The sequence below is a fragment of the Notechis scutatus genome, chromosome Z (assembly GCF_049901735.1).
Source record: "Notechis scutatus isolate UNSWTSFEM ecotype Mainland chromosome Z, rNotScu1.2, whole genome shotgun sequence".
NCBI lineage: Eukaryota > Metazoa > Chordata > Lepidosauria > Squamata > Elapidae > Notechis > Notechis scutatus.
In genome coordinates this window covers 137,453,203-137,578,181 of record NC_142025.1, presented here as the reverse complement: position 1 = coordinate 137,578,181, position 124,979 = coordinate 137,453,203, and the positions used below count along the sequence as shown (strand labels likewise).

Here is a 124,979-nt window from a genome sequence, read left to right as displayed (position 1 = left end):
CCTGGTCCTCTTTCTTATTCTAAACTGAAACTTTCTCCATTTAAAGTAGTGTTTCTCAACTTTAGCAACTTGAAAATGTGTGGACTTCAACTCCCAGAATTCCCAACCAGCATGAGTCATGAAATCAGAAATCAGCATGGTTGGCTAGGGAATTTTGGGAGTTGAAGTCCACATATCTTAAAGTTGCTGAGGTTGGGAAAAACTGATCTCATTTATAATTGAGGATTTAATTGTGACAAAGATACCAACTTCATTCTCCTGTAACACTTCCTTCTTTAGCTGCCGCTGTCCCTTGTCCTTGCAAGAATGAAGGTGTACGTTTTCTCCTCCACCCCCATGTGAACATCTTCGCAGATGTGATATTTTCAGAATTGACTTTATATGTTGCTGCCAAAATACTTTGCCGCACCTCACAGGTGCAATAATTTCTGAACTAATTGTGAAATGTGCATGATTGAAGCCTTTTTGCAAGGTAGCACTTTTCTGACACATTGACCAAAAGAAGGAAAAAGATTATAGTCCTGGTTTTCAACAAAATCTGAAAGTTGATAGAGCTGTAGTGTGTTAAACTATTGTTAAACTTATTTAACAATAAGAAATTTTTAAACCGTTTCTTTTGAATGTGTGATAATCATGAACTACCGTGTTTCTCATATAATAAGGCCAGGTCTTATTTTTTTTTGAGCCCCGAAAAAATGGCTAGACCGTCTTTTCGGGGGTGACTTAATTTCCCCCCCCCTTGCATCTTAGGGCGGGCGGAGACGGCTTGGATGTTGACTTCGGCGTTGGTGGGGCACTTTGTATCTGGGTCAACGCAGGCAGCACCATATCCGGGTGTGCAACAAAAGTACTTCCTAACAGCAAGCCCCCCTGCCATTTCCCCCCCATTTCGCATGTTTTAATATAGGCCTTAATTTGGGGGGAGGGGCTTAATTTCATTTCATGCCTATAAAACATGCTGGGACTTCCTATTGGGGGAGGGCGTATTGTTGGAGAAACAGGGTATATATAGGCCTTCATCTAGTAATTGCAATCTTGTCTTCAAAATTCCTCCCCTAATTAAAGGCGGAATAAAAATAAATAAATTGCAGATCTCTATGCAATTGAAATATTTGAAGCAATGCATAGAGATATCTGTGGGCTAGCCCAAAAAAGTAAAGAAGATATTCTTTTATCATAGGTGCCATCTTGATTTTAATGACTCCTCCCACTGATGTTTCATGCAGATTTCTGTGACTGATTTCTGCATTGCACTCTTCTGGCTTTGGGGGAAGAAGAAGGAAGAAAAACATAGATTTCCCATCTTGCTACGAAGGATAGCATCTTTGTTACCTGTTTTTAAAAAATTGGAGGTTTTGAAAGCTAGGTTATGAAAGCTTGTCTTAAAAAATAAACTGATATTTCCAGAGGGCTGAGCTACATTAGAATCCATATGCTACTAAAACTCATCCTGAGCTTTAACTGTGTGAAATAGTGCATCGTAGGGCAATAGATTTTGAATCAAGTTTCCTCGTATGGGCTAACTTAAAGTATACATCCAAAATATGGGACCCATGACTTTCAAGAGAATAAAATGTTGGGAAGTGTTACTGCTTCAGTACTACTGGCTGATGCTGCACTGTTTCTGCTGCAGTCATATGATCTTCATTTTCAATTGTTACAGTTTCCCAGCCAGTCTTGCAATCCCTTGCTCCTTCCCTCATCCAGCAGCAGCTACTTGCCAGGTGGGAGGGAGGGAGAAAGGAAGGATGATTTTCAATGTCTAAATCAAATTCCCACAAGAAAACTCAATGGAGAAGCTGGCAGGAAGTCATAAGTCACACCTGCTTCAACTGCTTTTTTATCCACCCTTGGTCCTTCTAGTTCTCTGTTTAGGTGAGGAAATACCTCTGAAATGACCCAATGGGGCATGAGTTGACTAATATTTTTCCAAATCATAAAACAAAATTAAAGTTCTCAGATGGCCCTAATTCTTTAGATTTCTTTTCAAACAATGGCAAAACCACCAAATCTTCGCTTGGGATTAGGTTTCAACCATACAATGAAGATTTAAATTCTTTTCTCTGACCATACATCTGGATATGTTTATTCTAGCATTTTGCCCAAACAGCATTCCATGATGGCCAGTCCTAATTTATAGGAACGGAGAAGGAATTTTGTTTGTGTATTAATGTGAACTAGCATCATTTGGCATTTCTGTACCAATACATACACTAAAATGCTATTAGTTTTTGGATATTTTATTCCAAATGTTGCAGCTTCTTCTGCATGCAGGATATTAGGAGAAATGCATACAAAACTGCACATATTTTATAATTATAATCACAGTCAATCCCACCCCTGAAAGGACCTAATGGTAAAGCCTGCAACGACAACACTATTAAAGCCAACCTCTTTAACACATTATTGGGCTCAGTATTTGTAAACAGCAATGGATCATGCCCAGTATTTCCTAGTCAAACCACAGACAGCTACAATGATCTAATACATATCAATTTTACAGAAGACAATGTTGAAAAAGCACTATGCAATCTAAAACCATCTCTATCTATTGGACCGGACGGAATGTGTGCCTACTTCTTAAAAAAGCTACCCACTGCGATAGCCGAACCTCTAAGCATAATCTTTGAAAAATCTTTCAGGACCAGCTCCTTGCCAAAACTATGGTCACAAGCCACGGTCATCCCCATCTTCAAAAAGGGAGACACCAGCCTAGTTGAAAATTACAGACCAATCTGTTTATGCTGCGTCACCTGTAAAGTCATGGAATCAATTATTAACCAATCCATCATCCTCCACTTAGAAACAAACAACCTACTCTCTAATAAACAATTTGGTTTTAGGAAAAAACTATCATGTAATCTGCAACTCTTACACTGCAAAAACATGGACTATACAACTCGATCAGGGCAAAGCAATAGATGCAATCTGCATAGACTTCTGTAAAGCCTTTGATTCAGTGGTACACAACAAACTACTCCTAAAACAAAAATCTTACAGTATCTCTGGACACTTGCATAACTGGATAGAAGCATTCCTTTCAAACAGACAACAAATGGTCAAAATTGGGAGCATCCTATCAAATTCTGTACCTGTCAACAGTGGTGTCCCCCAAGGCAGTGTTCATACTCTACATAAATGACCTCTGAGATCATATCAAGAGCAACTGCATTCTCTTCGCTGATGATGTAAAGCTATTCAACACCACAGACAATACTACTGCCCTTCAAAAAGACCTTGACTATGTATCAGAATGGTCAAACAAATGGCAACTTCAAATCTCAACAAATAAATGCTCTGTCTTACATATTGGCAAAAAAAAATCAGAAAATAAAATACAGGCTGAATAGTCAAGACCTGCCAAGGATCTTGGAGTACTCATCTCAAATGACCTAAGTGCTAGAGCCCACTGTAACTACATAGTGAAAAAGGCGTTAAGATTTGTTAACCTAATCTTACGTAGCTTCTTCTCTGGTAATATTACACTAATAACTAGAGCATACAAAACATTTGCTAGACCAATACTCGAATACAACTCATCAGTCTGGAACCCACATTACGTATCTGATATTAGCACAGTTGAGAAAGTCCAGAAATATTTCACAAGAAGAGTTCTCCACTCCTCTACTTGTTGTAGAATACCTTATGCCACCAGACTTGAAAATCTAGACCTAGAAAACCTAGAACTACGCCGCCTTCGGTCCGAACTAAGTATAGTATATAAAATCATACATTGCAATGTCCTACCTGTCAATGAATACTTCAGCTTCAACCATAAACAACACAAGAGCAAACAATAGATACAAACTCAAGGTTAATCGCACCAAACCTGATTGCAGGAAATACGATTTCAGCAACAGAGTGGTCAATGTCTGGAATACTCTACCTGACTCTGTAGATTTTTTCCCCAAGCCCCAAAAACTTTAACCTTAGACTGTCTACTTTTGACCTCACCCCTTTCCTAAGAGGTCTGTAAGGGGGCGTGCATAAGCACACCAACGTGCCTACTGTCCCTGTGCTATTGTTTCTTTTATATATATTTTTATTTTTCTTATATGTATCCATGTATTCATAACTATGTTTTTACTTATACCTATTATCTTGTAAGCAATTGACAAATAAAAATAAAATAAATATATAAAAAATAAAAAATACATGAGTGCATGATATTAGGGAGCTTTTTAGTAAATATGTTATTAGGCAAAATGATCTACAGGAATAAAAACAAGCATACATTGCACATATATATGGAGAAGAACATGAAAATTATAGTGATGTTTGTGCCAGTTTTCTTTAACCTTCCCTCAACAAGTAGGAAATCAATTTTGAGCTGAAACAAGATGGGCCATTTCATTCATCTTTGCTCTTGTTGCTTGCATCTTTTTAACTGGATGTGCTGGGAATTGAATCCTTGGCCTCTGATATGCAATTTTTGCGTATTAGTAGAGGACATTGGGAGTTTCCATCTCACTTTCTCTTCATTTACAGCTACTATCTCTTCTTTCCAACTTAGAGGCATACAAATACAAATCTCCTCCTGTTCCCTTCTTTATCCATGCTCTTCCCCACTTTTCGTACAGCTTGTTCCATCAGCACATGTCCATCACCACCACCCCCGCCTGCTCCCCTTCACACCGTCTGTCTCTCATTTTCCTTAAAACAGCCTGTTTTCTCTTCCATCCCCTGTTGCTAATGGGAGCTGGAGAGAGATGGGACAGATTTAAATTTTACTACAGATTGCTTTTCCTCTCAATGATTTAGGATGGGAGTCAGATGGGGACCTTAGCCACTTTTTATACTAGCAAGAAGTACAAGCCCAGCTGATTTTAAACTCTGTAAAGGAGTTTTTTTTTAAAATTGTAATGGCTCTCTATTTTATTAACTGGATTTAGAGAGTACCCATTTGGTGGTGCAGTGGTTAGAATGCAATTTTGCAGGTTAACTCTGCCCGCAGCCTGGAGTTCAATCCTGACGGGGCTTGAGGTTGACTCAGCTTTTCATCCTTCCAAGGTCAATAAAATGAGGACCCAGATTGTTGGGGACAATATGCTGTCATTTTTAAACTGTTCAAAAAGTGCGATAAAGAACTATGAGGCGGTATACAAGTTTAATTGCTATTGCTATCTCAGTGACTGGGCAGTGTACAGTTAAAAATATAAAGCCATATAAAGTATATATTTCAGCAAAAGGTGGTAGTTAAAACAAGGATAGAATAATTAAAATTAAAATGGCAAGGAGACAGTCTCCAAGGCACTAACAATCCCTGGGTGCTCCTCTGAATGCCCCATATGAGTTGGCAGAGTCAAGTCTTCAAACTCTTCTGAAAAGCCAGAAGACTGGGGGCCTGCCCCACCTGTGGCAGGGATATTATATTTAAGTGTAAATGTTTCAATGTGGAATCCCTGCATAGCAACATCTATGTGGAAAGTTTAGATTAGGGTTTTCAAAACACTAATATGGTTCAGGAGCATTTCAAGCAGACTTGGCTCCAGTTGAATGGAGATAAAAGAGGTATTAGGAATGCAGAAGACTGGAGAATTAAGGCTAATCCTAATTCTTATTTACAGAATGGGATAGATATCAACCTAGCATTACCTAGGTTGTTTTGGACAATATCTCCTTTAAGCTATTATTGTTAGAGCTGATGGAAGCTGAAATCTAAAATATTCAGAAATCTTCCAATAGCCTGCCCTGGGGTAGGATCATAGGTACCCCTTTCCTCTGGCCTTCATAAAGAATTCCAAGTTATAAATGCTCTGCATTTCGGCAGGGGATAATTCTTCCCTGGATGATAATTTGTCATTTGATGATTGAGACACAAATGTGACTTGCGTCCCTGTGTAAGAAAATGTCAATATTTTTCCAAAACCAGTATAATATATACAGTGGAATCAAGTGAATGTACATCTACAGATTAGACCCATGAGCATAGATGTCTTGTACAATAGATCTTTATAGGAAAAAGGCCCGTGTTTAATCACCAGCGTGGACAGAGATTGGGAAGGAGAGGTTAGAAAAGATTTCTCCATGGAAAGGCTTTGCTAAAACTAGATTGGGTGTAAATCTGAGCTTGTCACAGCAATACTGAATGGATAAATAATTGGATCTAATAGAAGAATATTCCAATAAGGCTCAGTTCTGCTTAATCATTATCTAAGCCAGTGTTTCTCAACCTTGGCAATGTTAAGCTGTGTGGATGTCAACTTCCATGCTGGCTAGGGACTTCTGGGAGTTGACGTCCAAGGTTGCCAAGGTTGAGAAACGCAGGTCTAAGCAGTTTGAAACATTAACTAACCATTGCAAAACATTAGGAAATTGGGTGAATGTAACCCCTGTATCTAGTAAAGAATGGTTTATAGTTTACTGTACCTTTCTCCAGATGTTCTTATAGCACAGTTATAAGGCCAAGAATTCTGAGTATTCCTACTCAGTATTCCTACTATCTGGAAGACACTCAAGTTGGAGAAGATTTATCATGTTGAGTATGCACTGACACTCCCAGTTGAACCAGTGGAGGGTCAGTGCATTGTATGAATACATACTAACGATCCTGGACAAGCTGCAAATATGGACGGATGTCTGTCATAGCTTTGTTCTCCCCACCCTGATTCTTTCATCAAAGCAAACAGGGTGGAAGGAGGGAGAGGAGGAATGATGTTGCTCTAGCATTGCAAAAATGACAAGGGATCTGCCTTCTCCCCCATGCTATCCTCTGCCAACACTACTTTCACTATGAATACATTTACATCTTATTAATGCATATGCTGTATCTCACGTTGTGGGGCATTTTCTTTACCCTGCTGAGTTACTTGCTAATTACTTGGAGAGGTGTCTGGGATCTTGAGAAGGAGCAAATGGCTGGCCTAGAGGTTCTCTGGTTCAGAAAATGGGATTGGTTGGTTCAGGTAATTTTTCTCCTTTAAGAAGCAAAAGAGCATCTGTTCCTTGACTCCTGTGCACAGCGTCCCCCAACCTGCATCTCCAGATTGAACTGAACTTCCACTACTACAGTTCTCAGATAGAATGGTTTTCTTTTGGCTCTGATGTTGCCTCCGATGCCTCATGCTGGCTCATAGCACTACATGCTGAAAGATGCTAAGTTGGAAAGTCTGCCTAATAGTGAGAAAGGCGTGAAAGACTAAGGCCACGTTAGGTTCCAATTAGCAGTGATGATGTTATTTAGTTTGGGTAATAAAATGTCTGCAAGAAAATGACCAAGCTCAGAGAGCACCAAGGACCCCTCAAACCATAATTAAATAGATTTATTGCTCATGCCTTTACACAAAAAGCTAATCGACTAACAGCTAGCAGTCTGTTAGCACGAGATCAGGGTTAATTGAATGAAAAAGGGGTTGGACTTAGTCCATTGGTGGCTACATAGTGATTCAAGGCTGATCCCTCTTTTGACTCCACCCCCAGCTTCTGCCATTATACAAGAATGCAACTGCTCACACTCTGGCCATTACCATTGTGGGCTTTAATGGGGAGGGGAGCCAATGCCAATCTTAAGTCTGTCAATTTCTAATAATTTAAGTTTTCTACAGATAGTCGTTGCTTAACGACTGGTCCCTTAGCCACCAAAACTCTGTACTAATGGCCCGATTTTGAAGTTCCAAAGGCTATACAATCCCTACCCGATCCTTACTCATTTCGTCAAGAGATTGCATTTTAGATGCTTGGCAACTCATGTTTATAGCCATATGCAGCATCCCGTGGTGACGTGGCCACAATTTCCAGTGTTTTTTGCTGGTTCTCCGAGTTTATTTTGGGTTTCCAGGAAATTGGGTATAATTGATTCATTTAACAACCATGGTGCTTGTTTAATGGCCATGATGTACACTTAACAACCATATAAAATGGATGGGTCACACGGTAGCCCTCTGAACAACTGTCATGTTATGACCTTAATTCCAAGCTTCGATAAGGTCATATGTCAAGGATTGTCTGTATTGCCATATCTGGGAAGATGATTTGTGTTGGCAAGCGATTCTGTTGAAGGGCAGGTGTGAGAGTCTGTAAATATTCTCAGCTCACAGACATCTCTGCATCACCTCAATTCCCAAGACTGCAGGGTGTTGTCAAGTTGTTCCAAGTACATTGTTGCCTATGCTTTATGCGGCTAGTGGCATTTCCTCACTGAGAAACTGCTCATTGTTTGCACCACTTCCACACTCATTCTACCCTTCCTGCTGATTTCTGAAACAGGAGGGGGCGGGAGGGAGGGTACAATGAGGATGATGAGTCTGGCTGTGGGGCTCAGTTTGGTGTCCCTTTAAACATTTATGGGCCCACAAAGCTACTCAGGAGGAGGTGACAAGCCGCCTGGGAAAGCCAAGGAAACAATCAAAACCATAAAAAGCAAACTGGACATGTGATGCGATACCGAGAAATATACGGCACACTTCACTTAATCCTCCAAAGAAAAACTGAAAGCAAACGTGGTCCAAGCAGAAGGAGAACATCATGGCTTCAAAACCTAAGGGATTGGTTTGGACAAAACTCAGCAGCACTTTTTTGTGCAGCTGTTGATAAAAATAGGATCACCAACATGATCACCAATGTCTGATGATGGATATGGTGGTGGCAGCGGCAGAAGAGGAAGAGGAAGAGGAAGAAGGAGAGGAGGAGGAAGAGGAAGAAGAAGAAGGAGGAGGAGGAGGAGGAGGAGGACGAGGAGAGGAAAAGGAAGAGGAAGAGGAAGGAGAAGAAGAAGAAGAAGAAGAAGAAGAAGAAGAAGAAGAAGAAGAAGAAGAAGAAGAAGAAGAAGAAGAAGAAGAAGAAGAAGAAGAAGAAGAAGAAGAAGAAGAAGAAGAAGAAGAAGAAAGCTATTCAGTCTTTTGTAGGGGCTTCATAATGTAAGGGGGATTCTTAATTGACTTGAAAATCAGGTAGGTTATACAGATAATCTTCAACTTACAACCACAACTGAGGCAAAAATTTCTGTTGTTAAGTGAGACATTTGTTAAGTGAGTTTTGCCCCATTTTATGACCTTTCTTACCACAGTTGTTAAGTGAACCATTGCAGTTGTTAAGTTAGTCACCTGGTTTTTAAGTGACTCTAGCTTCCCCATTGACTTTGTTTGTCAGAAGTTTGCAAATGGGGACCACATGCTCAGCCGCAGTCATAAGTACCAACCAGTTGCCAGGCATCTGAAGTTTGATCACATGAGCATGAGGATGTTTCAAAGGTTGTAACTGTGAAAAAGGGTGGTAATTCACTTTTTTCAGTGCTGTTGTAAAATTGAATGGTCACTAAATGAACTATTCTAAGTCAAGGACTACCTGTACAAGCCAGTTGCCAACTGTCCAAATTTTCATCATGTGACTACAACGTGATCATGTGATTGTTTTTCAATGCTAATGTGAAAAATTGTCATAACTCACTTTTTTCCTGTGCCATTGTATTTCAAATGGTCACTAAAAGTGGTTGTAAGTCAAGGACTATCTGTAATTAATTTCTAGGATACAGGTAATCTTTTACTTACAACCATTTTGTAAGTTACAAGGCACTGAAAAAAACTGACTTACAACCAGCTGTTATGCAGTTCCAGCATCCCAGGGTCATGTGACTGTCATTTGTAACCTTCCCAAGTGGCTTCCAACAAGCAAAATCATTGGGGGAAGCCAGATTCACTTAATCTTTGTGTGGTTCACTTAACAACTGCAACAATTCACTTAACAATCGTGGCAAAAAAAAATGCAATAAAACCAGACACAACTCACTTAATAACCGCCTCGCTTAGCAATGGAAATTCTGGTCCCAACTGTGGTTTTGAGTTAAGTGTTTTTGTTTTTTTTTACTTCAGCAACTTTAAGTTGTGTGGACTTCAACTCCCAGAATTCCTCAGCCAAGCATGTTGACATGAAGTCTGGGAGTTGAAATCCATAGAATTACTGAAATTGGAAAGCAGCCTTCTAGGGACACAAGACTGCCCTGGGAGTGCATTCAAGCACCATTGCTTTTTGGAGAAGCCCAGAAACCAAAGTCTCCAATCCAGCTCCTATTAAGGGGGTCACAATATGGTAGAAGGATAGAATGGAAACCCTGCATGTCAAAAGTCCCATAGGACCACTGAAAAGGCTCAAGTAGTGGCGGATAGGCAACACAATTGGGTAGCGAGCTGTTGCTAGATAGAGCCAGCCATGCAGGGCCTGAGGAATAAATATGCTGGGGATTTGGCACTCCCACCAATTCATATTTGACAGTTTCCCAGGGTTCATTCCCATTTCACAGTTAGCAGCATGGTTCATTACATTTTGGCTTAGTGCCTCTGTTCTCTCTGTGATTCAGTGTAAGGGCAAATGTTGAGGTATCATGACCCCTTGCAATTAAAATGAATTCATGCAAAAATCACCTCCAACACGAATAAAGTTAATCTTTTATTTTGAGCCTCAGGCAAGAAATAAATATTCCCCTTACTTTTATAATTAAATTATATACATGTGATCCTGGACTTACCACCACAATTCAGCCCAAAATTTCTGTCAGTAAATGAAACATTTGTTAATGAATTTTCCCCCTTTCATGACCTTTCTTGCCACAGTTGTTAAGTGAATCACTGCAGTTATTAAGTTAATAATATGGTTATTAAGTGAATCTGGCTTTCCCTTGATTTTGCTTGTCAAAGGTCACTAAAGGAGATCATATGACCCTGGGACATTGCAACAATCATAAATATGAGTCTGTTCCGAAAAGTCTGAATTTTGATTGTGTGATCATGGGGTTGCTGCAACAGTCATGTGAAAAATGTTCATAAGTCATTTTTTTCAGTGCCACTGTAACTTTGAATGGTTACTAAATGAACTTTTATAAGTCAAGGACTACCTGTTTATCACAAATTATCAAAAATTGTGATACCAAAGTGCACGTTCTACACAGGCTTAACAAGGAGCAAAGGACTGATTTTATTCTTTTTTCCATTTCTTGTACCCACCACAAAATTGGGGTTTAAAAAGAAATAGAGCATGATTGGAGAATCAGCCCTCTGAGGATAAATGGAAAATGTAGTCTAATACAACTAGAAGACCCAAGGTGGAGGGAATTGTCTCTAACACAACTAGAAGGCCCAAGATGGATGGAATAAACAGAATAAGTCTCACCTGGGTTAAGCTATTTTTTTCCTCTTCACTTGTTCCCAAGGCTGCTTTGTCCCTCGGCCTTTGCTTTGCTCCTACCTAACACCATCTGCGTCCTGTTGGGTCTCTCTTCCCTTCCAAAATCACACTTCACCTTCACCACTGCCAACTCCCTGACCGCCTGTGACTCAGCTGACAGCTGGTCTGTCCCCCGAGTCTGGAAAGATAAAGAAATGAGCCAATCTAGCACAAACTCTGACACATTCCTGCCACTTTGGCCTGCCTCTTTGCTTCCTGTTTCACAACTAAAACGAGGCTTTCGGCTCCAGCACATGGAGCTGAATTATGCTTAGTGCTTTGTTGGAGTCTCAGGTTCCATGGGATCAGCTTGCTAGCCTCAGAAGTGAAGCTATCAGCTGATTTTTAAAACAGCCTCTGGCATCTATTGGGTAAGAAAAGGATAGGTGGGTGGGTGGGTGGATGTCTGCCACAGGAATGGCCATGGGGTAATTGATAAAAGCAGCATTACACCTGTGCAGTACAAGCTCCTCCAATTTTGTACATAGATCATGACACTCCATACTTGTAAGAAAGCAGAGGATCTTTGAGGCCCTAGAACAATGCCTCCCAATGCCTCTACAAAATGGGTGTAGATCCAATACAATACAGCTTGTATTGTATTGGTGCAATGCTGCTTTTTTCAATTACTCCACACCCATTCCTGTGGCAGATATCCATCCATTATCCATCCATCCATCCATCCATCCAACCAACCATTTTGATTTGGGTGAAAGGACTACAGATGCCAATAGATGATTGATTGATTGATTGAAATGTATACATAAAGACACACACGCACATATACCCATTTACATACACTGCCCTTGTCAGGCTTCAAAAATCAAAAAGGACACCCTGAATTAGTGCTAAGCAGTTTCCTTTATTGTTCCTCACCTGTAGGAAAGAGCAAACTACTTGCATCACCAAAGATGTACTCTGAGGGGAGGAGCTATCTTGACTGGCTTCCTCCCAACCTAACTATCTAAACTCTGCTGTCCCTTGCTCTTCCTCCTCCCTCCTAGGAATCTATTCTACACTCCACCAATCCCTGAAGACACCTATTTTAGGCTTACAAATTCAGGTTGCCAGTTGAGGCATTATTAATTAGATTTCTTAAGGCCACTCAACTCTACACCACCCCCACCCCCAAAAAACACCTTTTGTTTAACACTGTTTTTATTTAATACATCACAATTTATTAAAGCTCTGGCTACAAAAAAAAACCCCAATGCCAGAAACTGTGGTTTAAAATTAATATTTCTGAGTGTATACCATATACCAAACCAAGCAAGCAAATACTTTTATGACCTACATGGATGAGTCTATATTAAAAGATAAAGATAAGCTAAAGTTGAGTTCAGCTTTTGATAACTTTTCCATATAATTTTCTTGGCAGCAATAATGAAGTGGGTTGCTATTTTTTCCCCCAGGATGTTTTTATGACTTTCCAATCTATTGCATCTCATTCACTTATTATGCTGAAATCCATACAATCCAATTACCAACATATAATCTGCGCCCTCCCCAGCATATTAGTTCCTTTCTCTTGGAGGGGAAAAAAACCTAAAACATTTGCAATTTGGGTTGTCTGGTTTAGCCAAAACAAAAAGTGAGGAAGGACACAATGAAGGTGTATAACATGATGGGAAAAGTGGATAGAGAGAAGAGACTGTCTATCCTTACAATGTTTCTCAACCTTAGCAACATCAAAATAGGTGGATCTCAACCCATACTAGCTGGAGAATTCTGGGAGTTCAAGTCCACACATTTTAATATTGCTAACACTGAAAAACACTGCTTTAAAACACCAGGGCTAGGAATCATTCAGTGAAGCTTTATTCAGTGAAGATTGAAGGATTAAAAGAAGACAAAAGAAAGCACAGTATTCACATAATGTATAATTAGCCTGTAGAATTCATCCCTTACTTGCCATAGTGATACATTCTGATTTGGATGGTTTTAGGGGGAACTGAATAAATTTTCAGGCGTTCTATTCATTTTGAGCATTCCATGCCACCTTTGTAATGGAGTCAGCCTCTCTTCCAGGATATGAAGAATGATTATGGGAGATTCTCCATCTTTGAAAACATCCGGTTGGCCACTGTCAGAAAGAAAATGCTGGAATAAAATGGCCTTGCCCCTGATCCAGAAGGACTGTTGTCGATACCAGTCCTTCTGGATCAAGGGCAAGGCCATTTTACTCCAGAATTTTCTTTCTCACAGTGGCCAAACAGATGTTTCAAAGTACTTGCAAGCTGGAGATGGAGAAGTACTATATATAGTACTTCTTACACACACACACACACACACACACATCATATTTTATATATGTATATATGTGTAAATTCTGTAAGTATGGCTGGAAAGTGCTGAATTAATTAAAACTATTTTCTTCATTACTAAAAGAGTGTTAAGGAAAGTAGAAGTCTTACAAATTACTGGTGACTTTAAGGTTTCTCAGCTGACTGTTAAGGATGAGAGAGTCAATGAAAAGAGGATTTGCTGTTATAATGGTCATCAAAACACATTTGCATTGGAGACAGGAGTGCAAACTGTAAGCAAGAATTAAACAATGGCATTTACTTCCAAGTAAGTGGTCATAAGTCACTATTAGTATAATGTAAATAATTAATAAAATATTACCACCCATTCATCTTATTCCCTTATTCTTCAGCTTGGAAGGATCTCAAAGCAACTTACGTACACCATTTGTCTTTAACAAAAAAAATATGTAGGAAAAATAATTAGTTGTAACTAGGAAACGTAAAAGCAGAAAACTTCTCAATATGACTATTGCTGTTTATCTTTCTGGTAAAAGTTTGCATGTCTGCATTCATTTGCATAGGTTGTATATATCCAGCCGGATGAATTTAAAAAAACTTCATTTTTTTTTGTTCTCTGTATAATGTAGAAAGCCAAATCAATGCTCTTTAATAATATTATATATTTTGGGAAAAATGCCACTACATTCAAAAAGAGCCATTTTTCATTTGATATTTTTATGTTATTAACAAGATTTTTGTGGAACTGAATCAATTCATCAAGGAAAGTTGTAGCAATGACCGATTTCCCATTTCTGGAATTGTTTGATCATTTACTAAACATGTTGATACAGAAACTAGCAAATTAAAATGTTTATAATTGCAATTCTTCTCAACCCCCCCCCCACAACTTTATGTGGAATAAATATATTTAAACTAACTGAATATTGGTATAAAATGAGATAGTTCTACAGATGCCACAACAGCAAAACTAACATAACATCTTGTAGAAGATGAGCCACGGCAGCCTTTTTCAAATTCTCCAGATGTTTTGTACTGTAGCTCTCATCACTTTGAAGTTACGGTATATCCGAATGATGGATGTTCAACACAACTGGAGGAGACCATGTTGGGATGGCTGCCTTTGGGAAATACAGACAGTGTGCAACAATCAAAAACAGGTCTTCATAGAATGTAAGAATGCAGAATCGGGAAATAAATGGCTCTTCCTTCTGAACTGGAGGCATAGGATTTTGGTATCAAGACAGATTATCTACATCTCTTTTGACTCTACGCCCATGTTTCTTAACCGTGGCAACAATTTAAAGTTCACAAGACTGAGAAACACTGCTCTAGACTGCTTTGGAGCATTTGGTTTCTCATGGCTGATGTGATATGACAGCCTATCAAAAGGACAAGAAGAGCATCATCCCAAGTGAGTGGAGTCTCCTGCACATTATTCCACGCTCCAGCCCTGATCATGAATGAGTACTGATGCCTCATGGGAATGGGGCCCTGTTTCACTGCTTTCTGTAAGTTTTTGCTTACATTTGGATGTGGGAGAGAGAACCCTCTGCCATCCACCTGTTCCCAATTTCCAGAGGCTGCAAAATGGAAATTTTTGCCTCTCCACCCCAATTTTTGCCTCTTTTTCTCTTTCCTTTACTCCTGCCTTGCCCCCCCCCCCGCCCCCGACTGCTGTGACTGTGTTCCACCCAATCCCAGCCTCTTCCTCTCTCAGCTTAATTCAGTTCTTTTGAAAGATTAATGACTCTGAGCTGCTTACTCGGCCTTCTCTTGGGACATGGCCGCAACTTGCAAGGAAGTCTTGCATCCTGCCCAACCTTCTCTTCTCTTTTCTGTTCTCCTCTCTTCTTCTTCTCTTCTTCTCTCCTCTCCTCTTCACCTCCCTTCCCCTTCTTCCCTTCTCTTTTCATCTTCATCGTTTCGGCAGACTTCAATCCAGGCCTCAGTCTAAAAAAGTTGCCACTTCTGTTCGTTATATTCATTTTTCTTCTTTCCAACACTTCTCACTTGCTGCTTTCCCCGTTCCTTTTCTTTCTTTTCTTTTGGTATCCTTTCCGTACCCAGAATCTCTTGCCCCGCTTTCGGAACCTCGGTTTCTATACTCACAACCCTCCTTCCCCATTCGCTGCCTTTCATTTCCCCATCCATGATCCATCCCACCCCCACCCCTATAATCTCTTCTATCCGCCCGGCACCCCTCCCCTGGACTCTCAGCTCACACAGGTCGCGCGATTCCCTTAATCTCACACCGGGCGCTGTCGCGCACTCTCACGTCGCTCTCCGTGGTGCTGAAACCCCAATCTTGGGCGGCGACCCTGTTTTCGGGACAGGGAAAGTTCGCGCCGACGCTCCGAGTCAGCCCTGGCGCCCCCAGCCGACGCTTCCGTAAATCTCTTGCCGGAGACTGACCCCCCTAGTGGTTAGGCGCCTGCGGAAGCGCGGGAAGAGAGTGGGACCCTCCGCAGCGTCCCACGCAGGGCGCGGGCACTAGTGCGCGGTGGCAGAGCTGCCCCCATGACGCTTCAGGCCGTGTTGGTGGATTGGGCAGGGCGCCAGGCGGCAGCGCCGTTGATGGTCGTATCCCCACGCACCGCTTTTCAAGTTGGCAGATCTCGAGGGTCCTAGAGAAAATCGAGAGACCGGTGGAGAGAAGGGGAAGAAGAGAAGAGCTAGAAAGGGAAAGAGTTAGGCAAGAAAAGAACGAAAATCGAGGGAAGAGGGAAAGAAGCTCGCGAAACGAGAAAAAGAAAGGCATCGGGCGAGAGGAACGGGTTGAGATCGCTGTGCAACCCCGTCTCTCCCCAAGAAGCTTTCCTGATGTGGCGGAGTCTTTAACTGTTCGAGTCTCCAAAAGTGACAGTGGGAAAGGAGTGGGGCAGGGAGATCCCCGCGCTTCTTTCTTTTAACCAAGGGAGCAAAACGCCATGGAGTTTCGAAAAGAAGAGTTTAAGAAGTTCGCTGGAAGGACCTTGGGGCAGATAAACAGGTAAGAATTCGACTCTGCCTGCCTGCTTTCTTTTCTCTCTTTGAAGCCGCAAACAGATTTTTTTGGGGGGGAGGTGTTATAACAAAGTTTACTGCCATCTAGGTAAGAGAGAAATAAAGGGGTCTTAATCCTAAACTGTAACTATTCAAAATAGTACATGTAAATGTTCTACGTTTTAATTGAATTGAAGGGTAAACTGGAACTGAGAATGGGGTAGGTGGGTTGCAAGAGGTTACAACTGTCATAAGCAATGTCCACAATTTACACATCCTTGTATCTTCAGTTGCTCACTTATACCTTATGCAAATTTTCCATCTTGGAGGCTGAACTGAAACAGATACACATGCACTAGCACGATCTTTAAAGTAATGCCATCCTACTCAATGCTGTTGCTGTATTTCTTGTATATTCTCACAACAATCACCAATCTTGCCTCATCCTAACTTTTCAGGTCTGAAAAATATAGTCTCCTGTTAATGGACTCATTCCCACTAGATAGTTCCTGGAGGGGGGAGGATGGAGGTTAAATTCAGGTCAGTTCTCTACCTCACTGGAATGTTGTGTGCAAGTCAAATGGGGATTGTGGGAATTATATATGATCTCCTGATTTAATTAGGTGGAATTAAAATATCTAAGCCACATATAATTGCATATTTATCTGAGAGCTCAGCTACTGGAGGTCAACAATGATAAAGTAACATTCTCGCACAGCACAATATATATTTTCTAGCAGTTTTTCATACATGCACTCAAGACCACAAATTGCTTTCTTTCTCTTTCCATTTTTACTTTATTTTTTTCCATGTGCGCCCCTGCTTAGAGAATCCACTTTCTATCTCAGTTTTTTTTTTAAAAAAAAAATCTCCTTTCCTCTATAGCCAGATGGAATCTCTTGGCTACAAACCTGAACACTTCAGTTTATCTTGTATCACTGTGTTTGCATGCTTCAAATGCACAGGGAAATAATTTTTTTTAGTTCTACAAGTCACATTTAAACTATTTCATGTCTCCCCTTGCTCCTATCTTCAGTATTTTAGCATTTACCAAACATTATATGTTTGGTCACCTAAATGTGATGATGAGAGAAGTAACCATGAAAAGAACAAGAGAAGCGAAATATTTCTATTTTTAACCTTCATCTATCCATTTCTCTACCCCAACCCCATACAATAACGTTTCCACCACTCAGCATTACTATTTCTGCTGCCACCACTATGATACATCCATAGACTTCCCAATATATCAAAATCTTTTTTATGGGCTGAATATTATATTTTCACTTATTTTATTAAATTTGCTCAGCCTTGTATCGTCCCAGAGAATAATTTTGCAAGCAGAGGATGGGTTTTAAAATAGTAAGGGGTGATGAGCTTGTTAAATTCATATTAGTTTCTTCATTATACTGGGAAATGAATGTTTGAATGCTAACCCATTGAGATCAAATTCTCAACAATCTAAGTCTTAAGAAAAAACAAGAGGTTTTGGATAGCCATGATCAAAACAGCCCAATTCCCACGAAGGCAAACCCAATATAGGATATCATATTCCTCTAGGAATGGCTCATCAGCTATAATCCAAACCTCTCCACACCCACTCTACTTCCCAAGCAAGGCCTTCTAAAGTTCTAGGAGGTCAAACAAGGCTCCGGTCGATGCAGCTGAGAAGATCATTGCTATTTAAAAATAAACAAAGCCAAGCAAAGAAAAGCTAAAATAAAAATCCCAGCCCACCTTAGAGATACATTGGGAGGAGTCTGACTGCCACAGCAAAATTGCTTTACGTAATTGGCATGGATTCCAGTTTGAAATATGCACCGTCATGGTAGAACATAAAATATTCACCGGAGTTATAAGTGGCTAGAGATCTCTCTCTCTCTCTCTCTCCCTCTCTCCCCCGCCCCATTTCTAGAAGTATATTTAAACTCACAAGGACGTATACTTCTTCCCATAACTCTTGTTGTGTATGACTAAAATGGATAGTTATGCAGACAACAAAATATCCCTCCTGCAAATATGGTTCCCTGGAGACAACATAAAGATGTGTAAGACATCTCTATGAATGCATAAGAATTTGGAGTACCCAGTTCAATGAAATTAATCAGGCTCACCCTCAGCATCTAGAACATCCCTTGCTGTTAAAAAAAGAAACCGAAGCCAGGTTTCTAAGCGAAATTTGAAAAACAAGAGATAGAACTTTAGAATGCCAGGAAAAGATTAAATAAGGCCGGTAGAGCGCCATTCCTAGTAGCAGAAATGGATTAAATTATAGAAAAGATATGCAAATGTGTTTCTTTTGCATAATTTATTCAGGTGCAGAACCTGTTTTCCTTCAGGCTGAATTTGGATTGTCCAAGGATGGTTCCAAGTCCAAAATACATGCATACATGGATATCATCTCTTTATAAACAGCTTTTGAAGTTCAGGACTGATCAATGATCTACTTCTTAAAGAAACCAGGGCATAGGGCAGAGCCACAGCTGATGTTGTCGTCCACACAAGATGTGTGTATTCTGACTCAGAAACAGCCATTAATGTGATCCATAGTGACAAAGACAGTATGGAGCCTCCAAAGGAATGATGGGCAGCCAATCCTGATATACTTTTTGCACTTTTGCTTAAAACTGGGGAGGGGAGATGGAGGGATGACTGTAAATTCCTCTTGAATATTCAGCTTTCATGCCAAGCATGGCCATAAATTTCAACACTAAAACTGTGTTCAGATACTTATTTAACAGCAGAAACTAACAGATACGATAGAGCTAAATTGTTTAACTGAAAACAAGATAGAAGAGCATCTGATTTTTACCTGTTACCTGTTCTATTCTATTCTATTCTATTCTATTCTATTCTAGAATAGAATAGAATAGAATAGAATAGAATAGAATAGAATAGAATAGAATAGAAGAGTTGGAAAGGACCTTGGAGGTCTTCTAGTCCAACCCCCTGCCTAGGCAGGAAATCCTATACCATTTCAGACAAATGGTTGTCCAATCTCTTCTTAAAAAGAAGAGATTGGAGAATCACTGGTTCTCATCTCACAGCTTCAGCCCTAGAAACTGGGAAGGAAATTTGAAAGTCAGCTCCACTAAGGTCTCCAGAAGACACTAGATGACATAGCAGTTGAAATTTCTTTTTTAAAAAAAAAAAATCTTCCCTTACTAGCAGTCACTGTATAATTCAAGCTTGTCAGAGTGAGGCTATGTAGTTAGTTATGGGCTAATGTTTTCTATATTGGGAATTTCCAGATGTGTGGACTTCAGTTCCCAGAATTCCTCAACTAGCACAACCTTCATTGGAGATGCTGGGAATTAATATTTACTCCTTGGAAGAAGCTAAAGTTATCTATCAGCAAAAGAGCAGAAGACTGGGATTGGGGATAGAGAGATATAGGAATCATAGCTACAAATTTCTACTGGGAAGGGCTGTGGAAGACAGTCCTAAAAGGCATTTGACCAGAAGTGGCTCAACCATACTTATAATAAAAATGGCAAAATAAACCATGTTCCTCAGTTTTACATGTAATGGAGCAAAAGAGCAAGTCCGTCTGTGGCTGGTTGACGCAGCACTCTTAATTAAAATGGGGATTGATAGATTGTCATGTGGAATATTGTAGGTCACCCAGTTATGTGTTAACATTTTGTGTGAACTAGAATAGAATAGAATAGAATAGAAGAGTTGGAAGGGACCTTGGAGGTCTTCTAGTCCAACCCCCTGCCTAGGCAGGAAATCATATACCATTTCAGACAAATGGTTGTCCAATCTCTTCTTAAAAACTTTCAGTGATGGAGCATCCACAACTTCTGGAGGCAAGTTGTTCCACTGATTAATTGTTCTAACTGTCAGGAAATTTCTCCTTAGTTCTAAGTTGCTTCTCTCCTTGATTAGTTTCCACCCATTGCTTCTCGTCCTGCCTTCAGGAGTTTTGGAGAATAGATTGACTCCCTTTTCTTTGTGGCAACCCCTGAGATATTGGAACACTGCTACCATGTCTCCCCTAGAACTTTCTTTCATCAGACTGGACACAGCCAGTTCCAGCAACTGTTCTTCATATGTTTTAGCCTCCAGTCCCCTAATCATCTTTCTTGCTCTTCTCTGCACTCTTTCTAGAGTCTCAACATCTTTTTTACATCATGATGACCAAAACTGGATGCAGTATTCCAAGTGTAGCTTTCCAAGGCATTATAAAGTGGTATTAACACTTCACGTGATCTTGATTCTATCCCTCTGTTTATGCAGCCTTGAACTGTGTTGGTTTTTTGGGCAGCTGCAGCACACTGCTGGCTCATATTTAAATGATTGTCCACTAGGACTCCAAGAACTCTCTCACAATTACTACTCTTGAGCAAGGTGAGACATGCTAAGTGATAATTTAGCTCTCTGGGCCTAGCATGTTATATGAACAAAGCAATTGCATTTTTGTTAACTGGATTTAAGGTTTATTGCATGACTTCATCCTCCGTATCCTGCAAATAAGTTTTATTTTGTTGCTGTCTCTTAGCCATTTCTTAAATATGTTCCTCAGAGAGACAGATTGAAGAGAAAGAAAGTTAACATGAAGAAAGAACCTTCAGTCCTCAACACTCCCATGCCAGTCAAGGACTTTATATTATCTAGATCCATGTGGCCCATGCTTGATGAGTCTTGAAGGACACTTTCTTTCACCAGAGATTGACATTGAAGTCTCCAGGCTAACGGGGGAAATCCCAGTTTTGCTTTACCTTCTTACTCTTCCCCTTGTTCACCACCCTCTACAAGTGTGCAACCAGGGATGTACATGGGTGGAGTGCAATGGAAGAGAAGAATGAATGGACAGTAAATGGGCAACAGTGACATGGTGAAGAGGAGGAAGACATTCACAAAGAGAAGGGAAGATACATTTGAAGGAATCTTCTCCAACATTGTAACACTGGAGTTAGATAATAAGGCAACTATTGCTTAGTAGGATTGTCTTTGAAGACCAATCACCAGAATTTGGGTGACTAGAAAAAAAATCTTTATCTGCAGTATGGCTATCATTTTCTGGTCTATATTTTGTATTTAGGTCATAGTAGTCCAGGCTTGCTTGGGCCATACTGAGTGAAGAAGAATTGTTTTGGGCTACATATAAAATATACAATACAGTTAATCTAATCAAATCAAACATTTATTGTCAATGCACAGCATGTGTATATAAATAACCAACTTCCTTTATTTTTTAATGTTTTATTATCTTGTGGGGCCACATTACTCGCTGTATAGGGCCACATGTGACCCATGGGCTGCAGATTGGATGAACCTGATTTAGGTAATAAATGCAAAATATCTTTGTATAGGAGGCTTTTGATTTCATAATATCACCTCTCCTTCAACCAAACATTTCCATTTTGTTTTTTACAGAATTGTGTCCCTCTCTAGTTGTCCTGAGGACTTGGGTATATTTGATTTTTTTTAAAAAATAAAATGAAATAAATAAAGTGTTCTAATTTATGCCAGGTTTGGACAGCCAGATAGCCAAATCGTTCCAGCCTCTTTCAATTAATGTCTGAATTTGTGCCTTCTCTGACTTTGTGCCTTCTGTATGTGCTGGATTGTTTCCCACAATTTTTCACCAACATGGTTTTCAAAGGCCAATGAGGGCTACAGTTCAAATCATCTGGGATATACCAAGTTGGTACACAGTGCTCTGAATAATAGAAAGGATGGCCAACTCAGTAAGTTGTTGCCTTCTTCAGAAGGTCCAGAGAATCAAAGAAACATTCTTGCTATTGTTTGTCAAGCAATAAGTCTCAGGTCCTTCCTAGCTCTGTTATTTCAGTAGAATTATCTATGAAGGAGATAAGCAGGCTGAACTGGGAGGTGGAGATAAATGTGTCATCAGTGTGGAATCTTTGTGCTCACACAAGAGACCTACCAGTATATACTGTTGACCATTATCTAACTCCTACTTAACTTAGACTATTAGTTGGTCGGATTCTTGTGTACAGATAGCAATAATAAACTCTTTGGTGCTTTGAACTCAATGAGTGTTTGGTTATTTACACCTGACAATCTATGTACTACATACAAACATCCTTCTTATGCCTGATCTTTAAGAGTTCAAGGTTCCCCAAAGAATTCCATGAATCCCAGTTTGATGCTTAGAAGCTTAGAATTGTTTCTACTGGCATATCCTCACCTTAACAAGGCAAAAAACCCTCTTTTTAATCCTAATTTTAATTAGTATTACAATTTAAAAGATAAAAAAATTAATGCTAACTAAAATAAATAAATAAATAAAGGAATAAAAAGAAAAAATAGAAAGTTCTGAAAAGATAGAGTGAAAGAATGTTTATATCTAAACAAATCTGTAAAGCCTCAATGTTCAATCCTAATCAATAAAAGCCCATTAAGGAATACTGGAGATAACAACACATCTCTTTTGGGTTTGATCAAATAAACCAATCTTTCCCTTTTCATTTAACAAACTTAATCCTTAATCCTCTCAAATAAAGTCATGGAATTTGATTTATTATGACTTTTTCTTTTCTTTTTTTCTTCTCACAAAATTCTTTACAACTTTAATGGGTCTCTTTTGTAAATCCAACATAAGAAAATTGAAAATCACACATTCGGTTTGGTAAAATATAAACTAGTTTCATGTATATATCCAATGCAGCAGCTCCTTCTACATCATTCTCATGGACTGTGACCAAGATTTAAGCACAAACAAAACAATTTTATAACAAAATGCCAATTCTTTCATCAAAATGTTTTGTAATTATCCTCAATGCCTCATAATTTCATATTCTATATTCTGCAATCATTTATATTAGAGTCAGTTTGATGTAGAAACGAAGACATTGGATCCAGTGGGTGACTGGGGGCCAGTCATTTTCATTCAGCTGAACCTAATGCACAAGGTTGTTTTTATGGGGGAAAATATGCCTAGGTATTGTGCACTATGCACTTAGATATAAGACATGCCAAATAAAAGTGTTAATGCTATTAAATGTGAGAACTGGTCTGGTGTAGTAGTTAAAGCATCAGCTAGAAACTGGGAGCCGGTGAATTCTAGTCCACCCTTAAGCACATAGTCAGCTGGGTGATCTTGGGCCAGTCCCTCCCTCCCAGTTCAAGAAGAAAGCAATGGAAAGCGATTTCTGGTTTCTAACAAGCTCTGGATCACCTTTTAGCATTTTAAAACCACCATTCCCTGAAGTACTAAACACGCCAAACTGTAATGTAGCACCTAAAATAGATTTAACCATGTTTAAGAGAAAAAGGAAAACATTCTGGCTCTATATTTATGCATTATACTGACCCCACATATTATGTGAAGCTTCCAGGTATCCATTAGTCTCCTAAAGGATCCCGGGAAACAGAGGTTAGTTAGGGATCTGAAAAAATGCCTTTGCTATCATTTGTTCTCTGCGATTCTCTGTCCTTCTTGCCTTCCATTAATGAGAACTGCAGCTCTGGCTCAGACGCACAGACCTTCAAAGTGATTTCAATCATTAGTAAATATATTTCTGAGGCTTCAGCAGTTGGAACAAAAGGTTTGGTGGTATAGCTCTGCCAGATATGATTTCAGGCTGGTGCTTGTAGCATTTTGTACATACGAGCAGAAAATAAGACAGCTGGCCCCAGTGCTAATCCCCTGTCTAGCATCCGGCATAAAATCTTTTCATAGATGTTCGGCTTTCCTGCCCCCAATAGCCTAACCCTTATATAATGTGTTCCTGGATATGTACATTTTGGACGTCTGTGTATGAGACTGACTGATAGTATGTTTAGGGATACATTAAAATTTGACAATATTGGATCTGGACATGGGGGCAGGAAATGAACCAAGTCTTCAGAAGGAGAAAATAAGTGGAAATTCATCCTGTCTGCTTCCACATCAAAAGAAATATTATTATGTGAAGGAGCTGTCCAAGGTGCCTGCAGAGGCTCGGGGAGGGCAAAAAACGGGCCTCCTGGAAGTTCGGGAAGGCCGGAAATGGACCCATTTCCGGCTTCCAGAGAGCCTCCGGAGCTTGGGGAGGCCATTTTCACCCTTCCTGAGGCTCGAGGAAATCCTCCGGAGTCTGGGGAGGGCAAAAACACCCCCCACACACACACACCATTGTGCAGGAGGCTGACTAGGCCATGCCCACCCAGCAACCAGGCAGAGAACCTTTTGCTAAAAAATTTGAAGCCCACCCCTGCTTAAAAGTGGTAGTAGCCCTTTTTCTCTCTCACAGCATTTGATTGTGACAATCACTTATCAGAAAGCTAAAAATGATTCTCCTCTGTGGCTTATTGAGGTTTAATGAGGGATCAAGGCATTTGCCTGTGTGACAAGAGGAGGTTGTCCTATTAAGATTCATAAAATGGCCTAATGTATTTTATTTTGTTGTGTTGTTTGTTTGCTATTATTTTATAAGTAATAATAAGAACTTTATAAGTAATTCAAGATGGCAAACATACATAACCTTTTTCTTCCTCCTATATTGGTCTTGGTGGTACAGTGGTTAGGATAGAGGACAATCACATTCTGGGGGAAACAGAAGGTTGGAGTAACCTTGTTATCCTTGTGGGATCATTCAGATAAGAATCCCAAAGGTGGTTTTTCAAGAGGCAACTGAACTTCCTTGTTTTTCTTTGAAGATGTTTTGCTTCTCATCAAAGAAGCTTTTTCAGCTCTGAGCTGAAGAAGCTTCTTGGATATGAAGCAAAACGTCTTCAAAGAAAAACAAGGAAGTTCAGTTGCCTCTCGAAAAAACACCTTTGTGACAATCATGACCTGGATGACTGAGAATGTAATCGCTGATTATGTAAAGCTATTCAACACCACAGACAATACTGCCACCCTTCAAAAAGACCTCGACTATGTATCAGAATGGTCAAACAAATGGCAACTTCAAATCTCAACAAATAAATGCTCTGTCTTACATATTGGCAAAAAAATAATAATCAGAAAATAAAATACAGGCTGAATAGTCAAGACTTTGTTGATGATCCAAACTCTGTCAAGGACCTTGGAGTATTCATCCCTAATGATCTAAGTGCTAGAGCCCACTGTAACTACATAGCCCAAAAGGCATTAAGAGTTGTTAACCTAATCCTGTGCAGTTTTTTCTCTGGTAATATTACACTACTAACTAGAGCATACAAAACATTTGCTAGACCAATACTCGAATACAACTCATCAGTCTGGAACCCACATTATGTATCTGATATTAACACAGTTGAGAAAGTCCAGAAATATTTCACAAGAGTTTTCCACTCCTCTACTCATTGCAGAATATCTTATGCCACCAGACTTGAAATTCTAGACCTAGAAAACCTAGAACTACCCCGCCTTCGGTCCGATCTAAGTATAGTATATAAAATCATACATTGCAATGTCCTACTTGTCAATGAATATTTCAGCTTTAACCATAACAACAAAAGAGCAAACAATAGATATAAACTCAAGGTCAATCGCACCAAACTTGATTGCAGGAAATACGACTTCAGCAACAGAGTGGTCAATGTCTGGAATACTCTACCTGACTCTGTGGTTTCTTCCCCAAATCCCAAAAACTTTAACCTTAGACTGTCTACTATTGACCTCACCCCTTTCCTAAGAGGTCTGTAGGGGGCGTGCATAAGTGCACCAACGTGCCTACCATCCCTGTCCTATTGTTTCTTTTATTTTTCTTATATGTATCCATGTATTCATAAGTATGTTTTTACTTATTCCTATTATCTTGTAAGCAATTGACAAACCAAATTAAATAAATAAATAAAATAAAATAAAAATAAAGAATCTTCATAGACATTCAGACAAGAAGTACAACACTGTGGTATTTGCTCTATCTTTATTATAGGGTTACATTAATAGAATCTTGCCAGGATGAAAGTATTTCTTCCTGTGATCTCCCTGCTGCTGTACCTGCCAGTTTCCCCATCTGCAGCTCTTCTTCCTGTCTCCCAAGGCCATTTCCACATACTGCTACACATCCTGACCTTCAGAGAGAAGGTGGGAAATAAATCAAATAAATAATCAGCTGCACAGGCACAGTCTTAGCTTTTCTTTTGATTTGTAGGACTCAGTTTGTTGCATGAATCCAGCCCATTTGAGTAGTTTATGATTCAGTGTATCATGCAAATCCAGAAATCAGTTTGAATTAAATGTTCAAGATGTGGTGAATCAGGCATTAAGGAGTAAATACTAGGACTATGCATATTGCTTAAGAAAAAGTGTTCCAAATTTCACTCATGCACAGTAGTTCTACTATTCATTTCATCAGTTCCTCTTTCATATTAGTGGAAAAAGTATGATTGCTTAAGATCTGTATTACCTTATTTTTTTTATTTTCACAGGATAAAAAACTTCCAAGGCATTGTTTGTTCTTTGATCCCTTGACAATCCTATCTATTGTTATGGATAAGGTAGCAATACCTCGAATTAGGTGTGTGTGTGGGGAGAATCAGCACCATTCTTTTACTCCCAAACTGTAGCAAAATTTAGAAATAAATAAACACATCCTCCTAATAAGCAGAATTAGTATGATGAATGATTGGGAATAATTATTTAGAACAAATGTCACATTACCAAGATTATTTAATAATAATTAATCCTAAATTAATTAGCGAGATTGGTTTTTTAAAAGCAAATGTTTTAGATAAATGAAAATAGAATTTTTCTACAGAATTCTATTGTTTTAATATATAAATGTGCAGTTTACTCTATTTTCAGTATCTTATTCTGTCTATATCATCTATCATCTATTAATCTATCTATCTGTTGAAACTGATATCTTTTACTAATCTTGATTATTTTTATTTCTTTCCTTGATATTTATTTATTATGTTATCTAAAATGAAGTCCTGAGTAAGAAGGATAGTTTTACTTAATTTAAAAATGCAAAAGGAAAAAAAAGGAAAGGAACTACACATAATGACTGGATTTACACAAATAGGCTAAGCCATAATCTGGTTTATTGGGTTTCAGCTTAGGATGTCCTGTGAGACAAGACATTGTGGTTAATAAGAATATATGGCTACACATTTTATTCCTTTGCCTTTCTCTGCGTGTTCTTTCTCTGTATCTTTCAATTTCATTCAATCACAAAGTCAAATACTGTGTTTTAATATTAGCACATCCCATTCCTAAAGGTGTGCGGCACACACACAAAAAGCAAAATCATTAGCACACCATATTGCCCATCTGTTGATGCCACCCACAAATGAAGGCTTTGTTTGTTTCTGTTCATGAGCTTTTATTTGAAGTGACATGTCATTGGCTCCTGGCCAATCTTCTCTTGCTTCATTTCACATGCAGAGAAACTCTTGAAAGAATTGTCAGTGGATTCTAGTTTCAGACCGTCTAATCAACAATCAAGCTGAATAGCCGAGCTTTCAAGGCCTTTTGCAAAGATTGGCTGTGGGACCTGTGAACTTCATTCTCTTAAGGTGGTAAACCTTGCAGAAGAGTCTGGCAAAGAGTATTGGTCTGCTGTGAAACTTGGCTTTTGCAAATCTTAATCAAGGATTACGTCATTTTAGAAATCTCAAAGAAGAAAGACATCATGAGTTGAATCCACAATTAGTTTTCAGTTCTCCTTTAGTTTTCCAATTCATTGAAATCTATGAGACTTAACAACTTTCTGCACGTCTCTTTCAGCTATAATTAAGCTAGATTCAACCCAACCTCAACATATCACTGAACGGGGCTTAAAAGTGTCTTCCTTAATTTGGTACAACTGATTTCAACTAGCTTGTTCTATGACTTGGTTCAGATTACATGCTAAGTTTACTGTATAAAAACTACAAGTAGAAGGATTGGCAAAGCATCAAGAAACAAGGAAACTACTTAATTTCAGTGAGATGCTGGCTGTTTTGGGTCTCTTGGTGGTTTTTGAAACCTTCATCATGGTATCCTTCTGGTGTGGCTTCGGGACTTGAGAGCATTGTGTTGCACTGATTTTTTTTCCTTCCTTTAGTCTGACTCCAATTGGGTGTTGATTTAGAGCAGGGCTATCAAACTTGCGGCCTGTGGGCCAGATGCATCACGTGCTGGCCACACCCACGCCCGGTTTAGCAAAGGGGGACAAAGTCACGATACATTACGTGATGGCACCGAGATGACATGAATGTGACACCCCTAATTTAGAGGAGGAGAAGCCTAGTCCACAGTCACTGCTTTGTGGGATGCTTCAAATCTTAACAAATCCCCTGTTCTGTCCTTTATACTTACTGACTGAATGTGTAAAGGCAAACAGATAATTCTACAAAGCATCCATACAAAGTTTCTTTATTGCTTCATCAGGTATCCTCATGTATAACTTACGGTTACGTCGAGATTCATTTCAATGTCCAAATCTCTGCATAGCTGAAATCATAGTGTAAAAGGATAGTGATCTTTTCATCCCCACAATGAAGAAGCAAGGGGGTGAGGCACCAGCACATTGCTGGGGTCCAGGCAAGAGTGAAGGAACCTCCTCCAACCCACCAAGGGTCAATTTAGTGACCAATCAGGATTACAGATGTGACCACATGACATGGACTACATTTCCCAGGATGCCTTAACTACATTTACCATGATGCATTCCCTTAAGGGGACAGCTCCCAATTCCTAACTAACTATCCCAATTCCCAGTTAACTATAAACTGTCTGGACAGCACATTCCCCATTCCTGTTTAACGTCTACATCAAGCCAAAGATGATGTTATCCATTAAGCTGAGTCTGAGTCTTGATGGTTCTATGGGCCAGGTCTTTCCGCATCTTCCAATCTTGCACTACTTCTTTGAGTTTTTCAACACTCTGTCTGGCATCAGCTTTGATGGTGTCCAGCTGCCATGTTTCTTGATGGTCTGGTTTCTTTTTACTGCTAACTCTTTCAAACATAACTGTTTTCTCCAGAGAATTCCCATGCGTGACATGACCAAAGTAAATGAGATGCATTTTCATTTTCACAACTCCACTTTGGGTTGACCAAATGATGTCATAGTATGTCAAATGAGGGTCTGGTGATAGGGAGGTTACATCAGGTGAGGGTCATTGGGAGGTGAAGTGCTGGTTGGGGGGGGGGGGCTTGTGTGGGTTGGTGCTGCCTCTGGTTAGCTTTGCAGTTGATTCGGATTCTGAGGTGTTTGTAGGCTGGTTGTAGGTCAATGTGTCTGTTGGTAGAATTGCTTGTGGAGTGCCAGGTTTTGATGAACTCAACCTCCCCATCACAAGACCCCCAATGATGACTCCCACCTGACCCATCACAAGACCCATTACAAGACCCTCATTTGACACACTCACTTCTGACCCATCACAAGATCTACTGACCACATGAAGCCCTTATAAACAGAAAAACACAGGTACGCCCTAAACTCCGCTGAAAATGTTACCTAGCTTGGTAACAAAATGTTCAGAAACCAACCCACAAGCTTGGAGAATGAACCTTCACCCCCATGCTACACCCCAACTACAGATATTCAACCACTATTGCAAATTTTGTGTTGTTTGCCAAGTGTGGCTTTTCCTGACCGAGAGGCTCTGCTTATAGCCACTCATGCCTTAGTCATCTCCCAAGTGAACTATTGCTATGCAGCCTACATGGAGCTGCCCTTGAAGAGCATCCAGAAGCAGCAATCAATTTAAAAAACAGTGAGAAGAAACAGTTGAAAGTGTTCCTTGGGATATTCACATTACAACTTTGCATCTGGGCATACCAGTACAGGCAGTCTTCAGCTTATAACCATTTCTTTAGCAATTGTCCAAAGTTATGGCACTGAAAAAAGCGATCTTACGACTTGGTCCTTGCACTTACAACCGTCACAACATCTCCACAGTGACATGATCAATATTCTGGTACTTGACAACTGGCATATATTTATGATGGTTGCAGCATCCCAGGGTCATGTGATTGCCACTTGCGACTTTCCCAGCCATCTTCCAACAAGAAAAGTTATTGAGGGAAACTGAATTTGTTTAACAACTATGCAGAAAATGTCTGCATAGAAGCACAACTCACTTAACAGCTGCCTTGTTTAGCAATGAAAATTTGGGTTCCCATTTTGGACATAAGACAAGGACTATCTGTATGTTTCCAGGTGCAATTGGTTACCAGTGCTACTGGTTACCCATAAAACTCTTTGTGGTACGGGGCTGTGTTATTTGAGGGACTGCTTCTCTCAATCACTTCTTCTTGTTCCGTTAGATCTATCAGGAAAGTCATTTTGTGTTCCCATTAATTAAGCATTGTCACTTTGTGGGACCCAGGAAGTCAACCTTTACTGTCATAGCCTCTGCCAGTTGCGACATGATTTGCCCAAATTTAGATTTGCTCTGATCCTGCCAGCCTTTTGGAAGGCCTTGAAAACCTGGCTGTGAGCCCAGGTCATGGGAGTCAGATGGTCAAATAGAATCCACAATATGTTAATTGTTATTGGTTAGTTTTTATGATGGCTGCCAATAAAATATTTTGTGATTACCTTTAAATTGTTGTTAGCTGCCCAGATATGTAAAAAATCCATCCAACTAACTATTTTACTTTTTGGAATAAGCTACATTTTGTATAGCACAGAAAAAGAGTAAGAAATAGCAAGCAACATTAAAAAAAAGTTAAATGAGAAACCAACACAGAATTTATGTAATGATATTTGCTATATCTCTATCATTGCAAACTATCCTTGTGGCTTCTGCCACAACCAACAACAACACATACCTTGTCTTTTGTCCTTAAAAACCTCACCTCTTTCTTTTCTAGGGTCTAATTAGCTCTATCAAACTATTTTTTTAATGCAATGTTAAAAGAGACATCCTCTGGCACAGTCAAACATGCTAAGAGTTCACAGATGCCAGGATATGCAGTGGGTAACCTGAGACAGCAAAAAGAGTCATAAAACACTTTTGTTTACCATCTAGTGGTTATCCAGATTTTTACAATCAAACTCTGTTGGCGTAGAACAGGGGTGTCAAACTGGATTTCTTTGAGGGCTGGATCATCATTGTAGTTCTCTTCTGCGAGCTGGCCAGTGGGGAGAGATGGGAGATGGGATGGATGCTTTAGGAATGAGAGCTGTCCCCTTAAGGGAATGCTTCATGGGAAATGTAGTTAATGCCTCTTGGGAGATGTAGTTCATGTCATGTGGTCACATCTGTAATCCTGATTGGTCACTGAATTGACCTCTGGTTGGGCTAAGGGAGTTTGGGGGCATTCTTACCTGGACCCCAGCTCATGTTGGAGTCTTCCCTTGGTATAACGTTATGGGATGAAGATAACCATCTTTTCACACTATTGAGGCGACTATTGAGACAAAGATTGGATGTTAGATGAATCTCGACATAACTGTGAGTTATATTCAGAGGTGGTATTCAGCAGGTTCTGACCAGTTCTGGAAAACTGGTAGCAGAAATTTTGAGTAATTCAGAGATCCGGCAAACACCACCCCTGACTGGAGATTTTACAGTATCCTTCCCCTGCCACGCCCACCAAGCCACCCCCACAGAACCAGTAGTAAAAAAATTTGAATACCACCATTGGTTACATTTGACAATGTCTAATAAAACCCAATAAATGAACTTTGCATGGAAGCCTTTGTAGTGTTGAACTGCTTGTCTCTATATTCAGCCAGAAGATTAGAGACTTTAAAGTGTTATCTATGCAAAAGCAACAATCACCCAGGTGCCCTGCATCCAGACTGAGCCACCACAGCAGACAACTCCTAACCCTCCCTCGACCAAGGAGCCACAGCGTGCTACCAAAGCACACAGGGAGCTGGTGGCGAGTGTCAACTGCATGGCAGTAGGTGGTGACACACTATCCCCTCGATCATGTCATCAGATCTGTTTAGCCAATGTATACCCGATGGATGCCCAGAAGAAGCAGTGAAGATGTACGTAATACTGGATCCTCAGAGCAATCGCTTGTTGGCCAGGTCTGCATTCTTTGACCTCTTTGATGTTCAAAAGGAAGAAGTGCCCTTCACGATATCAATGTGCACTGTATCACGGTGCACAGTGGGGAGGTAAGCTACTGGACTCTATATAGAGTCACTAGATGGGAGTTCACGGTTCCCACTGCCACCCGTGTTAGAATGGGATGGGCTACCAGATGATCGTAGCCAGACTGCAACACCAGAGGTAGCAAGTAACATACCTCACCTGAAACACATGGCTCATCACCTTCCTGCTCTAGATCCTGAAGCCAAGATTTTGCTCTTGTTAGGAGTAGATGCCCCCGATGCTTTAGCTTGCATTGAAGTAGTCAGAAGCCCGAGAGGCTCCCCATTTGCCTTCAAGACAGAACTGGGATGGGGAATCTCAGGAACAGTCTGTGTCGATCGGCTGCAGGCCCCAACCCAGGCAAATGTCTTCGCAACATCCATTCTCAAGAACGGAAAAGCATCCCATCTGACACCGTGCCAGGAACACTTCACTCTTTTGACAGTCAAACCTGTTTTAGGAGAGGCACTGTTCCAGACTAGCAAAGAAGACAATGACTTGGCCTTGTTGATAGAGGACAAAGGATTTCTATGGCTCATGGATAAGGAGTTTCAACAGGATGCCATGGGGAACTGGGTCGCTCCACTACCCTTTCGCATACCCAGGCAGCGCCTGCCAAACAACCAAGAACAAGGGCTCTCTCGCCTCTTCACTCTGAGACGAATCATGAACTGGAAGCCGGAAATGAAAGCTCACTTGGTGGAGTTCATGGACAAGATGGTACAGAATGGACACGCTGAGCTTGCCCCATCCCTGGGGAAAGATGAAGGATGTTGGTACCTGCCATTCTTTGGAGTGTATCATCCTCAAAAAACAGACCAAATACATGTAGTCTTTGATGCCAGCGTGCAGTTCCAAAGCCACTCTCTGAACAAGGCTCTACTTACAGGGCCTGATCTTACCAACAGTCTGCTTGGGGCGCTCATCTGCTTCAGAAAAGAAGCCATAGGAGTCATGGCCAGCACCCAGCAGATGTTCTATTCCTTTCTCGTCAGGGAAGATCACCGCAACTACCTCTGTTTCCTGTGGTTCAGTGATGAACAATACAACCAAAAGATATTGAAATACAGAATGCGAGTGCATGTCTTTGGAAATGGCTCTTCCCCTGCAATTGCCAACTGTGGTCTATAACACACAGCTCGAGAGGGTGGAGACAAATGTGGTACAGATGCCACACACTTCGTGGAACACGACTTCTACATGGATGACAGCCTGAAATCTGTACCCACCCCAGCAGAGGCCATAGACCTATTGAAGAAAACACAGCAGATGCTAGTGACAGCCAACCTTAGGCTGCACAAAATAGCATCCAACAGCGAGGAAGTGCTGATGGCCTTCAATCCCAAGGACCATGCCAAGGGACTACAAGACCTTGATTTCAGCAGCAACACCCCCCCTTATCCAACGCAGTCTCGGCCTATGTTGGGACTTGAAGAAAGACGTCTTCACCTTCAGAGCCCCAACCCAGAAAACTGACTTCACAAGGACAGGAGTACTGTCGACAGTGAACAGCCCGTTGGATCCTCTAGGTTTTGCAGCATCTGTAACAATCCAAGGTAGACTCCTTCTGCGCACGCTGTCCAAAAACACCAAAGACCGGGATGAGCCCCTTCCGCCAGAAAAGAGGCAAAAATGGGAGACGTGGTGCAACTCTCTATGTTGTCTCCAAGATATTCGTTTGCAGCGCACGTATGTTCCTATCTTACCTGCCACAGCACAGAAGAAATTGCATGTTTTTTCAGATGCATCAACAAAGGCAGTAGCAGCCGTGGCATACCTCAGGGTCTACGGCGGGGAGAGCAACATTTATGTCAGTTTTGTCATGGGAAAGGCAATACTAGTACCACAACAAGGTCATACTGTGCCAAGGCTGGAACTCTGCAGGGCTGTGCTGGATGTGGAACTAACGGATCTGATAACGAAGACGATAGACCTTAAGCTAGAACCCACCACCTTCTACACAGAAAGCAAGGTGGTGCTGGGCTGCATCCACAATGAGAGCAGATGCTTCTATATCTATGTGAGCAACAGAGTGGAGCGGATCAAAAGTATGTGCCAACAGACCAGAACCCAGCAGACCATGCTTACAAGGTCTATTCCTGCATCCCAATTAGCAGAATTGACCTGGATAAAAGGCCCTGAGTTCTTGTCGCACACAGACACCCTGAAACCTAGGGAATCAGAACACCATGAGCTTCTAGATCCAGACCAAGATGCCAACATTCGACCTCTAGACAAGAAGGTGAATGAACAGGCCATCTGCATGGCAACGATGGTCAAAGAAAAGGAGGAATGCCCCCTAGAACCAGCTCTCTTTGAGCGTTTCTCCCGATGAAAACCTCTCGTACTGGGCACCACCATGATCGTCCGTGTGATCATCCATTTCCAAAATCGCCAGAAGAGTTTTCAGACAAGCTTCCCAGACAGCTATGTCCAAGCAGAGAGAAGAATTCTAAGAAGTGTGCAACAGGACACATATCTGAATTCGAATTCCTGAAAGTGGAGAAGCCTATCCCGAAGTCTAGTCTGGTGAAATTCGAACTGCCATATTGCAGGAAACCAGTAGTCAACAAAAGTAGTTTGCAGTATTGCATTCTTACCACTGTGCCACCATGGCTCTTATAAATTCTCTAAAGAGATAATAATACTATAGTAAATGTAATCATTTGCTACTTCACTTTACCTAAATAAGTAAAATTATTCTATAATACAATGTTTTCCCCAAAATAAGACCCAACTGGAAAATAAGCCCTAGCATAATTTTTCAGGATTCTCGTAACATAAATCCTATCCCCAAAATAAGTCCCAGTTAAGATTGTCAGCCAGACAGATACATTTAGTATCACATTTCCCCACAATAAGACCTAACCAGAAAATAAGCCCCAGTGCGTCTTTTGAAGAAAAATTAATATAAGACCCGGTCTTATTTTTGGGAAGACATGGTAATAATTATTCATTTTTGGTGGTTGTATTTTATCAAGAAAAAGAGTTCAGAATCCAACTGGTTTTCCCAAAGGACAATCAGATGCTCTGGGAATTGCCCAAGCAAGCTATGAATAAGGAAATTCCTTTACACCAGTTTAGCCATTTGTAGATTTATACTCCCAAATTTCACTTAATCCTCTTTAAATCCAGGGAAGCATTTAATTTTATCATATTTTTCCAGAATTCATATTCCCACTAAAAATATTTTTCTCAAATTGCTTCTACTTAATATGCTTTTAAATATAGTTATATTACACTCTCTCTAACGCACACACACACACACTCATACATAACAGGCGATTGATTACTGGAGAGGCTTCAATGTGCAATGAATTGTTTCAGGCTGATTCAGTTCAGTTCAACATAAGTGGGGGAATACCATTAAAAATTCAAGTCATGTTTCAATTAAAAGCATTTGGAAATTAAAAAAGGTCAAAACTCACTAGAAAGAAACCAGTTAAAAGCCAAAAATTTGTTCCTCGGGAGAGACAGCATTTATTTCACAACATATATTGCTCTCTAGTTGTAGACTCTGCAGCTCATTGTCATAGGAATAACACTATAAAATCATAAACACATCAAATATAAGACTAAAATCTTAATATATAAAAATACAACAACCAGATTAACATAAAATTCCTATCTCTCAGGTCTAAAGATTCTGCAGTTTCTACCTTTTTTCAAAAGGAACGATGGGAACCCTAAGCTTGAGAAGAAAGCTATTTGACCAAAATAAGTCAGCCACTAAGATGATCTGCCTCTGAAACCCCAAATCATGGCTTCCCAAAGGAAAGGAATCAAAAAATGTCTTGTGAACATCTTTAAGGTCTGAGAAGGCTGCTGTCACCAAGCTGAGCTTCACTGATGAGCAAGCATCAGGTCAATGCCAATTCAACCTAGTTGATTGGGTCAGTCCAATGGATCTAACCTCGGCAACTTTAAAACTTGTGGATTTAAAGTATCACTGGCTGGGGAATTATGGGATTTGAAGTCCACAGGTCTTAAAGTTGCCGAGGTTGGACACCCCTGGGTCAGTCAGCCAATTGCTGGGTTCCCACAACTGTTAGGGTTGTGGGAACCCAAAATTGCTAAGGGTAGGTTTCAGCATGTCGTGTGACTCTATCACAGTGATCTTTCAACAATGATTTAGTGTGAAGTGCAAATCCAATTTATTGTGAATAAACTAAAACAATGTAAATTGCAAACCATGTCCAGATTGTAAGCTTCTTGTATTCCTCCTCCTCCTCCTCCTCCTCCTCCTCCTCCTCCTCCTCCTCCTCCTCTTTTTCTAGGACAGATCAGAGCAAATCGCCAAATAATATATAAAGGATCTCCAATAATAATAGCTAAAGAGGTGCCCTTGGCAATCTATAAAAAGAGTTTGAGGAGTTATATTTCTTCATAGTTCACTTACTGCAAGCTTCCAAGAAACTTGTACCCATATTTAAAGAATTTAAGACAATTAAGCACATCTTTTTTTTAAAAAAAGAAAAAGAAAAAGTGGGGAAATGCTCAATGTTTAATTCCATGAAATATTGATGAAGTAGGAAGCATTTAGTGCCAGAATGAGATGAATTATTCAACTAGGCCTGGAGCAAGTTTAAAAGGCATCCTGCAGTTCCTGGCTACCTCTGTTACTCAGCATGGTAGGAAAGCCTGCAGGACAAGGCAGATGAGCCTCAGGCTCTGAGGCAGCACATTCTAACTGGAATTCAGGGGTTGCTTTTGCACAACCAGTTTAGCACTGGCTAACTAAACCACGGGGTTTTTTTTCCCAATTAACCCAATTTTCAAGGCTTGAATGAAGCACAGAATCACAGCATGATCATATAGATTCCACACAACACGGTACGCTAATATGTACTTTAGCTAGTTGGTGGTTCAGTGTGTCATGAACACACAGCCTTTTGGCTCCAGTGTTACTTACTGACTTGCCCAAATAAACTACAGGTAGTCCTTGACTTACAACAGTTCATTCAGTGCCAAAGTGACAGCAGCACTGAAAAAAGGGATTTATGGCCGTTTTTCACACATGACGATTGCAGCATCCCCACAGCCATGTGATTTACATTTGAATGCTTGACAAAGGGTTCATATTTATGACAGTTGCTGTGTCCTGGGTTCATGTGATCATCTTTTCCAACTTTCTGAGTCAACGGGGAAGCCAGATTCACTTAACAACCATGTTACTCATTTAACAACTGCAGTGATTCACTTAGCAAACTGTAGCAAGAAAAGTCGTAAAATGGAACAAAACTCACTTAACAAATTTCTGACTCAACAACATAAATTCTGGGCTCAACTGCGGTCATAAATGTAGCGGTCCCTCCAGAGCACTGTTTCCCAACCTCAGCAACTTTAAGCTGTGGGGATTTCAACTCCCAGAATTCCCCAGCCTTTCCAATGGACAAGTCAATGGAGGCCCTGCCTTGATGGCTGGCAACAAAAGTAATCTTGAGACCTTGATAAAATCAAACACTCTCTACCAGGGGTGGGATTCAACCAGGGTTACTACTGGTTTGATGATTACGTTTTATGTGCACATGCGCACCTTGCATGCACGCGGACCTGACATGCGCTGCACGTGCATGTAAAAAACCTTAAGCTGTGCTGCCCAAACAGCTGAAAAGCGCTGCGTGCAGGTGCACAGCATTTGAAAAGCCACTTTTTTTCCTGCTTTTTCAATCGCAGCTGCGGTTGAAAAAGCAGGAAATAAAGGACAGGTAAGAGCCCAGGTGGGTGGGTGGGCCAAACAGCATCAAACACAGAACCGGTTTGGTGTCTGCTGTTCTTCAGAGCTACTGGTTCTATAGAGCCGGGCAGAACTGGTAGCATCCCACCCCTGCTCTCTACTGCCCAATCCTGAGTAGCTCCTTGGTTTTTGGAAGATATCCAGGATATGAAACAGCAAAAATAAAACCTAGAGAGTGAGTGGAAAAGGACAAAAAGTGAGAATGACCAAGCAAAAATACTTGCTCAGCTTAGGCCTACTCCTGGCAGCAACGCTGACTCCCACAAGGCATGCAGGATTCAAATTTTTTTAACAACCTGTTTTGTGGGTGTGGCTTAGTTGGGGGCGTGGCTTGGTGGTCATGTTATTGGCTGGGCGTGGCCAACTCAACATCCCTCACATCGAGGCACGCATCTCCTCGCCTGGCCTCTCATGACTGTGGGGATGCTGCAACAGTCATAAGTGTGAAAAATGGTCATAAGTCACTTTTTTCAGTGCCATTGTAACTTTGAATGCTCACTCCACACAAGCAAAGTACCAGAAAAAGAGGGAAAGAAAACTCCAGAGATGTTCCTGAGACAGGAAGTCTTGTCCTGCCAAGAATGTAATGAAGGTTAACGGAGAGGCAGTTTCTGTAAGCAACACCAGAATGTTTCCTTCCTGCCTTCCTTACAGGACTAGGCCAGTAATTTCTTCTAACAATTGGTTCTCCGAACTGCTTAGAATGTTAATAACCGGTTCTAGCAAATAGGTGCAAACTGGTAGAATCCCACCCCTAAAGGCATGTATGGTCTCCCAGACATTCCTTCCTTACAACAACACAAAGAAGCCATGGGGAACAAGGGTCCAAGTCATAGGTGGCAGAAGACACCCCAGAGAGCACCCTACTCCTTTTGTCAAAAAACTACCAGCCAGAAAGATAACTTGTTGAGGTATTGCCTCCATGTCTACAGTTAGTCCTCAACTTATAACAGTTCATTTAGTGACCATTCAAAGTTACAACAGCACTGAAAAAAGTGACTGATGACCATTTTTCAGAGGTACGACCTTTGGAGCATCCCCTTGATCGTGTGATCAAAATTCGGACGCTTGGCAGCTGGTTCACATTTATGACCGTTGTAACATCCCAGAGTCATGGGATCCCCTTTTGCGACCTTCTGACAAGCAAAGTCAATGGGGAAGCCAGATTCCCTTAACAACCGTGTTACTAATTTAATGACTTCAGTGATTCACTTAACAACTGAGGCAAGAAAGGTCGTAAAATGCTGCAACACCCACTTAACAAATGTTTGACTTAGCAACAGAAATTTTTGGCTCAACTGTGGGCGTAAGTCAAGGTCTACCTGTATTCTCAGCAACTTGTATCATGGTAGGTTTTTCAAACTGACTCATCAAAAAACTAAATACATTAAAATTTGAATGGGAAATCACTAGGAAACCCTACAATTGGGAAGGAAAAAAAAAACCTTACACTGAAGATGATAGCAAGGAACTTCCAGGTTTTCAAGATAACGAATGCGTGGATTCATTCATTCGTCACCAGGAATTTAGCTTGATTTGAGGGAGACTTTACCTTTTCACCTAAAATAATTATAAGAGCTTTAGTATGGAGGGGAGGATTTAATCTTTCTTCTGCTTAGAATCTTTTCTCCACCACATTTGATAAATAACAGATCAAGCGTGTCTGTGGCAGGAAATTAAGGAGCAGACACAGGAAGTTTTGAATTATACAGGTCCAATGGAAGACAATTGAACAAAAACCTTAAGATAATTAGAATCGTATCCCAAAGGTCCTTTTTGAAAAGGCAACTGGACTTTCTTGAACACGTTTCACTTGTCATCTGAGAAGCTTCTTCAGTTCTGTCATCAGAACTGATGAAGGTTCTTGGATGAGAAGAGAAACATCTTCAGGAGGGTGGGAAGTCCAGTTGCCTTTTGAAAAAAGAACCTTTGGGACAACCATAACCTGGATGACTGAGACTCTCCATAGACATTAGCACGATATATTTCACACTACATGACAGAATATGTTTTTTTCCCCAAATATTTTACATTGCAAACAAAAATTCCAGAAAGTTGAAATAAAAGTAAACATTAACTTTCAGTTGCATGGTGAATTTCTGGTGTCAATGCTATGCTTTGATCTGAAAGATCTGAGAAAATCCAGTACCCTTTGAACCCTTGTAATCTATGAAGGGCCAAAGACAAGATGGCTCATTTTTTTCACTCTTAAGAACCCAAAAAGAAGCAACATGAAAGAGCAACCTTAATAGGGGAGGAGAAAGGAGTTTCATGAACCATTTCCAGGATTCTGGAATGCTTGCATTCCTCTATTTCTGAAAGGCTTCCTCATCAAAGCTGGTTGGTGTTTTCTGGGCGCATCTCAACTTTTTGATTCTCCATGCTCACTTGTCACCTTCATTTTTTATGTCACACCTAACAAAATGCAGATGATAAAGTTTACCTACAATCTCAAGTTGTGCATATGAATGCAAGTCCATGTAGAACGTCTGCCAGTGATAGCTTCTTAGTAAAATGTGCAGAAAAGTTTTACATTTAGGCAGGAAAAACCAAAGGTATACATACAGATTGGGCAAGACCTGGCTCAAAAACAGTGTGAGAGGGATCTTGGAATCCTAGTGGATGATCACTTGACTATAAGCTAGCAGTGTGTGGCAGCAGCCAGAAAGCTAACACAATCCTAGGTTTGTATAAACAGAGGCACAGAATCAAAATCACATGAAGTATTAGTACCACTTTATAAAATCTTAGTAAGACCCCACCTGGAATACTGCAACCAATTTTGATCACCACACTACAAAAAGAACGTTGAGACTTTGGAAAAAGATTAGAAAAGAGCAACTAAGATGATCAAAGGCTTGGAGACTAAAACATATGAAGAATGGTTGCAGGATTTGGGTTTAGCTAATCTAGAGAAAAGAAGAACTAGAGATGATACAGTAGCAATATTCCAATATTTGAAGGGCTGCTACAAAGAAGGGGTCAACTTATTTATCAAAGCACCTGTAGGCAGGACAAGAAGCCATGGATGGAAACCAATCAATGAGAGAAGAAATCTGGAACTAAGGAGAAACTTTCTAACAGTGAGAACAACGAACCACTGGAACAGTTGCTATCAGAACTTCTAGGTGCTTCATTATTGAAGGTTTTTAAGAAGAGACTGGACAGCCACTTGTCTGAAATGGGATAGGGTCTCCTGCTTGACTAGAAGGGCTGGGCTAGAAGGCTTCCAATGTCCCTTCCAGCTCTATTCTATTTCTAATTCAAAGTGCTTCTGAAAAGGAGGGGAGCTAAACACGATTGTATGCATGCATTATGCATCCTGCGTTATTCTCAGCCTTTTTGTTGCATATTTGATAGACAAGATGTACGAGACCAGGGTGGAAATGGAGGTGATGGAGGCCTTGGCTACAATGGGGACATACTGAGATTTAACACTACATCCATATGTTCCCACCCGCAATCTTGTACACCTACTCGAGCTACCCGCGCACTCATAGTCTGCTAGGATCAGAATTGCCTCACATTTTAATCTTTGAGGGCACCATCTTTCAAAAAACAGGATACAGCAGAAGGTACTCAGCTGTAAGAAAGAAAGAAAAAAATGGAAGAAAGATTTGCCTTATTTAATTTGCATCCGTCTTTATTTCTCCGTTCTATTTTAGAAGTTTTAGGTGTGAAATCTGACAAAGTGCCATTTTTGGCACCTGTTCCATTAGCACTGCGAAAGAAAAGGAGGGAGGATGAAAATAGCATTGATAAAACAACCATATGCCCCAAATTTTTACCTTTGGCCAGTTTGCAAAAGAAAAAAAACCCCTTTAATTCATCCATCCCCAAAATGTTTATTCAATCTTCCAAGAGTTCAGAATGAACCCAAGCAGATCAGAACTCTGAGACTGAGATCCTTCCAAAGGTCCTCTTTATTGAGTGTATCATATTGGCAGATCTTCAAAGGAAAACCAACTCTAAATCTTTCCCATGGTTTCAGAATAATTAAAATAAGAAATAACTCAATTCCCCAAAAGTCATGTTGGCCGGTTGGGTTAATTGGCAGGCTCTCCAGGCACTCCTTCCACAATCTTATCCATTGCCAGTAGAGATGACCTTGTTTCTCATGAGAAAGCTCTCTGTTGTGTCTAGTAAGGCATTCCAACCTCCTTTCCCCGCCCTTCCCGCTCTGAGTGGCAACTGAGGAACAGAAAAATGACTGCTGCCAGGTTCGGTTCAAAGTTGACATCAGAAATATAATGAATAACAAAAACAATATGGAAGAAGCAGGCGAAAGTGGGGAATGATTCCCGAACCCTGGTCCCACAGACCCTATGCTAGTCTATCAGGCTATATAGGTAATCACAGAGAGGAGCAGTTGGGACTTGGAAATCTGAAGCTACAGCAAATGCCATGGGGTAAAATAATATTCAAGTTTTTTTTTTCAAAATAAAAGACAGATGTATATGTAAGCCTCACTAGTTATCCCAGATCAGGGAGATTTAAAAATGTGGGGATTGGTGAAATTAACAACTGATAAACAGTATCCAGAGACATAAATTTGTAAGAACAAATATCAAAGAACATGAAAGCTGATCCCCAAAAGGTTTGTATGTAGGCTGAGAAAGCCCCAAAAGTTATTGCTTGTGGGCCCTCAAGTTGGTGATTCCTGGTGAATATAGACAGATCTCCAGTTATTACCAAACTAATTTTCATGCAATAGATAGGGAGAATAATTAAATGCATGATTGGAGAGCAATCATTTCAGAGCTATTTAATTTAATTTAATTAAAAGGAAATGAAACAAAATCCAATATAGGTTTTAATGTAACCGTACCTATTTCTTTTTGACAAATATTCTTTCTGAATTACTCTTTTTTTTTCTAATGAAACCTTAATGTAGGATAAAACACGTTTTCCAGGTGAAAGCATAAGCATTGCTAAAAGTTTGTAAGTAACATTCAGTATGACGTCATCATGAAAAAATGATGTAAATACTGTAATTTGCATCAGTCCCAGAACCGGGACTGGGGAATTCTGGGAGTTGAAATCCATAAATCTTTGAGTTGCTTAGATTGAGAAGCACTATCTTAGATTGAGAAATAAGAAAACATTCTTGACAAAGGTACCTCTAGTCTAAACCATTTCCAAAAATATTGACTAGAAAGCCGCATGGATTTGTATATTGTCCTTAGAAACTTAGTTTGACTTGGAGGATCATAACAACAACAGATCTTTTTCCTATAGTCCAATTTCAATGCAATTTCTTCAGTCCATTTCCCTCCCAAGAACCACCTTTGACACTCCCAAAAATTGCCCCTCCCACATTCTTCATTCTTATACATTCTTCACAAATTCTCTCAGTCTTTCATTATCAGCAATTGCATCAATTCTCCTTTCTGATGTCCTCTGCCATGTGGTACAAATGAGTAGACTTATGTATTAAGTACATTTTAAAAACCCACAAATCTTTTGCTAAGCAGGTCATCATTCTCATTTATTCCTGTATCTACAAATGTCTGAGAGCAATTATTTCTATGTACTCGCACCTCATTCTTACCCATCACTTATGTCACCTAGCAGAATTATTAACCCCCAGAATTACATTCATTCAAAATGTTGCACAATTTATATCAAAATTAATCTATAGTCCTCAACTTACAGCGGTTCATTTAGTGACTGTTCAAAATTACAACTACATTGAAAAAAGTGACTTATGGCTATTTTTTACCCTTATGACTGTTGCAGCAGGCCCAGAGTCACATGATGAAAATTCAGATGCTTTGTAACTGACTCATATTTATGACGGTTGAAGTATTCCAGGGTCATGTGATCCCCTTTTGCGACCTTTTGACAAGCAAAGTCAGTGGGGAAGCCAGATTCACTTAAGAATCATTTTACTAACTTAACAATTGCAGTGATTCACTTAACAACTGTGGCAAGAAAGGTTGTAAAATGAGGCAAAATTCATTTAACAAAACTCTCACTTAGCAACAGAAATGTTGGGCTCATTTGTTGTCATAAATTAAGGAATACCTCTAACATGCAACTGTCCCAAATCTATGAATTCCCATTTATTCAAGGAGTTGGGGGCGGTGGGGGGGAGAAGTGGCCTGAGAGCAGAGCCGAACCTTCCTTAGGACTGAAGCTTCTATTTTTCAGTGCAGACTCAGGCAGCAGATTGCAGAAAGGTAGATCTATGAGTGAATCTGTGATTCTGCGAGCAACTCAATCTGCCTGCCTGCTTTGCCTGATTTTGAGTAAAAGTTTCTCTTTTATAAAAAAATTAATATTTACATAAATATTTACAATATTTACAGACAAGCCACGCCCAGCCAGTCATGTGACTACCAAGCCACACCCACAAATTAGGCCATACCCACAGAACCGCTGTTAAGAAATTTAAATCCCACCCCTGCCCATTTTCATATGCATCCATAATAACCGAGGTAATATCAATTCATAACTTGAGGCATTTATTTAAGTGCTTTCATTCATAATTAAACCACCAACTTCACTTCTTTGCCTTTATTAATCAGTTCCATTCTACAAGGTCAGAACACTTTGATTTAGCTCTGTTAAATCCTCCTGTTTTCTTTTTTCTTTCAGACACACAATGTTGCTTTTCTCCATTCTTGCCTTTTATTAATTCATGCCCTTTACTATTTATTCCTCTTATTTTACAAGCTACAGCTTTCTATATGCTGAAGTCACTAGATGTTGACCACAGATATTGACTTTCGCACCCGTTGTGCCTTTGATGAATAGAGGTTTTCAAATACAGGTAGTCCTTGACTTGAGCCCAAAATTTCTTTTACTAAGCAAGACAGTTGTTAAGTGAATTTTGCCCCATTTTATGACCTTTCTTGCCCAGTTGTTAAGTGAATTGCTGCAGTTGTTAAATTAATAACATGGTTGTTAAGTGAACCTGACTTCCTCATTGACTTTGCTTGCAATAAGTTTGCAAAAGGTGATCACATGACCTTGGGAAACAGCCATGGTCATAAATACATGCCCCTCCCAACTGGCCCAATTTTGTTCACATACCTATAGGGATGCTGCAATGGTTGAGTGAAAAATGGTAATCAGTTACTTTTTTCAGTGTCATAGTAGTTTCAAATGGTCACTAAATAAATGGTTGTAAGTCCAAGGATACCTGCAATATTTTTTAATAAGAGAAGATGTAGACCAAGTTACCAGCGTTAGTCACATCCATATCATATTTAGCATTCTGTGTTAATGCCAAGGAAAGTACTGGTCCATTTGGCTCTTTGTAAAGAGTCCTATTACTCCAAGCATGCTCACATTATTCTAGGTAATCAGTTACTATAATCTACAGTCCACTTTGAAACCAAATAATATTGTCCACATCACATTAAGAGGGATATGTGCTGTATTGACCTACACAAATGACATCCTGAAGAATGAATGAATGAATGAATCCTTTATTGGCAAAGTGTGATTAGACACACAAGGAATTTGTTTTGGTGCATATACTCTCAGTGTACATAAAAAGAAAAGAACAGCTATTGTGTCAATTTTCTTTAAAAAGGAGAATGGGAAGGCTGTAATTATTGGGGAAGGGAATAGATTTTGAGGAATGAGAAAGATGCAATCTCAAAAGTGCACAGAATTTTTAAAAAGATAACTATAATGTAACAATTTACAGGCAGCCCTCCAATTGTCAGCATTCATTTAGTATTCAAAATTATTCAAAATTACAACAGCATTGTAAAAAAAGAGACTTACAACCAGCGCTCAGATTTATGACTGGCACAGCATCCACAGTTACGCAATCAAAATTTGGATGCTTGACAACCGATATATATTTATGATGGTTGCGGCTTCGTGTGGTGGGGTCATGTGATCGCCATTTGTGATCTAATCAGTTAGCTTCTGACAGGGAAAGTCAATAGGGGAAGCCAGATTCATTTAACAACCACATGATTCAATTAATAATTGCAGTGATTTGCTTAATAACAATGGCAAAAAAGTCATAACATCAGGTATACGACAATAACTGCCTTAGCAATGGAAATTCTGGTTTCAATTGTGTTTGAAAGTTGAGAACTGAAGTTGATTGGGCATACTAAGTTAAGTTTTTAGACATAGGAACACAGGAAATACTTACATCCAAGCCCTCTCTAGATCTACTAGAAGCAAATTAGTATTTTGGAGAACATTCACTATCATACCATCTTATAGCATTGTCTTCAACTTCAAAACCACAGACTAATATCCCATCTTTCCAGTGTGAAATGTTTGTGATGAACAAACATTCGAGTTGAAATTCTTTGCGGGTCTTTTGATTGTTAGATATAAAGACATAAAGATGCCCATAAAGTTATATGGTCAAACAGGGATGCGTTTTCCCCAGCCTGGTGCAACATCAAAGTTATTTTGGCTGAAGGTGTATGAACTCTTATTCTGAAGGACAATCCACCCAAATTAATAAGATTTACTTTTGAGGAAACCACCCTGAAAATTACGTTTTGCCAGCCTGTGCTGGATCTTTTGCCTGATTATTGAAATACTCAGCCTCTGTGATTGTTTCTGTTCTCCCCTGTGGTTAGTATCTAGTACCTAGAATGGATGTTATAAGGCGGAAGAGAAGCAAGATCCTGGAGTCTGAGAAGCTTATGGTACTATTCAAGGTCACAGCAAAGCTGCTGGCAGAGGACAGCATAGCCAGGGATATTTAAAACCATTCCTCCTAAGCTGCCAGCCGGCTCCACCACCAAGAGCTGACGTCAGCACAAGGGATCATATCCAGAGTTGTGCAAAATCCAGAGATAGGCAGTATGCTCCCTTGCAAAGGACAGGGAATAGAGCCCAGCCGGCAGAAGAAAATCTTCCTCGGGACAGAATTACTCGCTTGGAGGAAAATATCGGAATATTGAAATATGGCTAGATTAAAAGTTCATTTGGGCACAGTGCCAGAGATCAGCATCGTAAGGTTCTGCCAGAGTCCACCACAACCAACCTGGATCATTCCTGGTCGCAGTGTCCCATTCCTGTCCATAAATGCAGACATGACAAGGTTGGGGAGACAAGGCCCTCTCTCCACTTGAATTTTGATCGCATGACCTGGTGGGGCGGGACTTATGATAGACCTAAGTGTGAGGACTGCTTATAAGCCATTTTTTTCAGTGCCATCATATCTTTGAATGGTTGTTAAATGTTCATAAGCTGAGGATTACCTATACTGTACACAGCCCTTGGTTGGCATCAGTATAAGGGAGAAAATAATATGTTCCTGTTTTTCCCCAATTACAGTACATCTAATCATGGTACATATTTTTTTCTTCTCCCTCATGCCTTTGCCTTTCTCTCACTTCTGTTTCATGACTGAGACAGCCTTAAGTTTTTGTTAGCTGTGTCAGCATGAAAGTAGTATTTTCCTCATTATTCCAGCAAGAGATAGACTTTTTGAACAGGGCTCCTTCCTAAGAATTTTAATGGAAATTTTGCCTTTGTTACAATTTGCTCAAGGTTAGGTCCTTTCTACCTAAGACAAATTGATTAAAGGGGACAGTAACAGTGACAATTTGCTGGCAACTTGTCCTGGGAGGGAGAGTGGGGATAGCAACCATTCACAAAAAATGAAAATCTTCAGATATTATAGGAAAATAATCAGAGATGGTATTCAGCAGGTTCTGACCAGTTCTGGAGAACCGGTAGCAGAAATTTTGAGTAGTTCAGAGAACCAGTAGTGGAAATTTTGAGTAGTTGGGAATACCACCTCTGACTGGCCCCGCCTCCATCTATTCCCTGCCTCTCATTGAGTCCCAGCTGATCGGCTGGGTCTTCTTTCGTTGCCCTGCACAGGTGAACGTAGCTGGACAGCAGGTTAGTGGGATGGGAAGGGAATGGAGATTTTATAGTATCCTTCCCCTGCCATGCCCACCAAGCCACTCCCACCAAGCCATGCCATGCCCACCAAACCACGCCCACAGAACCAATAGTAAAAAAATTTGAATCCCACCACTGAAAATAATGACAGTAATCTTATGTAACATATCAATTCTTTAACAGGCCCTCTAAAATTCCCCCGCCCAAGTTCATAGTATATAGATAAACATTAAAACAGGAATATAAAATTTATTATTATAAAATCTAGCATATCTCTATAATATTAATCAATATATAATAAATATTAATATAAACTCATGTATCAACAAAATCAATAAGTGTTGAATAAAATAATATCCAGTATTTTGTATCCATGTCAAATAACCTTTTTGACTACAGACAGAAATTAAACATACCAAAGCCCACCCATATTCTTCAAAATTCCTTACAAAAAGGTCCCTATTGCTTTTGTATTGTTTGTTTTCAAAATATCATAAAAAAATTTTTGAAACCCCATAGCAAAATATTCAAGTAGTAATTTTTTTCGATCTAAGGGGTCACTTGTTTAGGTAAGCCTCTCTAATTTTTAGCAAAGTAGAGGGGTAGCATTTTAATATACTGACATGGGTTATGTTTTGTGTGTTTGACTTTCGTTAAAAGCTATGGGAGATAAATTCATAAAATGGGTGGTTCTGTTATCTGTGGAAGAAAACTACAGCGCCACTGGTATTTCTCCCAGTGAAGTCAATTCAGCCAATCCGTGAATAGATTCTTTTCTGGGAGGTGGAGTAGAAGAGTGATGTCAGATCTTAGAAACAAGAAGCATCTCCATTGGCCATCACAGCTTGGAATTCTGGGATTTGCAGTCCAACCTCTATAAAAGTCCCCATTTTTTTATATAGCTAGTCCTCGATTTACAACAGTTCATTTAGTGACCAAAGTTACAACAGTATTGAAAAACGTGACTTCTGGCTGTTTTTACACTTACGACTGTTGCAGCATCCCAGTGATTATGTGATCAAATTTCAGATTTTTGGCAATTGACTCATATTTATGACAGTTGCAGTATCCTAGGGTCATGTGATCCCCTTTTGCGACCTTCTGATAAGCAAAGTCAATGTGGAAGCCAGATTCACTTAACAACCATGTTATTCATTTAACAACTGTTGTGATTCACTTAACAAGTGTGGCAAGAAAAGTCGTAAAATGGAGCAAAATTCACTTAACAACTGCTTCACAAACCAAAAAACACATAAAACCAATAAAACTTTTACTTAAAAAAACAACAACTGCTTCACTTAGCAACATAAATGTTGGGCTCAATTGTGGTTGTTAAGTCAAGGGATACTTGTATTGATGGCAAGTATACTTATACCTGCTGCTTGAACCTGGAAATTTCCGCTAAAAATGCACTCTGATAGGGAAAAGGTTCAGAGTTAAAAATCTCGGAAGACAAAGTGGAGTGTTTTATAAATCCACAAATCCTATGTCCAATTTCTTTTTCCCTACTATTAGACACACCAGAACTAGTTTCACCGGTTTAATAAGTAATTCAGTATGTAATGAAAGGAACAGAGTATGGTAGAAATAGAGGCCAGAAGTAAAAACGGAGGTGGAATTTTACTAAACTTACCAAATTAGCACTTCCTGAGTGAGACAAAAATACAGTTGTTCTTTGATATTCACACTTCTCTGAATTCTGCAAGGGTGTTCTTGCTTTTTAAAGACATACAGAATGTGCCTATTAGGGAAACGATGCATATATTTGCAAACATGGCATTAAAATGCATTTGTATTCAATCAAATAGTATATGATAATACCAAAAAAAAATTGTAGGAGGTGTGCAAAAATACAATGAGAGAAATGCACATGGAAATGTGTATGATTTGGGGGGGGGGGGCAGCCCAAAGGAAAAGGATAAAAATACTGGCAGAAATGGGATGCAATGAATTTAAGGTTGAGAAAATGAACATGGGCCATCCTGTCCATCTGGTGTCCTAAGCACTTGGGAAGTTTCAAAAGGATGCAGAAAATTTCCTTCGTGCAAGGACATTACCAAGAGCTCCTCCCTCATTGCAACAGTCCTGCAAGGCAGAGAAGGGCAAAAGATGTACGGAAGATTGAAGATTTAGAAGAAGGGCAGGGAGAATTTTAGGATGAGGGAAGAGATGGTCAAGCAAAGCAGGATTGGGAAGAAGGACCATGTTCCTTGGTTGCTAAGCAAGGGAAAGAATTCTTGGGCCTGGAGCCGAGACAGAGCTCACAGCCCATCTGCATCGGCTCTGCTCAGAACAGCTTCTGCGTGGGTTGCACCCGCCTCTCCACCAGGCTGACAAGACGGTATGGAAGAGCAGGAAGAGGCTGGTGACGGACAACGACTTGGGAGGGCTCCAAGCTTCTTTACAATCCTTGGCAGGGGAGAACTTTTGCAATTCCTTCTCACAGCCGCCTAGTTACAGGTCACTCTGCTTTCAGTGAAGCAGAGTCCATTAACTCTTTAGTACATATTGGGAAGGTAGACAAAACTCCCCTTTCCATTCATTAGACCAGGGTGGGCCTGTAAGCAGGCCAGTTGGTAGTACCCCTAGCACTGCCAAAAATTGATAACAGAATGCAACAGAGTTGAAAAGGACTTTGGAGGTCTTCTAGTCCAACCCCTGCTCAGTCAGGAAACCTTATACCATTTTAGACAAATCTCTGTCTAATGTCTTCTTAAAAACCTCCTATGTTGGAGCACCCACAGCTTCTGGAGGCAAGTTGTTCCACTAATCAATTGTTCTAACTCTCAGGAAATTTCTCCTTAGCATTAGGTTGCTTCACTCCTTGATTAGTTCCTTGATGAGAGGCTTTCTTGTCAATTTGAGATAAGACATGTATAAAAGCTGTCTTGTCAAACCAAAAATAGATTTTGGGTTGTTGTTATTTTTTTAAAATAATATCAAATTTTCCCTAGCAAAGAAAATTAACTACCTGCCCATGTGTATCCCATTCCCATAGTTATGGGACAATCCAACCCACCTGGCATCATTGGCCTGCCTCCCGTGGTATGACTTTCTCCAATGCTAAGTGCATCTGCCAGTCACCAAGCAGTGCTCTTCCCTGCATTATTGATTTTGCTTTTATTGATTTTATGCCTAGTATTCTCCAAGACAAATCTCTTATTTTGCATATATAAAAGCAATTCAGTTTTTCTCTATTTTTTGCTCACCAACTCACAAGAGTCAGTGAATTCTGATGAGCAAATTGAATCCCTGCCTTCCCTCGTATTTGCAAGGGAAGAAGGTCAAAATGTAATTACTTACTCAGTAGAAAAACAAAAGCTTTATTGAGGGAGGTTTCCAGAGAGAGAGAGAGAGAGAGAGAGAGAGAGAGAGAGAGAGAGAGAGAGAGAGAGAGAGAGAGAGAGAGAGAGAGAACAAGATACAAGAAGATGGCCACAACTGTATCATGGAAGCCCTGAGTCTTTTTATGTGTGTTGCAATGCACAGTGTGTTAAAAAAAAAAAAAAAAAGACAGGACTTTGATGGTGCGTTTCCATCCAGCTCTAAGCCTTAGAATCAGTTAATGATTTTTTAAAAACACAAAAAGACTAAGTACAAAAATACGATACTCCTTTGCTGACATCTAACAGTCATAACAGGATCTCTGCAGGCCAAAGATGGAGGGCTTAATGAAGAATGCCTGGGCAACCTTGTTATGCGTTAAATCTTCTGCTACGACACCTGTATTTTTAACTCTGTCTTCATCCCTGTCAAGAAATTCTTCTTTACAGCTGAATCTGAAGTTCTGTCACACTCAAAAGCTGTCTAGATTTTTCATTGCACCTAATACAGGTAGTCCTCGACTTAGGAGTCAGGACCACAATTTCTGTTGCTAGGGCAAGGTGGTTGCTAAGTGAGTCACTCCTGATTTTACAACAGTTTCTGCCCCAAAGGCAGTCACCATATTTCATGCCTGAGGGAAGACTCAAAGTCCTGATCTCCTGGTTTTCACTCTATCACCACTACATCAAAGTCCTAATTTTAACACATACACCCGTTTTTTTGTTCCCACCTTGCCTGCTGTCTCCACCCCCAGAATTCTAGAAAGAAAGCAGCCCGGCGGGGAGATCATCGAACTGACAGAAGAGGGGCGGCCTGTTGAAGTGACTGAGAAGGCCCAGCCCATCATAGACTGTACCTGCTTTGGCCTCCCTCGCCGTTACATCATTGCCATCCTCTGCGGTCTGGGTTTCTGCATCAGCTTTGGCATCCGATGCAACCTGGGTGTGGCCATTGTCAGCATGGTTAATAATAACACTGTCTATGAAGGGGATAAAGTCACTGTGAAGGTGAGGCTGTTCATTCTCTGTTAATGGAAAGTAACTGCGTTTTGTTTCAGGATTGTTGCTTTGTTGTTGTTGTTTTGAGGGGGTCATTCATATCTTCATAATCTTGCACCCCCTTAAAATTCTGAAAGATGCATCAGGTCAACAGATGAAGCAGTAGCATTTGAGAAATTTCACATGCTCAGAAGTCTGGATTTATAAAATACAAGTCAACACTCATATGGAGAACAAGAGGTTGAGAATTCTACATAGATGCTTAATTTCTAAAAAGAAACATCAGGAAGAGAGAACAGGCCTGACAAACACTTAAGTGTTTCCCCTAATCCTGGGTATTCTGGGATCAGGTATTGAAGGAATGCACTCTTCATTCTCACATTCTAAAAAACACCCTCTTCAGCCTCCATTCAAGTTAACGTGTGCTGTCAGCTGGGCACATACTACCGTATAAATAAGTTTAGCTTCTGGACGTAATGGTCCACACACAATTTCATTTACCTGAAATAATTTTCTGCAAGTCTTCCCCCCCCCAAAATGCAGAATGACCTAACATAACATAATAACAGAGCAATAAACTGGCTCAGTTGCATTTCTCCAAATTGCTCCAAGTCCTATCTAAGGAGGCCCTATAAATGGCTCTAATCAGGAATTGCCTGCTCATGTGTCCCCTGTCATTTGTTTCTTCTCCTTTCCTGCTTAGAAAGCTGAGTTCAACTGGGATCCAGAGACAGTAGGCATGATCCACGGGTCCTTCTTCTGGGGTTACATCGTCACCCAGATCCCAGGGGGGTTCATATCACAGAAATTTGCAGCTAACAGGTAAAGGGGAAAAGTGAAATATATGTTTATGTGTAGATCAGCTAGGGAATCTAGGACCATCAAGATGTTAGTGTCTTGATCTTCTGGTGTCCATCACCACTGGCCATCCTAGCTGGGATAATGAAAGTTAAGGGACAGCAACTCTTGAAAATTTTATTAAATCAGATCTCAACTGTCTGAGACTATAGTTGAACAGTTATGACTCCAGTTGTATGTTCTCTTGTAAAATTTGGCTCAAATTTGAATCATACAGGTAGGCCTCACCTTATGACCACAATTAGGACAAGAATTTCAGTTGTTATGCTAGGTCATCGTTAAGTGACTCATACCTGGTTTTACAAATTATTTTGCCACAGATGTTGAGCAAATCATGTGGTCATTAAATAAATCCAGCTTTCCCTGCTGTCTGTTGAAAGCCAGCTATGAAGTTGCAAATGGTGATCAGATAATGTCAGAGTTTCTGGCGATCCAGCCAGCACACAAACAAATAATTCAGCAGGATTCATTATAGAGTAAAAACTTTATATACAATAATATAAAACATGATGCATGTATACAATATCCATGCAGCTCTTGCAATGTGGTAGAGAGAAGTAGCAAGTACAAGAACAATCACTAGAACTCTCAAGCAAAGACAAAATGAACTCTTTTGTACACAGAACAGTTAAGCTAAGCCATGTCCAGGCTCCAAGTTGTCTTAGTCACCAAATATTCCCCATTGGCTGACTTGTTGCCATGCCTATTCCAGTTCATGAATCCTTATACACTGACACTCCTTCCTTTATGACTGGAATAGACATAAAAACAAATAACTTAATATTCTTCCCATGGTACACTCCACCCAATGGCTTTGTCATTACATCTGCCAGATTGTCTTCTAAAGAACAGTGAAGAAAGCACATCAATTTACATTTGATAGCTTCTCTTACATTACAATATTTAAGGTCCACATGCTTGCTTCTAGTTTTCACTCTGCCACCTGTTGCCATTTTAATGCAAGGAGCATTATCTTCAAACACTGTTACAGCTTCATTTACATTTAAATCCTGTAACAGCTATACATACCAAGTTACCTCTGAAAAAGGTTTAGATACAGCAATACATTCTGCCTCTGCAGTAGAAATGGCTACAGTTGTTTGTTTTCTGGACTTCAAACCAATTAAAGCCCCTCCAAATCATACCACAATCCCAGAATTGGACTTTTTGGTTTTTACATCATTGGCATAATCACCGTCAACATAATATTTCAACTTTAATTCTTCAGACACCTGTATTTAAAGACCCAAATTTACCTGTATTTAAAGACCCTTCAAATACCTGAGAATTCTTTTTATACACATCCAATGCAATTGCATTGGTGCAGCAGTAAAGTGACTTAAGATGCTTACTGCACAAGCTATGTCTAGTCTGGACCACTTTGACAGATATAACAGGCTCCCTATTGTTGATTAATATATCTCTTGATCACAGGCTTCACTTTTGTCCTCACCCAAATTGTTATGAAAACCTGTGCTCATAGGTGTTGGAGAAGAATTACAATCCTTCATGTTATATCTCTCCAACAGCTGTTCATTTTTTCCCCTTTGACTGAGAATATAACCACCTTTCTCAGTTTTTGTATCTCTACACCAAGATAATTTTGTATTTCATCCAAATTCTTCAATTCAAATTTCTTCTCTAACTGATTAGCAAATACTTGTACCTGTGACACATCTTTTGCAATGAAATAAAGATCATCCACAAATGCTAATAATTGACAATCCCCACCTTGTAACTTTCCAGTATATATGCAACCATCAGCCTTGCAACTTTTGAACCTAAGACCCTTCAATGCCATATCTAAACAGATATTCCAATTCCTGGCTGACTGCTTCAGCCCATAAATGGCCTTGTTCAATTTACACACAGTGTTAGGATTTTTACTTTCATACCCTGGTGCTCGAACCATATAAATTTCTTCCTCTAATTCTCATTCACCAAACCGGTTGTTACACCGATTGAATTTGATGATTTACATATTGTATAGTCCAAGTATGCCTTACACCCTTTCAAGTTTAATCCTTCTCCAAACTGTGGCATCTTTTGCAAAACGCTGAAGCTGACATGGCCAAGCTTTCTGTACAAGAGATGAATGCATGAATGATGTTGTGCCACATTTCCAAATGTTTGGGCACATTGAACCTTTTGTCCCTGCAACACATAAAGATTATCCTGTTTTATGCCCTGTGTATATACACTCCCATTTCTTTTTATGAGAAATCTCCCATTTACAAATGTGGTCTCAAACCCTTGTTTGTCTAAACTGGAGACACTCAGTAAATTATGCTCCATTTCAGGCACACATAATCTTCTATATATATAAAAGTGAAATAGCACTCACGCATCATCACAAAATCTCCAGAACTGTAAAGTTTACAAACTTGAAATTTGGCATGTATGTTCCTCTTGGTGCTCACTAAGAAAGGATTTTTCAAAATGACCATCAGAGCATTAGTATTTCGTATATTAACATGCTCTGATGCTAAGTAGTTCTACTCCATCTCCCCACCTGAAAACAAACCTGTTCCAAATGCAAAACACAAGCAGAAGAGAGGAATTTCAGTTTCAGTTTCAGTTTCACAGCAGCAACCAGCTTTAGTACAGAACAATTGAGCTAAGCCATGCCCAGGCTCCTTGCTCACTCCTTGCTCACACAGCAAATAATGTTTCAGTTTCCAAATAGCCCTCAACTTTCTCACACACTGACAGGATGCTAGTCAAATGAGTATCGATGGATACTGGTAGGCAGAGCAAGAATTTTTTCCTCCTTATTTTCCTCCCCCAAAACCAAGGCCGATCAGATAGTTTAGTAGCGAAGCATGGGTATCCAGCTAGTATGTTACTAAACTTTCCCTCCAGACATGGAATCAGTACACTGCCTTTTCCTATGACTTTAGCCTTTTGGCCATTTGCCAAGGCTACTGCATCTCCTCCAGCTGGATCCATTCTGAAAAACAAATTAACAATTGTTTGACTAGCCCCACTGTCTATTAACCATTTGTCTCTACTATTACAATAGCTAACTTTTGCAACACAGCTTGTCTATCTGTTGTTTTTCTTCCTTGTAAACAGTCTTTCTTTAAATGAGTCTTATCAGTACAGATGAAACCCCACCATTGTTCCTCTTCATTCTTCTTAGAAATTCTTTGCTGGGCTATAATCCAATCTCTTCTGTTACTCTGGCCTCTGCAGGCATGCTGTCTGTTCCTTTGGGATGTAATCCAATCTCTTCTGTTGCTCTTCTCTCTCTGGTCCTTGGGCCCCCACCTCAGGAATTTCTTCTCATGGCTTCTTCTAAAATGGTGTTTGTTTTCTTCAGAAATCAAACAGGTTTTAAAGACTTCCATATATAATTCCTGTTCTGGTTTGCATTCAAAAAAGGCTGAAATAATGTCCCATGTTTCATCAAAACTATTTAACACCAACAGCACTTTCTGAGATTCAGGAGTCTGCATTCCACACTGTTCTAACTCAATAAACAGAGTCTGCATGTGCAGCAAATGCTTCTTCACACTCTTTTGTGGTAGCAGTCAGGCTCTGTACAATTGTTTCGATAATTGCACAATATTGCATGCTGATGCACTCACATGCACATGTCTCAATTTCAGCCAAACCTCCTTTGCAATTTTTAAATCAGCTACATTCAATAATTGTTCATCTTCCAAACTTAAAATGATGTAGGCCAGTGCCTTGTCATGCTGCCTTTGATTTACAATGGCTAATGGTGCCTGGAATGGATTAATAACAATATCCCAAAGCTCCTTAGCTTTCAGAAAGCATCCTATTTTTACAGCCCAAATAATATTTCTCCTGTTGCAATCAAGGTAGACAGCTCTCACCTTATGACCACAATTGGGACAAGAATTTCAATTGTTATGCTAGGCCATCATTAAGTGACTCATACCTGGTTTTACAAATTATTTTGCCACAGCTGTTGAGCAAATCATGTGGTCATTAAATAAATCCAGCTTTCCCCGCTGATTGTTGGAAGCCAGCTGTGAAGTTGCAAATGGTGATTAGATGATGTCAGAGTTTGTAGCGATCCAGCCAGCACACAAGCAAATAATTCAGCAGGATTCATTATAGAGAAAAAACTTTATATACAATAATATAAAACATGATGCATGTATACAATACCCATGCAGCTCTTACAATGGGTAGAGAGAAGAAGAAGTAGCAAGTACAAGAACAAGCACTAGAACTCTCAAGCAAAGACAAAATGAACTCTTTTATACACAGAACAGTTAAGCTAAGCCATGCCCTGGCTCCAAGCTCTGTCAGTCACCAAATAGTCACCATTGGCTGACTTATTGCTATGCCTATTTCAGTTCATGAATCCTTATACACTGACATATGAGTTCAGTATACTGCAACTATCATCAACCCATTGTTAAAGTTCCGACTGATGAAGCCAAATAATTCAGCACCCACAGGTCCATTTTCAGCAAAACACTGGTTTATTGAGTACATAATTCAGCACGAATGAAACTTAAAAACAGCTATGACTATTTCATGCTTTTTCATATAATTAAAAGTTAGTCATCCTCTGCTCCCCCCATGTCACAGATCACATTGTCCAGTTAGGTGCTCTGGCGTCTCCTTGGCAATGGAGTTCAGTTTCTGGTCAGCGCCCATTGAGATGAACTTGGTTCCCAGGATATAACAAATTGTTTTAGCTGGTGTGCATTCCAAGCCTCCTCACCCCAGCTCTGTGGAAACTTCAGAAATGGAATCATGGCTGCGACAGACCTGATCTGTTTCAGAGTTGACACACATGCCTGTTGCCCACTGTCTAAATTTAGATCGCATGACTGTAGAGATATTGTGATGATCTTAAGTGTAAGGACAAGACATAAGGCATATTTTTTTAGGACTTTGTAACTCTGCATGGTTGCTAAACAAAAGATTGCAAGTTGAGGGTTACTTGTACAGTATACAGCGGTCTTAATCCAACAAGAGTCAGTTGGATTAAGTCTGCAATGGAACTTGAGTTAACAGTTTTTAATGAGAGCAGAAGATGAGTCTTTAGTAACCAGGCAAGAAAAAAAAAGTTTATGTTATGTAGTTTCACATTGCCAGACTAAACCATCTCCAAGCTGTTCAAGCATCTTCTACCATCACCTATCCACCATCAAAGCAATGCAAAACTCATTGATATTATTTCAGTCCCACAACAGTTGGATGACTCCAGAAGATGCCTAAAGCCATTAGTGAGGATCCTGCCTCAAAAGACGCTGTCACTTCAAGTCTTCAGGGGTCAATTTTGACCCCAAACAAAATGGCAATATCCCCTTAATCCAAAATAATGAAATACTGAGTGGTGCTTAAAGAAGACAATTGTTCCTCTGCACTTCATGAGATGGTATTGGGGTAGGGGTAGTCAGTAGTCATGAAATTTGTACACAGAAATATTATTCCCTCCAAATCTACATCTCAGAGGAATGTCTGATTCTTACGAAGCCAATTGAATCAAAATGAAGAGAGACCAACAGACACTATTTTACAGAAGTATACAGAAAGATAGAAAGAAGACCAAAACAGTTCATAACAGTGTTTTTCTTGGCAATTTTAAGATGTGTGAATGTCAACTCACAGAATTCCTCAGCCAGCATCCTTCCTGAAGAATTCTGGGAGTTGAAATCCACACATCTTAACGTTGCCAAGTTTGAAAAATATTGGTCTACAAGCTCTGCGTGTGTGGAATGGAATATTCTGGAGCAAGGGTATGGCTGATTGCTTGGAAGAGTGAAAAGGAACACTCTAAACTAGAACACTTTCTTACGAGAACAATGCAATAGAAATTCTGTGTTCAAAGCGCTCTTTGCTGCTACTGATGCTAATACCCTCTACTCTTGCTTGCAGAGTTTTTGGCTTTGCCATTGTGGCAACCTCTACTTTGAACATGCTCATTCCCTCAGCTGCTCGGGTCCATTTTGGCTGTGTAATCTTTGTGAGGATCCTACAAGGGCTTGTTGAGGTAAGGCTGGTCACTTCACATGTTTGTTTTTGTAGCCACAAAGTTAACACAGGAATGGATAGGAATTGCAGAAGATGGTTTCCCCCAATATCCCTAAATGTTCCTCTTCCATCTCCCACCAGAGTTGGATTAGAAGATGATCCTTTGTACTTTCTTTTCACTCAATAATTCTATGATTTTGTGAGCTTCTTCCACTTTACACTATATAAAGCCTGGCTGACTCTCCAGGGTATTGCAAGAATCCAATAAAAAACAAACATTGGTTATGAACACTTTTATTGCTAGCATTAATAACCATTGAGAGCTATTCAAATGGCTAAAAGTATCATACAGCTGTAAGAAGAACGACTAAACAGGTGTACAGGTGTAAGAAGAACATCAAACCACGCCATGCTATTGCCCTCAATGGGATGAATCCTGTTTGGTCTACAAAGAACTTGCACACAGAGCTGCTCAGCTGTCCGGGCAGCTCAGCAGGTCGTAAATTGCACTCATGCGCAACGCAGAGCAACAGAACCGGTAGTTATACCGGTCGGATCCCATCCCTGAAGATAAAGATAACCAAGTGGCAACAACCTGGAGAAGGTTGATTTCTATCTCAGTGTAGGGTTAGCCCAATCATCAGATTGTCTAGGAGAGATAGCAGGAAGGAAAGAGTAAGGTTGGAAGACACAGCTCTAAATACTAAATGGCCTGTTGGAAGCCCCTGGATTGGATGGCTGCTTGCAGGTGTACTTTAGATTCTGTTCTCATAGCTAATATATTCTCAACTCATATTAGAGTTGAAATGAGTTTCACTTCAGATAGATCCATACACAGAATGGGAGAAAGATCCCATTGTTCTTCATTTTAGCAAGCAGACTTGGGCTTGCCCTATTCAGTCTATTTTATTTAATTTTATTTATTTTATTATTTTTATTTTTTACTTTATTTTTTATTTTATTATTTTATTTTACTTTATTTTTTATCATTTTATTTTACCTTATTTATTTTATTATTATTTTTTATTTTGTATTTATCTATTTATTTTTATTATTTTATTTTATTTTACTTTGTTTTATTTTATTTTATTACTTATTTTATTTATTTTTCTATAGTTGTCCAATCAGATACAACTCAGGGTAACTTTAAGAGAAATAAAAAATAAGACATATCACACATGAGGCAACCTCTCACCATCCCACCACCAGAATAATTAACCCCACAAGGCTCCTGAGGAAAAAGCCAAGACTTTAGAGCCTTTCAAAAGGCAGGCAGGTGATCCAAAAAAAATCCCAGACTTGGGGGGAGTAACCTTGAGCCTCCTAATAATCTTAAGGCACCTCAGAAGGATACAATTATTGATGCTATCATAGGCCACTCAGGGATCAGGGAGGCCCAGAATGGATCCAACCCCCATTCCAGTCCTTTCTTAGATTATCATGGAAGCTCAGTGGCAATCTAGTATTGTTCTGACCCAGGCTTCATCAAACGTACTGAAACACAAGCTTGTTTGAAAAGCAAAACCTATTTTAATGCAACGCTGGGAATTACTTTCATTTTCCAGCAAGAACTAATTATACAGTTTCCCAAGACAAGCCCACGCTTGTCAGTGCTGTGGTATGCTGCCAAAAACAGAAGTCTTCAAAATAATTATAACAGAGCCCACCCAAAGTATCAGAAAAAAGCGTCCAGAGTACAGAGCTTCAAGAAGGACTCAGAATATATTGAATTGCTTTGCTTCCTGCAAAGCTTTCGTCATCAAGGTCTGACTTTTATCCCTTATGGGAGGGGTAATTACCTCCCAGCCTTACTGCTCTCGCCTTCTAGCAGCTCTGCGCACACGCGCACTGGGAACAGGCTCCCCTGGGCCCTCTGCTTCGCTTTTGCCAGACTCACTCCCATATGGTCCTGGCCCCATCCCTGCATCGGACGAAGGACCCTCGTCCAAGTCCTCTCCAGACTCCCTGATTGGTTCCCTTTAGTCCTCACTGTCCGATACCTCTGCCGTCTGCACCAGCTGCCGGCAAACCACAACAAGTATGTTGCCTTGATCCAGAAGCATATTGATATATCAACTACCTCCAGAGCCTTCTGCAACTTTCCCCCAAAGGAATTGGAGAAACAAATCAGAAATTATCCAATACTGTACAGTGCAGCAATGTCTTATGGGGAAGTAGCCACCTCCTCTCTCAAGGATGAATTTACCACTGCTTGGACCTACCAACTCATTATTTCCTGGGGAGACATTGCCCAACTAAAGGTCATGGATCAAATGCACAGGTGATCACACTGACAGCTTTGAAGATCCCACCTACTTTCTCAGGGCCCACAGGTTTAATTCTTCTATGAAATTTCGTCTGTCTCCATGTTCCTGTCACTATCTTACAGAAGAGTCTGAATAGCAAAGAGTTAAGAAACTAATGAAACTAAATTTCTGGTCTTCCTCTTTATGGTAATTCTCTGCTCTCCACCTCCAGGGAGTCACCTACCCAGCATGCCACGGTATCTGGAGCAAATGGGCACCCCCTTTGGAACGTAGCCGCCTGGCCACAACAGCTTTCTGTGGTAAGATAACCTTGTTTCTTGAAGCTGATATTTGTTGATTTCTGGAAAGTGAATCTTTGATCTATCTCTAGACCAATATTTTTCAAACTTAACAACTTTAAGATATCTATGGACTTCAGCTCCCAGAATTCCTCAGCCAGCATCTTATCCACACATCTTATACTTGCCAGATTTGAAAAACACTGATTTAGACTTTGTGCAAAACTCTGGATCAAAACACTTCACTGGAGTTTTTCCCTCTTATCCCCCCACTGGTTTATGAACTCACTAAAAATGGCTATTAAGTTGCTCTCACAATTTTTCTTTATTGTTGGTGAGGTATTGTTTTTTCATAATAATCTAGTAACAGAATTAAAATAGTGGTTACTCAAAGCATTCAATGCAGTATTATGATATCTATAAGTATTCATATTGATAGACAACACATTTCTCTAATCCTTACTTGGAAACAATATGGTCTCCTGCGAGCTGTAAATACTATTAGTAATTTTATTGTGTAGCTTCTACCCTGCTTGTTTCCTTTTCAGTTCAATTAGCATTGCTGGTAAATAATTAAGGAATTACACCTTAATTTCACCATTATTTACTAGCTCCTATTCCTCTTGTGGGTGGGTTTTTTAATCATCTCCTTTTCTCTCATGTGTAAACATTATAACCATAACTAAGAATGACATTTCAGATCAAAGAGCAATTGCGCTATCAGGTTTACAGGTTGATGGGAGTGAGGAATCCTGGTTTACATATTTAGCTAATATTTCCTACATAACTTTCCAGGTTCTTATGCAGGAGCGGTAGTGGCCATGCCTCTTGCTGGGATTCTAGTTCAATATTCAGGATGGAGCTCTGTATTCTACGTCTATGGTAAGTGAACTGGCATGAAAGTGATGGCTGCCATATTGAGCCTTTCCTTACTGAGACTTAATCATAGCCTTAACGTGCTTTAGCACACATTTTATTCTCCATGTCCCCGTGCCATTGCCTTCATCTCATTCCCAGCTTAACGAGAGTCATCCCCAGCTTTATAGATATTAAAATACAGGCAGTCCTCGATTTACAACTGGTCACTTAGCATCATTTCAACGTTATGACTTACTCCAAAAAAGGAACTTACAACCTGGATTTGAAGTTCTGATGGCCAGCCCCCATTCTCTCCCTACCCCCATGTTGATATGATCATATTTTGGGCAATCAGCAACCAGCCTGGATTTATGCCATTTGCAGAGTCCCTGAGTCATGTGACCATGATTTAAATTTTTTGCCAGAAAATGGCTTTAATTTCCACTTTCTGGCAAAAAAATGTCCTATAGTAAACAATGGGTTGTCTTAGCTTGTTCACTATAGGACATTGTTGTGCTAAAGGTAAAAGTTCCCCTTGCACATACGTGCTGGTTGTTTCTGGCTGTAGGGGGTGGTGCTCATCTCCATTACAAAGCCGAAGAGCCAGCACTGTCCAATGATGTCTCCGTGGTCATGTGGCCGGCATGACTAAACGCCAAAGGCATACGGAATGCTGTTACCTTTCCCACCAAAGTGGTCCCTATTTTTCTACTTGCATTTTTACATGCTTTCGAACTGCTAGGTTGGCAGAAGCTGGGACAAGTAACGGGAACTCACTCCGTTACGTGGCGCTAGGGATTCGAACTGCCGAACTGCTGACCTTTCTGATCAACAAGCTCAGCATCTTAGCCACTGAGCCAATGCATCCCTACATTGTTAAAGACATTGTTAAGCACTTGCTTAACAACTGCCACCAAAGAGGTCGTAAAATTGGGCATGGTCACATAATTTCACATAGTTTCTTCCCCAAACCCCAAAACCTTAGACTGTCTACTATTGACCTCACCCCTTTCCTAAGAGGTCTGTAGGGGGCGTGCATAAGTGCACCAACGTGCCTACTGTCCCTGTCCTATTGTTTCTTTTATTTTTCTTATATGTACCCATTTCATGTATTCGTAACTATGTATATACTTATACCTATTATCTTGTAAGCGATTGACAAATCAAAATAAAAAAATAAATTATAATAAATAAATAATAACTGGCTTAACAACTGAGCCTAATTATGGTCACTATCTGTTGTAAATATTCCCACTTATTCCACCACCATCTGCAGAAAGCCTCCAGGTCTACTACATTTTGTCACCCATCACCTTGGCAAGAAGCCAGATGACTGGAATGATGGGAAACCTAAGCAGTTGAAGCTAGATAAGGATCAGCAACCGGAGCCACAGATTTCCTGACTTAAAAGGGGTGGCGATCATGTTCATCCAAGAGGGGGGAAAAGGATGACACATAGATCTCACCAGTTATTCTGCCCTTCTGTCTTTGCAGGGTGCTTTGGTATTTTATGGTATTTATTCTGGTTGATGGTTTCCTATGAGAGTCCTGCACAGCACCCCACCATCACTGAGGAAGAGAAGAAGTATATAGAGGAAAGCATCGGAGAGAGCGCCAGCCTTATGAATCCCCTTATGGTCAGTCTTTGTATATATTTGTAAGTTAGCCAGCTCCTCTGTGATGCTTCAAAAGGGTCACAACAATTTTACCTTCATTTATTAAATTACTTATTTAGTAGTGTCCTACATAAGGGATGGGATTCTACCGGTTCGGACCGGTTCTATAGAACTGGTTATTACAATTCTGCGCAGTTTGGGCAACCAGCAAATCGCGCCCCTGGCGGCCCCGCCCCTCTCCATCTGCCCCTCCCTTCCCCTCTCCACCCAGTCAGTCCTTATCGTGCATGCACCACATCACTGACTGCATTCTCCCTTGCTCAGTCACTCCAATAAGTATTTCTTTCTTTTTTCCTCCCAACAATCAGCTGTTCTGATGATCAGCTGTGTCGGGATCCCCCTCGCTGTGTTATTGCTTTGCCCAGGAACAGGGGCGGGATCCAACCGGTGTAACTACCTGTTCGGTGATTTTATGTTTTGCCTGACGCACGCTGTGCGCGCATTTATAACATTGTCAGCTTGCTGCCTGGACAGCTGAGCGCAGGTGCGCAACATTTGAAAAAGCACTTTTTTTCCTGCTTTTTCAACTGCAGCTGTGTCACGCAAAACAGCTGAGGTTGAAAAAGCAGGAGATAAAGGTCAGGGAACAGCCTGGGTGGGTGGGTGGGCCAAAACAGCAGCAGACATAGAATCGGTTCTATGTCTGCTGCTCTTCAGAGCTACCAGTTTTACAGAGGTGGACAGAACCGGTAGAATCCCACCCCTGCCCAGGAAGCTTCCCTGAGGCCCAGGAGGCAAAAAACAGAGTGCGGGGAGGGGGCTGCTGCAAAAAGGAAGCCACGCCCACCCAGTCACATGGCCACTCCCCACCTAGCCATGGCCACAGAACTGGTAGTAAAAATATTTGCATCCCACCCCTGGTCCTATAGCCCTGGGCTTTCCATCCTGGGTAGACGTGTCTGTTGAAATTCCATCCGGAATGTATAAAAATTATAAAACAGCACATCTGGAAGGTATCTGATAACAAGAGATCTTTGCTCTGTCTCTGCAGAAATTCAAAACTCCATGGCGTAAGTTCTTTACATCCATGCCGGTTTATGCCATAATTGTAGCCAATTTTTGCCGAAGCTGGACATTTTATTTACTTTTAATCAGCCAGCCAGCCTATTTTGAAGAAGTCTTTGGCTTTGAAATCAGTAAGGTAAGAAAAGGGTTTTTTTCTTGTTTGTATATATGTGTGTGCACATGGATATACAAATAACGTTATCGAGGTCATTAACCAACAAAAAATGCACTTGGGCAAATTGAGTATATTCTGCAAGAGAGATGCTTATCCTCATTGGCCCTAGAAATTGGGAGCCTATCTAAATTTTAGATTGGCCAATTGTAGCAAAAATTGGCTACAATTTAGACAAAACAAGATTTGGGAAAGTGCTAACTTATTATTATTTCCTAAAACATTTTTTTAAAAGTGGGATTGGAAGTTTTTTTAAAAAAATTAATTGCCTAATATCATAAATCTATTTTTTGAAAAAGAATGGAGATAAGATACTATCTCCTTTGAGTCCCCTCTTCTTCTAAGGTAGGGGTGTCAAACTCAAGACCTGCGGGCCAGATCCAGCCCGCAGGGTGCTTTAGAAACAGCAAAGGACCGGCCCGTGGTGCCCCTGGTAGCAAAAACAAGGCACGGGCCCCCCGCGAGCAGCCCCCTGTGGCCCATTTTCACCTGCAACAGCCTCCTGCAGCCCTCCACCACTGAAAACGGATATCGCAGGTATGAGGCTCCCCCGAGCTCAGTTTTCGCTGGTGGAGGGCTATCAAAACAAACTAAAAGGAAAAATGTTTCTCCTTTTGCATTTCAGCATGCAGGAAGGGACAGGAAAGGAGAAAGGGAAAAAAGAAAGACAAAGAAAAGGAAGGGAAGAGATAAAGGAAGGAAAAATAAGGAAAGGGGGGAAGAAAGAAGAAAGGAAAATGAAGAGGGAAGGAAAAAGAAGAAAAGGAAGGAAGGAAGATTATAATGAGAGTGGGGGAGGGTCTCAGGGAAGTCCTGCTTTAGACTCGGCCACCACAGGTGCCCCCGGCACGAGTCCCATGTCACCCCCACCATGGCCGTGCCCCCCAGCCCTCCAAGGTCAAACACAAGCCTAATGCGGCCCTCAATGAAATAGAGTTTGACACCTGTGTTCTAAGGCAAGAGTCCCCACAACCGGGCCTGGCATATTTGGAACCAGACCATGTGGGCTGGTGCAGCTCCTCTTGTGGGAGTGGCCCAGTTTCCCCTCTGCCCCCACCCCCCCACCCAAGCCGGGTGGCAACGCTGATGCTCCGATGCTCCAAAAGTGGAATGGTGAGAGGAGAGGCTGAGTGGGATGAGTGTGCCCTGCTCAGATTCGCTGACTGACCGAGGCTGGCTGCCCAGGACACCCGATCTGCTTTTGGAGAGTCTGGCAGCCTTGGTGAGTCCGAAGGAGCACAAGACCGCGCCCCCAAAGTCTTCTCTTCTCTGTGCGCCAAAAGTTTTTGCAAATGGATGAAGGCCTTCGGGGAAACGATCTTGCACTCTTTGCAAAAGCTTTTGGTGCACAGAAGCCTGAAGGAGCGCAAAACCTGGGCCCAAAGGCTTCTCTTCTCTCTTGCATGCGTGGCGCTGTGTGTGCACACATGGCCTGGTTCTCCTCTCCTCCCCCTCCAGTGAGGTTGGCAAGCCACAAAGGTTGGGGAAGGCTGCTGTTAAGGGATACTTGGGATTGCTCAGCACCTTCTGGGTCTCTGGGATGCTGATGGTTTCTCTTCACTTTTCACACACAGGTGGGGATGCTTTCTGCTTTGCCCCACTTGGTTATGACCATCATTGTACCCATTGGAGGCCAAATTGCCGACTTCTTGCGCTCCCGAAGACTTATGTCTACCACAAACGTCCGCAAGATGATGAACTGTGGGGGTGAGTGAGAGAGGCGTCATCATCACAGCACAAGCTGTGGGGACAAGAGTTAGGACAGCTCTAGAGAGGGTTTTTTTTAAAAAAAAAAAAGAAAAGAAAAATGAGATAGATAGATACCCAGAATGAAAAGATGAGTACTCCAATGAACAAAAGGCACTTGAATTCTTTAAGGCAGGGGTCTTCAAACGTGGCAACTTTAAGACTTCAGAATTCCCCAGGTCCACAAGTCTTAAAGTTATTGTCAGTCTGTGCTCCATTCAAAATCCAAGAAAGAAATACTTAGACTCCATAGATTAGAGGAAAGATATCTTTTACTGAAATTCGAAGTGGAAGCTACAGGTAGAGTTCTGAATCTAAGGAATTAGGCGCACAGATCACATATACAAAGGGATGGAATTGTTCCCACCCCCCAAAGTTCAAAAGATTCTTCCAATTAAAAGTTCTGAATATGATCATGTGGGCATCTTCAGGTGGTGATGAGGCCTCTGTCCGTTGACCTTGACATATTTTGATAAAGATTCGCAGTTGCGCAAAGGAAAGAAGGCTAAGCAAGGAAATAGAAACTTAAGAGCAGGAATTTATACTCCTCCCCCCACTCCTCATTTATACAACACAAGAATGTAACACCTCCAGCTCTCTTCCCAGACGCAACCCCTCCCCCCGTTACTCATGGCAGCCGAAAGATGCAAAGCAGTAGAAAAGATCTTGAAGGCTGACAGTTATCAAGTTTGGAGAACCCTGCTTTAAAAGAAAGAATGCTATAGCAATAGCAATAACACTTACTGTAGACTTATATATCGCTTCATAGTGCTTTAAAACTCTAAGCAGTTTACAGGGGTCAGCATATTACCCCCAACAAACTGGGTCTTCATTTTACCTATCTCGAAAGGATGGAAGGCTGAGTCAACCTTGAGCCGCTGAGAATCGAACTTCTGGCAGTCAGCAGAGACAGGTTGCAATATTGCCTTCTAACCACTGTACCACCACAGCTCTTAGAAATCACCTTGTATTTCTTAAAATAGGAACAGGCAGCCTACCACAATCAAAATAATGTTATATACCTGACCCCATCATCCCTTGCTGATATTAATCTGGTCAACATTTATAAGTTTTAATTCAACATTTGAAGAGCCACAAGTCCTCTAAATCTAAAAGCTTTGCAGACAATTCAACTAAATCCGTTTTCATCTTTAATGATGAAGAAAGACATGGTTTCCACTCATAGAATAAAAACTCTGTTAAATTTTTTGCGTGTGATTTTAACAAAGTTCAGGCTGAGTTTACAATAACCTGAGCCTAACCAGATAGAAGGGTTGTACATCTTGTCTGCTCTTTCTTGAGAGGAATTTACTCCACAACTTTCCAGAAACTTTCAAACTTCTTTCATGTGTGAAAGAATAGCTTTCATTTTTTTAAAAAAAAAAAGCATCTCAAGACTTGGTACATCCTTTAGATATGTTGGAATACGACTCTTCAAATCCTCAGCCAAAATACTTATGGCCCTGCTGATGAAAATACTTTGGAATTATAGTCTACCTCATCTGAAGAGCACTGTCACAGGGAAGCTTCAGGAAACCTCTTTTAGGAAGGGTCTGAAATGATCTCAGAACCTCAAAATGACTGGCAGAGTGCAGAGCTCATAATTGGGTTTATTGGTTATGTGCCATCAGATCAACACCAGCTCTTAGTGACCAACATAGATTTTCTCCATGATTATCTGTCCCTCACCTGTCTCACCTGGTCTTACACCAATGGTGATTATTGGTTTTAAACTGGGGTCTTTTGACTGGGTTCTTATATTGCATACTAAGCCAAACCATGATTTGTTTAGTTTTAGTTTCAAACAATGTTTGAATGCAGCTAATATTTTTTTGTAATGCATAGTTACATGTGTGGTTTTCATTTCTCATCAGGGTTCGGCATGGAAGCCACGTTGCTCTTAGTAGTTGGTTATTCCCACAGCAAAGGGATGGCAATTTCTTTTCTCGTCCTAGCTGTGGGTTTCAGTGGCTTTGCTATTTCAGGTAAGCTTTTGAACAGCTGGGCTGATTTTTAGGCATGGTTATGTTCTGCAGTAAATCTCCTCTCCATTCCCAAGTTTACCTGGATAGAAGGAGTCCAATAAGAGTGGGCCAAAAGTTTTGCCCAAACTTCTTAAACCTGATTTGGGAGGATTTCAGGGATGGAGAAGATGCGTAAAGCACTACAGGTAGTCTTGGGCCTACAACCATTTGTTTAGCAACTGTTCAGTTACAACAGCACTGAAAAAAGTAACTTATGACCAGTCCTCACAACCATCGCAATATCACCACAGTCACATGGTCGAATTCAGGCACTCATGTGACTGCCATGTGCAATTTTTCCCAGACAGCTTTTGACAAGCAAAGAATGGAGAAAGCTGGATTTACTTAACAACTGTGTGATTCATTTAACAATTGCAGAGTTCACTCCCTCTTCTTTGTGGCAACCCCTCAAGTACTGGAATACTGCTATCATGTCACCCCTAGTCCTTTTCTTTAGACTGGCCATACTCAATCCCTGCAACTGTTCTCCATGTTTTTATCTCTAGGCCTTTAATTATCTTAGTTGCATATCATAAATTTCTTTTTTTTTAAATACATTTTTTATTTTTTATTTCCACAAACACAGTATTGTGTGAACAGTGTGGTTCCAGGGTGCTTTACATTATAAAACAAATATGACAATAATTTCGTATTGATACTATTAACTTTTTTATATAATTTGGTATTAATACAAATTATCAATCTTAATCATCCAATATTCCCATGTGTTATTTTTGTGCCAATCTCTATATTCTTAACATAACTTCTTTTATTGTAAATATTATATTAATGGTCATATTTGCTGTTTTTAACAAATCATATAATTCTAATAACCATTATAAATTCATATTATTATTTTTATTTTCCATTATTTATCCCCTTTTTGTTTCTTGGTTGTGCCACTATCATGTTTAAAACAAAATCCCTTTCTAGTCTTGTTATAATACAAACAAAATAATATTCATCCTGTTTACATTTAGCAAATTATACAATTCTAGTAATATAATCATTTTTATCTAATACCATATTTCACTATATTATTTTTATCTCTATCAGATTCCACATGTCATTTTTTTTCCTATAATATGATATTAATTTTCATGTTTATTACAATTAGCATTTATGTATCTTTGATAATAATCCTATAATAAAATATTAATTTCATGTTTATTACAATTACAATATTAATTTTCATGTTTATTACGGTTAACAATTATCTATCTTTAATAATAATCCTATACTCAGATATTAATTTCATGTTTTTTTACAATTAAAGATTATATGTCTTGAATAATAATACACACATTCATGTGGAATTCTTATCTTATCTTTCCCATTTTCAACCATCATATCTTACTCTTATTAAAGCATTAATTGATCCTTAGCTTGTCTCCCATTTTCTATCATTATATTCCATTTCTCTTTTTCCAGTTATCTAATTTTACCCCTATCCTCTCAAAATAACCTCTCTGTAATTTCATCCCCTCTTGCTTTTCCCTTAAAATATTCTCCCCTTGATTTATTGCATCAATCATTATCATTTTAAGTTTTATTTCCTTTTTATCCTTTCTTTTTATTTGTTGTTCCATCTATTCTATTTTTTCTGGTTATTCTTCCAGTTAGCTCCTCCTCTTCTGAGATCTCGTTTTCTTTCTGCTACTTGCGGCTCCATTTCCAGCTCTTCTGCCACGCTCTGTATTTTGTTCAAAATATCCTCAAATCTTCTATTCATAGTGTATTTTATAGTCTGTAAGTCCAACATAATTTCTTTACATATTTCGCTCATCTTTGTTTTTGCTTATTCTATTACTTCTGTCCAATTGTCCAGTAATCTTTTATTCAAACCAGTATCGCTTTTCAAACAATAAATCCAGTGTCCAGAAGTCTTCATGTCCCAAAGTTAATCATTCTATCTTTTAAATAATCCAAGGGTGATATCTTCATCGATTTCTCCACCATTAAATTTACATTATGACTTTCTGGGGTCTTACAATTCCTTTAATTCTTTCTTTCAATTATTCTTAAGTCAGGCCTTTTCAAAATTTTAGGGATCTACAGTATTTTCTTTTGACAGCAGGTGGCGCTATTAGGTCAGTTTCCACTTTCCACCTTTTCCCCCTCTTTAGTCTTTTTTTCAAATTTGCCAATATTTCAAAAAGTTAGATATATATTCCTTTTTGTAAATAGATCGTAGCATTTTAAATAATGCCTATCCACAGCCAAATCCTGTCCAATCACAAAATTCAATTCTCTATTTATTATTGAAAATATTTGCATTATTTTTCTTTTATTTTAGTTTCCTTCTGTCTTTCAGTTTTTAAGATTAAGTTTTTAGTATTTTACAGATTCTTCTCCAGTATTAGGTTGCTCCTAGTTCACAAATCGTTATGAGTCCTCTTTTCTGGTATCTTTATCGAGGTTACGGTTAGCAATTCAAAAATATTCTCACCCAGATCGCACACCGTTCACAGTCCTGCATAGTCTTAGGTATTCAGACTGTCTCCATCTTCGTGGCAGCCATTTTGGTTTCCGCCACAGCTCGTCTTTGGATGAGGGGGCTTTCCGTGTCAGGGAGGAGAGATGCAGCTCTTCTCTACCTGCCAGGTGGTCCCTTTTCTTCACCACCCTTTCAGGGTGGCTATCCAACGAGGTGAGCTTGGAACGGGGCTTCAGTGTTCGCGGTCCTTGCTTCCAAAGGTGACGGAAGTCCAGCCGGAAGTCGCATATCATAAATTTATGAAAGTTAGCTCTACTCAAGTGTAGTGAAGGTAAGTATGTGATGCATCAAAAGAACAGATCTACTGTACCATAATCTGAAGTGAATCAGCTGCCACTTTTAATTATATATGTGCAACTTACTATCTAGGTTGAGGTTTTATACCTGTCAAAAGTGACACAGGTTTCAGTGTGCTTCTAAGTGTATTAATAGAAAGAAGTACTGAGCATAACATGGGTTTGCAGTATTAAGATGCTAACCATGTCTGTCCTCTATAAGATTTCTGGAAAATTCACTATATCATTAAATGTTATGTTTATTTTTTATTTTTTTGAAGAAAATAGTGCTTTCTGGTTTCATTTCGTTTTCTTTTCCAACACAGAGGATTTTCTTGCTTAGCTCCACAAAGCTTTTTCAAATAGTTGGGAATTGAGTTTTGGACCAGTGTGATGTAATCATGGCTATCAACTGCCCTCTGCCAAGCCCCAAAAGGCATTTCCTACATAACCCCACCCAAAGTGATCTATACATCTTAGACTACAGATTACATATAGTCCTCAACTTACAACAGTTCATTTAGTGACTATTTGGAGTTACAATGACACTGAAAAAAATGACTTAGGACCATTTATGAACACTGCAGCATCTTCAATGGTCACATGATCAGAATTTGGCTGCTTGGCAACTGACTCACATTTATGACAATTGCAATGTCCTGAACTCACGTGATAATTTTTTGCGACGTTCTGACAAGCAAAATGAATGCGGAAGCCAGATTCGCTTAACAACCCAATTACTAACTTAACAACTGCAGTGATTCACTTAACAACTGTGGCAAGAAGAGTCATAAAATGGGGCAAAATTTATTTAATAACATCTTGCTTAGCAACTAAAAATGTGGGTTCCATTGTGGTTATAAGGCAAGTACTACCTGTAGAATTGTTCTCTTGCATTGTTCCACAATCACCATCAAATTGAAGAATGTTCTGCTTGTGTTAAAAGGAATTCACTATTTAATGGCTCTCAGAATTACTTTGCATAACCTCTCTGCCCCAGCAGACTAATAGAAATGCAATGAATTTTGCAGATTTGATTAGGCACCTTAACGTATTTTTTTCCTTTAAATTTTTGAGTATCATGCTCCCTGGCCCTTCACTCATCCCGGTCCAATCAGCTGAACCTACATGGTGTTATGGATGTCTTCTCCAATCTCATTATGGAAACTGAAAAACAACTCCTTTAGAAAAGTTGTATTAATAGATTGAAGACCATAGTAACATTAACCATTATCTTATTAAACTGCAATTGTGTAGCCAAATGCAATCTAATTATATAAGTGATCAGGCAATGGGTCATACTCATTTCATTTTTATCTCCTCCACTTCCAGGATTCAATGTCAATCATTTAGATATTGCCCCTCGATATGCCAGTATCTTGATGGGCATTTCCAATGGTGTGGGGACCCTGTCAGGTATGGTGTGCCCACTCATTGTTGGAGCAATGACTAAACATAAGGTAAGAAACGGTTTGTAGAGAGTGGAACATTTTTATGCATGTATGTGTGTCCCTACAATTCTTATTTTTGTGCGAATAACGCATATCATATGTAAGGTGCTTCTCCACTTCCACTTTAGTATGACCTAAAATGTGCAGATAACATGTTTGGATATTTGCTTTTGTCTCATCCTCATCTCGTGAGTCAGATAGGCTTAAGTTGTTCTTAGTTGTACTAAGCATATTGGTATGTGCAATACATTGGGCATTGTCACCTGTTGTTTTGGATGGACATCAAGTGACTGGCAGTATCTGCAAACAAAGGTAATAGTTGCTAGTTAAGGATTGGCACTAGAATCACAAATTTCATGTTTGTTTAATTCGCCAGGGTGCTTGGTGCTCTTTGAGCTTGGTAGTTTTCTTGCAGATGTTTCATTACCAAGCTAGATAATCCCATCAGTGCTACTGATGTTACCTAGTTTGCTAATTAAATGTCTGTAAGAAAACTGCCATGCTCAGAGAACACCAATGACCCCACAGTTTCACCCTGAGCTACATATATTCTCTTCTATTGTTTAATTCTCTGCTGCCTCAAGAATGGACTTTAATTCAACAAAAGATCAGGGGTCTCCAACCTTGGCAACTTTAAGAATTATGGACTTCAACCCCCAGAAGCAAAGCTGGCTGAGGAATTCTGGGAGTTGAAGTCCACAGGTCTTAAAGTTGCCAAGGTTGGAGACCCCTGCTTTAGATGGATATGTAGAGAGGTTATGATGTTGTTCATACATTAATGTTAAGTCACAGCATAGCTTACATGGCTTTGTTAGGTAGAACTAATTATGATTTTATTTCAAATCAAATGATTAAATCTTTGGCTATTGTGATTAATTTCAAGTTTTGTCTGGGCAGAAGGTGATGGCAAACCTCAGTACTATATTCAGATTTTTTTCCTCTCGTGTTGTTATCCACAATGATAACTAAATTCAACAGGGATTAGACATCAATTCTTTGTTAAAGAACTTAAGTAACTTACTTACTTACCAGAATACTTATCAGAATATAAATCTGGTATTCACAGAACCTGGCAGATACTAAGCCATATTGTGGCTTCTTTGCTTTTGACTTAACAAAGTAGTTATTGTGATTTGCAAATTACTAATTCTGACAATAAGATATAACTGTTCTTTTTTATCGGACTTTTCCCGAGTTTTATGAAATCCTGATAGTTTGTCATAAAAATCAGCAGGAGAACATTGGTTTGTTGAATACTGTAACAGTTTAATATTTTAATATATTAGTAGGCCAACAGTTTAATTTTCTAGCCTCTAAGTACATTTCTTAGCGGTTTTTTATTAATAGAGTATTTTACCTGTTGGATTTTTTTTTCATTTCTATTGATTGCATGCATTTTTAGCTCACTTTATTCGTGTGCTATTTATATTTTTAAGTACCTGTAAAAACAACTTTTACTGCTCCTTTTAAATCTTTGCATGTTATAACTTTTGATATGAAGCTGCACAAAATATTGGTCAATGACTGAAATAAAGGTTGGAACAACTAAGAGTATGTAAATTTAGCTATGTCTTTTTCAACTGCCCATGGTTAAATAACTTACAATGAATCAAGTCTGCAGCTTCAATCTTGCAACATTATTGGATATTATTATTATTATTTGTTCTAATGTCAATCTGTTTTCCATACACCTCTGGGTTTTGGAACTACCAAAACTGGTGAAGAGTTCTGGAGCATTTGAATGTTTACATGCCATCTTGTATTGTTCTAGTGGAGCCTGACTATGGCTGAACTCAAAGAAACTTCAGTAGGGTAAGATTTGGTTAGAATCTGAATGTGAAACTACAAGAAATCCCAGGAGTGTCGGCAAAATTGGAAAGTAAATCAAAATAAAACTCTGCAACAAAGCAAAGATGAGCCAATTCTGTCTTATGATCAAGAAAACCAGGGTTTGACTTAGCAATCTTGCCAACAACACTGCTTGCTCTTTACCAAGCTGCACAATTTCCATTAACCGGAAGGTCGCAGCTGTTTAGCAACTTCTGCAATATTCAATTCTGCAAAATGCAAACCAGGCAAAAATTTAGACCACGCCCACTCGAGTAGTTCTGGAAACATTAAAGGAATGCCAGTGTACCTTGTTTTTGCAATCCTTAGTTTTCACTTTCTTTTACTTTCTGACTCTATCTATCTATCTATCTATCTATCTATCTATCTATCATCTATCTATCTATCTATCTATCTATCTATCTATCTATCTATCTATCTATCTATCCATCCATCCATCCATCCTATAAGTTACCAGTTCTATTTGATTATAAGTAATCTCATTCTTTTCATCCTCAAGGCAGTGGCATATGCAACAATGATTTAATAACTTTTAGTACGGAAGGAGGATTTTCAAGAAATTGAATGCTCCTTTTGGGGAAGAGAATGTTCAGGCTTCTGCCATAGCTTAAAGAATATGGGTGTGGGATATCCCTCAAATAAGCTGTGAATGATGGATCTTTTACGTTTTCCGCAGACACGAGAAGAATGGCAGTACGTTTTCCTCATTGCCTCTCTAGTACATTATGGTGGTGTCATCTTCTATGGGATTTTTGCTTCTGGGGAGAAGCAGCCCTGGGCTGAGCCAGAAGAATTGACTGAAGAGAAATGTGGCTTCATCAACGAGGATGAACTGGCTGACGATGAAGATGAAGCTGCCCGTATGGGAGCAGGGGCAGGTGGTGGTGGCTATGGGGCCACCAAAAGTACCAGTTTTGCCAATGGAGGTTGGACGGCTGACTGGGACAAAAAGGAGGAATATATACAGGATCCTGGGAAAGATTCCTATATGTATGGTGTGCCAGAACAACGGGACTTGTCACAGAGAACCCCATCCTCCGCTCTCATGTGATGATGGGGATTGAGTCAATCCAATGGAGTGAGAAGAATGCTTCTTGTTCAGCCTTCTTCTCTATCTTCCATTACTTTACCATTCTGTCCTATAACCTCCATCCCGTTTCTGGTGTGTTGGCAATCAATGTCTGGACCCACTGAAAATTGCCCTTCCTGGCAGTCTGCTACCCCTCAATGATCCATAAGCACTTACTTCAAGTGCTTTACTTTACTGTTCCTTGTTTGCAGGCCACTGTATCTCCACACTGTCCATTCCTACTGAAGGCTGATGCTCCTTGAACCAAGGGGTTGAGCTAAATTTCACACATCCATTGCTCCTGATTCCACTGCACAGTCCTTGAAAAGCTTTGGGATCACAGCAAAGACACTGCAACACCCTCTATTATGTATGAAATGAAAACATAGCTTATGAATAGACCATGCCCTTCACATGTATATGACCCCAGGTTCAATCCCTAGGCCAAATGGACTATAGGAAATACATTGATATTTTGGTTTCCCCTCAGGACTTCTCGTAATTAGGAAGTGGCTTGGCACCAACCCCAGCTTTTTAGTCTCTTACTTGGCTACCCTAGTTGTGCAGCTCATCTTTTCAGTACTTTAAACTTTGCCTTAGACCCTTCTGATTTTTAGAAATAAATTAGATCTGACTCCCTCAACATCCTATACCTTTATACCTATGCACCAACCATCCTCCTGAACTGAAGATGGGAGAATCCGTTCACAGTGGCCCTTAAGATAACCGCTTGCTCCCATATTTTAAAAAATAGTCCATTTTTCTGCTGTAATCTATAGGCCTTCAAAATGCACCCAGGCATTTCCAAATACTGTATTATGCATTTCAGCATTTTTTCCTGAGCTGTAAATGATTTTTATGCTTAATGGGTTGATATTTTCCTAATGTGTACTGTAAATCACTTTCTGTGTAACAATATCAAATTCTGTCTCTCCCCCCCAAATTCTTGGAAGCTTTAACAATATCCTGTACTTGTTGGCTATATTCTCTCCCTGCCCAATCCACCACTTGGAAATTCCTCCTATTGTTTTGTTGCAGGTTTTTTTATGTATAGTACTTCAGATTTATTTAATGCACTTTACATTCGAACATAAATCTAAGGTTTCTTCAACACTGAAAACTTCAGATGGCAACATTATACTCTATTTTTAACAATAATTTTATTAAAAATTTCAACTTCATCAATAAAAACAAATACCAACTAAAAAAGAAAAACAGAATCTGCAGAAAAGAAAAATAGGAAAAGAAAATGAAAAGAAATATATAAAGAAAAACTTATCACCTTCTCTTAAAATACAATGATCTCTTCTTCCCACATCTACTCTCTTAAATAGGAACAATTCTTTTAAAATCTCATTATTTCAGTCTCGATCATAAAAAATATCCATTAAGGATTACCAGAGATTACAACATATCTACTTTTTTAGCCTTGATCAAATAAACCAGCTTTACATTCCTTCCTTGTATTCTTAATAATCTTAATTTTTTTTATCCCTTCAAATAATGTCACCCCCAATTTATTTTTACTTTTCTTCATCTCTTCTCAAAAAAGTCTTCAAGGCTTTAAGAATATTCTTTTATAATTCTAATATGGGAAGATTATCCCAGTCAGTCTTGTTTTGTTATTTGTATATCCCCTCTAATTATTATCTGTTTCTTTTGTATATCCAGCGTAGCATCATTTTCTATATCATTTTTGAAGCTTTTAAATTCACTTTCGAAATCAGTCTCAGTCTTGTCTGATAAAACTAGTTCCTCTACCATAACATCTTTTAACTATATGTCTACAGAGGCAGAAACTCTTAATGTTAACTTCTGGATCCATTGTTGAAAAATATTCTTCAATAAGTCAAATATTAAAATATTTTGCTCAATTATGTAAACCAAATTTAAGTGATCTTCTTTAATTGTAATATTTAGTTGGGGTAGTGGCTAAGACATGAGACTAGAAGCAAAGAGACTTATCTATTGATAAGCCCTACAGATTAGTTCTGCATTTGGTTCTCTTTTAGTGCCAGAAATATGGAATGCGTGAAGAACCATCAAGTGGTAAGACCATACTTGGAATACTGCATTCAGTTCTGGTCACCACATTACAAAAAAGATGCGAGAGTTTGGAAAGACTGCAGAGAAGAGCAACTGAGATGATTAAAGACCTAGAGACTAAAACATATGAAGGATGACTGCAAGAATTGGGTATGGCTAGTCTAGAAAAAAGAACGACTAGGGTGGGACGTGGTAGCAGAATTCCAGTATTTGAGGGGCTGCCACTAAGAAGAGGAGAGGGTCATATTTTCCAAAGCATCAGAAAACAGGACAAGAAACAATGGATGGAAACCAATCCAGGAGAGAAATTTCTAAAGAGAAATTTCCTAACGGTGAGAACAATTAATCATTGGATGGTTTTCCTCCAGAAGCTGTGGGTGCTCCATCACTGAAGGTTTTCAAAAAGAGACTGAACACTTATCCGCCAATGGTATAGGGTCTCCTGCTTGAGCAGGGGATTGGACTAAAAGACCTCCAAAGTCCTTTCCAACTCTACTCTATGTACTCTAAGTTTCTTTTGGTGTCCTCTAGTGTAAACTTCTAAGTCTCATTCTCTCTCTCTTTTTTTTTTCAAGAATTCAAAGCCAAAAGTATTTTCCTACAGGAAGGATTTTTATAATTAAGTCCAAAATCTTATTTTGAATCCATCTGGAACCCTTAGTCTATTCGTAACTTTCTGAAAATCAAAACATTTAATCATAAATTTGCTATTTATTTTAGAAAAATAGTCCTTGTATTGTATTATAAGTTAGTTATAGAACTTATATTTAAAACTTCTTTCACTATCGATTGAAGGAAACTCACCTGTTATTGTAAAACCTGTTAATCCAGGTTCCTAATAGATGGAAACCAGTTAACAAGCGATTTCCGAAAGTAATTAGAAAAGGAAGTACTCAAACCCTATTTCCTTAAAGGCACTGGCCATGGGTTGAGTAAGGAAGCTATTCCCTGGTCTCTAAGCCCACTGGAGCCCTAAGCCCACTGGAAACACCTATCTTGCAGTCTCTTCACAAGAAAGCAACTATCTGGAGCATCTGTAGGCCATCTCAAGTCATTTCTTTGTCCAGAGAAAAATTACAAAGAGCTGGTTTACTCACGGGCTACTCATTGTGTTGTGGTTGTCGATTATTTTGCCATTTCTTCCCCAGAAGGCAACATTATATTCTAAAACCCTAAAGCACTTCAGAGCAGATCAAAGCAGAATAATAGAGTTGAAAGGGACCTTGGAGGTTTTCTAGTCCAATCTACTGCTCAAGCAAGAGACCCTAATACCATTTCAGACAAGTGGCTGTCCAGTCTCTTCTTAAAAGTCCCCAATGATGAAGCACCCACAACTTCTGAAGGCAAACCATTCCACTGGTTAATTGTTCTCATTATTAGAAAATTTCTCCATAGTTCCAGGTTGCTTCTCTCCTTGATTAGTTTTCATCCATTGTTTCTTATCTTGCTTTTGGTGTTTTCAAATAATAGGCACTTTAAAGGCTAACCAAATGTTATCCCTTAAGTGTCTATTTTTCACTGTCCCTCCATCAGATGGATTACAGTTTTTATAAATACTTGTTCTCTTTCAAGAAACTAACTAGCATAGTCCCTTCAGATAAGTTGAGCCTATTATTCTCCCAGATTCTTATTTAAATCAACCACTTCTCCACACTATGCTTTAACAGCAAATATTAAAAAGCTTCCAATTCACTTGTGAATAGGTATAAAATATTTCCAGTCATGTTCTCTCATTTAGATTAGACTGCTGCTTTCAATCCTATGGACTTTTCTTAAACAAACCTATTATACTTGAGCTGTTTCTTTCTCCATGCATGTAAAAACCTCTCCTTACAACAATCTTATATGATGAATTTAGGTTGAGAAACACAATCATGGAGAACTAGTTCCAAGTCTCCATTCAACTATGGAAACTCACTGGATGAATCTGGATCAGCCCTTTCCAGCTGAACCTACCTCATACAATTGTGGCAGGGATAAAAACACAGGGGTACCCTTGGCCATTGTACGTTACTTTCAGTTTCCTGAAGAAAAGTTGGGTATAACTGGGGATTTGAATGAGTTCTGATTAGCCAAACTCAGTTAAACACATTATACATCACACTATACCAGCTCTTAAAAGACGTAATCCTTATTTCAAATCTTTGGTCAGTCTGCAGATGTAGCACTGATGCACTAATAGTGTATTTACACTGCAAACTCTTCTAACTCTGGAAGTGCAATAGAGTGAGGATGGTGATCAAATTAATTTGAGGGGTATACCACTTTCCTTCTGCCATCATGGCCTCTAGTAAAGCACAAGGAATAGTCACATTGCTTTCCTACCCCATTAGGGAAATATACAATATATATATATATTTAATTTTTGTAGCACAGTGCATTAGAATTATCCTAAATGTTGCTTTAGGGTATGAAAAACCTGGATTATTTTGAGAAAGCTTCTGTATATAATAGTCTTCAGGATCGATTTAAAAATAAGAATGATTATATCGTGGCCTACCTCACAAAGTCCTTGTGAATGAAAAAGGATTGTAAAGCACTCTGCACTCTTATGCCAAGAATTACTATGATAATCATATTGAGGACAGAAGAGGAGATAGTACTCCACCCCATAACACAAACACACATAACACAAAATATGCATATATTAGATTACCAGAACTAGGTTGCAAAATTTTGAAAACCACTGGATCAGGGGTGTCAAACTCAATTTCATTGAGGGCCACATCAGGATTGTGTTTGAGCTCGGGGAGGTGCGTGTGGCCAGGGTGGGCATGGTCAGAATTGACGTCACTCTTATTGAGGGCACCTGTGGTGGCCTCAGCGCTCTGAAAGCGAAAACAAGCTCTTGAGCTCGATTTTTGGCTGTGATCGTCTCCTGTAACCCTCTGCCAGCCAGAACAGAGCTCGGGAGGGTCACACCACTGCGGCCCAGCCCTTCACTGTTTCCAGTCAGCCCTGTATGCCAGATCTAAACACTCTATGGGCCTTGAGTTTGACACCTCTGCACTAGATGACCATAACCACTAGGTGAAAAACGTTGATAATGGCTAGAAAACGATTTGGGGTTTTCTCCTTTGCTGCCACCTAGTGACTCTGAGTAATTTTGCAGCCCAGATGTATCCCTACATATAAACATACCAGCTTTTTATCAGAAATCGGTTTACAATAAAGCATTAAGTTTGTTTGGAAAGTTCTCAGGCAACTTCATACCATACAGTTGTTTTTGCAATTTCACAAAAGCTATTCCAACTATAACAAAAGATGGATGGTGTTTATCAAGCCCTCCTCCTCTCCTCTCTTCTCTCCTTTAAACTCTCAATGTTCCTTCCTGCTTCACTCCAGTAGTTCTCTCTGTGGGTTGGTTGGTCTACCTGGTGTTTGCTCTGTACATGTAGTTTCCCTCACTGGATAATCCCCCTCCCTCAAGTTGGAAAGAATTACCTTGTTGTTGTGTAAATATATAAATATTATTTATGAAACTGAAAATGGTTTGGAAAAGAATGTGCATGTTGACTTAGGTGATGGAAAATGTCTTTCTATCCTCTCTTTTCAACCATAGAGTTGTTTCCTATTGTAGGAATTCCCACATAGCCAGCCCAACTTAATTCACCAATTCAAACTTCCTCTAATATATCTTCTTGTATTAAGATATGCCTATTCCACCTTCCTGGGATTCCAAAAACAGTTGCAATGCAACCGGAAAGAGACTTCTGGTGGAAGATGAACGCAACATGATTGCAATGGGAACTCAACAAGTGATAGTTGTACTTATTTATTCACAATATTTTTATATCACAGCCAGAATGGATGACCTCTTCTAGGTTTTCTTGTTTCCCATCAGTAGAGTCTTACAATCACTTGCCTAGTCATAATTATTGTATTAATGCATTTCCCTTAAATATGGCTAGATTAGGGGAATCTTCTCTGCTAAGAAGAGGCCTGAATCTCTTGCCACCCAATCTTGCCCTGATAGCACTTCTAACACTAACAAGACTCAAGACTTTTGAGTCAAAGGGGTTTACACTGAAGTGCCTGCGCATAAGAGGACAATTTCGAATCGGTCATTCCTAGAGTGGCAGCTTGCTTTGAGACAGGAAGGGGATGGATGAGGGACAGACAAGTTCATTTCCAGATGCCCCTACTGGAAACATCCCTTGCTGATTCCTTGTGATCAAATATTTTTTAAAGAGAAAGATATAGACAAGGTGGTTCCTCTCCTGCTCCCCCTATCTCCAGTGTTGACAACATTATATGCAGGCTGACATGACATAGGGAAGGGCGCTGAGTTTACAGGCAGCTGGCCAGCTGCAGTAGGATTAATCCAGGAATTGACAGTTGGCCAAAGGATTAGAAGGGATGGGAGGGGAATAGAGGGTAAGACTCGGGACAGCATTACAGAAGAAAAAGGAAATGTTGAAAATAAACTACAGGTAGTCCTCAATCTACTATCATAATTGAGCCCACAATTTCTATTGTTAAATGAGTTTTACCCCATTTTACCACTTTTCTTGCCACAGTGGTTAAGTCAATCACTGCAGTTGTTAAGCTTGTAACATGGTTATTAAGTGAATCTGGCTTCCCCATTGACTTTGCTTGTCAGAGATCACAAAAGTTGACCACGTGATCTTGAGATGCTGCAACTGTAATAAATATGAGTCAATTGCCAAGTCTCCAATTTCGTGTGACCACGGGGATGCTGCAATGGTTGTGTGAAAATCATAAATCCCTTTTTTCCCCCCACTGACATTGTAACTTCAAACAGTCCCTAAATGATTGATTGTAAATTGAGAAGTACTTGTAGTCTATAGCAGCAGTCCCCAACCTTTCCAGCTCTGCGACCTAGGGAGGCAGGGGAGAAGGGATGGTTTCACTCACATGTGTGCCACTTGCACAAATGTAGCCTTGTGTGCTCACATTTGCCCGATCATGTGCCCTGGTTCCCAATGGTCCATAGCCCAGCATTAGGCCATGGCCTGGGGGTTGGGGACCCCTGATCTATAGTAAACATCTTCATCTCCTTTTAAAAAGAGAGAGAGGAGAGAGAGAGAAGGTGCATGTGTGCTTGTGCTAATAATCCTCAACCTATAGCTGCAGTTGGGACTAGAATTTCCATGTCTAAGTAATATGGTTGTCATGTGAGACAACACATGACCACACCTGATTTTATTACCCTTTTTGCTGCAGTTGTAAGGCAAACCTGGATTCCCTTACTGACTTTTCTTGTTGGAATCCCCTTGGAAGGTCACAAATGGTTGTCATGTGACCCTGAGACATTTCAACTATCGTAGAAACATGCACCAAGCACCTGAATCACAATCATATGACTGTGGATACTGTGATGGTAATAAGTGACAGGACTGGTTGTAATTAACTTTTTTCAGTAGTGTTGTAATTTCAGTTACTAAATAAATGGTTGTATGTTGAGGACTATCTGTATTTGCACCAGCAAGACTGTATACTGAAAGGAACCTCAGGAAACAGCAAACTAAAGACAATGGCTGTAATCTGAAAAGGAGATTCCACATCCCAGAATGAATCCTGTCATACCCCAGGAGCCTAGCAGGACCTATATGTTGCTGATTTCACATTAAGAACTCCCAGCCTAACAATCCCTAGTATCCCCCATGCTTTGTGGCTAGTAGCTTCAAAATTTTACCTACCTATTCCAATAACATCTTCCCAAATAGGATGGGGCTGCTACACACTTTATCTGTCATGACTGTGGCAGAACACAAAACAGCAGGTTGGTGCTGGAGACATCAGTCTGAAAAATAAAAGCCAAGGACAGCATTATGATACCTAGGATAAAATTGAAAATCTCAGAAAATTCCCATTATATTATAAACTAGCTTGATACCTGTGCTTCGCTACGAAACTCTGTGATTGGGCTTAGTTTTTTGGGAGGAAAATAAGGGGTGAAAATCTGCATCTGCCTACCAGCATCCATCGGTATTTGGAAACTGAAATAGTATTTACTGTGTGAGCAAGAAGGAAACAGCAAGGAGCCTGGGCGTGGCTTAGCTCAAATTGTTCTGTACTAAAGCTCCTGTGAAACTAAAACTGAAACTTCTCTCCTCTGCTTGTGTTTTGCATTTGGAACAGATTTCCTTTAAGGTGGGGAAGGGGAGTAGAACACCTTAGCATCAGAGCATAATAATATATGAAATACATAGCTTTCAGCCTGAATGGCTGTGTGAGCGGAGATCTCCAGAGAATACAGCCGATTTCTAGCATTCGGAGGGCTTCTGGAAAGCCGAAGATAACTTGATGGGTCTACTGGGAGAGGAAGGACAGCTCAGCCCTCACACTTGGGTGGCGGCTCATAGTGCAGATCAGAAGAAATCCTTCTCAAATCCGGGGGGTGAAAGAAGATGGCCTGTCATGGCTAAACCAAAGAGCTGACAGCTTGCCGAAACAAGTGGTGGAACAGTGGGCAAGACGGTCGCACCAATTCTGATCTAGGTGAAACCAGGTGGAAAACAACCATAAGGGACTGAAAGTGAGTGTGGATCATGAAAACTAAAATGGCTCTCCCTGATATTGATACTGACAGTGCATTTTGACAGGAGAATAAATGGAGACACCTTCTGGTCAAAGTGGGTATTTATCTGTAAGCATATGATTGAAAGCATGTGTAGTTTTTTGTGATTTTAGCCCTGTTGACTTCCTCTTCTTCACTTATACTTTTAGCAAAACTATCCTACAACCTTTTAGCCTGGTGGACAAATAGGGGTTTACAAATATAGAGAATGCAACTACAGCACGACTACAGTTAAAGACTGTTGCAGCCAATTAGACCTTGGGAAATATACTCAATGACTAGGGGATATACAGACATTTGATAAACCAATAAAGAAATTACTCTTGAACCATAATAAAGGGAGCCAAGGACAAAGGTGCGCCTTTTGGATTTAATCATAGCCAGTATCTACAAGACTGAATTTCTCTGGTTCTATCATCGATACTATCACAAGTATTACTATCATTGCCAGTGTCATTAGATATTATTACTATGGTATTATTGTTATTATCGCTATTATAGTAATCATTATTACTGTTATTTTGACTACTATCAGGATTGTTATTGTTATTATACAGGATTATTATTATATAGGATTGCTATTACAAAGCTGTATTGATATTATCCCTACGTATATTACCAATATTACTATCACACATTATTATTTATATTATTACTTAATTACTACTATGTAAGTACAACTATAATCTTTATTAAGCTTATAAATAGGATAATAGAAATAAGAGATATTAGAAGGGCTTGGGAAAAGGCTGGCTGATATATTTTGACTACTAACTGTCTAATCATGACTAAGTACTGGAGGGGTTTACAGGAGAGGAAAAGAGGTGGGAGTGTTATAACCTAGTGGTAAAATTGTTAAACATGACAAGCATCACAAATTTAACAAAGATTGGAACAGGGAGGAAGCCAGCCTCCCAGGTGTCCTCAGCGGCCTTTTGAACCAGAGGTCAATCAAGGACACATTGCAAAGAGAGAGGTCAAATTCATTTAAAGACTTATAGGCTATGCTGCAATCGATGCAGGAAGTGATGGCCAGAAACCATGATGAAATGAAAAAAGAGATAGGAGAGGTGAGGAATGATACTGGAGAACTAAAAGAAAAACTACAGAAGATGAATGAGAAATTTGAAAACTTTCAAGAACAGATCATCAAAAATGAACAGAAATTACAGGAGATAGAATGAAGAAAGAAGAAAAAAGGGTGGATGAATTAAGTGATAAACTGATCCAGGCAAACAAGGAGTTAGAATTGACATTAATACTTCTAGAATCAGAGACAGCGGCACATTTTCTGCAATTCCAAAATGTGAAAGAAGAAAAGGGAGAAGATCTACCAGATACTATGGCAGAACTGATAGCAAAGGCACTTGGAACAGAGAAAGAACATGAGGTTCATCAAAAAATCAATCCGAGACAAAGTGTTAAATAGAATAAGAGGCAAGCCGATAATATACAAAGAAAGGCAACTGGTAGTTCTAAAGCAGGTCCCAAGAAGAATTAGAGAACTAAGGAAACCATACCAATTCTTAACAACATTGCTGATTAAACATAATATTAGCTTCAGATGGCTGATACCAGAAGTCATATTGGTAACATGGAGAGAAAAGAGATATAGAATAGATATAGTAGACCAAGCGGAGGAATTCTACAACCAACTCTTTGGCAATGAGGAGGAAGTGGAAGAGAGAGAAGAAATAGACACAAGGGATCAAAGAATGTAGAACTTGTATACAGAAAGAATACAAAGAATACAGCCAAGAGGAGAAAATGAACTACAACTAAAAGAGAGAGGAAAAGAGAAAGAAGTTAGACCAGAGAGTAAAGAAGAAAGGCGTAAGGAAGAGAGATCAGAATTACAAGAAGCACAAGACCTAGATATATATAGGTAGAGACATGCAAGAAGATCTTATCATTGAACATTAACGGCTTGAACTCTCACCTGGAAAAGAAAGAAAACTCTTACCAAATTACAGCGACTGAATCTAGACATAATAGCACCACAAGAAGTCCACCTCAAAAAGCAACATAAACAGTTATTGGAATTCCCCAGACTGGGGAAACTGTTTGTGGCATTTAGCACATCAGAAGAAGAGAGGGGTGGTACTATATGTCAAGGAAACAATCCAGGCCAAGCAAATTTATCAGGACAAAGAGGGAAAGATACTGATGGTGGAAATAATATTAAATCAAAAATGGGTGCTACTAGTCAAAATTTATGTGCCAAATGGGGGACAGGAAAAATTCTATAAAAAGTTACATAGCATCATCTGAGAGACAGAGAGCAACAATGTATGCATTTTAGGAGATTTCAATGCCATAACAGTCAAGAAACTAGACTACAAAAGTGATAAAACAAGAAAAGGAATCAGAAGGATATTACCTAGAATGTTTTTTCAAATGGTAGAAGAGTTAAGCATTCAGGACATATGGAGAGAGAGGAATCAGGAGAGGAACCAACATATATATTACTTGAACAAAGATGAATCCTGGTCCAGAATTGATATGGTTTGGACATCGATGGAGCTAATTTTGGAAATAAAGGAAGTAGAAATAGACATGAATCTCTGGGCAGACCTTACCTGGAGAGGGCAAAGATGGACACAACCAAACAATTTTAAAAGACTATGATTTTATCCAGAGGATCAACAAAGAATTGAGATTCTTCTTCAAAGAAAATAAGAAAGAAGACACATCTATACAAAATCTATGGGATACGGTGAAAGCATTTATGAGAGGTATCCCTATATCATTTACGGCTAGGAAAAACAAAAGTAAGAAGCAAAAATTAAAGGTTCTGGAAGAAGAATATAGGACTCTAGAGGCAGGGCTACAAAAGAAACCACAAAAAAGAAATCTAAAAGGGCAAATGGACTTAATTAAACATAAGTTTAACATCCTCAAAAAAGAAGAATTGGCACAGTATATAAAGAAAGCAAATTTAAAAAATTGAGAATGCGAACAAACCAGGGAGGTGGCTAGCATATAAACTGAAGAAACAGAAAGAAAAGAAATGGATTCATAAACTGCATGACAAGGAGGGAAATATTTATTACCAAAATGAAGACAAAAAGAATATAATTCAAGTCTTCTATGAGAAACTATACAAAGAAAATGAAGGCTACAATGAAGAAAAACCCCCGACAGTATTTAGAAAAGGCTGAACTGCCAAAGGTACCAGAAGAAATAAAAGATATGTTCAATGAAGAAATAAGAATGCCAGAACTAATAGAGGCTATCAAAAAACAAAAGAACAACAAAGTACTGGGCCCTGATGGTCTTCCCACAGAACTATATAAAGAACTTTAGGATAGTTTAGGCCAAACACTACTAGAAGTTTATAATGCTGTTCTCACAGAAGCGACGATACCTCCATCATGGGTGGAGGCCAACATAGTGTTGATTCCAAAGGAGGATTTAGACTCAATGCTACTTCAAAATTATAGGCCTATTTCACTATTGAATACAACTACAAAATATTTGCATCTATAATAGCAGAACGTCTGAAAAGATTCCTTAATTCATTTATACATGTCGACCAAATGGCCTCCTACCTAAAAGGCAGATAAAGAATAATATGGGAACAGTACTAGACATATTAGAATATTACAAAACACATAGTGAAAACAGGTGGCACTGCTTTTCTTAAATGCCCGAAAGGCATTCGATAATGTAAGTGGGAAATTTATGTTACAACCACTGAAGTATATGGATTTTAGTGACAAATTTATAAATATGTTCAAGGCGATATATTCAAAACAAGAAGCCAACGTAATAAGGAATGGTGAGATGACATGAAGTTTTGCAATATAGAAAGGTACAAGACAAGGCTGCCCACTATCCTTGTTCCTGTTAATCTTAACGCTGGAAGTATTGACAAGGAATCTTCAGAAAGAGGAACGAATTAAAGGACTGGAAATTAGAAGAGAAAAATATAAATTACAAGCCTTCATGGATGACTTAGTTTTTATTCTAGAGGAGCCCTTACAGTCTGGCATGAAGCTTATGGAGGAATTGGTAGAATACGGAGAAATAGCAGGATTAAAAATCAACGAGAAAACTAAAATGATAGTTAAGAACATGGCAAACAAACAGAAAGATGAATTGATAAAAGGAATGAGTATTCAAATAGTGAAAAAAGTGAAGTATTTAGGAATATACCTCACGGCAAGTTACATAGCGCTTAAAGAAGATAACTACACTAAAGTAACAAATCAAATAAAGGTGGATCTAGAGAGATGAAAGAACTTGCAACTCTTCTTGATGGGCAGAATAGCTGTAATCAAAATGAACATTCTACCAAAGATATTCTTTTTTTATTTCAAAATCCCTATAAAATTAGAGAAAATCTTCTTTAAAAATTTGCACGAAACTATGTCAAAATTCATATGGCAACGAAAGAGACTGAGAATCAAACTGAAATTAATGCAAGATGCCAGAGAAAAAGGAGTGTTCGGCCTGCCTGACTGGGAGTTATACTATCAAGCTGCAGCACTCACCTGGATAAAAGAATGGATTACATTACGGTAATGAATAAGAGGTTACTAATACTGGAAGGCCATGATATCCAAGCAGGATGATACACCTTTTTTTGGTACAAAAGGCACAGTACATAAATACTTTTAGAGACATTATATAAGACAAGCACTCTTGGTGGTGTGGAATAAAATTAAACATCAAAACTACATGGAAATTGCGGTCTGGCTCTCTACACTAGAAGCACTAATACACCCAAATCTGATAAACATGGGGAAATTGTTGTACATGAGGACATATTAAATGAGAAAGGAGACTTGAAAACCAGATCAGAACTAATAGCATAAGGGGTAAAACTGGAGTGCTGATCATATTTACAAATACAGATGAGATACACACAGGATGTGAAAACATGGGACATTAATAGAGAACTAACAACAGTTGACAAACTGTTAGTAGGGATAGATGATAAATTGATTAAGGTGATATATAAATACCTACTAGACTGTAAAATGGAGGAAAGCAGATCAAGGAAACAATGGTGGTATGGGCCAAAATTTTTGGATACAATATTGAATTGGCTAGATGGCAGAATCTCTAGGAAAAGAACAGGAAATTAACATTGGCCACCACATATAAGGAAAATTCATACAAAATATTTTATAGATGGCACCTTCCTCCGGCAAGACTGGCCAAAATGTTCAGAAATCTTTCACCGAAATGTTGGAAATGCAAGGACGTACCAGGTAGATACTATCATGTGTAGTGGACATGTAACCATGCAAGGAAATATTGGTGACAGATTCAGAAATGGTTAGAGCAAATGGTGGGAGAACATACGCAATTTAAGCCAGAATTATTCCTATTAGTAATAATAACAGAAGGTTACAGTACAGGCTCAACATATTTAATACTACATATACTGACAGTGGTGGGAATGGTTTATGCACAGCAATGGAAGAATGATAACACACCATCAGAAAGAGAGATAATAAGGAAAATATTGGCTTGTGCAGAACTAGATAGATTAACTTTAGAACTGAAAAACAAGGAGAAAACAGAATACTATGGGAATAAGTTATATCAATGGTTGCAAAAGAGGGGGGAGTTTGGAACAAAGAGGTTGGATGAATAGACCTAGAATGTGATATGATAGAGGAATTAATTGAGTAAGATAGTCAAAACAACTGTAACAAAATCAATATTGTATAAATAATATGAATGTTAAATGTTTAGTAATATTTTAGTATGCATGGCAGAGTAATGCTAGGACAGTTACACTGTGTTTGATGTTTATATTTGTAAACTATATATATATGTATTAAAATAATATACAAAATACTAATGCTCTGATGGTCATTTCACAAAATCCTTTCTTAGTGAGTACCTAGAAGCCAAGAGCCAATATTTCAAGTTTGTAAGCTTTACCGTGTTTCTCATAAAATAAGGCCGGGTCTATTTTTTTTTGAGCCCCGAAAAAACGGCTAGGACGTCTTTTCGGGGGTGACTTAATTTCTTCCCCCACGTGCACCTCCACCTAGAGCACCCCATGCACACTCACCTCTCCATGAGGCTGCCACAGGAAACTCCCCAAAGGTAGAATCACCAGCCACTTCTATCGGCCGGTAGAAGCGGCCTCGGGGCGAGCACCCACGTGCACCCACCTTGCCACGAAGCTGTTTCTATCATCCAATGGAAGCTCCCCAAAGGCAGAGTCACCAGCTGTTTTGGGGTGAGGCGTGGCTGCCCGCAGGGCGCTTCTGAGAGGAGCGCCCCACGCGTACTCTCCTCTAGGCCGTTTCTATCAGCTGATGGAAGCTCCCAAAAGGCAGAGTCACCAGCCACTTCCATTGGCCGATAGAAACAGTGTGGCAAGGGGAGTGCATGTGGGAGAGCAGCTGCAAACTTTTCTTAGCAGAAGGGAAGCAAGCTGAGTGTTTTCTCTCTCTCTCTCTCTCTCTCTCTCTCACACACACACACACACACACACACACAAACACCACCCCTGCTAGCCCCCGTCCCTGCACCGGGTCAGCCAAGCCCTTCTGGCGAGGGAAGGTCTCAGCATCTGCGGGGTTGCCACCTCCCCTCCCCAGGCCAGACCTTTTCTGGGCACCCTGCCAAAGTCCCAGGGCAGCCAACCTACCTTTACCTGCTGCCGCCGCTGGTTTGGGGAGCAGAGCGGCCGCCGGGGAGGGAAGAGCAGGTAGCAGAGCTCGGCTACCCTTAGACGGGAGATCGGGCGGGCTCCCGAAAGGAGATGTGGGAGCAGTCCTCATGGGAATGCGGCGGGGAAGTGAGGTAAGTGTGAAAGGGTTGCCGCAACGGCACAGGAGGACTGGAGGGAGCTGGAGCGAAGAAGGGCCGGGGAGAAGCTAAACCATTCTCTCTCTCTCTGAGCGCCTGAAAGAGCGCCTGTCATTAACCAATTAACCAATGCCAGACTCGGAATCCCTTATTTCAGCATAATTCAGGATGAGAGAGGAGCCTAAAACCAGGGGCTTGGCGACAAGGTGCAGGTTCTTTTGTTTTTTGTTTTTGATTGAGTTCAATCACAAGACATTTCTGGATTTCATCGGACGTCCAAGGTGTTCAGAAGAACTTTTGAAAAACTTGCGGGTCTAACTTTGAGAAGCAATGTGTTCGGTCCTCTCAAATGGCGGAGGTTAGGGATGGTCTTTGGAGACCTCCCCTCTCCTTTAGCTTAGGGAGACCTGGACGATTTTAGGCCAAAACCTGCCCCGAAGAGATTGATCAGAGAATGGGCAGGAAAGCAAAACAGGAACACATTTGGGCTAAGGCCTTTTCTCCCATTCCCTCCGTCGCAATCTCACAATTTTTATCCAGACACAGATATGCGTGTGCTTTCTCTCCTGCCCCGCAACTAATGCACGCTCCCCTCATCACGTTTCTATTGGCCAATGGAAGCTCCCCAAAGGCAGAGTCACCAGTCGCTTCTACCAGCCGATCGAAGCCGCTGGTGACTGCCTTTGGGGAGCTTCCATCGGCTGATAGAAATGGCCTCATGCGAGGGAGTGCGCACAAGCGCGCCGCCGAGGAGGCCACTTCTACCGCCGATAGAAGCAGCTGGTGACTCTGCCTTTGGGAGCTTCCATTGGCCGATAGAAACGGCCTCATGGTGAAGGAAGTGCGCATGGGCACTCGCCCCGAGGTCGCTTCTACCGGCTAAAGAAGCAGCTGGTGACTCTGCCTTCGGGGAGCTTCTATCGGCCGATGTTCTATTGGTAGTAGATCAGGGTATTCTAGCCTAGGCTACCTGCATGGTGCTCCTAAAGGCAAGTTTTCTTCCCCCCTTCCCTTCCCATTTCTCTTCACCTCGTGTAGTTCTTAACGAACTATGTGAGAAATGGTGGGGAAACGCATGGTTTAAATATGCCTAAATTTTGGGGGTGGGGCTTAATTTCACCTCATGCCTAGAAATCATGCTGGGCCTTCCTATTGGTGGAGGCCATATTGTTGGAGAAACACAGTGTGTGTGTGTGTGTGTGTGAGTGTGTATACATACATACATACATACATACATACATACATATATGTTTTCTTAAGTTTTCGCGGGTACTTACATGTATGGTATTCAGCTTTGTTCGGGTATTTTCCCACGTCATTGTAGTTGTGCTTTTAAAGTTGTAGCAACGTTTCGGCAGAATCTCATCTGACATCATCAGGCTTCTGTATTGGGTCCGTCTGTGGGTCAGACTTTTACAGCCGTTTCTGTTTTAAATTTGGTGCTAGCCTACTAGCCTACCATTCTGGCACAACAGTAGGCTATGCTGTGACCTGTGGCTTTCATGTGTTGGACTAGTGAGGAAGTGTGTTCCAGCTTTTTTACTGCATTTTTGTATCCATCTAGGCGGGTACTTATTCTTCTATTGGTCTGTCCAATGTATGTGGCAGGACATGATGCACAGGGGACTTTATATATGCCTTGGTTTTCCAGGTCAATTTTATCTTTGGGGTTTCTTAGGATGCCTGCTATTTTTCTGTCTGTTTTGAAGGCAGTCTTGATGTGATGCCTGTGTAGTATCTTACTGATTTTGTCTGTAGTACCTCTTATGTAGGGCGGGACAGCTGTTCCATAGGTCTGTTCATTTTCTAGGTCTCCGTTATGTCTCAGTGTGTTTTGTGGATCAAGCCAGTGATTTTGCTTTTGTGGAAGCCGTTGGCTGTCAGTACTTCAGTCAGGGTGCATAGTTCAGTTTTATGTGTGTCTTGTCTGCCAGGTGTTTGGTTCTGGCAATTAGTGTTTTGGCCATGGAGTTTATTTGTGCTGGGTGGTGGTGGGATTGGGCATTGAGGTAGCGGTTGGTGTGTGTTTTCTTCTGGTATATGGTGTGTCCTAATGTGCCTAGACAAATACAAAAATGCAGTAAAAAAGCTGGAACACACTTCCTCACTAGTCCAACACATGAAAGCCACAGGTCATAGCATCGACTTCAATGGCACCAAAACCCTAGCCACTATAGAAAACCCCAGCTACAGAATTATCAGAGAAGCCATAGAGATTGAAAAAAGACCTGAAAGCATGAATAGAAGAGATGACTCCACCAGACTGTCAATTATCTGGAAGCCTGCACTCTCAAACAAAAAAATCTCCATATGTATGGAGATTTCTCTATATGTATGGTATTCAGCTTTGTTCGGGTATTTTCCCACGTCATTATAGTTGTGCTTTTAAAGTTGTAGCAACGTTTCGGCAGACTCTCATCTGCCATCATCAGGCTTCTGTATAGTGTTCATCTATGAGTCAGACTTTCACAGCCGTTTCTGTTTTAAATTTGGTGCTAGCCTACTGCTGTGCCAAAATGCTTTTTTCTTCATCCTGATTGGTTGGGAGTCTTGGTCTGTATTTATTGGTCTTGGAGTTTGCTGTGTTCTGCTTGATTGGTGTTTCTAATATCTTCTGTCTGTTTTGTGGCTTTTTTTGTCTTGATTGGCTGGCAACATTGTGTTTCCTGTATTGGAGACTTTTAGTGTGGCTTGGCTCCGAGTAAATGGACGGCTATCATTTATTAGGAAGCTAGGTTTCATGTGGGTGCCTGGTTGGGGTGTGTTTGAGCTGGAGGTATCAGGGGGAGTCTGTTTGTGCCCAGGTGTTTGCCTGGCTTGTGGTGTGGATATTTTTTTGTTTGAGAGTGCAGGCTTCCAGATAATTGACAGTCTGGTGGAGTCATCTCTTCTATTCATGCTTTCAGGTCTTTTTTCAATCTCTATGGCTTCTCTGGTAATTCTGTAGCTGGGGTTTTCTATAGTGGCTAGGGTTTTGGTGCCACTGAAGTCGATGCTATGACCTGTGGCTTTCATGTGTTGGACTAGTGAGGAAGTGTGTTCCAGCTTTTTTACTGCATTTTTGTGTTCATCTAGGCGGGTACTTATTCTTCTATAATGACGTGTGAAAACGTTTTGGCAGAATCTCATCTGCCATCATCGGGCTTCTGTATAGTGTACAGTACACTATACAGTACAGTACAGTACACTATACAGAAGCCCGATGATGGCAGATGAGATTCTGCCGAAACGTCGCTACAACTTTAAAAGCACAACTACAATGACTTGGGAAAATACCCGAACAAAGCTGAATGCCATGCATGTAAGTACCCGAAAACTTAAGAAAATATATATATATATATATATATATATATATATATATATATATATATATATATATATATATATATATATATATATATATATATATATATATATATATACACATGCACACGTTACAACACAGCCAACGACCCAGGAGATTACAGCACAAGACCCAGGATGTCACAACAATAGAACTCAGAAGGTCATCACACAGCCCATGACCCAGGTCATTACGACCCAGGCGATTACAGCACAACACCCAGGATGTCAAAACAATAGAACTCAGAAGGTCATCACACAGCCCATTACCCAGGTCGTTACAACACAGGAGGCTGATAGACACACAGCCAATACCTCAGCCACACATGTTCTTATGAAAAAGCCAGCCAATCTGCAAACATCAACTCCATCAACAAATGACAACACAGCCAACCTCCCCACCAGTATATATAGGGAGATGGCAGCTCCGATCACACTTTGCTCGCACAAGCACAAATCTGAAAGCACCAGTCTGAAGATGGCGAGTGGGACCTCGTCGAAACATTGCCAAGATACTGTCAATCTTACATGGGAAAAAACTCGAACACACCAAGACCTGCATACCTGTACACGTGAAAATCTACAAAAACATATAGTCTTGGCGTGTTCGGGTCTCTTCCCATGTAAGATTGAGAGTATCTTGGAAACATTTCGACGAGGTCCCACTCGCCATCTTCAGGCTGGTGCTTTCAGCTTCATGCTTGTGCGAGTAAAAACCAAACACGCCAAGACCTGCATACCTGTACCCGTGAAAATCTATGAATAAATGAATAAATGAATATATATATATATATATATATATATATATATATATATATATATATATATATATATATATATGTATATGTATATGTATATGTATATGTATATGTATATGTATATGTATATGATATATGGATCTTTGGTTATTCGGGTTTCTCCCATGTAAAATTGAAGTAATTGCGACGTTTAGATGAAGTCTCATTCGTCATCTTCAGGCTTGTCTTCGGCTTACTCCAAGAAGCACAAAGCCGAAGACACAAGCCTGAAGATGATGAATGAGACTTCATCGAAACATCGCCAAGATACTTCCAATTTTACGCAGGAGAAAACCTGAATAACCAAAGATCCATGTATGTATGTATGTATGTATGTATGTATGTACGTACGTACGTACGTATATATATATGGTATTCAGCTTTGTTCGGGTATTTTCCCACGTCATGATAGTTGTGCTTTTAAAGTTGTAGCAACGTTTCGGCAGAATCTCATCTGCCATCATCAGGCTTCTGTATAGTGTTCTGCTGAAACGTTGCTACAACTTTAAAAGCACAACTATCATGATGTGGGAAAATACCTGAACAAAGCTGAATACCATACATATAAATAGCCGCAAAAACTTAAGAATATCTATCTATCTATCTATCTATCTATCTATCTATCTATCTATCTATCTATCTTAGAAGATAAGATTAGATTAGATTCTACATCTCTATCCTCCTCAAGAGATAGCAACATAGAATTTACCTAGCCTTTGTAAGGTGCAAAGGGGATACTAAGCTGTGGAAAGAAGGAGCCAAGAGTTGTCAGAACCAAGAATTAAATTGGCTGGTCCAGGGAGGCAAAAGCCCAGGCATGACAAGTAAGTCAAAGAGAAATGGAGGTTCAGGAATCTATAATTTTACAGAACATTTACTCATGAGTAAGGCCAAGGTCTCACCTGATGGCTTCTGTCCAAACTCCCAACCAAAAGAGAAACTTAAACAGGGAGCAAGGGATCCTCATCCAACTCTTCTTCTTCCTCCTCCAATAAGGATTAACCAAGGTGATTATGTTAGTCTCTTGACTGCTTTCTGAGGAAAACAAGGGCTCCCAGGGATATAAGTTACAATAAGTTACAAGAAGTTACACAGAAAGACAAAAATAATACAATTTAACAAAACAAAAAAATTATGGAAAAGGTGAGCAGCAATTAAAGCATTGGATACACTATTGGATCATAGTCCCAAAGGTCCTTTTCCAAGAGGCAACTAGACTTTATTTTTTCTTTGAAGATGTTTCACTTCTCATTCAAGAAACTTCTTCAGCTCTGACTAGATGGTGGGGAATAGAAGGATTTATATTCCTTGCAGTCAAATGGTCATTTGCATTATTTTAAAGAGTTATTGAAGTCACTTGGAGGCTTATCTGTGTCCTCAAGGTCACATGAGGATGAGAAAGAGAAACTGTTGTGTTGGCAGACGGACACACCAGGCAGACACGGAGTTGAAGAATAACGTTTCTTTTATTTGAAGAATAACCGGTTATCGTGGCTGCCCAGCTGGGCTGGCAGCCAACTGGCTGGAGCAGCTGATGCCGTTTGACAGCTCCTTATATAGTCTGCTGTCAAACGGCACCAACCAATGGGAACAGTAGGTGCTCCCGCTCATAATGTGGACCAGGTTGAAGACTTAGCTAGTCAGGTACACTACAGAAACATTAAAAAAAAACCCAAAGTCCAGTTGCCTCTTGAAAAAGCACTTTGGGACAACCATGACTTGAATGCCTGAGAATCCCCACAGAGATTGGATCATAGAGATTCGGATTTAAATTAATCAAGGTTGCAAACATTTTGCTTGGTTACCATCTCTTAGTTCGCTTATATCAACGAGCAGTCATTGTGAAGAGAAATGAAACATTTGTATTAGGTCCCAAACTATATAAATTGGCTTGAACTTCCAAAAGAAAAGCGGAATATAGATATAACAAATAATTGAAATACTTTTCCCAAAATGGCAGCTCCACGTACTATTTCCGCCCTGAGTTCGAACTCTCTTCCGGTCAGTCCTTTCACACCCGAAAAGCCCACCTTATTCTTGTACTACTTCCTGTCACGTTTTGAGCTTAAATCTTACAAAGGAACTTTCAACTGCCGAGGAAAGAAAACGTTCATCATAGAGAAGAAAAAAATTATAGAGCGGCACCATTTCCAGACCTTTGATGGAAGAGAGCGGCTGTCTTTACCGGTAGTACCGGCTTCGCACCTCTGTAGTCTTTCCTTTAGGCGTAACGTCATATCCGCCCCTGTGGTTCTTAACATTTCTTAAACCGGCCGGAGAAGGCAACCCCGTGGAAGTGAGGGGGTGGAGTCTTTTCCCCTGTGGCCGCAGAAGAGCCGCCATGACGGAGCCGAAGGTGCGCGGGTGTTGAATGCCTTTTTTTTGTTTTATTCGCGGGGGGAGCGGGGCAGATGGGCGGGCAGCAGGGTTTGAACGGCGTCCCTTTTCACCTCCTGTCGGGATTCCCGGCGATTGTCGGGTTAGAAGGGAGAGGGATCCCGTGGAGATGATCTGGGCCTGGAGGGCGAGAGGGAACGGGTGGGAGTAAGCATGGCTGTGGATGGATTAGATTCCCGGCCCGCAGCATTTACTGCGTTTCTTTCCTTCAGGGCAAACTAAATCCTCCCCCACCTCCAGTTTAGCCTGATTTGGTATGTAAAGAAGATTAAATGCTAGCTGCTTGATCGGCGTAGACACGTGTCGTCTCCTTCTGAAGACGACAAGGGAGGCTTGGGTTAACGGTGCACTTCGGAGCATCAGCCAGGCGGCCAATATTTCTCCACACCGGCCTTAGACCAAGTTGGTGCCTTACAAGGGCCATCGCTATCCAGCAGCATAGCCAAATCCTTGGGGGAAGCAGGGTGGGGGAGAGAATATGATGTTTTTAATTGAATGCACCGGGAAAGGTATTAGAAGCGGGAAAGCTGCTTTTTAGTGTTAGAAGAATAATTCGTGGTTTCCACGAGCTGGGGTGTGAAGCAAGAATAAATCGGTGAAATCCAGACGAGCTGTGAAAAGATTTTATTCTCCAGAACAAAAGGCTCTGACCTCATTGTATGCTGATCCCAACACTATTATTCCTGCCCTCCCTGGTTTTTTTCAGTTGAGGCTTAAAGTTGTATGCTTGCTGAGTGTGTTCCACACTTTTTTTTAATGCATAGCTGTAGCCTTATTTTCTACTGAGTGGATTATCTGAGACTATTCCAGAATTGCTCAGTTGTGATAGCTAGGTAGAAAGATAAGATGAATGAGAAAGAAAGATGAATGAGGAATAGAAGAGAGAAAACTGCAAAAAAAAGAGAGAAGAAAATAACAGGCTTAGTTTTGTAGGAAATAAAGCTGTGAAAGATGCTGTATCCCTTTGGAAAAGTTGAGCGCCAAATTCCCATGCTGTGAAGCAGGGGAGTAATGCTTGCTGAATGCTGCTAGCCTTGCTAAGTAGAAGCTGATGCTTTTTGGATTGGGGAAACATCCCCATCATGTCTAGAGCTAAACAATGATTCCCCCCCTCATTTTCATAATTGGTAGATTATTTAAATCACTGTGGTTTGAGAAGAGAATTTATTTAGATTCTAGAAATGTTCCTTATATATGTCAATAAGCATCGTTTAAAAACTTCTCTTTTCCAGGTATTGGTGATTGATGGACGTGGCCATTTGCTGGGTCGCCTTGCAGCCATTGTCGCTAAGCAAGTGTTGCTGGGTGAGGTTTGATCTATATGTGGGAGAATTGTGTTACTCATCCCAATGTATGGAAGGGGTATTAGCGAGTCAAGGACTTTACTAACTATATGGAGATGCTTTTTGATTTGAATCTTACAAATATTGAAGCAAATTCTGAGATTATTCTATTTTTTCTAAGAATAACTAAATTAAAGTATTTTGTTTAAACTTAATTTTGGTATTTTGATAGAAGTCTCCATCTAGAAAAGTTCATACTCTTTTCTCTACTTCAGCTGTGTAGGATTCTACTTCCTTAAAGTCTTTGGTCTTAATATAGGTTGCATTTTGAACCATATTTTAATGTATTAATTTAGATTTTTAGCCTGATAAATCCCTGGCTAGTCATTATGTGTGCAGTTTTTTGTACTATAAGGTAGTTTTACTGGAACTTAAAAGTATCCTTAAAAGTCAAGGTCAGTTCCTGGAAACTTTGTGAAATTTTCTGGACAAGTTATATGGAAGAAATTTGTCCTTATTTTCTTCCAATGTGCCCTTTCAGTTTTCCAAGTTGCCCTTCAGATTTTAGATGTTACGGTAGTGTCTGTTATGGAAAGTACTAGCCTGTTCAATCCAATTCTGTGTTTAAATTCACTCAAGCTTAACTAGGTTTTCCCAACCATTCTTACATAAGCTAATTTATTCATCTGAGGATTGATAAAGCAACGAAAATTTGGCATACTGTAATAGACTTTTGAGGATACAAGCCTACAATTTGTAACAGATACTAGACATCACTCTTTGAAACTTTTATGTCCAATCTGTATTCCATGTCAGAAGACATACTTTAACCTTACTTCCCTTTTCCTTCAGGGCGCAAAGTTGTAGTTGTGCGATGTGAAGGGATTAACATATCAGGCAACTTCTACCGCAACAAATGTAAGTAAAACTGAGGCTCCCAAATCTGTCAAAATAATTTGGGGAAGACAGTAATACTTGGCAACCCTGCTAGGGGGTATATGAAAGAATTGTGTTGATATCTCCTCTTAAAATCTTTGTGGAAGAATTCTAATCATTTTGCACTGTTGAACTGTATAACTGATAGGTTGGTACTTTATTAACGTCTTTTCACTGCAGAGAATCTTAAGAAAAATGTAGGGATGGCCAGGAAAACAATACCAGAAGCTGCTCTTCCAACCTCTCTTTGGGAGCTTTAGCTGACATGTTAGTTTGGTATACTCTATGTACATTGCATCAAGATTTGGATGCTTTTTAATAACAATGTCCCCATTTTGCACAAAAGAAAAGACTAGATAAGAACGGGTGACAGAAAGTAAGACTGTCATGTGATAAATATCAAGAATGGTGTCCGTATGAGAAGTGGTCAGTGATGATGCCTTACCACCTTTAATTCGAGTGTCATGGCCATGAGACAACTCTACATGCACTACCATCTGAGACCACCAGCCTATTCTGAAGAGCCTTCTTCACTCTGTAACCACCCATAGGATTTGCATAGGCTCTGAAAGTAGAACTGCTGGTGCTACTTCCCTTCTTTTTTTCCATGTTGAATTTAAGGCATTGTGGCACCAGTTGCTTAGGATGAGGAATACAATGTAGGGATAATTTATTCATTTATTCCATCCATATAAACAATCTCAGCCAGGTGAAAAAGCCATGTTTTGAAAGGGCTTTCCTAGATGGCAGGAGGCTTGATCCATGCAGATTATAGGGGAAGAGGGGTTCAAACAGTCCAGGTGCAGCAACAGGAGGTACATTTCTGAGGCCCCATAAAATGATGTAATTTTAACAAGGGGACTGGGAGCATTTCCACTGTACTAGATCTAAGAAGATTAACAGATATAACTGAAGAGAGGACTGTCCCACAGGTAACTGTGCCAGGGAAGGCTTTTTCATTGCTGACCAATGAATTTTACCTGGAGACCGATTGGCAATCAATGCAGCTTGCAAAGAAATTATCTGGATGCACCCATTATTAATATATTTAATAATAAAGAATCTTAAGAGTAAAGTGAGAATTCCAAAGTCCATACATTGTCATTTACACGAACCTGATAGTTTTCTTATGGGAAGTTCCTGTATTCTGAAGGTAGTTCTTCATAAATGTAGTAGATGATTTTGTTTGTCAGTATGGAAATTTGATTCTTCCATTTAGCAGCTAGACATATAAATGAGCTGTGTTGTCTATGGGGTTCAGCTCACACTAATCTTTCTGATCTGATCTAAGCCCTTTTCTATCTGTCTCTATTCTTTCAGTGAAATACCTTGCTTTCCTCCGCAAGCGTATGAACACCAACCCATCCCGTGGCCCATATCACTTCCGTGCTCCCAGTCGAATTTTCTGGAGAACAGTTCGAGGTGAGTGTTATTTTCACCTTGAAAACAAGTGATCCCTTAAAAAAGAATAAGTTACATTTTCAAAATCCCTGCACATATTTGAGGAATATGTGATTTGGTACTTAGTGGGAGTCCACATTACCAAATTTGAATGTGCAGTTTGAATGAGGTTAGCATTCCTTAACCCGTTCTTTCCAGATTATGATCAATGCCCCTGTGGTTTGGCAGTTGCAACAGTTGTAATTCAAAGCAATTAAAGGATCCAAATGAGCAAAGACTGTTAAATTTGGGGTGGAGTAAAGTAGTTCTAATGCAGGTTACTTTTGTATATATGTTCGTTCAGTAATCACATTTAGTCCTGCTTCATTGTGCTCAGCGTTGCAGATATTATTTCATTAATTAGGAGGGAACTATTTACATTTTCCTATATGTTGTAAGGGGTCAGATTAGGGGGTCTCTGCTAACCCTGTACACCTTTCCCATTTGTCCCCTCACTCCACTAGGAATGCTCCCTCACAAAACCAAACGTGGTCAGGCTGCCTTAGAGAGGCTGAAGGTTTTTGATGGCATCCCTCCACCTTATGATAAGGTAACTTCTTGATGTTGAAGAGAAATTATCTTGACTCCTTGGCTTCCTGTTCTGTCAGTGATGTTCTCTTTTTTACCTACATTGTTTGACTTAAGATGTGAGAAAAAAAAACCCTAAGACTGAGGCAGATCTGAGCATCCCTAGTTTTGCTCAGAGCTGCTTTCATTATGCAAGTATTGCTAATGGTATATTCTTTTCTTGCAGCGCAAGAGAATGGTCGTCCCAGCTGCTCTGAAAGTGGTCCGTCTCAAACCCACACGCAAGGTAATTGTTATTTTTAAGAATTAACAGTAGGAATTTAGTACATTGTTTCTTTGCTTGACAATCTGTTGCCATTAAATTCTAAATTAAGGAGGACCCCTAGATTCCTATGTTAAATATGCAAATATGATTTCAGAAGCTCCTTTTCTCTGGCTAAAAGAATTGAGGTGAGAAAAGGTGATTGGAGGGCTTGGAAACCCCTTCATTGCTTAGATGGTATCAGGCAAGAAAGTTGACATTACTGACCAGATCAGTTTTCAGCCTGAAAATGTAGCAAACATATACAACTTCATAGTGCTTTACAGCCCTCTCTAAGTGGTTTACAGAATCAGCATATTGTCCCCAAGAATCTGGATCCTGATTTTACCCACCTGGGAAGGAGGGAAGGCTAAGTCAACCTTGAGCGGGTCAGGATTGAACTCCTGGTTGTGGGCAGAGTCAGCCTGCAATAGTTCATTCTGATCACTGCACTATCACTGCTCTTATAGTAGTGGTATTTTCTCCTACAGCATTATTGTTAGATTGGTGCTGATTTGGAATCTTGGCCTTACTAGCTATTTGAGAGATAGTATACTACATTTGTTAAGGTACTGATGTAAGTAGGTCTGTGATGATGACATTCCACCATATTTCGAGTTTCAAGACCATGAGACAACATTTCATGCACTACCATCTGAGACCTGCCTTTTGTAATACACTATGATATTTGAGGGAGTTGGCTTTCTGGGTTAGCAAGTCTGGCTGATGGTGAACAAGAATTCTGATTCTACTAGCAATGCTGGTTGGAGATCCAATCCGTTGAGATCCGGCACAACCTCAAGACAGGCTGGGAAGGACTCTGCTAACAGAATAACGACCATGCTAAAGGCTCAGTTGTCTGCGGTTTAGGGTGTGTGGAGCACTAGGAATAGCATTAATAGGAATATCTGGAAAAATGAAATTTAGCAAGAATAGAGGGTGTGAAAATTTGATGCTGGGACTGGTCATAAAATGTTGCTTTTTTCTTCCACACAGTTTGCTTTTTTGGGCCGCCTTGCCCATGAGGTTGGGTGGAAGTACCAGGCCATTACAGCCACTCTGGAAGAGAAGCGTAAAGAGAAGGCCAAGGTTCATTATACAAAGAAGAAACATCTTATGGTGAGTTAACCTTAGCTTATAATTGTAGTGAAGGGTGTTCTAGACAGCGGTCGCCAACCGGTGAGCTGTGGCCCACTGGTGGGCCGTGAGAAAATTTTGGTGGGCCTCAGAGAAATCTCACCCCCAGAGCACCCCTCCAAAGCAATTGATCCAGGCTGCGCAGAAACACAAGGCTGCGCAGCCCACATGGCCTGTGGGAACCCTCCCCCGCCCACTACTTACCCAGCAAACTTGCCTGCTAAATTGCTATTTTTCCTTTTTCCGACCATCATCTGTTCTGCTGTGCTGGGAGATTTAGATTAGCTAGGAAGCAGGAAATGGTTGGATTTCTTGCTTTCTAGCTAGTCTTTAGATCTTCGGCTCTGCTTTGAAGCACAGCCAAACCTCCCTTAGGACTGAAGTTTCTGTTATTCAGTGCAGACTCAGCAAGCAAATTTGAGAGCCTGAGCTAGCCAATGGCAGATAGACAGATCTCTGAATGAGTCTGTGATTCTGTGAGCAACTCAATCTGTCTGCCTGTTTTGCCTGATTTTGGGTAAAAGTTGCTCTTTTTAATAAAAAATTCAATATTTACATACATGGTGTGTTATGAGTTAATTTTATGAGTTTGCTTGCAAGCAAATTTTATGTGACAGAATGAGCTAGCTGATGGCAGATAGATAGATCTCTTAAGTGAATCTGTGATTCTGTGAGCAACTCAATCTGCCTGCCTGCTTTGCCTGATTTTGGGTAAACTGTTGCTCTTTTTTTATATAAAAAAAATTCAATATTTATAACATTTACATACAAGCCATGCCCAGCCAGTCACATGACCACCAAACCACACCCACAAATTAGGCCAACCCTCACAGAACTGGTTAGTGGTCCCTGGGATTTAAAATTACGAGTTTGGTGGTCCCTGGGGTCCAAAAGGTTGGCGACCCCTGTTCTAGACCAGTCCCGGTCTGCGGCATGCCACACAAACAAGTGAAGCCCCATCTGTGGGATGCAGACAGCATGCAAAACCACGCCCCTTCCTGTCCACAGCAAAACCTCTCCACAGAACCGGTCCCTGGTGCTCCAAAGGTTGTGGGCTGCTGGGTCTAGAGTAGCCTTAGCAGAGAGGTAGCTTTCTCTCTTTCCCGCTCCAAATCTTGCATATCAAAGGCTGAGTGGAGAAATGCTTATGCTTGGAAGTCCCAGAACATGTGAATTAAAAACGGAGGGGAAAAGCAATAAGTTTAGATTTCACCATGATAAACTACTAATTATCCAGCAGGTGGTAAAAGTAGGGAATCTGAATTATTCTGTGACTGAGTTCCCTGATAGTTTGCCTAAGTAAGTTGTGTAATTTCCCAGCATTGGATTTTTACCATTTAGCACTTAACCTGTCTATTAATACCTTGTTGCTGTACTGAGCCCCTTTTTTTCTTTCTCCTTTTTAGAAACTCCGAAAGCAAGCAGAAAAAAATGTGGAAAGCAAGATTTCTAAATACACAGATGTCCTGAAGCATTATGGCATCTTGATTTAAATTAAGGACTAGGATTCAGTCCACAATAAAGCATACTATTTACAGTCCTGTATTTTAAGTTTTTTTATTATTCAAAGGAGCATTTCAAGTACTTTTTCTCTTAGCAATAGCTCCAGTTGATGGGAATGAATGTAGGTAGTCTTTGACTTACGATCACAATTGAACCTAAAATTTCAGTGGCTAAGTGAAACATTTACTCAGTGAGTTTTGCTTCATTTTACAACTTTTGTTGCAACCATCATAAATGGTGGTTTATGCAAAGCCAAAGCAAAGCCAATGAGTGCTAGGTGTCTGAATATTTATCACATGACCATGGGGATACTATAATGGTCATAAGTATAGAAAACAGTCACAAGTCACTTTTTTCAGTGCTGTTGTAACTTCAAATGGTCATTGTAAATTGAGGACTATCTACCTGTATTTGATTTTCTGAGCTAGATTTTTTTTCAAGGATGCAAGACAGTATGGGTGTCTGTTCTCTAACCAAGGGATTTTCAAAGTGTGGGTCCTCAGCAACTAAGTAAAATTAAAATTCTTTTGCTAAATACAATATTAAATGCTGATTTCATATTATGGGCACAGGAGCTGCATATCCAAACCACAGAAGCAAGGCTCCAAATAAGTTTTTATAGATGAATAACCCCATGAAGTTAGCTATCATTCAAATGCTACCAGCAGCAGTATTATATTATTTCTTAGTTCTAGGCAGCTCGATGGAAGCTTCATCTGGTCTTCGTTCTTACCGAATTCATTGGAGTCACTAAACCATCTTATGCTGTCTACCTAAACTATTCACATTTTGCTGATGCAGTGATTAGCAACTGGAGCAAGCTTAAAATGTATGCTTTGAGTCAAATATCGTACTTTTGCATCTTTAGACTTGACTTTTCCAATCCCCAGCATCTCAAAATACTTAACGTGAAAAAATAGCCAGAAACTTTCAGGGTGTCAGCAATCTCATCTCGCAAGGCCTTCCATTATGGAAGAATGTAGAAATCTTATATAAACTAATAAGTTGACATTCTTAACAGAAATCTTTCAAGAGTTAATGTAAAATATTGCCTACTCTTCAAATATTGCTTATTTCAATTATACAAGATTTAATCATCCCAAATCAAGCCATTGTAAGATGAAAGCCTCTTTATACAGTTTTGAACCCATTGTTCCCATACAGGCCCAATGCAAGTTGGTAGATTATGGCTCTCTTTAAAAGCAGGTCATTTAAAGGTCCTAGCTTGAAGCACACTTTCTGCCAACATTTTCATGGAGTTGATGCTTTTCAAAGGCCAAAACCAATCTTGCCTATTCTGAACCAGACGGTTTTAAATTAATTAATGCAACCATTGCGCAGAGACAATTTTTGGTAGAATTGAACATTTTATTAGGCGGTTTCAACATTACATATTATGGTCCTGTTCATAGACTACTCCCACCTGTTTTCGTGCTTCATCCATGATACAGACAATTCTTTCACTCTCTTCTAACGGCATGATAGGACTTTCCTTCAAACCTGTATGGAAGATACAAGCTGAATTAGCAATAAATAAATTAGACCCTGCACAAAGAAGAAACTTACGGTTTGCCTCATATTGCTGGACTCCTAACTGTCCTCAGCCTCTTTTGCATGGAAGCTATATGTTCTCTGTCCCTTTCCTAGAATTTAATTTTGGTGTGAAGATTAAAAGCTTTATCCTTTGCTTCAAATGGGAACATCTTAACTTATTAGCCACATGATCATTAGATCTTCATGTCAACCAATTTGAAATTGTCTTAGAAATCACTTTACAGTGGGCTTTTAGGAGCCAACTTAGACAGAAATTCAACAAATATAATATTCTATAGCAATATATCAATTGGAGGAAGACCGAATAATTCAATGCAAAATTATGGTCAAGACAGAAAAGAAAGTACCCCAAATGAGAAAGAAATACAGAAAAGTTGAGATGCCCCTGCTCAGGCTGTAGGTTTTAGTGAACAGATGCAGATAAACCTCTTCATGGTATGTATTTGGCAAAATTGAATCTGAAAAGGGGATAAATATTTTGCCAAGTCAGCTGTCAGTCATGAAGTTTGTTAAGTATTTGCCACCTATTTCATTGTGGGGCTAATGTGGGTGGCAAGTACAAGTAGTCTTGACTTATAACAGTTCTCTTAATGACTGTTCAAAGTTATAATGGCACTGACATTACTTCTTTTTCACACTTTCACAACTGTTGCAGAATCCCCACAGTCACATGATTCAGACACTTGGCAACTGACTCGTATTTATGACCGTTGCTGTATCCCGGGGTCATATGGTCATCTTTTGTGACCTAACAAGCAAAGCCAATGGGGAAGTCAGATTCACTTAACAACTGTGTTACTAACTTACCTGCAGCAATTCACTTAACTGTGGCAAGGAAGGTCATAAGTGGAGCAAAATCCACTTAACAAATGTCTCACTTAACATAAATTTTGGGCTTAATTGTCATAAGTCAAGGACTGCCTGTACTTAAAATACAGTAAAGGTGTTGAATTGTCCCTTCACAATCTCCAGACTTTTAATATTAAAAATTTCTAGAATGCAAGGAAATTTTCAAGTTAAATTTCTACAAGATAAGAATACGGAAAATTAACAAAAATAGATTAGCTCATTACAAGAAACTCTTGGAAGCAATTACTTGTGCCAAAGGAGATGTTGCAAAATATTGACTGAGAGAGTATATAAAGAATTTACTCGGAGCCCATAAAAGCAACTGTACTTAAATAGCATGCACCAAAATTTGCAGGAAGATATATTTTACATATTTCTTTATGTATGTACATCTTTACTGAGCTATTTGTAAACATCTACAATTTCACCAGATATGTCATAGCTGTTATAAGTGACAGCAGAGCTGATAGTGAAATAAGCCGGTTGTTAGAGATGCAGGGTTTTTTTAAAAAAGAGGAATGGATATGGATCAATCAAAGAAGAACTTCAGGGTTAAATAGACCTTCGTTCTCATCCAGGAGCAGTCAGGACCACCATCACCATCGCTAATTACCATTTTCCAGACACTCCCGGACGTGTTCAATCTGATACCGAAACCCAATATTATGCTTAAAGTAGAGGTGCTCAGGAGAAGGTGGCAACGGCCATTCCCAGCGGTTCCCTTTCAGAAACATAACTGTAGGGCTGTTCATGTTGTCTGGGATCTAGGAAGAAAAGCAGGATGGTCTTTCCTAATTGCAGAATTGAAATGTCACCTCTGCTCTGAAAATCTGCAGATGGTAGTAGCATTTACAACCCACCCTGCACCAACCAGAGGTTATTCAATATCCATTGTGTTTGTATTGCAATTTGAAACGCAAAGAGTAAAAAGCATTAAATCCATAATTATGCATATCCAACATAGTCAAATTAATTTATTAAGCTATAACACAAAAGTCATACAGCCCTACTAAGAATTGATGTGCTTAATTTATCCATTGGTTAACATGACTGTTAGTATGAGAAGTAGATACCTGATTGTTGGTTACTGGACTGCTGATACTCAGGATGTAACTGATGTTTTAGATACTCAGAGAATCTGGATCTTGAAGCAGTAATTTTTCTTTTACTGTATTTTAATTTACATCATAGAGTTAAACCAGTCAAGCCATATAAAGTCATAACTGGCAAGCTAAAATTGGCTATGTTCCCCAAACTCAGCAAGTTAAGCCAAGCAAAAAGCGCATCACGATAAAATGTGTGAAACTGCTAGTTGAAAATGGATAGCTTGCTAAAGTTATCACAATAACATTGCTGTAGATGGGCTAAAGATTTTCTCATGAATGAAGGCAAATATGAATGTCCCAGGGTAATGTTGCAAGATCCAATCCTGGTCAGTCACCAAGACCAGAGGTTTAGTCTTCTGACCATCCTCAGAGAAGTTCTCTACTGGGGTGTGTGCTTTGGACTATTCTATCTGTCAAAGTTATGTGGTTCCTTCCTAATGGTTGATGGTGTGTTAATGGCTAGCAATTGACTGTTGTTTCCTTGTGCTGCCAAGTCCTTGGCTCCTAAGCACCTTGTAAGCTGGTGGTAAATCAGCACTCCTGTTGATTGACAAGGGGGTCCATTTCCCAGGCTTCAGTCATTTCTCTTGATTATCTTTGTTACCTGCATGGCCAACAATTTTAGTAGCTGCGATATGGAATGTATGTCCTTGTTCATGAAGCTACTAATGAGATTTTCTGACTTCTACATCACACTCAGTGCCCAAGTTCCTATTTATTGCTCACACAGGATTCTTCTGCTCTCTCAAAAATTGAGGTGTCCTTGGTGAGCTTGGTTGTTTTCTGCAGATGTTTCATTACCCAAACTAGGTAACATCAATGTTGAAGCTTTCCCTGCATCTTGGGAAAATCACCTGGATTTCACCAGCCTTGTGCAATATGGACAAGACTGAACAGAATTTGTATGGGTCGTGGTAGATGCACAGATGCCCTCCGTAAATGAGGCAAAAATACTATCCCCGAATTGTGACTATGAGGCCAAAAAACACACCAACACACACCAAAAAAGTATCAAAATAGAGCCTGTAATGGTCATTTTGCTGATTTTCTGTCTGCGACACATGAACTAAAAAAAAAAATTGCAACTTGGATATACTTTTGTAGTCTTCCTATTAAAATTTCAGATTTCATATTCTATGGTTTGTATTTTACCCATGTTCCTTTCTACCGAAATACAATGTGAATGTGCTGTGAGAGTTTGTGTGTGTGCATGAGAGAGAGGGAGAGAGGGAGACCATCAATTACCCACTGCTTTTAAGTCACTCATCTGCCTGCACTCGGTTCTCAGTTGCATTCGGTCCCATCTCCACAGAAGCACTTGGAATCTGATTCTGGTGAAGGACGTCTTTGCTTCCACACTGTCCGTCCTTTAGCAAATACCTTGATGATGCCTTCAGTTCCTCCAATAGTTGCTTCTCCTGGCAAGTCAATCATCATGGTGGTGTTAAGAACAGCCTGACGATTCGCTGAATAGTTGAGGATGATGGAAACGGTTTCATCCACTCCTGAAAGGCACAGAAAAGGTTGCCTACCTAAGCCATCTTCCTCAAGCCCCCTGGACTAGACTTCCAAGGTCCCTTCCAACTCTGTTATTCTGATAACCTTAAGAACCCACCAAGCCACATTTAATTTAACTCCTTTACTGCAGCAGCAGCTCAGTTTTACCTGTTTTATTCAACAACCCTGAGGCCACAATCGATTGAGGCATTTCAGGCCCAAAAACCATAGAGGCAAACTGGATGCAGTAGCCGCCCAAATCCAGGATGACACCTCCACCTAGTTTCTTCTCTATCAACCTTGGAATGTCGTCCATCCGAACAGCCATTTGAGCTCGGAGCACTTTTAAATTCCCAAGAGATTTCTGACACAGTGTGTTGCGGATTTGTTCAGATACAGGGAAGAATCTGGTCCAGAAGCCCTTAAAAGAGAACAAGGCCTGTTAGATTGGATGGTATCCTTTACTTCAAGGAATGTAGCATTGGATACAGACCTCCTTTTTGTTATGTACCATATTTTGGAGTATAAGATGCTCCAAAGTATAAGATGCACCTAGCTTTTGGGGAGGAAAACAAGGGGAGGGGGGAAAATCAGCCTCTGCCTCCCAGCAATTTGCCTCCTTATAGCAAATAACAAACAGCCTGTTACAGCTTCAGCACAGTCTGATTAGCACATTAGCTGATTGTCGGTTGGGTCGGCCTCCTGACGATCAGCTGTTTCAGGCTGCAGGGATTGCCATGGCCTATTGCCGCCTCTGCGTGCCTCATTTCCAGCCTCTGCATCCCGTTTTCAGCCTCCATGTGTCCCGCTGCCTGGAAGGGGCCAAAAACAGGGTGCGTGGCGGCCAAAAATGGGATGCAGAGGTTAAAAATAGGCCATGCAGAGGCGGCAATAGGCAATGACAATCTCTGCAGCCTGAAACAGCTGATCATCAAGAGGCCGATCCAACTGACAATCAGCTACTTGTGCTAATCAGGTTGTGCTGAAACTGAAACAGGCTGTTTGCTGCAAGGAGGCAAATTGCTGGGAGGAAATGGCCAAAGGGTGGGGGCCGGTGGATGGGTGGCGCTTTGGCAACATTCACTGTATAAGATGCACAGATACTTTTTGGGGTGGAAAAAGTGCATCTTATACTCCGAAAAATACGGTGTGTGTGTGTCTGTCTGTATATGTATATGTATATGTATATGTATATGTATATGTATATGTGTTGTGGCTCCGATTCCTGGGCCTGCGTTGTTAGAGGAAGAGGACTCGGAAGATGAGGAGGAGGAATTGGGAATGCCTTCCTCCCCAGGACCTTCCTCTTCGGCAATGCCTTCCTCCCTGATAATACCTCAGGTTTCAGCAGATAACCGAGAGGGACAGCCTGAGACTAATCAGGAGGAGGAGGGCATATCGGAGCAGCCTCTGACAGGGAATCAAGTCGACGAATGTTGGTTTGATCCCAGGCAGCGTCGCAGGAAGAAGTGTGAGCTGCAACGTAGGAGGTGTGGGCAAATCAGAGAGTGAGCTGAGTTATTGAGACACAGCCCACAGGGGATAAAAGTGGGTGTGTTTTCTCTGGAAACTCTGTACGGGATAAGTTTTACTTTTCTGTCAGGCTTCAGTGTGTTTTGTTTCTTGTGGTCTGCGTTGGAAGCTTTAGTGATTAATTCTTCTGGTTATCTTGTCGGACTTGGCAGGCAGCGTTTGTTATCATGCCAAGAACATTGTCTGTATAAAGGAATTAACTCTGTAAATACTGAATCTTCTTGCCTGTCTGTATTTGTCGGGGTTTGGACTCTTCATCTTCCTTGGCAAGGTGAGACATAACATATATGTATATGTATATATATGTTGTGGCTCCGGGTTTGCATTCTGCTCCTGTGGCAGATATGAGTTCAAGTGATGAGGACATGGCAGCAAAATATGAGCCGGCATTGCTTAGTGATTGGGATAGTAACCAGGATGAGGAGATGGATGTAACAAGGGAAGATAGACCTGAATTAATAGAGTTGTCAGGACCTTCGACCTCCTCTGGGTCTTTATCTGAACAGCAGCCGGGAATGGCTGACAGGGAAGGCATGAGAGAGTTTTCTAGTGGAGATGACAATTTGGAAAACGTGTGGCGTGGCGTCAAAAATAGAAGGAGGCTCAGACGCCAATCTCAATTAGGGAGAAGGCGTAGAGCAAGTAACTAATTAGGAAATTAACACGATCCATAAGTGGATAAAAGGACACGGCTGGGCTGATGGAATTCGCCAGAAGCAAAGTGTCTAAATGGAGTGAAGATATGCAATAAACTCTCTGAGGCTTGTGAATTACTGCTACGCCAAGATTGCCGGACAGAGTATGGATTTATTGCTGCGTTTTGGAATTACTCCAGCGGTTCTCTTGTGGGAGTTTTTTTTTTATTTGAACTAATTCTGAAATGGCTGCTTTTTGTTTTGCTTGCCTGCAATGAAAGGGGAGACATAACATATATATATATGTATGGTATTCAGCTTTGTTCGGGTATTTTCCCACATCATTGTAGTTGTGCTTTTAAAGTTGTAGCAATGTTTTGGCAGAATCTCATCTGCCATCATCAGGCTTCTGTATTGTGTTCATCTGTGAATACAGAAGCCTGATGATGGCAGATGAGATTCTGCCAAACGCTGCTACAACTTTTAAAAGCACAACTACAATGACGTGGAAAATACCCAACAAATACCATATGAATACCATACATGTAAGTACCTGTGAAAACTTAAGAAAACACACACACACACACACACACACACACACACACACACATATATATATATATATATATATATATATATATATATATATATATATATATATATACACACACACACACACACACACACATATCTAGAAACTTGGTTTACTTGGATATATCTATCTATCATGTCCAAGTAAACGAAGTTTCTAGTCCTTGGGGAGTGCTAAGACCAAGCAGAACTTTGATCCCATCAGATGCAAAACTTCAGTGATGTACAGGTGGTCCTTGACTTACAACCGTTTGTTTAGTGACCATTCAAAGTAACAATAGCACTTTAAAAAAGTGACTATAGCCAGTCCTCACACTTACAACTACCCCAGCATCCCTATGTTCACATGATCAAAATTTAGGCACTTGGCAACTGGCCTATCCTGGACTCATGTGACTGCCATTTGTAACCTTCCCAGACACCTTTTGACAAGCAAAGTCAATAGAGTAAGCTGGATTTGCTTAATGACTGTATGATTCACTTATCAATGGCAAAAAAGTTCGTAAAATTGTGTGCAACTTATTTGTAAACTACCTTACATAGCAACAGAAATTCTGGTCCCAATTGTGGTTATAACTTGAGCACTACCTGTAAAGCTCTTCTGTGTTCTGCAGAGGGGAATGACTTCTATTTAATATTTCTTAAAAATGAAAAAAAGATAGGCTAAGAAACCCTAAATTAAAAAGTCAGAGTACGCTGTCACAGGGCTGGGATTCTTATTACAGGTGTTGACTTATGATTGCAACTGAGCCCAAAATTTCTGTTGTTAAGTGAGACAGTTTTAAGTGAGTTTTGCCCCATTTTATGACCTTTCTTGACATAGTTATTAAATGAATCACTCCAGTTGTTAAATTAGTAACCTGGTTGTTAAGTGAATCTGACTTCCCCATTGAATTTGCTTGTCAAAAGGTCACAAAAGATGATCATGTGACCCCTCAGGACACTGCAACTGTCATAAATATAAGTCAGTTACCAAGCATCTGAATTTTGATCACACAACCATGCAATTGTTGCAATGGTCATAAGTGTGGAAAACGGTCATAAGTTACTTTCTCCAGTGCTGTTGTAACTTTGAACGATCATTAAAGAACTGTTGTAAGTTGAGGACTACCTGTACTTGATCTTTATGCATTTCTCAGCCTAATTACCCTGCAGGGTTGTTAAAAGGATAAAAGAAGATATGGGCTTGTCATTGAATTTTCTAGATCGCTTCCAGTGGAAAGATACTCGTAGATGCTCTATAATTGTCAAGAAGCTTTCCTAACATACTGATAGAATCTCCCTTCTCGTAACTCAGGGGTGTCAAACTCAAGGCCTGCGAGCTGGATCCGGCCTGCAGGATGCTTAGATCTGGCCCGCGGGGTTGCCTTGGAAATAGCGAAGGACAGGCCTGTCTCTGCCAGCAAAAATGGAGCTCAGGAGGGCCATGCGCACACACACATCCCTGCCCAAGCTCCATTTTCACTGGCAGAGTGCTTGCAAAACAAACCACTAGCAAAAGTGGATTCCCCCCCCCAGCCCTGCCTGGGCCACCACAGGTACCCCTAGCCATGCCCACCCAGCCCCTTGAGGTCAAAAACAGCCTTGATGCGGCCCTCAATGAAATCAAGTTTGACACCCCTTCTGTAACTTAAGATTATTATTTTGTATCCCATTCTCTTGGCAATAAAGAAGATCTCCATCCTGGTTAGTATTTAAGTGCTGTTAATATTTGTTCCTCATGTGTCTTTTTGTAAGGCTAATTTCCCTCAGTCTCCCTTCATGATCTCCAGGGAACATAAGGGGAAAAAAAATCCCCACAGTAATTCAAACCAAATAAATCAACCGCATTACAAGCTTGATTTATGTTCATTTGCATTATTTAATCAGGTTGCAGGAGATTTAGATCATGGTTTCTCAACCTTGGCAACTTGAAGAGGTGGCAAGGATTTCATCTCCCAGCCCTCCCCACACACACAACAGGAACTGGATCAGCTTAAGATAATGCGCCTCCACAATCGAAAAGAGGTGGGGGTTAGCCACGTGGGGTTGGAGAATTGCAGCCCAGATAGGTAAACAGGCATGTTTGCTGCCCTGAAAGTCACTTATAAAACCTGTTGGATTTCACACTGTACATGCCATTCTTGGAAAGCCTCAAGCATTGACTAGTTTCTCTCATAAGTTTGCCAATCTCCTGCCAGCTTGGTTAGGATTTTTTGGGTCTGTGTATAATGCTGAGAATGATCAAAGTATTAAAGATTTTCTCCTGAGTCAGAAAGAGGGAAAAAGATCTAAGACTCCCTTATTGCTGATCATGGGAGCTTTAGACCAAGGTAGAAGGAAAAGTGAGATGCTGATGCAGTTTTTATGTGAGTTAGGAAAGCTTCCTTTGTAAACGGCCCTTAATTGGAGAAAACCGGATTATGTGGGATAGTGCTTACGAATTAGAATTAGGAGCAGGGAGATGCAGGCAACCTTTTTCTGATTCTGTCCTCCTCTCTGACTATCTTGAGATGCATCCACATTTTAATCTTCTGTTTTTCATCACTGAATTAATTATCTTTCTCTGCTTTTTAATTTTGATGCAGGCCACTGATTATATGCATGATAGCCCATCCTTAAATTAAAACTAGTGTTGAAGGAAACTCTCCAGAGTGCCAAGCTTACTAACAAAAGAAAACAAACAAAATTATTACCTATGACGGCACAGGTAGTTCTTGACTTACAACAGTTTATTTAGTGACCATTGAAAGTTACAACATGGCTGAAAGAAGTGACTTACGACCATTTTTCATACGACCGTTGCAGCATCCCCATAGTCATGTGATCAAAATTCAGATAGTTGGAAACTGGCCCATGTGCAGAAATGTGTTGCACAGCAACAGAAATTTTGGGCTCACAATTCAAGGACTACCTGTATTTATGAAACTACAGAACTTGAAAAGTAATAATCCCCATTTTTAAAAGGGAGATGAAGAGTCTGAAAATTATGTTAGGTGTAGTACTATCCCAAAAATGGATTTAGATCACATGAAAAAAGAATTGCTTACTTCTTTGGTGAAAAAAAAAATCAAAAGTTTACAAAAGTTTACAAATTTACAGTATAGCAACAATAATTTGCTATAGATGGATGGATATAGATTTTTATTCTAGTATTATATGGAGAATCTGTTAAGATTATCCCGTGCCTATAAAATCCACAGTTCTTGATATCTTGAATCTAACTATCATGGATGTAGCCAAGAAGAACCTGCAACTCTGTGTTAATCATAATCATAATGATAATCCTGCCAATACTGGGCCAAAATATGAGGATAGTAGAACAAGGCCAAATCAGATGCTTAATATTACACCTTACATTTCCAGTAACAAGGCAATCATAACCAATTCCCCCACCCCCTTGCCACCATGATTCAAATACATAACAGGTAGTCCTTGACTTATACCACAATTGAGCCCAAAAGTTCTGTTGCTAAGTGAGATAGTTGTTAAGTGAATTTTGCCCCATTTTCCAGTCTTTCTTGTTAAGTGGATCATTGCAGTTGTTAAGTTAGTAATGAGGATGTTAAGCAAGTCTGGCTTCCCTATTGACTTTGCTTGTTGGAAGTTGCAAAAGGTGATCACTTGGCCCTGGGACCCTGCAAACATCATAAAGATGAGTTAGTTGCCAAGAGGTAGGGAACAGCGACTGAGGAGCACAGAAGTTTTGAAACACAGAAATGTATCAAATTATAGATAGAGCTCACTTTATTTTATTGTTCATTTCAGTACTCATGTTTAATTTCGATACAGGTAATCCTCGAGAAACAAACACAACTGCGCCCAAAATTTCTGTTGTTAAGTGAGAACATGTGTTAAATGAGTTTTGCCCCATTTTATTATCTTTCTTGCCAAAGTTGTTATGTGAATCACTGCAGTTATGGTTGTTAAGTGAATCTGGCTTCCCCATTGGCTTTGCTTGTCAGGAGGTCAAAAGGATGATCATGTGACCCTGGGACACAGCAAGTGTCATAAATATGAGTCAGTTTCAAGCATCCGAATTTTGATCACGTGACCATAGAGATGTTGCAACAGTCTTAAGTGTGCAAAATGGTCGTAAGTAAATATTTTCAGTGCTGTTGTAACTTCGGTCACTAAATGAATTGTTGTAAATCAAGGACTACCTGTATTTTACATATGCGCTTTCAAAATTTAATATAATGCATGTTTAGGTTTATAAAATAAGCTGAATAGTTTCTTGGTGTGAACCCAAAGACATACAGTAAAATCTCTCCTGTTCTCGCAACTGTTTTCAGTGATTTATGCAGCAACAAAACAAGCCTTCTAAAATTGGGGCAGGGAAGGAAGTTGGATGACTGGCACTAAGAATAATATATCCATCCCCAATTGTTCTCTATCTAAATATAATAGAGTATGATTTCCAATTTATAGCTAGTGGTTTTTTTTAAAGCTTAGTTTTTCTACAGTCATAAAGTGGCAAAAAAGTACTTGAGTACATTCCTCAAAAAAGTCTAGACTTTTTGTGCACCTCTGATGGCTTCTAAGCTATCGTGTGAGTTCACACCACATGCTAAAAATGAATTTCAAAGAAACCCCGTATGAGTATAGCACAATGTGTGAATCCAACCAGAGCTTGATTCAAAGGTGGTATTCAGCAGGTTCTGACGAGTTCTGGAGAACCGGTAGCGGAAATTTTGAGTAGTTTGGAGAACCGGCAAATACCACCTCTGGCTGGAGATTTCACAGTATCCTTCCCCTGCCATGCCCACCAAGCCATGCCCACAAAACCGGTACTAAAAAAATTTGAATTCCACCACTGGCTTGATTCTTAAAAAGTTACGTTCCCTACCTCCATGAGGAAGACATCATTCTCCCGAGCTGTTCGTATCATCTCCCGTACTTCATGGGCATTCATGCCCATGGGTTTTTCACAGAGAACGTTCTTCTTAGCGCGGAGGAAAAGGGTGGTTTGACCAAGATGCTGGGTGTTGAGAGAACCCACATAGATCACATCTGGAGTGGGGAGCAGAAGTCATCTCAGCAAATGAACAGAAAATGAAAGAGAAGTAGAGGAGGAGACCAGGATTTCACTGTAGTCTAGGAATCTTCTTATGTGCTTTCTCTCTCTCTCTCTCTCTTCCACCCTCCCTCCCTCCTTCCCTTCCTTCCATCCTTCCTTGAGCCTCCACAGAGAGAGTCCAAATACAGATAGTCCTCGACCTATGATCACAATTAAACTCCAAATTTATGAGACATTTGGTAAGTGAGTTTTGCCCCATTTTACAACCTTTCTTGCCACAGTTAAGTGCTTTCATTCATATTTTATCTCTTGAATAACTCGGAGATTAGACAAGTTTTTCAATCATAGCAACTTGAAGATGTATGGACTTCAAAAGTCTCAGAATTCCCAGCCAGCATGCTGGAAGTTGAAGACCACACATCTTCAAGTTGTCATGGTTGACAAACATTGAGTTAGACCAAGGGTCTTCAAACTTGGCAAGTTTGTAGACTTCAATTCCCAGAATTCCTGAGTTAACATGACTGGAGGAGGAATTTTGGGAGTTGAAGTCCATAAGTCTTAAAGTTGCCAAGTTTGGATATCCTTGAGTTAGACAAACATCTGACATAACCCTGTAATCCCTTAATTCAGAATAGAGTTGGGTGACTTGATGGAGCTGAGTATTTACTGGCTGGATGCCCTCCTTGACACCATGTGGAGTTCACAGCATTTTTTTTTTCTTTGCACCTTAAGAGTGAAACATCTGCTGCTACCTAGGATTGAACTCTCAACCTTCTGAGTCGGAGGTGAATGTCTTCACCATTAGGCCACCAAGCTGCTTAAACATCTGGCATATGTCTTCCTAAACTGATTCCTCTTAATTTCAAGTCTAAATCCCCTCAGGAGAGAGTATTTCAGTTGCTGTCTACCACAACCCTGCCCTACTCATTTTGGAACTGATTTTCTGTCCCCAAGGTCCCTTTCAGCTCACCCACTTCAGGATCCTTTGCAAGTTCCTCATAAGAGCCATAGGCTCTGCAAATGCCATGGAGTCTGGCATATTCCTGGGCACGCTCGAGTTTGCTAGAAGCAATAGCAACTATCTGGAAAAGAAGACGAAGCAGCCAAATTAAATGAAGTTGGACATTGTGGGTTTTTTTGTTTTTACCCAAAATTAGCCCTCCCAGTACTCAGGGAAGGGATTAAGGACGATGAATTTTCAATTCATCCTTGCACTTGATCAAAAGGGAATATGCATCATAGGAACTGTTAGTTCCATTATGATAGAAAGGTAGGAACAGCCATTGAGGAGCACAAAAGTTTGGAAGCACAGAAGTGTATCAAATTATAGATATAGCTCATTTTATTTTATTTTTCATTTCAGTATTTGTGGTTGATTGCAGTACAGGTAATTCTCGAGTAACAACCACAACTGAGTCCAAAATTTCTGGTGCAAAGTGAGACATTTGTTAAATGAGTTTTGCCCCATTTTATGACTTTTCTTGCCACAGTTGTTAAGTGAATCACTGCAGTTATTAAATTAGTAACATGGCTGTTAAGTGAATGGCTTCCCCTTGATTTTGCTTGTCAAGAGGTCAAAAAAGATGACCCTGGCACACTGTAAACATAAATATGAGTCAGTTGCCAAGCATCTGAATTTTGATCATATGACTCTGAAGAAGCTACAACAGTCATATATGTGAAAAATGGTCATTACTTTTTTCAGTGCCGTTGTAACTTTGAATGGTCACTAAATGAACTGTTGTAAGCTGAGGACTACCTGTATTTAGTTAAAGGTAATCCTGCACTTGAATAGTTCATTTAAGCAATCCCAACCATACCATTCATTTTGCTCTTCCTGCTGGAGTCAATCAGAAGTGGTCCAAACTATATAGATGGTCTTGCTGCAACCAAATTAGTTAACTCATTTTTCCCCTTGGGGTGCAAGGAGAAGAATCTGGGGTGGTGAATCAATTTGTTTTGTTTTTCTTAGAGGATGACTGAGATAGGAGTGGTACAATAGCTTGATAATTAGCACTGTCTCGGTTTTTTTTATTTTTTATTTTAATGAGATTCCTAACTGATCTTGAAAGTGATAAGGTTATCTCTTGCTAGCTCTCCAGAGGAAAGAGAAGCATTAGAATAGTTTCTCAGAAAGAGTGAATGACTGTAATAGGATGAGAAATTTTAGCTAATGTTAGCATAGTCCAAAGTGATATCTTGGAATACTGTCTTAATTGATTGCTGAGGGGAGTTTTGACATAATTATGTACTGATTTGTTTTAATTCAAAGTAATGAAAGGCCAGGAGGCAACATGGTATTGCACTGGAGATATGAAGACCATTGACTTCCATCCCTACCTTCTTTAAGTAAGTTGCTTCCCATCAGTCTATAATCCCCAAGAATGCTAGGCTTGGATAGGTTTGGTTTTGGAGGAAGGGAGTGGCACCCCAACCATACAAGTTTTTAAAATTTGTTCTCTCAATAATTTCTAGATTTCTGCAAACCTGAAGAGGATTTCTGGATGGAGCCGTGGTGGTGTGGTGGTTAGAATGCAGTATTGCATACTAATTCTGCTGACTGCCAGGTGCCAGCAGTTTGGCAGTTTGAGTCTCACCGGCTCAAGCTTGACGCAGCCTTCCATCCTTCCGAGATCGGTAAAATGAGGAGCCAAATTGTTGGTGGCAATATGCAGATGCTGTAAATCGCATACAGAGAGCTGGAAAGCACTATGAAGAAGTATATAAGTCTAAATGCTATTACTAAGTGCTATTTGGGCAATGTCAACTGTAGCAGATTTGCTCCTGGATGGACCAATGAATAGCTGAATTTCAGAGCTGAGGAAACCCAGCTATTCTTTTGGCATGTTCAATCAGGACAACACATTGGCCCTATTCTAGGTGTATCATACTGTACACACACATATGAGTCTCTTAAGGAGATGCAGAAAATAGCTAATATACAAATACTGATGTAGGAGGCCAGTGATATCCCTTAAGAGTAATTAGGAGACAGTCCAGTGGTAGTTGACTCCTGGTTGTTGATTCTGTGTGGGAAGCAGGAATATGACATTGAAAAATGGAAATGTGGGAGGCTTATATAAAATCAGCACACCAATCTTATTTATGCAGTCCGACAACCCTGGTTGGATACTGCAATCCCAGGTTTCAGGCAAGGCTCCTCCCATGCTTGCTGTAAGAACCCAGAGATTGAATTTGGGACTTTTTAAATGGAAACTACAGTACGTCCTACTAAACAAGTACAACCTTTTCACTCAGCAAAGCCTTGATACTAAATTCAGCTATTTATCTAGTTTGCAGCAGTCTACTTTAGCTAACAGAGGCTCTCTATTCTTCAAGAAAGGTCTTCTTTATTTCCTGTTACCAGCAATTGAGCCTAAGTCCTTGTTTATAAAAACAAAACAAAAACAGATTTTCCTTGGCAGAGCTACAGATACTTAAAAAAATATATCCTGCAGCCCCAAGTTATAGTGTTTTTTTTTTAAAAAAAAAGCTTTTCTGGCTACATTTTGAACATCAGGCAACTTTTTAAGGTGCACCAGCTTTTTCAGAAGAAAACCAACCATCTCCCCATACCAGCACACTCTCACACTCTCACACATTCTCAGCAGGTGATACAACCTTGTGATCTGCTGGCAGGGTTTTCAAGGCCACAATGAAGTCGTGGGAAATCTTCCCAGCAGAGCAGATTCCCCAGCAGAGAGGCATGGAAGATTTTGGGTGTCTTGATAGCTGACAAAACTGAGGTGTTTCTATTCTGCCTTTCCCTCCTCTGTATGAAGAATCTGAATCGGCAGCTGCCTACATTTAGGAACCTGTGACTTGAAAAGAGGGCAGGGTAGCTCTGGGGCTGGGAGACGCCCTGCGTGGCTGCTTCTCTCTGTGTTTGGGGTGGAGTACCAAACCTGAATTTTCAGGGACAATGTGTACATGGCAAAAATAGGAACCCATACTTGAGTGAATTAAACTCATGGACCATTTAGCTAAGAACTGCCTGCCCGCCTGCCCGCCCTGAATTTCAGAGTGCTGGAAGATGAAATCTTTGGAGCTACCTCTGATTCAGTCAGTCTCCTGGGATCCACTTAACTTAGTATCCTCTCTGCTTCTTGACAGCAGGATTGTCATCACAGCAAAACATTATGAACACAATTAGAATGTGATGAAGTGGCCCTTTGACCCCATCACAGACACTCAGCCCTGGTTTTGGGGCTGGGCTCCTGTTTTAGCCTAGTGCCATTGTATGCCCTACATTTAAAGGCTGCAAGGGGCATTGGGAAGGTGCTGAGATGGAAGTATATTTGGAGGTGAAATAAGTAAAGCTGCTAATAGGGGACAGCCTTTGGCTGGCTGTTGATGTAATTGAAAGATTGGTCAACATTACATTATGTGGCCAAAGTTTAAACATCAGGATGGATTACTTCCTGTATACAATATATTATGTATCTGTTCTTTTCTTTTTCTCCTGTTCTCCTTCTCCTTTTCTCTCTCTCTCTCCCTCCCTCCCTCCCTCTCCCTTCTTCCCTCCAGTGGTAGTTTTCAACAGGTTCTAACCAGTTTTGGAGAACTGGTAGCGGAAATTTTGAGTAGTTCGGAGAACTGGCAAATACCACTTCTGACTGGAGATTTTAAGTATCCTTCCCCACTAGATGTCAGCAGATATTTTGTGTGTGTGTGGAGGGTATCTCTTTGCTGCCACTTACTGGCCCACTTCTGGAAACTCTAATATCACAGAGGAGAGATTAAAAAGATCAGTGTTCACTACCCACCAGCATTCTGCAAACTATGACACAGAGAGCAGGGTTTCCTTCTAAAAATAGTAGAAGGGCAACACATTGATATAGCTGAAGATGTTCTTGTAAGGAGGATTCTTCCAAAATAGTCCATCAGATTTCATCCCATTCAACTTCATTAAAGAGAGTAGCAGGACGTTCCACCCACCTTTTCCTTTGTCTGTACAGTTAGTCCTTGACTTACAACTATTCATTTAGCGACTGTTCCAAATTACAACAGCACTGAAAAAGTGACTTATGATCACTTTTCACGCAACTATTGCAGCACCCCTATGGTCACATGATCAAAATTCAGGTGCTTGGCAACTGGCATGTATTTATGAGTGTTGCAGTGTCCCAGGGTCATGTGATCACCTCTTGGCAACCTTCAGATAAGCAAAGTCAATGGGGAAGCCAGAGTCACTTAACAACCGTGTTACTAACTTAACAACTGCAGTGATTCACTTAACAAATGTGGCAAGAAAGATAATAAAGTGGATCAAAATTCACTTAACAAATGTCTTGCTTAGCAACCGAAATTTGGGCTCAATTATGGTCAGAAGGTGAGGACTACTTGAGTCAAGTTTCATCATGTTATACAGTAGGGCAAAGATGTAAATGTTTCTGGATTATGCATTTAAAGCAGTCTGTGCGTGGAACGACAACAATGAAGGTAATATAAATGTTAAAAGTAAGATTTGTCTAAGAAACCATCTCCGTCCTAGAAGCTAATATTCTGAGACACAAGGGTGGGGAGGACAATTTGGAGTAAAATGATGTGGGCAGGCTTTGGCACTCTGAATATGCCCTGAGGAGAATTTCTCCTGATTACATCATAGGTACCAGTGCTGATTTCTGCAATTTATAAAATATTCTAGGGTTGATTTAAGAAGCCTGAGAAGAGGGTGGAGGGAGAATTAAAGTAGTCAGTGATATGGAATGAGAACTCCTACACTCAATTGTTTTTATTGTTACTTGTTTGTTTGTTAAATTTATTTGCCAATGAGGTTATTCTAGGCAGCTTACAACAATAAAAATAAATGAAAAGTAGTAGAAATACAACAATAGCAAAGTAATGGAACAATAGGATAAATAATGAAAAATAAAATAATGAGAATACTGCAATATGAAAATAAAATATAGATGGGTGGGGAAGCAGAGAGCAAGGGGGAAGGTGGGATTTGCTATCAATCTAGTAGCCACCTCCAATGTGTTACTACTCCCCCACCCGAGTTGAAGTCCACACATCTTGAAGTTGCCAAGGTTGACAAAAACTGCAGCAGAAGTTGCCAAGGTTGATAAACAACACTGCAGTAGGAGTCAACTCTTCTTGAAGTTGCCAAGATTGTAATAGAAGTTGAGAAACACTACTGCAGAAGTACTGCAGTAGAAATCACTACAGTGATAAACACAACAGTAGAATTAGAAGACTACTGTAGTAGAACACTGCAGTAGAAGTAGCCAAGGTTGAGAACTCCTGCAGAGAAACGCTATCCAACCACTTCTCCTATAACATTGGAATTGGATATGTCATAAACTTCTTTTAGATATGACTTTTCCCTTCCAAGCTAACAAGTACAAATAGCAAGAACAATAGCATTTATGCTTATATACATCCTATAGCACTTTACTGTACTTGGCTATTTAAAATGTAGCATTATTTGCATATCGCCCCCAACAATCTGGATCCTCATTTTCCTGGCCTTAGAAGGATGGAGGACTGAGTCAACCTTGAGCCCTGTCAGAACTGAACACAGGCTGTGGGCAGATTTTACTTGCAATACTGCACTTTAGCCACTGCACCTCCAAGGTTCTACTTTCTTTTATCCTTCTTCAACCAAACGTCTCCCAGATATAATGGATTCTTTTCTCCCCTTTTAGTAAATTATCTTGCAGAAAACATACAACTGAATGGAAACCTGATTCTAGGATCTCACTTGACCAAAAGCAATGGTGCTTTGTTGTTTTTTTGTCTTTTCCACTTATGTTCTATAAGACCAAGGATTTCACTTGGGAGCCAAATTGATATACCCTGTAAAACTTGTAGCCTCTTGTCATTGGTACCCATTGCCTCAGAGGTGGTATTCAGCAGCTTCTGACCGGTTCTGGAGAACCGGTAGCGGAAATTTTGAGTAATTCTGAGAACCAGCAAATCCCACCTCTGAATGGAGATTTTACAGTATCCTTCCC

General features: G+C 40.1%; 3 protein-coding genes, 1 long non-coding RNA gene and 3 other non-coding genes across 9 annotated transcripts; 5 read left to right on the top strand and 2 right to left on the bottom strand.

Annotated features, from left to right (window-relative positions):
• Nucleotides 1–15,688: 15,688 nt before the first annotated feature.
• SLC17A7 (solute carrier family 17 member 7) lies at nucleotides 15,689–76,320 on the top strand. Its single transcript, XM_087946796.1, has 12 exons — nucleotides 15,689–16,410; nucleotides 51,994–52,246; nucleotides 52,941–53,059; nucleotides 58,961–59,075; nucleotides 61,535–61,622; nucleotides 62,397–62,483; nucleotides 63,954–64,096; nucleotides 65,127–65,276; nucleotides 66,887–67,019; nucleotides 68,933–69,043; nucleotides 73,187–73,314; nucleotides 75,830–76,320. The coding sequence occupies exons 1-12, from the start codon at nucleotides 16,349–16,351 to the stop codon at nucleotides 76,202–76,204; spliced, it is 1,764 nt and encodes a 587-aa protein (XP_087802922.1). The 5' UTR covers nucleotides 15,689–16,348; the 3' UTR covers nucleotides 76,205–76,320.
• LOC148129325 (uncharacterized) lies at nucleotides 72,450–97,138 on the bottom strand. Of its 2 annotated transcripts, none has more exons than XR_015745889.1 (3): nucleotides 96,634–97,138; nucleotides 83,932–84,035; nucleotides 72,450–73,605 (listed from the first exon to the last, which is right to left on the bottom strand). It is a non-coding gene; the product is annotated as an uncharacterized LOC148129325 (long non-coding RNA). The 2 variants fall into 2 exon arrangements; XR_015745890.1 differs by lacking the exon at nucleotides 72,450–73,605 and adding an exon at nucleotides 83,009–83,110.
• Nucleotides 97,139–97,942: 804 nt separating this feature from the next.
• RPL13A (ribosomal protein L13a) lies at nucleotides 97,943–105,290 on the top strand. Of its 2 annotated transcripts, none has more exons than XM_026677462.2 (8): nucleotides 97,943–98,087; nucleotides 99,361–99,433; nucleotides 100,264–100,329; nucleotides 101,668–101,769; nucleotides 102,252–102,337; nucleotides 102,542–102,601; nucleotides 103,613–103,735; nucleotides 105,160–105,290. In XM_026677462.2, exons 1-8 carry the CDS (start codon nucleotides 98,073–98,075, stop codon nucleotides 105,244–105,246), a joined length of 612 nt encoding a protein of 203 aa, XP_026533247.1. In that variant the 5' UTR covers nucleotides 97,943–98,072; the 3' UTR covers nucleotides 105,247–105,290. The 2 variants fall into 2 exon arrangements, with proteins under 2 accessions (XP_026533247.1, XP_087802929.1); XM_087946803.1 differs by having other exon boundaries at nucleotides 98,078–98,382.
• LOC113418626 (small nucleolar RNA Z195/SNORD33/SNORD32 family) lies at nucleotides 100,771–100,854 on the top strand. Its single transcript, XR_003371780.1, has one exon. It is a non-coding gene; the product is annotated as a small nucleolar RNA Z195/SNORD33/SNORD32 family (small nucleolar RNA).
• LOC113418628 (small nucleolar RNA SNORD34) lies at nucleotides 102,387–102,467 on the top strand. The gene has a single exon (XR_003371783.1). It is a non-coding gene; the product is annotated as a small nucleolar RNA SNORD34 (small nucleolar RNA).
• Nucleotides 103,199–103,281, top strand: LOC113418627 (small nucleolar RNA Z195/SNORD33/SNORD32 family). Its single transcript, XR_003371781.1, has one exon. It is a non-coding gene; the product is annotated as a small nucleolar RNA Z195/SNORD33/SNORD32 family (small nucleolar RNA).
• Nucleotides 105,291–106,603: 1,313 nt separating the features above from the next.
• Nucleotides 106,604–121,837, bottom strand: DHDH (dihydrodiol dehydrogenase). The gene is made up of 7 exons (XM_026677461.2): nucleotides 121,642–121,837; nucleotides 118,991–119,102; nucleotides 117,850–118,013; nucleotides 110,431–110,683; nucleotides 110,146–110,270; nucleotides 108,273–108,423; nucleotides 106,604–106,756 (listed from the first exon to the last, which is right to left on the bottom strand). The coding sequence occupies exons 1-7, from the start codon at nucleotides 121,726–121,728 to the stop codon at nucleotides 106,644–106,646; spliced, it is 1,005 nt and encodes a 334-aa protein (XP_026533246.1). The 5' UTR covers nucleotides 121,729–121,837; the 3' UTR covers nucleotides 106,604–106,643.
• Nucleotides 121,838–124,979: the final 3,142 nt, after the last annotated feature.

Coding starts and splice junctions, on each gene's coding strand:
- SLC17A7 (XM_087946796.1), top strand. CDS start 16,349: ATGGAGTTTCGAAAAGAAGAGTTTAAGAAGTTCGCTGGAAGGACCTTG. Junction 16,411..51,993: donor ACCTTGGGGCAGATAAACAG/GTAAGAATTCGA, acceptor CTCCACCCCCAG/AATTCTAGAAAGAAAGCAGC. Junction 65,277..66,886: donor TTGGCTTTGAAATCAGTAAG/GTAAGAAAAGGG, acceptor TTTCACACACAG/GTGGGGATGCTTTCTGCTTT.
- DHDH (XM_026677461.2), bottom strand. CDS start 121,728: ATGCCTCTCTGCTGGGGAATCTGCTCTGCTGGGAAGATTTCCCACGAC. Junction 110,684..117,849: donor ATGATGTCTTCCTCATGGAG/GTAGGGAACGTA, acceptor TTCTCTTTTAAG/GGCTTCTGGACCAGATTCTT. Junction 110,271..110,430: donor AGGGTTGTTGAATAAAACAG/GTAAAACTGAGC, acceptor TGTGCCTTTCAG/GAGTGGATGAAACCGTTTCC.
- RPL13A (XM_026677462.2), top strand. Junction 99,434..100,263: donor CGCTAAGCAAGTGTTGCTGG/GTGAGGTTTGAT, acceptor CTTTTCCTTCAG/GGCGCAAAGTTGTAGTTGTG. Junction 103,736..105,159: donor CAAAGAAGAAACATCTTATG/GTGAGTTAACCT, acceptor TCTCCTTTTTAG/AAACTCCGAAAGCAAGCAGA.